Genomic DNA, 144,179 nt, shown 5'->3' with positions numbered 1-144,179 from the left:
GGAAGACACCTCTTAAAAGCAATCATTCCACAAGGGTTTCAAACAGAAACAAAGATACCTACATTAAACAATTTTGAAATATCAACCCAGGAATAAAACCAAGGACAGTACCAAAAACAAACATGAGAAGACACTTAAGCAAGGCAAAAATGCAGGTTTCCATGCCACAAAAAAGAAATTCTGGGGGAAATGAGGTGGAAAAGTCTGATAAGGAACCACTTGGACACCCTGAACTGATAGCACAGGAAGTAATGAAGCAGATGCATGAGGCTATAGAAAAATTCAAAACAGAAATAATCTCCCAAATAACTAAAGAGATAGTGATCAGAGTGAAAGGCATGATTAGAGGCTCTAGAACAGAAACAGATAAGAAAATAGATGAGCTCAGAAACATGCTGGAAGCCATGAACGCTCAGCATAAGAAAGAAATGGAAACCATGATCACCCAACATAAGAAAGAAATGGAATCCATGAAACAGATTCAAACAGATATTCAGGAGATTAAAAACTCCATTGAAAGCATGCAGAGCAGACTAAGAGAATCTGAACACAGAACATCAGATATAGAAAACAGGATTGTGGTGAAGGACCATGAAAACAGAGATTTCTTAAAGTAAGGGACCAGAAGAAATCAATCCAACAGCTGCTAGATGATTCAAAGAAGAATAACATAAGACTCATAGGAGTCCATGAAAAAACAGGAGACAGTACAATTGACGTAAAAAAAACTGTTCACAGAAGTAATAGTAGAAAACTTCCAAGACAGAAATAGAGAATTTGACATACAGGTAAGTGAGGCATATAGAACTCCAACTAGCCATGACCAAAAAAAATCTACACCTAGACATATAATAAGTCAAGATCCCAGAAACCCAACAGAAGAAAAAATTTTACAGGCAGTTAGAGAAAAGAAACAAATCACCTACAAAGGAAAGCCCATCAGAAACATGGCAGATTTCTCAACACAAACCCTCCAATCAAGAAGAGCCTGGAGTGAAGTATTTCAAGCCCTAAAAGAAAATAACTTCCAACCTAGACTGTTGTATCCTGAAAAATTATCTTTCAAAATCGATGGGGAAATTAGATACTTTTACTAAAAAGAACACCTGAGAAATTTCATGAACACCAAACCAGCACTCCAAAGATTTTTAAGCAATATCATAGAAAAAGACAATGAAGGTCACAAGTCACAACTCCATGAGCCCCAACAGAGATAAGGCACCATGCAAGATAAGACACTAAAGTGAAAGGGGGGAAAATAAGAAATAAAAGAGCCAACAACAGTAAAACAAAATGACAAGGATGAGTCAATATCTATCAATTATGACTATCAATGTTAATGGCCTCAATTCACCAATCAAAAGAAATAGACTGACAGAATGGATTAAGAAGCAAAATCCAGCAATATGCTGTATACAAGAAACACACCTAACTCAAAAGGAAATTCACAGACTGAAAGTAAATGGATGGAAAACATTTCTCCACATGAGAGGAACCCAGAAAATAGCAGGGGTAGCAATCTTATTTGCAGACAAAGTAGATTTCAAACCAAAACTAATTAAGACAAAGATGGTCACTATATCCTTGTGAAGGGAACAATCCAAGAGGAAGATGTGACAATCCTAAATATATATGCACCAAATATGAATGCCCCCAACTATACAAAACAAATGTTAATGGACATGAAAAAACAAATAAGCACTAACACAATTATAGTGGGGGACCTCAACACCCCTCTATCACAAATAGACAGATCAACTAGAAAAAAATTAACAATGAAATTCAGAAAGGAACCAAGCTATTGAACAAATGGACTTAATAGATGCTTACAGAGTGTTCCACCCCACGAAATCAGAATACACACTCTTTTCAACTGCATATGGGTCATTCTCCAAAATAGATCACATGCTAGCTCATAGGACATATCTAAGTAAATGTAAAAGAATTGAAGTTATCCCCTGTATATTATAAGACCATAGTACAATAAAATTGGAGATCAATAACATAAGAAACTGCAAAACCCCCACAAACATATGAAAGCTGAATAACACCCTCCTGAACAACCAATGGTTCACATAGGAAATTAAAGAAAAAAATCAGACAATTTCTACAAGCAAATGATAATGCCAATACAACATACAGGAATCTATGGGACACAATGAAAGCAGTTCTGCATGAGAAATTCATAGCAATGAATGCCCATATTAGGACAACAGAGAGAACTCAGTTAAATAACCTAATGCAGAACTTCAGGCTCCTAGAAAAAGAAGAGCATAATAAATCCAAAGCTCATACAAGAAAGGAAATTATAATGATCTGAGCAGAAATCAATGCAATGGAGACTAAGAGAATGATACAAAAAAAATCAATGAATCAAAGAGTTGGTTTTTTGAAAGAATCAATAAAATTGATAAACCTTTAGCCAACCTCATCAAAAAAAGGAAAGGCTCAAATCCATGCAATTAAGAACAAAAAAGGTGAACCCACAACAGATCCAACAGAAATCCAGAGGATCATCAATACCTACTTTGAGAACCTGTACTCTAATAAAATGGAAAACACAGAAGAAATGAACAGATTCCTAGATATGTATGAATTGCCAAAATTAAATGAAGAAGATATAGAAATTCCAAACACCCCAATAATAATGGGTGAAAATGAAAATGTAATAAAAAATTTACCAACAAAGAAAAGCCCAGGTCCTGATGGCTTCACTGCTGAATTCTACAAGACATTTAAAGAATGACTATTACCATTACTCTTTAAACTCATCAAGGAAATTGAAAGGGAAGCAAGGCTTCCAAATTCATTCCTGAAAGCAAGTGTTACTTTGATCCCAAAACCAGGGAAAGACCAAACCCAAAAAGAGAACTACAGACCAATCTCCCTAATGAACACAGAATACAGAGGGTCATCAAGAAGATCACACACCCTGACCAAGTCAGATCTATCCCAGGGATGCAAGGATGGTTCAACATTCATAAATCAATAAATGTAATACCCTGTAGTAACAGAGTCAAGGACAAAAACCACATGATCATCTCGATAGATACAGAAAAACATTTGACAAAATCCAACACCCATCCATGATAAAAAAAACACTACAGAAAATTGGCATAGAAGGTCTTTATCTCAACCTGATTAAAGCTATCTATGAAAAACCAACAGCCAATATCATACTAAATGGTCAAAAACTGAAAACTTTCATGCTAAAATCAGGAACAAGACAAGGATGCCCACTATCACCACTCCTGTTCAATATTGTTCTGGAAACATTAGCCACAGCAATTAGAAAAGAGAAAGAAATAAAAGGAAGAAACTCATTATTTACTGATGATATAATACTTTACACAGAAGATCCAAAAAACTCAGTCAAAAGTCTTCTAGACCTAATTGACAGATTCACTAGAGTAGCTGGATATGAAGTCAACACTCAAAAAACAATAGCCTTCTTATACACAAGTAGCAGATCCATTGAGAGAGAAATTTGGGAAATAATTCCTTTTACAATAGCATCTAAAAAATGAAATATCTAGGAATCAACCTAACAAAAAAAAAGCAAAAGACCTCTACACTGAAAACTACAGCATTCTGAAGGAGATCAAAGAGAATATAAGAAAATGGCAAAATCCTATCCTAGTTATGTCATTTTATTGCCAGACTATTTTGGTTTAGACCTATGTTTCAAAGTCTAATGGACAGGTGAAGAGTAGGCATATATGCCCTTGTTCCCCACTTTAGGGAGAAAGCATTGTATCGTCTCCATTCATAGAAGGAGTTTTTGTTGGAAGTATGGAATACATGTCTTTGATCTGTTGAGAAGTTTCTGTTCTACTTCTAGTCTCCTGATAGCTTTTACCATGAACAGCTGTAGAATTTAGTCCAATACTCTTTCTCCAACTACTGACAGGATCATATGGCTTTCTCCTTTCCTCTGTTAAAATGATTACTTTTGGGGGTGGATCTTCCAATGCTGAACCAACACTGCCATCCCTATAATAAAACCACTTTCTACATACTGCCAGATCTGACTTCTAATAGTTTGTTTTGTTAAACAAATTTCTATCTATGTTCATACTTTTTTCTTCTATTATCTTTATTCAGTTTTAGGATTAGCACAATGTTGAGTTCCTAAAATGAGGGGAGAAGTGTTCCTTCTTTTTTCTGCTTTAATTGTTTGATATAATTTATCAGTTAAAATGTTTATGAGCCTGTTGTTGTCATATAGGTAGGTTTTCAAGCTAGGAATATACTTTCTTTAATAGGTGCTATTCAAATTTTATATTTCCTCCAGAGTTAATTTCATTAATTTGTCTTCCAAGGTACTTCTTAGAAGTTGTAAAATTTATTTCAAAAAAAGATTGTTGTAATATGCTTTCTATATCCTTTTAAATTCTGTAAAATCCGTGGTAATGTCTCCTAGATCTTAATATTGTAATTTTAAAAATGTATAACTGATATTGTGTAACAGGAAGAAAAGGTCTAAAAGAGCAGGGGAATTGGGAGGGGTAGGGGAAGGGAAAAAAGGGAAAGGAAAAAATATGAGAAGAGGAAAAAAATGAAAAACAAAGTCTGTGCAAATAGGGAAGGGTGGAGGGGGTGAAGGGAAGGCAAGGGAAGGGGGAAAAAAAATAAGAACCAAGAGACTCATGTAATGGTACAAGATCCCAATGATGAATGTAACTGTATTGTATACCTAAAATGTACCAATAAAGTTAATGGGGGGAAAAAAAAAGAAAAGAAAATGGCAAGATATCCCTTGTTCCTGGGTAGGAAGGACCAATATAGTGAAAATGGCCATACTTCCAAAACTACTATATAGATTTAATGCAATGCCAATTGAAATTCCAACAATATACTTCAAAGAATGAGATAAAACAATCCAAAAATTCATTTGGAAGCAGAAGACACCCAGAATACCAAAAGCAATTCTAAGCAACAGAGACATGGCTGGGGGTATCACAATTCCCAACTTGAAACTATACTGCAAAGCTACTGTGATAAAAACAGCATGGTACTGGCAAAGATACCAGAAGATCTAGACCTGAAGATCAGTGGAATAGATTATAAGATACAGAAACAACTCCAGACATACTCAGCCACCTCATCTTTGACAAAGGAGCTAACTTCCCTCATTGGAGGAAAGATAGCCTATTTAATAAATGGTGTTGGAAAAAGTGGATTTCAACCTGCCAAAGATTAAAACTAGACCCATACCTATCACCACACACTAAACTAAGATCAAAGTGGATTCAAGATCTAAATATTAAGACAGAAACACTAAACTTGCTGGAAGATAAGTTAGGTAGAACTCTTGAAGACATCGGCATATGAAAAGACTTTGTGAATAAATCTTCAGTAGCACAGGAGCTAGCACAAAGAATCAACAACTAGGATCTCATCATATTAAAAAGCTTCTGCACTGCAAGCAAAACTACCAACAGAGCTAAGAGACAACCTACAATGTGGGAAGAAATTTTTAGCAGCTGTACCTCAGACAAAGGTCTACTATCGAGAATACATAAAGAACTGAAAAAAATCAGACACCCCAAATTCAAAGACCCAATTCAAAAATGGGCATCCAAAATGAACAGACATTTCTCAGACAAAGAAATAAAAGCAGCAAATAAATATATTAAAAAATGTTCAACATCATTGGTCATTCAAGAGGTGCAGATGAAAACAACACTGAAATTCCACCTCACCCCACAAAGAATGGCTGCTATCAAGAAATCAACCAATAACAAATGCTGGCAGGGGTGTGGGGAGAAAGGAACCCTTCTCCATTGTTGGTGGGAGCACAGACTGGTGCAAATACTGTGGAAATCAGTATGGAGATACCTCAAAGAACTAGGACTGGAAGTCCCATTTGACCCAGCTATTCCCCTACTGGATATCTTCCCCAAAGAATTAAAAGAATCATACCACAGCGATATATGCATGCCTATGTTTATAGCGGCATGGTTTGTAATAACTAAAGCTTGGAAACAGCCCAAATGCCCAGCGACTGGAAACTGGGTAAAGAAGATGTGGATTTTTTATAAAATGGAGTCCTACTCAGCCATTAAGAATGAGAAACTAGAGACATTTATAGCTAAATGGATGCATATTGAGGCCATACTCTTATATAGGACACACATGTGTAAATACCAAATAGTTTCTCTAGTGTGAAAAACTGAAAGTGTAAATAAGGATGAAAATGATTAAAATGAATAATTAATAATTTGAAATAGGAAAAAGTCCAAGGGTTTGGGGGTGGCGGGAGGGGAAGGGGAAAGGGAAGAAGGAAAAGGAAAAATTATGAGAAAGAAAAAAAAATGGAATAAAAGTCTGTGCAAATAGGGAAGGGTGGAGGGGATGAAGGATGCACAGGTAATGGGAGAAAAAAATAAGATCTAAGATACATCATGTTCGGGTACAAACACCCAATGATAAATGTAAATGTACTTTATACCTAAAATGTATCAATAAATATACAAATAATAAAAAAAAAGAAATCCAAACAATCATAACAAGAAAAGAACTTCCACATGTCATATGACATGCCAAGAGACCAGAACAAGAAATGAATATTGAAAGCTGTGAGAGAGAAATGCCAAGTCACTTATAAAGGCAAACCCATCACAATAACTGCAGACTTCTCTACAGAACCTCTCACAGCCAGGAGGTGTGAGAGTGATGTATTTTAAACCTGAAAGAAAATAACTACTTTATTCAGCAAAACTGTCCTTTAAAATTTAAGGAAAAATAAAGACCTTTCAAATTAAATATAAGCTAATAGAATTTATGGTCACTAAGCCAGCACTGCAGAAGACACTTAAATGAATCCTACACAGAGAAGAGGAAAAGTAGATAAACAAGAATTAGAAAAGAATCAAAAATGAGAAAAACAATAAAATGGCAGAAATTAGTATAAAACTTTTTTTTTGATACTGGGGATCGAACTCAGATCCTTGCACTTGCACAGCAGGCAGTGAAACCACTGAGCTAAATCCCTGGCCCCTAGTATATAACCTTCTATATGAACTTTTAATTTTCCAATTAAAAGACACAAGCTGGCAGATAGGATTAAAAATCAAGACCCAAATCTTTGCTACCTGCAAGAAACACATCTCATCAGCAAAGATATACATAGGCTTAAGGTTCAGTGAATAATATTCTATGCAAATAATATATGAAAAATAACATGAATAGCTAAACTTATATTCAACAAAGCAGACTTTAAGACAAAAATTTGTCAGAAGAAAGGAAGGAGGCTACTACATATCGTCAATGAGAACAGTCCACCAAACCAATAAAATGTTTAAAAGTTCATATACCATGACCAAGTAGGTTTCATTTAGGGATGCTAGGATAGTTGAACGTATATAAAACAAAAATCATAATATAACACATAAATACAATCAAGGATAAAAGCCACGTGATCATTTCAGTTGATGGAAAAAAAAAACTTCTGACAAAATTTAACATCCCTGTTGGGTGTGGTAGTACATGCCTATAATCCCAACACTTCTGAAGGCTAAGAAGGAGAATCACAAGTTCAATCACAGCCTAGGTGATTTAGTGAGACCCGGTCTCAAAACCAAACAAACAAACAAAAAGCCCCTCATGATAGAATCCCTAAAAAATTAGATATTGCAGGACCATGCCTCAACAGAGTAAAGGCTATGTCTACTAAACCCATAGCAAACACAGTACTGAATAGGGAAAAAGTGAAAGCATTTCTGGTAAAATTAAGAATGAAAGAAGGATGTCCATTCTCACCACTCACATTCAATATAGTATTTGAAATATTAGCCAAATAAATTAGGCAGAAAAAATAAAAGGGATACAAATAAGAAACAAAGAAGTCAAACTAATCCTATTTGCAGGTGATATAATGCCATACTTAGAAGACTCTAAAGACATCACCAAAAGACTTTTAGATCTGATAAAAAAAATTCAGCAAAGTAGCAGGAATCAAAATCCACATTAAGAAATCAATAGCTTTTCTATACACCAATGCTGAACCTGCCAAGAAAGAAATCAGGAAAACAATTCCGTTCTATTCTTAGAACCTCAATGTCTTAAGTTACTTTTCTTGTGGCTGAGACACAATACTCAGAACCCACAAGGTAAAGAAGGAAAGGTTTACTTCAGGTCATAGTTTGTAGAGGTTTCAGTTGATAGTCAGCTGGCTCCAAGGCAGGGTGAAGGACATTGCGGGAGAGAAACAGTTCATGGCAGGGCAGGCAGAAGGTAGAAATCTGCAAGCAGTAAGCCTCCCTTTCCTTTTTATCCCATCCAGGCTACAAGCCTTTTGAGTGGTGTCATACACTTCCAGGGTGGAGCTTTCTTTATCTATACCCATAACTATGCTAAAGCAATTTAGTTATCACATGCCCCTAATCCCAGTATCACAATCCCTAATCCAGCATCATACACCCATGATCCAGCCATTTCCCAAAAGCCTTGTATGAGTCCATGGGGCTTTGAGGTGACATCTAAAGACAAGCTATAACACTCAAAAAAACAAAACAAAACAAAACTTCCTAGAAATCAAACCAAGGAAGTCACATACTTCTACAATAAAATTTTCAAAACACTGAGGAAATAAATTGAAAAGACACTAAGACATAGAAGACTTCCCATGGTTAAGAACTGGTAGAATTTATATATTTGGGAAGGGGGTACCAGGGATAGAACTCGGGACCTTATGCTTGCGAGGCAGGTGGCAGCACCACTGAGCTAAATCCAGAATTAATATTGTTAAATGGCTGTATTCCCAAATGTAAGCCACAGATTCAATGAATCCCCACCAAAATTCCAATGACATTGTTTACCAAACTAGAAAAAACATCCTAAATTTAACATCAAAACAAAGGCCCAGAATAGCCAAAGCAATCCTGAGCAAACAGAGTTATGCTGTAGGCATCTGTCTGAGTTATTTTCCTGTTGTTGAGTCAAAACATCTGACACCCACAAGGTAAATGAGGAAAGGTTTATTTTATCTCACAGTTTGAGGAGGTTTCAGTCTATAGTTGGCTGATTCCAAGGCAAAGGAGCATGGCAGAGGAGAAACAGTTCATGGTGTGGCAGGAAGGAGGTAGGGAGCCTTCCTTCTTTCCTTTTTTATTCCATCCTGGCTTCAAGCCTATTGGTTGGTGCCACTCACACTCACAACTGTGCTAAACCAATCAGTGGACTAATCTAGTATCACATACCCATGATCCAGTGACTCTCAAAAGTCTCATCTATAAGTACATGAGGCTTTGGTGAGATATCTACACATAAGCCATAACAACATCATAATATGTGATTTCAAAATATACTGAAAAGCCATATTAAAACAGGTACTAGCACAAGCTGGGTGTTGTGGTGCATACTTGTAATCTCAGTACTGGAGAGGTGAGGCAGGAGGATCAGCACAAGTTCAAGACTAGCCTAGTCTACATAGTGAGTTCAAGACCAGCCTGAACTATATAATGAGATCTTGTCTCAAAAAACCAAAAATAAATAAATGATAAATAAATAAATAAAAAGGTACTAGCACAAAAATATGAATATAGACAGATGGAATAGAATAGAGGACACAGAAACAAAGCCACATACCTACAACCACCTGGTTCTTGACAAAGGAGCCAAAAACATGTTAGAGAAAAGACATTTTCTTCAACAAATGGTGCTGAGAAAATTTGATATTCATAAATAGAAGATGGAAACTAGATCCTTTGCCCTTACCCTGAATAACAATCAATTCAAAAAGACCTAAGTAGACCCACTTGCTTCGAGAACCTGAGTGCATCATGTTATAGAGAGCATGGGGGCTGCAGTGGCTCGAAGGATTAGGAATTTCAACTTACAGGCCGGCAGGCAGCAGAACCACTGAGCTAAATCCCCAAACAGAAGGGGAAATCAGCAAGAGGTGAGCGACCATCCAGAAGTTAAGAGAGAATTTGCTAGGAAAAATGATAAGCTGTTGTCATTACTGAAAGATGTATATGTTGATTCCAAAGATCCCGTATCACCTCTACGGGTAAAAGATTCTGAAACATGGCAAGAGACAAAGGAATCCAGATTGCCAAAGGGCCATCACTTTGATATGGATATTAAGATCATTCCCAAGGGCAAGATTTCCATTGTAGAGGCCTTGACACTTCTCAATAATCATAAACTTTATCCAGAAACATGGACTGCTGAGAAAATAGTACAAGAATACCATTTAAAACTGGAAGATGTAAATTCGCTTCTCAAGTAGTTTATTACTTTTGAAGTCAAGATCTTTCCTCCTGAAAACAAGAAAGCAATAGAATCAAAATGAAGAAAATCACAAAATTACTTTTCTTATATGTACTTCTCATCCCCTTGCTTGCTTATTTCCTCAATTTTAGCATATTAAATTATAGAAATTACCGAGTGTATGATGCTCCTTACTTTGAGAGCATACTATTTATTGAGCTGTGTTGACCTTTCAGGATTGCTAATAGAAAATATTTTGTTTTTTCAAATATTTAGGTTTAGGTATAGTCCTATGTATATGTCAGCATGACTAACCATATCTACAAATTTATTATAAGTGAGAGAAATACTGTATTTTGGGCACATGATAACACTTTAAATTAGTCACATGGATTGAACCCCACATTTAACATTCAAAATTTCACCCTCCAATTTATTTTTTTAATTTTTTTAATTAAATTCTTTTATTGGTACATTTTAGATACACAACACAAATACATTTCTCATTGGGAATTGTACCTTTACAAAATGCATCTTGGTTCTTATTTTTTCCCCATTCCTAGACCTCCCTTCACCCCCTCAACCCTTCCCTATTTACAAAGACTTTATTTCCATTTTTTCCATTTCTCATCATTTTTCCTTTCCCTCTTTCCTTTCCCCTGCCCTCCCACTCACCTTCCAATTTAGATTATTAGTTCATTCTCTGTAACAGCTTTCCTGACTCCTAGGATGGAAATGTTTTCTTGTTAGGAAAGAGAAACTGAACAGTCAGGTCAAATAACAGTATTTCCAACATACCTTTGAGACTGAATTTCTACTACAAGATGAATGGAATGCTTTCTCTCTTTTTTTGTATTAAATTCTTTTATTGGTACATTGTAGGTATACAACACAATTACATTTCTCAATGGGAATTGTACCTTTACATAATGCATCTTGGTTCTTATTTTTTTCCCCATTCCTAGCCCTCCCTTCTCACCCTCCACCCTTCCCTATTTACAAAGACTTTATTTCCATTTTGTCCATTTCTCAGCATTTTTCCTTTCCCTTCTTTCCTTTCCCCTGCCCCTCCCACTACCCCTACACCTTTGGACCTTTTCTTCCTATTTTACATTATCGATTATTCATTCTAATCATTGGTACATTTTCGGTATATAATATGACATTCATCATTGGAAATTTGTAACTGTACATAGTTTCTCTTGGTTCTTATTTTTCACCCTTGCCCAGCCCTCCCTTCAACCCCTCCAGTCCTCCCTATTTACAAAGATTTTGTTCCTATTTTTCCATTTTCTCATATTAATCCCATTCCCTTCTATCCTTTCCCCTAGCCCTCCCACTTCCTTCCCCTTTGCCCCTTTTCTTCCTATTTCACATTACCTATTATACATTTAGTCCTTCTTTACACTTTCAGTTTCTCACAAAAGAGAAACTAGTTGGTATTTACACATGTGTGTCCTATTTATTTTGCTTAAGAGTATTCCCTCAATGTGCATCCACTTAGCTATAAATGTCTCTAATCTCTCATTTTTTATGGCTGAGTAGTACTCCATTTTATAAAAAACCACATTTTCTTGATCCAGTCTCCAGCTGATGGGCATTTGGGCTGTTTCCAAGTTTTAGCTATCACAAACTGTGCTGCTATGAATATGGGTACACATATATCACTGTGGTATGATTCTTTTAATTCTTTGGGGAAGATCCCCAGCAGTGGAATAGCGGAGTCAAATGGGACTTCCAGTCCTAGTTCTTTGAGGTATCACCGTATTGATTTCCACAGTGGTTGCACCAGTCTACACTCCCACCAGCAGTGGAGCAAGGTTCCCCTTTCCCCACAGCCCTGCCAGCATTTGTTATTGGTTGATTTCATGATAGCAGCCATTCTTTCTGGAGTGAAGTGGAATCTCAGCATTGTTTTCATTTGCATCTCTCGAATGACCAGTGATGTTGAACATTTTTTCATGTATTTATTTCCTATTTCTACTTCTTTGTCTGAGAAATGTCTGTTCATTTCAGATGCCCATTTTTGGATTGGGTCTTTAAATTTGGGAGGTCTGATCTTTTTAAGTTCTTTATAGATTCAAGATAGTAGTCCTTTGTCTGAGGAAGAGCAGGTGAAGATTTTTTCCAACATTGTGGGTTGTCTGTTCACACTGCTGGTGGTTTCTCTTGCTGTGCAGAAGCTTTTTAATAAGAAGAGATCCCATTTGTTGATTATTTGTGCGAGTTCATGAGCAACTGAGGTTTTGTTCATAAAATCTTTTCCTACACCGATGTCTTCAAGGGTCCTACCTAACCACTGTTCCAACTGGTTCAGAGTTTCTATTTTAATATTTAAATCTTTAATCCATTTTGATTTTAGTTTAGTGCATGGTGAGAGATATAGGTCTAGTTTTAATCTTCGGCAAGTTGAAGCCCAATTTTTCCAGCAGCATTTATTAAAGAGGCTATCTTTCCTCCAGTGAGGGTGCTTGTCTCCTTTATCAAAGATGAGATGGCTGAGGGTGTCTGGCGTTGTTTCTGCATCTTCTAATCTGTTCCACTGGCCCTCAAGTCTGTTTCTTTGCCAGTACCATGCTGTTTTTATCACAGTAGCTTTGTAGTAGAGTTGCAGGTTGGGGATTGTGATACCCCCTGCCATGTCTCTGTTACCTAGAATTGCTTTTACTATTCTGGGTCTCTTCTTGCTCCAAATGAATTTTTGGATTGTTTTCTCGAGGTCTACGAAGCATGCTGCTGGGATCTCAATTGGAATTGCATTAAATCTATATAGCAGTTTTGGAAGTATGGCCATTTTCACTATATTAATCCTTCCTACCCAGGAGCAGGGCATGTCTGTCCATTTGCTGATATCATCTTCAATCTCTCTTTTTAGAGTGCCATAGTTTTCAGAGAAGAGGTCTTTGATTTCTTTCCTTAGGATAATTCCTAGGTATTTCAGTTTTTTGGATGCTATTGTGAAAGGAATTATTTGCCCTATTTCCCTCTCAGTGAGTCTGTCATTGGTGTAGAGGAAAGCTATTGATTTTTGTGTGTTGACCTTGTAACCAGCTACTTGACTGAATTTGGTTATTAAGTCTAGAAGACTTTTGGTGGAGTTCTTGGTGTCTTCTATATACAGTATCATGTCATCTGCAAATAATGACAATTTCACTTCTTCATTACCTATCTTTATTCCTTTTATGTCTTTCTCTTGTCTAATTGCCATGGCTAATGTTTCCAGAACTATATTGAACAAGAGTGGTGATAGTGGACATCCTTGTCTTGTTCCTGATTTTAGGGTGAAGGATTTCAGTTTTTGACTATTTAGTATGATATTGATTGTTGGTTTTTCATAGATGGCTCCTATCAGTTTGAGGTAGAGACCATGTATTCCAAGTTTTTGTAGGGTTTTTATCATAAATGCATGTTGGACTTTGTCAAATGCTTTTTCTGTGTCAATGGAGATAATCATATGGTTTTTGTCCTTGGCACTATTGATATAGTGTATTACATTGATTGATTTTCATATATTGAACCAACCCTGCATCCCTGGGATGAATCCCACTTGATCAGGGTGTGTGATCTTCTTGATGATCTTCTGCATTCTGTTTGCCAGTATCTTATTAAGGATTTTTGCATCTATGTTCATTAGTGAGATTGGCCTTTAGTTCTCCTTTTCAGTTGGGTGTTTCTCTGCTTTGGGGATCAAGGTGAGGCTTGCTTCCAGGAATGAATTTGGAAGTATTGCTTCCCTTTCAATTTCATTGAAGAGTTTAAACACTAGTGGCACCAGTTCCTCTCTAAATGTCTTGTAGAATTCAGCAGTGAAGTCATCAGAGCCCTGGCTTTTCTTAGTTGATAAGTTTTTAATTACATTTTCAATTTCATTGGTTGATATTGGGTTGTTCAGAATTTTTAGGTCTTTTTCATTCAACTTTAGTAGTTCATATATATCTGGGAATCTGTCCATTTCTTCTGTGTTGTCCATCTTATTGGCATATAGGTTCTGGAAGTAGGTATTGATGATCCTCTTGATTTCTGCTGGGTCTGTTGTAATTTCACCCTTTTCATTCATAATTGCATGGATTTGGGCCTTTTCTTTCCTTTTTCTGACAAGGTTGGCTAAAGGTTTGTCAATTTTGTTGATTCTTTCAAAGAACCAACTCTTGGCTTCATTGACTTTTTGTATCATTCTCTTAGTCTCCATTGCATTGATTTCTCCTCTGATCTTTATAATTTCCTCCCTTGTATGAGTTTTGGGGTTGTCCTGCTCTTCTTTTTCTAGAAGCTTGAGGTTCAGCATCAGGTTGTTTAATTGGGCTCATTCTGTTTTCTTAATATGTGTATTCAATGCTATGAATTTCCCTCATAAGACAGCTTTCATTGTGTCCCATAAATTCCGATATGTTGCATTGTCATTGTCATTTAATTGAAGGAACTGTCTAATTTCTTTAATTTTCTCTGTGACTCATTGGTTATTCAGAAGTGTGTTGTTCAATTTCCACATGTTTATGAAATTTTTTGAGTTTCTTTTGCTATGGATCTCCAATTTCATCGCACTATGGTCTGATAATATACAGGGGATAACTTCAATTCCTTTGCACTTACTTGAACATGTTCTATGTGTGAGTATGTGGTCTATTTTGGAGAATGACCCATGTGCAGCTGAGAAGAATGTGTATTCTGATTTTGTGGGGTGGAAGACTCTGTAAACATCTCTTAAGTTCATTTGTTCAAGAGTTTGATTGAGTTCTAGTATTTCATTACTTAGTTTTAGTCTAGTTGATCTATCTATTTGTGAAGTGGGGTGTTGAGGTCCCCCACTACAATTGTATTAGTGCATGTATGACTTTTCATGTCCGTTATTTTTTGTTTTATATAGTTGGGTGCACTAGTGTTTGGTGCATAGATATTTATGATTGTCATCTCTTCCTCTTGGATTCTTCCCTTTACAAGGATGTAATGTCCTTCTTTGTCTCTCGTAATCAGTGTTGGTTTGAAATCTACTTGATCTGCCAAGAGGATAGCTACTCCTGCTTTTTTTCGGGTTCCTGTCACATGCAGTATTGTTTTCCACCCTTTAACTTTCAGTCTATGAGTTTCCTTTTGAATGAAGTGTGTTTCTTGTATGCAGCATATTGTTGGATTTTGCTTCTTGACCCATTCTGCCAGTCTATTTCTTTTGATTGGTGAATTGAGACCATTAACATTGATGGTTATAACTGAAACGTATTGACTTGTCATTGCCATGACTTTTTCTTTTTGTTGGGTTCTCCCCCTTTACATTTAATTTCTTGTCATGCCAGATGGGTTCATTCTGCTTTGCTTCCTGGGGTTGTGATCCTCAATGTCTGTTCCTAGGATATTGTGTAAAATTCTTTGGAGTGCCGGTTTGGTATTCACGAAGTTCCTAAGGTGCTCTTTGTCATGAAAGTATCTTAATTCTCCTTCCATTTTGAAAGATAGTTTTGCAGGGTACATCAATCTGGGTTGGAGGCTGTTTTCTTTTAGGGCTTGGAATATGTCACTCCAAGCTCTTCTTGCCTTGATGGTTTGTGTTGAGAAGTCTGCTGTGATTCTGATGGGCTTTCCTTTGTATGTGATTTGTTTCTTTTCTTTGACTGCTTGTAGGACTTTGTTCTTCTGTTGTGTTTCTGGAATCTTAACAATTATATGCCTATGTGTAGATTTTTTTTTTGATCAAGGCTATTTGGAGTCCTATATGCCTCACTTATCTGTATGTCAAGCTCTTTTCCCCTGCTTGGGAAGTTTTCTGCCATTCTTTCTGTGAAGAGATTTTTTATGTCATCTGCACTCTCTCCTGTTTCTTCATTGACTCCAATCAGTCTTATGTTATTCTTCTTTGCATCATCTAGCAGCTGCTAGATTGATTTCTCATGTTCCCTTATAATTTTGAAGCAATTTTTCTTTTCCTGGTCACTAATTGCAATCTTATCTTCTATATCTGAAATTCTGTCCTCACATTGGCTCATTCTGCTGTGTAGACTATCAGTGGAGTTTTTCATCGCCTGGAAATCTATTTGCATGTGTTTTATGGATTCCATTTGTTTCTTATGTTGGGATTCCATCATGTTCCTGAGCTCCTCTCTAGATTTCTTAATCATGTCTTGCACTAGGGGCACAATTTCTCCTGTTATCTGAGAAATTATTTCTGATTTCATTTTTTCCAGATCCCCTTTTGTTGCCAGTTCATTGGGTCCAGGTGGTTGAGTATCAGAGTGTTCCATCTCATTTCCCTTTGGGGTTGCTGTAGGTGACCTGGAAGTCTGGTTTTGAGACTTATTTATGTGTTTTCTCATTTCAACTGGGTTGGGGGGCTGTTGGTGCCTGCACGGATTACCTCCTCTGAGCTGGGTGAGGTGGGACAGGGGCCAGGAGCAGCGGTATGGATGGTGACCCAAAAGCCCTTTCCTGTGGGCTGGGAGCAACCAGAGCGATGGTGGCTGGGAAACCCCTTCCTCTGGACCTGGAATGCTTTCTTAAATGTAAGGGTTACTGTGAAGATAAATACAAAAGACCAAGCAAATGTAAATTATTTTTTGCAGTTGAGAACAGATGCTTAAGGAAGATACATGACCTAAATGTATATAGTTTGTGACACAGCCAGAATTTAGGTTTTCAAAGTCCTACTGGTATATTCTTTGTGTAATGGCAAAAAGAAATCTATTTCAAGAGGGTAGAGATAGTAATTGTGATTGTCAGTGTGCTTCCAGGGGAAGATAGGTATTGCTACCTTGCAGAGATTCCTTTGGAAATACTGTGGAAGCTGCTGAGGAATTCAGCATGATGACACAATGACACATTTTTAATAATGCTTAAAACAAGATGAACTGAGATGGGAAACTTGGAGGCTTGTTTTCAAATGCATATGAATAAACTATATCTACTTTAGTTCTGGTTCAGTAGAATAGTTTTTTTATTAAAACATGAAAGAACTCAAATCAATATGAACTTATGTTTTAAAACTGTAAATCACTCAAAACCATTTTGCTTTATGTAAAGATCAATAAGCAAATCACCAGTACTGCTGTTTCTGAGCCATCTATATTGTGTGGTTAGTTTCCTGTAGATACGGCCTCTAATATAATGTCACACAATAAAATAAAGCAAAAAAAAAAAAAAAGACCTAAGTATAAGAACAGAAACTTTGTAGGGCCGTGGATTTAGCTCAGTGGTTCTGCCGCCTGCGTCTCAAGCGCAAGGTCCCAAGTTCGATCCCTGGTACCAAAAAAAAGAACTGAAACTTTAAAACTGCTAGAAGAAAATACTATATAGGTGAAACACTTGAAGCCATAGGTAGAGGCAGACTTCCTGACTACAACTCTAATAGCATAGGAAATAATAATAAGTATTAACAGACATGACCAAATCAAATTGAAATGCATTAGCACAACAAAGGGACTACAAAATGAGAGATAATCTTGACCTATTACTCTTCTGGTAGAGGATTAATATTCAGAATATATAAGAAACTCAAAAAACAATACCAAAAATATAATAGCCCAATCAATAAATGAGCAGGTGAATTGAACAGATGCTTCTCAAAAGAAGAAGTACTAGTGTATATGAAAAAGTGTTCAACATCTTTAGCCATTAGGGAAATGTAAATCAAAACTGCACCGAGATTCTATCTCATGACAGAGAGAATGGCTATCACTAAATAATACAAGAAATAACTGTCAGCGAGGATGTAGGGGAAAAGGTGACTCTTCTAGAGTATTGGTGGAAATACAAACTAGTGCAGCCATTATGTAAATCAGGATAGAGTTTCTTCAAAAAACTAAAAACAGAACTACCAGCTATGATCTAGCTATAGAACTACTTGGCATGTGCCCTAATGAATTAAAGTCAGCTACACCTGTGTACCCATGTTTATTGCAACACAATTCACAATAGCCAAGGTGTCTATCAATTGATGAATAAATAAAGAAAATGTGGTATATATACATAATGGAGTATTATTCAGCCAGAAAGAAAGTGAAATCATGTCATCTGCAGAAAAATGGATGGAACTAGATACCTTTATGTTAAACAAAATAGGCCAGACTCAGAAGGACAAATATCATGTATTTTTCCTAATATGCAGAATCTGAAAAAAAATGATGACAGGAAAGTAGAAGGGAGACTATTATCAGATAAGAGGAAGGGATTAAATGGAAGGGCAATGAAGAGATGTATACGATTGAAATATGTTATATGTATGTATGAAAATTCCACATTGAAATGCCATATTTTGCAAAATTAGTATGCACTAATAAAATATACTCTAAAAGCACCAACTATGAAAATTATCTGAAAGACTTTTTCCCTCCAAAATCCACCCCACCATCTTAGTTACCTTATTCTGACTAGAAAACTTGAGAAGTTTTGGTGAAGACACCTAGGTGCTCTACAAAGCAACGTGTCTACATTTCCTACTATTGTACAAACTGTGCAGCCCCTAATCAGGTCCTTTGTCTACATGACAGTGCCCTCCATGCTCACACTGGCATCCTTTCCTACCTTTCCCACTGTGCCTATTGTGGCTGTTCATTCAGTCTGCTTTTATTTTCTTAATAGGAGAGGTCACGGTGGAATTGAGTCTCTTGTGTCAATAGATGTTTGTTATTCCCCGTGGAAACCTGGAGTGAAGTTCCAAGTTGTGCAGCCAAACTTCCTTATCTTCATGGGAAAGGCTGTATAAATGGAGCATAGTTTCTCCAGAGAAGATTTCCTCCAGGCATACTATTCAATGTTTTACAATGTTATAAAGTCAATGCAGTGAGTTGTCTAATCATGTTTACGATAGTGTCGTTTTTAAACTAAAGAGGTAAAACATCTGGTTAAATGGGATGAAAATCAAGCACAGTCAATAGCTATGAAGCTAAAGATTCTTTTAGAGTACCTTTTAGTGGTTTTGTCATTTCCAGGTCTCATGATAATTGGACGTACTTACCAAATGATAACTCAGTGCTCAGGTAAGAAAAGCAATTGCTCTACCTTTCATATTCACATAAAAATTTGAATAATAGTTATAAAGTAGCTTGCATAAACCATTAATTTATAGAGGTATGTAACCGAGGGGGTGAAGTGAGGGAATCAGAAGCAAGGTCGATAATGTGGAATGATGAGGGAGTTATTTGCCCAATGTCATAAAGAAAGTTGATGCTAGAGCCAGAAGAACATGCCGCTGAATTAGCTAAATTAGCATTAGGTCATTTCATGTTAGAGGGAAAAGATGAAACATTCAGTTTCAGTTTTTTAAAAAGTCAGATTAGTTCCAAAACTTTGCCCCATATCAGCCCCCTAAATATTTATTTTTTAAATAAGGATGCTCTAAATTTTCTTATTTTACAAACTTACTTGATTTCATACATTCAAAACTGAACACATCCTCTGTCTGTTGGAAATAGTACTTCAGTGTTTTTCTCTGCAGCGTCTACCTTACTTATTTTAGGAGACCAAAATATATTAGTATAGTTAATAAAGCAGACATCTCATTTAATAAATCATCGTGATCATACTCAGTAAATCAACTTGCCGCTTCCTCTTTGCTAATGTCCTAATGATCTGAACTGAAGACATTTCATATCTTCAGCTAGTTGTGTCCTTCTGTCCTCCAGCTTCCTTGTATCCCATACTTCCTTGTATCCCAATTCTGCTGGCTTTCAAAGCCTCATGCAAAGGTCAGTAGACCTCCACTCTAGTACTAACTGTCATAAAATACCTTCTACTTGAGGCACCAGCCTTCCTCTTTATGATTTTCTTGTCTACTTAATGGCCCTTCCATCCGTGATATTCTGTGATAATGGTTATTTATTCTCACTCTCCATTTAGAAATAATCTTTCCCTAATTTTTTTTTTCAGTACTAGGGATCAAACTCAGGACCTTGTGTCTGCAAGGCAGGTGCAGTGCCACTGGTAAATCCCCAGCCTTCTTTCCCTAATTTTGACCACAGTTGTTACCACTCTGGTTTCCCTTCCATTTCAAAGTGACAAGTGGGAATTTTATTCTACGGATCAGAGGAGATCTGAAGTTCTTTAGTAGGGAGAGGGGATAAGATTATTTTGATGGAGGAACAAGGTACAGATTGGGGAAGAAGAAAAAAATCATGGAGAACTGATTAGGGTTTCATTTAATGAGGACATGGGTTGGGGAGAAAATGAAGAGAGGCAGTGAATTGAGGCAGTGTCAGTGGGGATGGGCTAGCTGAGTCCAGAGGGATTTCAGATTCTAAATATGTGTGGGTTCTGACAGGAGAATAGTGGGGACAGAGAGAGTTAGTTTGGTGATAGCAGAAAGAATGGAGTGGTTTGTCCAGAGAGGGGCCCTGGAAGGTCGGTGGGACTGGGAGGTAAACTGTCATCTCTGGGTGAGCCTGGTTGGCCAAAAGAATCTCAGGCAGCAAGTGCGCCCCTAAGGGTCCACCCACCACTGTTCTACCCCTCCTTTGACCATGCAGTGGAGGGCCTGCAGCCTGCATTTTTTCTGTCGAGCCAGAGAAATATTCCCATCAGAACCCGAAGATATGGTCCAGGATTAGTTTTCTGCTTCCAAGCAGGCAGACAGGGAATCTAAGGGTAGGGAGTGGCAGGAAAATCATCTCAGAGGAGGTGGCAGTGACGACTGACTGCCTGCCAAACCAGTGGCATTTTTAATCCCACCAAGGCCTGAAACTTCTACAGAAGCCTGGCAGTAAATGTAAACCTTCTCTGTTCTTTTGTGTCTGGTTTATCTTTCCTTTAGACACCATATCCCTAAGTGTGGGTAGAATTCGGGTTTTCCTAATCTTACTATTTCTTCATCCATTTATTAAATATTAGCTTAGCACCTATTGCATTATCTACTACATGTCCTAAGCACTGAGAATGTAACAAAGAAGATAACAAAATTCTTATCCTCCTGGAGTTTACATTCTAGCAGGAGGAGTTAGTAGGCATAAACACCCAAATAAATATGTATTATTTAAGTTAGTGATCAGTGCTGTGGCAAAAAGGAAACCAGCGAGATGGGAGTTGAGTGCTGGGTAGCAGGTAGAGTCTGCTATCACATGTAGCGTAGTGGTTGGGGGAAGACTTTCTTGTTGTGTTGATGGCTCAAGTTTATCTGTAAGTGTACAGAGGCTCCTCTGTGGTAGGTGCTCAATTAATGTTTTCTTTGAGTGGACAATTAGTGATTAATCTCTCTCTCTCTCTCTCTCTCTCTCTCTCTCTCTCTCTCTCTCTCTGTCTGTCTCTCTCTGTCTCTCTCTCTGTCTCACCCTCATGGGTGCTATAATTTAGATTAGTTCCATAACTTTCCCCCATATCAGTTCCCTAAATATTTGGGTTTTTTTAAATAAAGATGCTCTAAATTTTCTTATTTCACAAACTTATTTGGTTTCATACATTCAAAACTGAACATATTATTTTGTCTGTTGGAAATAGAACTTAAATAATTTTCCTATCTATCATCTGAAAAGACGATTAAGCCACAGGATTGGAGTGACTAAATAGTATTTTCTATGGTGTCAAAAGCCACTTTATGATCACAAGGATGGGTGATAATGAATTGACTTTCCTAAAGTTTCCCATTGAGGCATAATTAGTCAGATCTAGCCTGAGAAGAAATCGGTATACTTAAAGCCATTCTACTTTTGCTCATCTAAGGTAAGTGCATCTATAATCAACCCTTTTGAATGTTTCTGCATCTGTTTTGGAATGTATTTTTATTTTTCATAATAAACAAAGTAATATAAATCCATTTTCAACTTCAGTAATGTTTAAATTTTGAAATATATTTTCATTTTTCTGAACTTTTCTTATTTGTTTAATTTGAAGCTCATTATTTCAAAATTCATATAATTAAAAAGAACACAATGATGGATATATATCAATGTAATGGGTAATGGATTCTAAATAACACAATGTTTGTGTCTGTTATAAGAATTGGTTTAATCTTTTGCTACATAGCAAAAAACTTGACAGAGAATATTATTTTGCACTTTTAAAATTAGATTTCTGAGCTAAAATTCTTCACTTTTTTTGTTTGTATTTGTATAGATTCACTATAAAGAGTTATTGATCATTCTTCAAAATTGCTAACCTGAACTTCAGTTAAAATGAGCATGTTATTATGTCTTCTACCAAGTAGTCCAGACTTGAATTCTCACATATTGGACTTTGATGTCATTCATATTCTATGTCAGTAAGAAAGTCTACGGCTATACTACTGAAATGAGCAGGCAAAATCAAAGCTGCGTGGCCGAATTCATCCTCTTGGGCTTTTCCAAAAACTTTCCTGAGCTCCAAGAGCAGATCTTTGGGGTTTTCTTGGTTATTTACCTGGTGACACTGATGGGAAATGCCATTATCATAGTGGTCATCTTCCTGGACCAGAGCCTCCACTCCCCCATGTACCTCTTCCTGCAGAACTTATCTGTGGTAGAAGTGAGTTTCAGTGCAGCCACCATCCCTGAAATGCTAGTGGTCCTGTCCTCTAAGAAAACAACAATTCCTTTTGTTGGCTGTTTTGCACAGATGTATTTCATTCTTCTTTTTGGTGCAACTGAGTGTTTTCTCCTGGGGGCAATGGCTTATGACCGATTTGCTGCAATCTGCCATCCTCTGACCTACCCAACCATTATGAACAAAAGTGTTCTTGTGAAGTTAATACTTTTCTCATGGGTCTCAGGGGTTATGGTGGCCACTGTGCAGACAACATGGGTATTTAGTTTTCCTTTCTGTGGCCCCAGTGAGATTAATCATCTCTTTTGTGAGACTCCCCCAGGGCTGGAGCTTGTTTGTGCAGACACCTTCCTGTTTGAAATCTATGCCTTCACAGGCACCATTTTGATTGTCATGGTTCCTTTCTTGCTGATACTCCTGTCTTACATTCGAATTCTCTTTGCCATCCTGAAGATGCCATCAACCACTGGGAGGCAAAAGGCCTTTTCCACCTGTGCCTCTCATCTCACATCAGTCACTCTCTTCTATGGCACAGCCTGTGTGACTTATTTACAACCCAAAGCCAGCTACTCACCGGAGACCAAGAAACTGATGTCACTGGCTTACACACTGCTTACCCCTCTGCTGAATCCACTTATCTACAGTTTGCGCAACAATGAGATGAAAAGGGCTTTAATGAAATTATGGCGAACAAAACTGGTTTTACACACAAACTGACTTGTTGAAAGGCTGTCACCCAACTTAATTGTACTTCAATTTAATAAACAGATTGTCCTGGGCCTTTAACTCAGTGGTTTTGCCGTTTGCTGCGCAAGTGCAAGGGCCCGAGTTCGATCCCCAGCACCAAAAAAAAAAAATTAATAAACAGATTACTTTTCTTGGTGAGAATGTTTTTTTGTTGAGTTCTCCAAGTTTGAAAATATATCAGAGGATCCCTTTATTTTAATACTCTACTGCTATCAATATTTTTAAAAGATACATAAGCTCCAATAGCATATGACCCAACAGTGTATGTACACATTTCTCTAATATGGGCATACAGATATTGTCATTCAGATGTTGCTCCAGTATGTATGGTTCAATACGTTCATGTATATTGATACTTTTGTTCCTGTGTGATAGATTCCTCAAGAGGGACTGATGGGATGAATCATTTTGTGCTTATATATTTTAAGAGGTATTAGAGAATTAATTTTCAAAGTAATTGTAACTATTTCATATTCATCTGAAGGCCCACTGAGCCTTACTAGCATCGGAGCTTCAAAAGATCCACAGAATGATGAGATTTTTATTCCTGGATGAAAAATATGTTCCTTGAAAGAGATTTTTAAAATGCATTTATTGGGGGCCTCAAACTAGTTCTACTTCATAGACTTTCACACATTATAATCCCAAACTAAATTTTTATTAATATTTTTAAAATATTTATGCAGTGTTATTGATCAGAGAATTACACTCCATGGAAAGATTCATTAATTCACTCTTGGCACTGTGAGTATCATTTTCACCTATAGACTGCTGCTTTAAATATTTTTGTTAAAGTTTTGCTTGTAGGCCAAAATGCCTCTAAGATGTTTCATTCATAAATAATGAATGATTCATATTTTTATTGTTTATTGTGTGAAACAAGTATAATTAATTAATTGCACCTATTATCTAAGGCTCTTGAGTTATATTACTAACTGTATGGCTTTTTTTCAGAATGAGAAATTTTACACTTTGTAAAGTTTAGAACATTTTATGCTTGCATCCCATTTTAATATTGTTGTCAGAGAATGGTACAGGACCCATTTAGTGAATCTGCATTACATGAGTTCTATTGCTTGGAATTTCTGCTTCTGGGATGGTGGTAAACAGCAAAACACTTCTCATATGAAGCTGTGATTCAGCTGAAGGAAAGGCCATTTTTTATGTACAACTACTTTGGCCAGAGATGAAAAGTGGAATTGTGTGAGTGTGAGAGAGAGAGAGAGAAAGGAAAGAGAAAAGAAAGGGGAAAAAAGAAAAGAAAAAAAAATTTGAAAAGAGTAGGAAAAAAATTTAAAATAAGAGCAAAAAAATCACCAATAATAATTTTGGAAATAAAAAAATGAAAATGAAGGGCCTCCTTCAGGGTATGTCTCTGCTGTCACAATAGACAACGTGGGCAGCGGTGTGCATAAGTCAGTGAGTCTCAGCAAGCCAGTCGCAAACCCATGGGATTCGGGCAGATTTCTGGTGGCAAGTCCCAAGTTGAGCTCCCTGTCCTCCTGCAGGGTTGAACTCTGCAAGGTTGTACTGCAGGTTCCAGCTGCCCTTCCCCTGAGGATAGCCCAGGTTGTGATGGGAGGTGATGATCCCTCCAACTTACCCAGTACGGTGGTCTGGTGTCCCTTGTGGCTTTGTAGTGTGGAACCAGGTAGTGGTACAGACAGGAGGCCAGAGGCCGGGGGGGGGGGGGGGGTCCTTCAGGCGCCCACGTGGCTAAGCGATGGCTGCCATGGGTGTGGCCAGTGGCGAGGGCTCCTCACCTTCTGGCTGGTCCCCACTGGTGTGCTTGGAGGGGGCTGGATGGAGCGGTGCTCCTGGCAACCCAGGACCTCTCTCTCCGGTGGGCTAAGTCTGTTTGCTGATATCTTATTGAGGATTTTTGTGTATGTTCATTAGGGAGATTGGCCTATAGTTCTCTTTTTCGTTTGGGTCTTTCTCTGCTTTTGAGATCAAGATGTTGCTTGCTTCCAGGAATGAATTTGGGAGTATTGCTTCCCTTTCAATTTCATTGAAAAGTTTAAAGAGTAGTGGCCATAGTTCTTCTCTACATGTCTTGTAGAATTCAGCAGTAAAGCCATCAGAACCTGGACTTTTCTTGGTTGGTAAGTTTTTAACTACGTTTTCAATTTCATTGATTGATATTGGGTTTTTTAGAATTGTTAGGTCTTTATTCAACTTAGTAATTCATATATATTTAGAAATCTGCCCATTTTTTCTGTCTTTTCCATCTTATTGGCATATAGGTTCTCAAAGTAGGTATTGATGATCCTCTGGATTTCTGCTGGGTCTGTTGTAATTTCACCCTTTTCATTCCTAGTTGCATGGATTTGGGCCTTTTCTTTATTTGTTTGTTTGTTTGTTTTGATAAGGATGGCTAAGGGTTTGTCAATTTTTTTCTTCTTTTGAAGAACCAACTCTTTGCTTCTTTTATTTTTTGTATCATTCTCTTAGTCTCCATTGCATTGGTTTCTTCTCTGATCTTTATAATTTTCTCTCTTGTATGATCTTTGGGTATGTCTTGCTCTTCTTTTTTTGGAAGCTTGAGATTTAGCATTAGGTTGTTTATTTGAGCTCACTCTGTTTTCCTAATGTGTATTTAGTGTTATGAATTTCCCTCTCAAGACTGCTTTCATTGTGTCCCAAATTCTGGTATGTTGTATTGGCATTGTCATTTAGTTGTACAAACTATCTAATTTCATCTTTAATTTCTTCTGTGACCCATTGGGTATTCAGGAGTATGTTGTTCAATTTCCATGTGCTTCTGAAGTTCTTGTGATTTCCTTTGTTACTGATCTCCAATTTCATCACGCTATGATCTGATAATATACAGGGGATAACTTTAGTTCTTTTGCATTCTGTTAAACATGTTCTGTGAGAAAGTATGTGGTCTATTTTGGAGAATGAACTCTGTGCAGCCATAAAGAATGTGTATTCTGATTTTGTGGGGTGAAACACTCTGTAAACATCTGTCAAGTCCATTTGTTCAAGAACTTGGTGAGTTCTAGTATTACAGGGTTTATTTGTCTAGTTGATCTATCTATTTGTGACAGTAGGGTGTTGAAGTCCCCTACTACAATTGTATTAGTGCTTATTTCATTTTTCATGTCCATTAAAATTTGTTTTAGATAGCTGGGTGCATTAGTATTTGGTGCATACATATTTATGATTGTCAACTCTTCCTCTTGGATTTTTCCCTTTATAAGGATGTAGTGTCCTACTTCATCTCTCTTACTTAGTCTTGGTTTGAAATCCAATTTATCTGCAAATAGGATAGCTACTCTTACTTTTTTTCTGGTTCCTGTTACATGGAGTATTGTTTTCCACCCTTTAACTTTCAGTCTATGAATTTCTTTTTGAATTAAGTGTGTTTCTTATATGTAGTATATTGTTGGATCTTGCTTCTTGACTCATTCTGCAAGTCTATTTCGTTTTATTGGTGAATTGAGACCATTAACATTGATGGTTATAACTGATATGTATTGACTTATTCTTGTCATGACCTTTTCCTGTTACTAGAGTCTCCCATTTTGTATTTAATTTCTTGTCTTGCCTGATGGATTCATTCTGCTGAACTTCATGGGGTTTTGACCCTCCTAGGATATTGTTTAAATTTTTTTTGGAGTGCTGATTTGGTATTCATGAAGTTCCTCAGGAGTTGTTTGTCACGAACATATCTTATTTCTCCATCGATTTTGAAAGATAGTTTTTCAGGGTACATCGATCTGGGTTGGAGGTTGTATTCTTTTAGGGCTTGAAATACTTCACTCCAGGCTCTTCTTGACTTGAGGATTTCTATTGAAAAGTCTCCTGTGATTCTGATGGGCTTTCCTTTGTATGTGATTTATTTCTTTTCTCTAACTGCTTATAGTATTTTGTTCTTCCATTGGGTTTCTGGAATCTTGACTGTTGTATGCCTAGGTGTAGATTTTTTTGATCATAGATAGTTGGAGTCCTACATACCTCACTTATCTGTATGTCGAATTCTTTTCCCCTGCTTGGGAAGTTTTCTGCCATTTCTTCTGTGAGCAGTTTTTTTAATGTCATTTGCACTCTCTCCTGTTTCTTCATTGATCCTGGTCAGTCTTATGTTGTTTTACTTTGCATCATGTAGCAGCTGCTGGATTGATTTCTCTTGGTTCCTTGCTATTTTTAAGAAATCTTTCTTTTCCTGGTCACTAATTGCAATCCTGTCTTCTATATTTGATATTATGTCCTCTAATTGGCTCATTCTGCTGTGTAAACTTTCAAGGAGTTTTTAATCTCCTGGATATTTCTTTGTATCTGTTTTATGAATTCCATTTGTTTCCTATGCTGGGATTCCATCATGCTCCTCAGCTCCTCTAGTTCTTCTATCTGTGTCTGCTCTAGAGTTATTATCTGTTTCACTATGGACACCATCTCTGTTGTTATCTGAGAAATTATTTCTAATTTTATTTTTTCCAGATCCTGTTTCATTGCCAGTTCAGGGAGTGTAGGTGGTTGCGTTTCAGATTGTTCTATCTCATTTCCCCTTGGGGTTACCTTTGGTGAACTGGAGGTCTGGTTTTGAGTCTTATCTAGGTGTCTTCTCATTTCAACTTCTGCAGTCTGCTGGGCCTTTATTGAGGTGACTTTTTGCTCTCCCAGTGGGCTTCAATTCTCAACAAGTCCCAGAGAGGCCTTCTCTCTACTGCTCACCACTGCATCAATTCTGATGTTATCTGGGCAGGCCTCTGGCTGGGGCCTGAACACTTGAGCAGCTGTTGTCTGGGAAGGACTTGTTTGGTTTTTGAGAAAAATTTAGAAAATAATATGACAGCCAGGTCTTCCTTGCTTTGAAAATAAGGATATCTCCCCTCAAAAAACTAGGACTGGAAGTCCCATTTGACCCAGCTATTCCCCTGCTTGATATCTTCCATAAAGAATTAGAAGAATCATACCACAGAGATAAATGTGCACCCATGTTCATAGCAGCACAGTTTGTAATAGCTAAAACTTGGAAACAGCCCAGTTGCCAATCAACTGGAGACTGGATAAAGAAAATGTGGTCTTTTAAGTAGCTTGTTTCTTTTTTTTTTTTTTTTTTTGGTACTGGGGATCAAATTCGGGTCCTTTTGCTTGCAAGGCAGGCTGTGGAACCACTGAGCTAAATCCCCAGCCCTGAAAATATGGTCTTTTAATAAAACAGAGTACCACTGAGCCATAAGGAATTAGAAATTAGGGACATTTACTACTAAATGGATGCACATTGAGGCCATACTCTTAAGTGAAATAAATAGGACTGGGGCTGAGGATTTAGCTCAGTGGTTCTGCCACCTGTCTCACAAGCACAAGGTCCCAAGTTTGATCCCTGGTATAAAAAAAAAGAAAAGAAATAAAGAAAGAAATAGGACACACATGTATAAATACTTAATAGTTTCTCTGGTGTGAAAAACTGAAAGTGTAAATAAGGACTAAAATATATAATAGATAATGTGAAACAGGAAAAAAGGGGTGAAGGGGAAGGGGAAATGGGAGGAGTAGGGGGAAGGAAAGAAGGGAATGGAATTAATATGAGAAAATGAAAAAATGGAAACAAAATCTTTGTAAATAGGGAGGGGTGGAGGGGTTGAAGGGAGGGCAGAAAATAAGAAAAAGATAAGAACCGACATAGATTATATAAAGGTACAAATTTCCAATGATCAACGTCATTATATTGTATATCTAAAATGTACCAATAAAATTAATTTTAAAAAATAAAATAAAATAAAAATAAGGATATCTCCAATCCTGCTATGTTATTAAAAAGATTCTTGCATGGGAACAGATTTCAGATCAAAGATCAAATCCACATTGTGACTGCAAGACTGAAGGAAGGGAGGGAAGGGGAAAGAGGAAGGAAAGAAGAATCAAAATATATAATGTACAGGTACTAATTTCCTATGATGATTGTGATCATTATGTATATCTAAAGTGTACCAATAAATTAATTTTTTTAAAAGACCTAAAGCTTCATTGATCTTTTTTCAACTGAAATCAATTCTTCTAAGAATTATAATGATGTGTTTCAAAGATCCTTTTTTAAAGTAAAGTTTATTAAATTGTATGGGAATTTTCTCATAGAAGACTCACAAATCCTCAGAAAAGCAATTAGAAAAAGATGTTTGAGTGTAGATTTTATCTAATCTAGTAGATTATAATTTGGTACAAGGGAAGCCCAGAAAGTTGTTTTTGACAGCACTAATGAAATACAATTCACAAGCTAGTCATGGTGGTGCACACTTCTAATCACAGTACTTGAGAGTCTGAGGTGGGAGAATTGCCATGAGTTCAAGACAAGTCTGGGATACATAGTGAGTACAAAGTCGTCTTGAACTATATAGTGATTGAACTGTCTCAACAAACAAAACAAAATTTTAAAATATAATTCACATATACATTCTACATAAAGCATAGAATTCAAAGGTTTTTAAAATATTCACAGAGGTTTACAAGCTTCACATAGTCAATTTTAGATTTCAGTAAAAACAAAAAGAAATAATGCTTCCCTTAGTACTACCACATGTGTTCCCATTCTCCCAGCTATAAACAACAATTAATACACTGTCTGTCTGTATATGGACATCCTATATGAATGAACTCATACAATATGCAGTGTTTTATTTTTGTTGGAATTTTTTTGGATTTTATTTATTTATTTATTTATTTTCTCCATTAAGTTTATTGGTACATTTTCGGTATAAAATACAGTTACATTCATCATTGGGATCTTGTACCTTTACATGAGTATCTTGGTTCTTATTTTTTTTCCCCTTCCCTTGCCTTCCCTTCACCCCCTCCACCCTTCCCTATTTGCAAAGACCTTGTTTCCATTTTTTTTCCTCTTCTCATATTTTTTCCTTTCCCTTTTTTCCCTTCCCCTACTCCTCCCAATTCCCCTGCTCTTTTAGACCTTTTCTTCCTGTTACACAATATCAGTTATACATTTTTTAAATTACAATATTAAGATCTAGGAGGCATTAACACAGATTTTACAGAATTTAAAAGGATATAGAAAGCATATTACAAAAATCTTTTTTGAAATAAATTTGACAACTTCTAAGAAGTACCTTGGAAGACAAATTAATGAAACTAACTCTGGAGGAAATATAAAATTTGAATAGCAACTATTAAAGAAAGTATATTCCTAGCTTAAAACCCTACCTATATGACAACAGCAGGCTCATAAACATTTTAACTGATAAATTATATCAAACAATTAAAGTAGAAAAAAGAAGGAACACTTCTCCCCTCGTTTTAGGAACTCAACATTGTGCTAATCCTAAAACTAGATAAACAGAAGAAAAAAATATGAACATAGATGGAAATTTGTTTAACAAAACAAACTATTGGAAGTCAGATCTGGCAGGATGTAGAAAGTGGTTTTGTTATAGGGATGGCAGTGTTGGTTCAACATTGGAAGATCGACCCCCAAAAGTCATCATTTTAACAGAGGAAAGGAAAAAGCCATATGATCCTATCACTAGTTGGAGAAAGACTGTTGGACTAAATTCTACAGCTGTTCATGGTAAAAGCTATCAGGAGCCTAGAAGTAGAACAGAACCTTCTCAACAGATTAAAGACATGTGCTCCATACTTCCAGCAAGAATGCCTTATATAAATGGAGAAGATACAATGCTTTCTCCTTAAGGTGGGGAACAAGGGCAGACATGCTTACTCTTTATCTGTCCATTAAACTTTGAAACCTAGGCCCCACCAAAATAGTCTGGCAATAAAATGACACAACTAGGATAGGATTGGCAAGGTAGAAGTAAAATCTTTATATGTAGGTGAAATGATCATCTACAGAGAAAATACTAAGAAATCTGTAGGAGCCCTGAGAACTTGTATTTGAATTTAGCAAGATTAGAAAACACAAGGTATATATAAAACTTCAGGTCTGTGTATACTTGCTATAAATGAAGAATTGGATATTGAAATTTAAAAGTTTTGTATGAGTACAGAGGACCTAGAAAAGTTAAAAACAAAAACAGTGTTGGAAGACGTTTAGTACCTAATTTTAAGACTTCCTCTAAAGCTACAGTAATCAAGGCAGTGTTGGTGTAAGGAAAGACATATAGATCATTGGAATAAAACAGAGAATCTAGAAATAGAATCACACATATACGGTCCACTGAGTTTTGAAAGATTATTCAACATTAGCATTTTATAGAATAGAAACTGAATTCAAGAGCCGAGGAAGAGGTAGTGTTTACAGCAATTGGCACTAGAACACCTGGTATCCATATATAAAAAATTAACCTCAACCCTTTATTTCCATACATGAAAATAACTTGAAGGGATCTATGAACCTAAATAAGAAAGCCTAAAAGTATAAAACTTTAAGAAGAAATTATAATGGAAAATATTTATGAATTCAGGGTAGGCAAGAACTACCTAGGATACAAAAAACATGAGGTATAAAAGAAAAAAGTTGATAAATGAGATTCCATCAAAATTTAGAACTTTAAATGACATCTTTAAAATGAAAAGTAGTCCTTAAACAGACCATACTTACAATGCATATAACCTATGAGCAGAATATATAAAGAATTCTTAGAGCTCATTAATAGACAACCCAATTAAAATGTAGACATAAGAAGATGATAAATAGCCAGTATAGCACAAGGAATGCTGTGCAATGCTAGAATCAGAAAAATACTAATCAGTACAATAATAAGATTGAATTATACACTCATTAGGGAGATGAAGTCAAAAGTTTTAAAAGATTTGTCATGACTTTTTCTTTTTGTTGGATTCCCCCTCTTTGTGTTTAATTTGTCATGCCCAATGGATTCATTCTGCTGGGTTTCCTGGGGTTGTTTTTTCTTTTCCTAGGGTATTGTCTAAAATTTTTTGAAGTGCTGGTTTGGTATTCATGAAGTTCCTGAGGTGCTCTTTGTCATGAAAATATCTTATTTCTCCATCCATTTTGAAAGATAGTTTTGCAGGGTACATCAATCTGGGTTGGAGGCTGTTTTCTTTTAGGGCTTGAAATACATCACTCCAAGCTCTTCTTGCCTTGAGGGTTTGCATTGAGAAGTCTGCTGTGATTCTGACGGGTTTTCCTTTGTATGTGATTTGTTTCTTTTCTCTCACTGCTTGTAGAATTTTGTTCTTCTGTTGGATTTCTGGAATCCTAACTATTATATGCCTATGTGTAGATTTTTTTTTTATTAAAGCTAGCTGGACTCCTATATGCCTCACTTATCTGTATGTCAAGTTCTTTTCCCCTCCTTGGGAAGTTTTCTGCCATCACTTCTGTGAACAGGTTTTTTTTATGTCATCTGCACTCTCTCCTCTTCCCTTACAATTTTAAGGAATTTTTCTTTTCCTCCTCACTAATTGCAATCTTATCTTCTATATGTGAAATTCTATCCTCACATTGGTTCATTCTGCTGTGCAGACTTTCGATGGAGTTTTTAATCTCTTGGAAATCTGTTTGTATCTGTTTTATGGATTCCATTTGTTTCCTATGTTGGGATTCCGTCATGTTCCTCAGATCCTCTATTTTTTTATCTGTATCCTCTCTAGATTTATTAATCATGCCTTGCACCATGAGCAAAATCTTTGCTGTTTTCTGAGTAATTATTTCTGATTTCATTTTTCTCAGATCCTCTTTTGTTGCCAGTTCAGACAGTCCAGGTGATTATCAGATTGTTCCATCTCATTTCCCTTTGGGGTTGCTGTAGGTCATCTGGAACTCTGTTGTTGAGGCTTGTTTATATGTTTTCTCATTTCCATGGTGGGGGGGTGCTTCTGGCACCCACGCTGCTCACCTTCTCTGCCCTAGGATCTTGGGATGGCAGCAGGGTAGCTTCCTTCCAGGTTCGGGGACCTGCTCAGCTTCTCTGCCCTAGGAGCTTGGGATGGCAGTGGGGGAGCTTCCTTCCGGGTGCTGGGACCTGCTCACCTTCTCTGCCCTAGGAGCCTGGGATGGAGCAGGGAGCTTCCTTCTGGGTGCTGGGACTGGCTGAGCTTCTCAATATGTGGGGTTTTTATGACCAGTTTCTTTCATATAGCATAAAGTTTTCAAGTTCTAGTTGTGTCTATGCTTCATTATTTTATATTGCACAATAATATTCCAACATACGGCTGTGCTACATTTTGTTTATCCATTTGTAAGTTGATAGGCATTTACATTGTTCCTATCTTTCAGTTATTAAGAATAATGCTTCTGTAAATATGTGCAAATTTTGGTGTGGACATATATTTTCACTTCTCTTCTGCATTTATCTAGGAATGAAATTTCTGGGTCATAGATAAGATCTACAAGACTGTTCTCCAAAATAGTTGTACCATTTTAATTTCTACCAGTGTAAAAATGTTCCTGTCTCTTTTCATCCAAATATTTATTATCTGACTCTACTTCTTACCAGCCTAGTGAGTTTAAAGTAGTATCTTACTGAAATTTTATTTGCATTTCTCTGATGACTGCCATGATGCTTGTGAAGAAACTATATCACTTTGAACTGAAAGAGGCAGAGATGGGGCAAAGTGAAAACAGGTCTTTGGACTCTCCACCTATAAGAATCAGGAAATAAGCCTAGCAAACTACTTGGCTGTGATATGGGCTATTGTTCTGATAAAGGAAAGGTAATTCACAGAATAGAACTAGAAAGTCCAGAAAGCAAAAATTAAGAGACACAGAGACATACCAACAGACAGCAGGACAATGCTCTGATTCACAAAGTGGCAATGTGTGTCTAGTTAGATTTTGGAATTGGTTTGGACTGATTGCTACATGACTCCTGTATTCCCATTTTATGAATGGGAGTGTTAACTGCAGTTTTCCTACCTCTGTATCAACAGTATCTGCAGGATATATAAGGAGCAGACAACTTATCTCTAGTTCCTTCACATGTCTTCAGAGCAAGACAGACAATATTAAAGGAGTTGTGCTCAAGGAACATCACCCATGCCTGAACCTGATTTAGATTTCATGATGATGAACTTAGTTTGATGTTATGATGTTGTGGTATTTGGAGATTTGTGTAAGGGTGCAAATATATTTTGGCATATATGAAATGTGTAAATAATTGTGGCCAGAGGGAATTTTGTAAGTTAGAGATGAATGTAGCATCTTTGTTACTTCTTTTGTTGAGGAGACCAATCCTATTTCCTTCTGCCTTAATCTAGGCTGAAATTAACCATTTATTCACCAGTAAAGGAAGGTGGAAATGATGAACATGGTCCTGAGGCTGGGTCATAAGAAACACTGTGTCTTCTTTCTTAATTTTTTAGAATACTTGCTATTTGAGCACAGAGTCACCCTGTGAAAAATCCAACTACACTAAAGGAACAACTATCTAGACAGATTCTAAGACTACATACAGAGAAAGACACTTTCAAATTATCCCTGCTAAGATGCTAGGAAATTTAATGAAACCATCATGGGCTCTCTAGATAAAACCAGATACCATCTGAGAATCATTAAATGACCCATTTATCACCCCCTTCGCTTGTTTCTTCCACACCACTTATCATGTTAGGTATTTATAATGTCTACTTAATCTCTAGCATTTCCACCAATGAAACCTCAATTGTGTGAGAATTCCATTTTATTCATAAAGATAAGTTAAATGTTTACTCAGTTCCTAAAATGTAATAAATGGTAAGGAAATAGTTTTGAAATGAATGGATAAATGGTTATCTCATATCTACCTGTAAATTTGTCTTTACTTGAATTTCCCCATAGAACTTGAGATCACAAAAGCAATAAATTCCCACTTTCTCCCTGAATTATTCACAAACATGCCAAGAGGGAAGGAAGTAAATCTCAACAGATTTGGAAATTAGTGTTTCTCACTGGTTGTTGGCTTGAATTAATTCTCAGTTACTAAAGCTCAGATGATACGTGAGGAAAAATACAAGAGACTTTTGAACATGCTGACCTCACCATGTGTTGGTCAGCTTCCTCATTGCTTAAACACAATACCCAACACTCTAAGTTAAAAGAGGAAAGTTTTAATTTAGCTCATGGTTTTAGGAGATTCTGTACATGGTTGGAGGAGCCAAGGCAGAAATCATGATGGAAATTCATAGCAGAGCAAAGCTTCTTAGTTCATGGCAGATGGGAAGCAAAGCAGAGAAGCAGTCCCAGAGAGAAACAGGTGAGGAACCATATTAGTACCCAAGGTCGCACATCCAAGATCCACCAGACACACCCAGGAGTGTACTTTACTAATCTGCTAGAGATTTACTAATCCAATGAAATTGACATCTCAAGATTAACAGTCACAACTAGATATGGTATCCAAGGGGAGGCTAATTATTATGTCCAAGAATACAAGGTTCATATTACTAAATCTTAAAGATTTTATGGGGTCAAGATACATCTTAAATTTTTGCCAAAGAGTTGAAGATATTTATCAAAAGAAAAAGAGCAGGCATAGAACCTCAGAAGAGCGAGATAAAAAGCTCCCCACTTGTGAGCTGTTATGGTGAAGAAGTGAAGCAGACAATAATACAGGATCAGAGAGTACAGTTTTGAAATAAGAAGAGATTGGTGAAAACTAGTCTGTGAATTTAAGGAACTTTTCTACTTTAGCTGGACTTGAACCTCACTGTGTCTGCTTCTATGAAACTCACAGGTATGTAATCTAGTCTCTTTCTTTCCTACTCTACCTTGGTACTTAAATAGGAGACTTGTGTTGGTAATAAAACCCACCCACCTACCAAAGCTGGATCATGGGAGTCATCTTGGACTATTTGTTTTCTGTAATCTCTTCCCTGCCCAGCAATGAGAAATTTCTGCCAATTCTCTTTCCTAATGTTTTTCAAATGTATTCTCCTTTTATTTTCTATTCTAATATCAAACTATTCTATTCTAATTCTGTTCTATTCTAAAACTATTCTATTCTAATATTCTAAATCATTGTCCTCTCTCTGCTGAAATATTAAATTGCCTTAAAACCAGTCACTATGCTTTATTTTGTTGTAAGGTGATCAAAACACATCTAATCATTTTACTTCCTTACATAAAGTCTAGTTGCTCTCTGAATAATACATTCCTTCACATGAAATTCTTGCCTTTTTATGAGCTGTTTCCAGCTTAAATAAATCTGTCACTACTTCTCCCTACCTTGTTCTTAATGATTCATAAATGTAATTCTCCAAATATGCTACTCTTTCATTCTCATGCACAATTTCTAATGCTACTTTTTATACCTGAAACATCTTTCCATAGTGCTTACCTTACTTTACCTAGTCAAATTATAAGTGCTTTATCCTCCAGAAAGTTTTATTTTACAATTCTGGTTGGAGAAAGTCTCCCTCCTTTGGGCCTAATGCTCCTCATTGTACTTACCATATTTTTAAGTGTCAAATTACTTCCAGAGAAATAAACACATGGGTATTACACAATATAGTAAGTGTTTGAGGCCAAACAATGGTTTATTTTTGTATCAGTACAATATCTGACAATAAATGTTCAGTAATTCATCATGTTGAACTGAACTGTCTCCAACAAGACTGAGAAAATAGTCTGTTGGGTTCTGCAGTCTTTGAAGTTGTAAGATGCTTAACTGGAATAGAGGAAAATCTTGCTAAGATCACAAGGATTTCTGTGGCTATATCTCTGTTGTCCATAAATGGAAAGTAAAATATATCTTCTCAATACTCAAAGGGAAGTTTAGACATCTATATTCTGTCTGTCAGGACAGTTATATTGTTTTGAATGCCAGTATGTGTCAAGTACTTTCTATATACAGAGTCCACCAGAAAAATGTATGCACACTTCAGGAAAAGAAAAATGTATATAAATATTTTAACACTAAATTTATTGAGATTAATACAAGTTACATTTGGCCTGTACAAATACAAGAGTTGTCAAAGTGGTGGCCATTAGCTTCCAGACATTTATTAGCATGGAGAACTGCTGCTTGGGTAACATTGATCATTGAAATTGCTATACATGCGTTTTCAATTTCTTCTCTAAGGGCTGGCAGTGTAGTGGGTTTTCTGTGACTCTATAGTCCCCCATACTAATGTAACACCATCTGTTGAAAAAAAATCATACTAGTTTTCTTTTTCTGAAGTGTGTACAGTATTCCCCTGCAAAGTCGCAGTTCAGAATTCACAGCCTCAGTTGTTCACGGATTTTTCCTTAGAACCTAACTAATAATTGTTCAGGAGACCCTAACAGTTTCACGGAAACCAAATATCCTCCTCAATTGTGTTTTTATTTTTATTTTTTGGCACTGGGGATTGAACTTGGGACCTTGCGCTTGTGAGGCAGGCGCCAGAACCACAGAGCTAAATCCCCAGCCCTCTCAATTGTGTTTTTGTTGGGAGATTGGTTTGCAAGCAGCCAATCCAAGAGTATTATTCAGTTTTCCTTGCTGCTGATTGGCAGCTACCCTGCAACCCATCTCTAGCAGATGCACCAGCACTCTTGCATCATAACAGGTTGCTGTAAGGTGTAGCTATTTCAAGTGTACTCAGTTTTGTTCTTCCTAAAGCCCTAAGGTCCATAAAATGCCTCCAAAAATGCCCTTCACCTTCTAAGGCTTTATTAATACAATAGTCTATTAAATTAAACTGCATAACTACAGGAAGCATAACATATTTAGGGTTTAAACTATAAATGCAGGCATTTTTCTGACCATATCTGAAATTCTCAGTTTTTCACCATTCTTGGGTGCTCTAGGAACATAACCCCCACAAATTTTGAGAGTCCACTGTATATCTTTTTTGGAGGACTCTGTATTATTTAATTTTCTTTATTTTTAATGTTTCTTTATTATAAAGTATTAAAATAGGAGAATTTCAAACCAGCAAATGCATACTTCATCATTTCATGTGTTTACTTTATCCTTATTACCTTTTAGTCTTTGTTCTGTATTTACCACCAAAAAATACTATACTCTACAATTTCACTTAATGGTGTATTACAGTTTCCATTTTGTTAGAATATCTCAATATCTCCAAACCCTTGTGTCTCTCATCTCTAATATTACATTGAGGAAGGAGCAATTGGATTCTACATTTTGCTTTCAGAGTCTATAAATAGTTGTCTCTGTATTTGCTTTGGAGTCCTCATATTCCAGCAGATCGCCTCTCACTCTTTCCAGTCTCCTGATGATGATGTAAATCGAAGTAGGTAATTTTCACAAGAAAAATATGTACTGCAATCTGACAAAATTTTGAGTTATTTTACAATTTTTAATTTCTTTATAAATAACTGACTTAGGGAACTATGGTTGGTAAAATTATTTATTGCAATAGTTAGATTTAAAATGTCACTATAAATCTCTACAAATGATGGTTACATTATGCTATACTGTTAATTTAAGTACACTTAGAATTTCCACCAAATCATGGAACCTGACTTCCTAAAAGATACAAATCAACCCAGTTGTCCTGGGCCTTAATCTGCACCACCTAGACTATCTTTGCATAAAGTTTGTCCAAAAGATTAATGCAGGGTACTAAGTTAGGCTTAATAACCCTAAACAAATCCTCTACATCATTAAGAATGCTGTCATCATTAAACTTACTGGGGTGGAATAGTATAGGTTAAGTGCATGGAACAGCGAAACTGAGGACTTGAGCTCGTACCTATCGGCACAAACTATTTGATCTAAGACTCATTTTCTCATCTGTAAATTGGAAGAAGTTTGTAATTCCAGCATCATAAATTTATTCTGAAAATTGAATGTAGAACCATAGAGATTTTGGACTCAAATTCTAGATTCAAATTTTTTTTTTTTGGTAGCAGGGATCAAACTCGGGTCCTTGTGCTTGCAAGGCAAGCGACAGAACCACTGAGCTAAATCCCCAGCCCCTAGATTCAAATGTTGATCTCACATATATTTATCTAATGAAAATAGTCAATCTACTTATTGTTTTCATATCATTAATTTCTAAAACAAAAATAATGGCAGTACTTAATCAGGTTGTTGTGAGGGATAAATGAGCTTATGTACTACGTAATGCATATAGAATGGGCCCTGACACATAGCAAGTGCAAATTACTGTTTGCTAAATAAAGAAAGAAAAAATTGTTGGTAACTATAGGAGTTTAATAATAATGATCATTAGTAATATCATTTTGCTGATTTCAAGGTGTCTTCTAAATGATACACAAGCGTAAAAAGGTGAGAATTGAACAAATAAAATAATTTTAGCTTAAGAAATCAGGTTAACAGTGTGTGGTTAGTTCTAAGGCTAACATGGGTAAATGAAAACTTTCTAGGTTTCTAGGTTCTTGAATTCAAATAATAGACCCTAAGAATACACTTTGATGACTGTTTTCCACAGGGCCTCCTTTACGTCTCTGTTCCTCAGACTGTAGATGAGGGGGTTCAGCATGGGGATCACCACTGTGTAGAACAGAGACACCACTCTATTCTGGTTAGTTGAATAGCTGGACTTGGGCAGCACATAAATGAAGGTAATAGTTCCATAATAGAGAGTCACTGCAGTGAGGTGGGAGGTGCAGGTAGAGAAGGCTTTGTGACGCCCTTCAGTGGAGTGCATCTTCAGAATGGTAATGAGGATGTACATGTAAGAGAGAACAATGACAAACACCGTGACCATAATGATGGAGCCAGAAGAGATGGAAGGAATAATTTCAATAACAGAGATATCTGAGCAGGAAAGTTTCAACAAAGGAGAGAAGTCACAGAAAAAGTGGTCTATCTTATTTGGTCCACAGAAAGACAGACTCAATAAACAACTAGTAAATGTCCAAGCATTCACACAACCACCCAGATAGGAAGCCCCCACTAAGAGGGTGCAGACTCCAGGGGACATGTGGGTGGAGTAGAGCAGGGGTGAGCAGATGGCCACATAGCGATCATAGGCCATGGCAGCCAGCAGGAAACATTCAGCAGTCCCAAATGTCACCACAGAACACAGTTGGGCTTCACAGCCAGCCACAGGGAGGGCTGTTCCATAGCCAAGGAATCCCATGAGCATTACAGGTGTGACTGATGTGGAATACCCAATGTCCACAAAAGCCAGATGGCTGAGGAACAGATACATGGGGGTATGGAGTTGAGAACAGCTTCTTATTAAGGTGATTATGCTGATATTGCCTACTAAGGTAACAATATATATTCCTAGAAATATTACAAAGAAAATAACACAAAGTGTAGGATCCTGTGTTAACCCCAAAATGATGAACTCTGTCACGGTGGTATAGTTTCCAACCTCCATCTCTTCTTTGAATTGTTCCTGTTGAAGCAAATGAGAATATTCATTTATTTAATGACTCCATTCTATACATCCCTGAGTTTCTTTGGGCTACTCCTTAAATTCATTCATAGTAACTTTTTCCTCTGCTTAGCCTATAAATACCAGTGTTCTACAGGATTGAGTTGTTGTTCCTTTCTCTTTGCATAAAAGAAGAATGCATGAGTCTCACTCTCTGCAATCTCAGTCACATTTTTCTCTTCATGTGATTTTTATATACAAATATGAATATTTATTTATGCCTCTCAGACCTTAACTCCTAAACAAATCTCTTTCCCAAAGTCTAAATTTATAGTTTCCATGATCTGCTGAAATTCTCACCATTTTCAATGATCTATTGGGAATCCCACAAATGCCTCAAACCCAGTCTTCCCCATACCAAACTAGTCTGTTTCTTCAAACACTTCTATATTTTATATCTGGGGAATGACACCACCTCTCATGTCTGTGACTTGATAATCTTTCTAGCCCTCTTCCTCTCATTGAACCACATCTTATAAAATCCCATTGATTTTTGTCTACAACTTATTTCCCACTTTTATCACTTCATCTCCTCTTTTTCATTCCCAGTGTCACCACTTGAGTTAAGGCTCTGGTCATTTTTCCTCTTTATTTTATTTACTTCTTAACATTCTTTCTTTTATTATTTTTCTCTTATAATTCTCAGTAATATGCCATGGTGATGTCTTGCTAATAAAGAGTAGATATCAAAATAATTCCTTCAAGGGGCCAGGGATTTAGCTCAGTGGTTCCGCCGCCTGCCTCGCAAGCACAAGGTCCTCAATTCAATCCCCAGTACCAAAAAAAATAATAATAATAATAATAATACTTTGAATACTTTGTTGGGTTTTTATGATGGACCATAATCTTATTAGCATAGCATCCAGTATCCTTTCTGATATATCCCATCCTATGACTGCTTGTGGCAAGATGTTTCCATTCACTGATCACACTGACTCAACTGTCCTGAACTATTTAGTCTCCTTCAAGATCTCTATTTCTCTCCCTTGCTCCATTTTTTTTTTTTCTTTTTGGTACCAGGGATCGAACTCAGGTCCTTGCGCCTGCGCAGCAGGCGGCGAAACCACTGAGCTAAATCCCCGGCCTCCTTTGCTCCATTTTTTTCTTGCTTGGAAGGCCTCTACCCCCACCATCATTATCTAGAGTGACTTCTCACACTTTAAAATTGATTTCTCTTCAAAGCCTTCTCTGAATCCTAAGAGTGAATAAGATAACCTGTCTTTGTTTTGTAGACATTGTCATTTGAGGATATTTAAATTGTCATGGCTTATATTAGGTTATGGTTGTTTGTTTGTCTACTTTTCATTCTCCTCAATGAATACATGTTATCATCAATAAGTGTTTTATCTTTGTCGTAAAAGATGTGCTGGGAAAAGAAACTTGATGAATATAAGGTTGATTAGTTTAGCACGTCACCTCTGGGGGGTGAGAAATGAACATAATTTATGTTCCCTGTCCAAAAAAACCAAGCTTCATAGAGAAGAAAAGTGAAGATATTTTTAGTTTATGGAAAGTGCCATAATAGTACTATAGTGATGGCTTGTTTTGTGTCTAAATAAAAATTATTTAACTCTTTTGGGGAAAAACAGTTGAAAATCAAAAGAAATATTCCTCTAAAATATAGCTATTATCACATATATCAACCATTAGAAATTTAGTACATATTTTCCAAGAATATTTCCCCTATGCATGTTTTAATATATTTACCACAGTGTAGATATATTTTAATATTGCTTTTCTTATTTTACATTTCAATATAAGAATTACAACTCCTCACAATCATAATTTTTTGAGATCTGCATGAAATGCATTGAGTAGACCTTAATTTGATTGATCACCATTCCTTTTTAGACAATCAGCTGTTTTCAAGGCTTTACTATCAGAACTATCCCACAAATTAAATCAAGTGTCAGAAGTGTAATATGATGGGCTGGGGATATAGCTCAGAGGCGCAGCACCTGCCTGTCAAGTCCAAGGTCCTGAGTTTGATTCCCAATACCAAAAAAAAAAAAAACCCAAGAAGTGTAACATGATAAAATATGACAAATTTAAATAGTAATCCTATTTCTAGTTATTTTTCATAAGGTAATAATGCAAAAGAAGTATTTCTGCACTCCAAGCTAAGTTAATTCATGTTATTTGCAAAAAAGAAAATATTAACCTAAATTGTTCCCTATTATTATTTGTTCAGTTCTTGGCTGCTTATTGATTTTAGACTTTAGTGTCTTCTCTTGCTTTAGCACTTTGTGGGAGCAAAGGCAAGCTTCTGTGTTTTGAAGCATTCCTAAGAAAGCATAATTATGATCAATAATAGCAATCATTAATTAGGAAAAACACAAAAAATTACAGAACCCATAGTATAAATTCTAGGAAAATTAGAAAAGAAAGTTATATTTATCAATGTGAAAAAGTGAAAGGATACAATGTTAAAACAGTTCTGTCAAATATTATAAAATGGAATTATTTTAATTAGAAATTATTTTAGTGCTTGAAAATTTCACTTATGCACATCTCTTTCTATTATTAACTTCAGCTAAAAAACAACCTTGCATATTATTTAACAACAAAAGTCTATACTATAAGTCCTTTAACAGTGTCTTATAATCCAGTTTGATTAATTTTATTTGTACATAATTTGATGTATAACTGTATTTATATATTCATAATTGTATTCTGTCCCATATTACAATTTATATTTTATTTACTATTATAAATAAAATATTTCCATATTCCTGAGTAATATTTATAATTGAATGACTGTATGGAGCATATGTTAAATACTCATAGAGCCTCATAATCCATCTTCAGTTACTTTTCTAAGTGTATCTTCCTATCAAGTATGCTTCTTTGCACCTTTGTACTTTTCAAGAGTTGTATAAAACAATACTATGATTTTATACTGAAAGATTAGTAGAAAAAATTATTAACTATAGTAGTCACAGAAGCACAATTATAGTCCAACACTATTTCAGTTCTTCAGGTTTGAAACATTTACCAGAAATAGAAAATATTAGTATTAAATATCTTCAAAATGTCTTGATTGTTTCAACATTTTTTTTAAATATCCTTTTTTTAAATAACCCTTTAGTTTCTTTCATGTTTGTACTCACTTCTTGAGTGAACTGTGTAGTATAATGAAGCAATAGTTGAAAACCTACAGCTCATTAAAGAATGTATTCTGTTTCTTCTTTGGTTGATCTTCATTAAATGTGTTTAAATTATCCTAGTGACAGCTTACTGCTGTTGATGTTAGCTGTACTGTTAACAATCTACTGTAATCTAATCACTTGGCTTACCATGGACTTAATGGAACAAATCATCTACTTTCTACATGAAAATGTTGAAATATTTGAATACAGCTGTCAGATCTCCACTGTCTTCCCTTTTCTAAAATTAAGCATCTGTAGTTCACTTGGCCATTTCACCTGTAGCATGTGTTTTGGACTCTGAATATACTGTGGACAAAGAAAGAGCCCAAGACTGAACAGAGTTCATGTTCTTTGCTTAATGAGTCAATTTGTGCTTACTATAGAATCAGGGCCCCGAGTCATACATCTCAGATCCTGGACCTCACACTACTCAGCTCCATTAATCACATGACACTTAACCTCTTGGACTCTCAGTATTTGCACTTGTAAAACAAAAATAATTATCCTGAAGAACAGCTTTGTTATGTAATTAAAAGAATTTATTTGGCCATGCTTCAGGGTTAAATAACTTTTTAAGTTAAACTAAATTAAAAGGAAGTATTGTTATATTTTCAATTATTCAGCTTTTTGATGAAGAGTATATTTTTCTTTGAACACATCACAAGATTTTTACCACAAGTCCAAAATAAGACAGAAAGTACAGTATCTGATGCCTTCTTTGCTCTGGATTATGCCATTCATGCACATAACATGCTGACTGATATTTGCTTTTCTCTTTCTATCCAATGAACAGCTAGGGACTAGAGGTCTCCATTAGCACTCCACACAGGTAGGAGATTCTGGCCACTCAAAACTCCTTTCCCTGAATGCATTGGTCAATTTTATGATGAATAGAGTATGTAGGACTATAAGCCTTACCAAACCTAAAAGTCAGGTTGTTTATTCTGATTGAATATTCTTAAATGCTCAGACTTAGCAATAATTTTCGCTGCCACAAACCATCTCATACTGCTGAGGTCTCCTGGGCTGACGTATAAATGTGCCCAGAATGACAACTGCAAAGTACCTCTTTTGCTGAGGACACAGATTACAAAAGGAGAAAGATCTAAAAGTGGTGCAGGTAGTTCTTTTATTTTCAGTTTCTTGTTGAACAAATGAAAATTTCATTTTAAAAATCCAGGAATCTTGCACTTACTTTGTAGAAGCAGAATTATTGATGTGATGCTGAACTCCAAAGAGGGCTTTATAAAGTAGATATTTTCCATTTACTTTTATAGGTGTTTAAGGACAATATGAACCCTTGAATGTACCCACTGATCAAGGAACATGCAGTGAGGATGAGAGTGGGTCTTCATACGCAACACTGCAGAGAAAAAAGTTCCTAATAAACCTGACAAATCCTCTAGAGCTATAACTGTTGCTCTTCCCTTTGAGAGAAAAGTCCTTTGGTTTGCTATATAGAGTTGACTTATAGAACCATAAGTCTCATTATGGTGAATCATTAAAGTCTGGCTGGCTTTCCCCAAAGGGACATCTACATGCCATGATGTATGATGTCCTTCGGAATTCTTTTTCTCTAGTTTAATGAAAGTGAAGGAGAGAGTAATTGGTTTTTTAGAAGCATACTTGACATTCAGACCTAATAACTTATCTCCTTAATTATCAGTGTACTTTGTGATTAAGACAACCTTTGAATAAAATTTAAAAGTAACATTAAAATTTAAGGACAATGGTAAAGAAGGAAATAATACTTTGACTTAGTGACCATTGTACTGCAGAAAAATTAAGATAATTCTGGAATTCTGCATACATATGATTATTCCTTATTTAAATGTCTTAGAATTATTTCTTCCCATTCTTCAATAGAGCAATTTAAGAAACTCTTATGAGGCATCTAAATGTCTATATTCTGTTTAGGTAGCAGAAAATAAGACAAGTACATAAAATACTTTACTAATTCACCTATATATCCCACCTTCCTTTACATGTTAGGATTAACATTAGAATCTATCATTTCTATAGGTTTTTTCACTAGTTTCCAGTGAATGTGGCATCTCAAAGTGATTATTTTTCTATATAAACCATAACTGACTACCCTCAAATTTGTTTAGGGTTACAATTCAAAAATGGGCATCTGAAATGAATAGACATTTCTCACACAAACAAGTAAAAGCCGCAAATAAACATATGAAAAAATGTCCAACATCACTGGTCATTTGAGAAATGCAGATGAAAACAACACTGAGATTATTCCACCTCACCCCAGAAAGAATGGCTGCTATCAAGAAATTCACCAATAACAAATGTTGGTGGGCTGTGGGGAGAAAGGAACACTTCTCCATTGTTGGTGGGAGTGCACACTGTTGAAACCACTGTGGAAATCAGTATGTAGATACCTTCGAAAACTAGGATTAGAGGTCCCATTTAACCCAGCTAACCCTCTGCTGGGTATCTTTCCAAAAGAATTAAAAGAATCATACCACAGCGATATATGCACACCCATGTTTATAGCAGCACAGTTTGTAATAGCTAAAGCTTGGAAACAGCCCAACTGCCTGTCAACAGGAGACTGGACAAAGAAGACGTGTTTTTTCTATAAAATAGAGTACTACTCAGCCATAAAGAACAAGAAACTAGACACATTTTAGCTAAATGGATGCACATTGAGGCCATATTCTTAAGTGAAATAAATAGGATACACGTGTAAATACCAAATAGTTTCTCTGGTGTGAAAACTAAAAGTGTAAATAAGGTTCAAATGGTATAATTGATAATGTGAAATGGGAAGAAAAGGTCTAAAGAAGTAGGGGAAGTGAGAAGGGTAGGGAAAAGGAAAGAAGGGAAAAGGAAAAATTAGAAACAAAGTCTCTATAAATAGGGAAGGGTGGAGGGGGTGAAGGGAGAGCAGGGAAACAGGGAAAAAACAACAACCAAGATACATCATGTAAAGGTCCAAGATCCCAACGATGAATAAAGGCTATATATGTCAAACTCATAGTCAACATCACACTGAAAGGGAAAAAATTAAAAGCTTTTCCTCTAAAATCAAGAACAAGACAAGGGTGCCCACTCTCACCACTCCTATAGTACTTGAAACTTTAGTAAGATAAATTAGGCAAGAGAAAAAAAAATAAAAGGAATACAAACAGGAAAGGAAGAAGTCAAACTATACTTATTTTCAAATGATATGATCGTATATTTAGAAGATCCTGAATAATCCTCCACAAGACTTTTAGATTTGATAAATGAATTTAGTCAAGTAGCACAATGCAAAGTCAACATAAAATATAAATTGTTTTTCTACCTACCAATAATGGACCCATTGGGAAAGAAATCAGAAAAAATATACGCCATATACAACAGTTTAAAAAAATATCTACAGAGAAATCTAACAAAGAAGGTAAAAGACCTCTACAGTGAAAATTACAGAACACTGAAGAAAGAAATTGAAAAAGATGCTAGAAGCTGGAAAGGCTACCCAGGTACATGAATCAGCAAAATTAATATTTTTTAAATGGCCGTATTGTCAAAAGCAATCTACAAATTCAGTACAATCTCCATCAAAATACCAATGATACTTTACACATAAATAGAAAATCAATCCTAAAATTAATATGGAAATACAAAAAAAACAAAAATGTCAAAACAATCCTGCACAAAAGAGAACAAACCTGGTTGTATCACAATGCCTAATTTCAAACTATACTACAGAGCCAGAGTAACAAAAGCATCATGGTACCCGCATGAAAACAGAAACATCAAATATCAACCAATGGAATAGAAGAAAGAAATTAAGATGTGTTGTGTTCATGTATCAACTCTTTGCAAGAAATGTAAACATTATGTACTGCAAACAAGTACTTATTAAATAAATAAATACGAATATTTTTAAAAACACCAAAAAATAGAACTACTATAAGATCCAGTTACATTACTTTCTAATGTATACCCAAAGGGATATACTATAGAAATACCTGCATTCTCACATTTATAGCAGCACAATTTCCAATAGGTACGACATGGAATCAACCAGGGTACCCATCGATGAATGAATGGATAAAGAAAATGTGGTATATAAAAACAATTATTCAGCATAAAGAGGAAAAGATCATGTTATTTGTGAGAAAATCATGGAACTAGAGATCATTATAAGTGAAATAAGCCAGACCCAGAAAGATAAGTGTCACATATTTTCTCTTATTTCTAGACTGCAAAGAGAAAGGGAAAAAAATGAGGATATGAAAGTAGAAGGGAGACTACTAAACAAGAGGAAGGGAATCAGTAGGAAGTGGGAGAGGAGGGTTAAAGAGACCATGGATGTTGGGCACAGAGGCACATACCCTTAATTCCAGTACTCTGGGAGGCTGAGTCAAGAGGATTGCAAATTGGAGTCCAGCCTGGGTAATTTAGAGATTTACTGAGGCCTTGTCTCAAAATAAAAATGAAAAAGAAAAATGCCTGAGGATATGTCTCAGTGCAAAGGTCCTGGGTTCAATAACCAGTATCTCAAATGGGAGGGGTGTTAGATATGATCAAAATATATCCAAGTACAAAACTGGCAAAATAAAACCCATTATTCTGTATAATTAATATGAAATTTAAAAGGAAAAAATTAAATAGAATTCCTTATAATTAATCTTATGTTCTTATCAATATCTACAAAATCTAGAGATATATTCCCTTTTACTTTACTTATGTATATTTCTGTTTATTTTTGCATGATAAGACCATAAAAATCACAATAAAAAAGAAATAATTGACTATATTGCTCCAATTGTGTATCGATGCTTTATTTGATTAATTTCTGTCCTTAATTTTATAATTATTTTCTTTTTATATGCTGTGTTTTATATCACTATCCTTCTTTACCTTATTAAAATGAATAGAAATGTTATTATATTTAGCATTAGTTTAGTATGTGAATTTGCTTATAAATTTCCCTGTAAAACTGCATCTCTATCACAATTTTTTGTTTGTTTTGTATATCCTTTTATTGGTACATTTTAGGTGTACAATATAATGACATTCATCATTGGAGATATGCACCTTTACACACTCTCTAGGTTCTTATTTTTCCCCCTTCCCCTGCCCTCCCTTCAACCCCTCCATCCCTCCCTATTTACAAAGACTTTGTTTCCTTTTTTTCATTTTCTCATGTTAATTCAATTCCCTTCTTTCCTTTCCCCTACCCCTCCCACTTCCCCTTCTCTTTTGCCCCTTTCTTCCTATTTCACATTATCTATTATACCTTTTAGTCCTTATTTACACTTTCAGTTGCTCATACTAGAGAAACTATTTAGTATTTACACATGTATGTCCTATTTATTTCACTTGAGTATCGCCTCAATGTGCATCCATTTAGCAATAAATGTCTCTAATTTCTCATTTTTGATGGTTGAGCAGTACTCCATTTTACTAAAAAAACCACATTTTCTTGATCCAGTCTCCAGTTGATGGACATTTGGGCTGTTTCACAAGGGTTTTTTTGGTACTGGGGATAGAATTTGGGTCCTTGCACTTGCACAGCAGGTGGCCAAACCACTGAGCTAAATCCCTGACACACAAGTTTTTATACATAGAATTTTTCTTATCAGCTGTTTCCTAAAATCTATTCTGATTTTCTTCTTTGATCTATGGAATATTTAATAGAGTATTAATTCATTTATCAATAATTGCAATTTTGATTGATTTAATATTGTCTGCTGAGGTTCATATTTTTCACCTTATGCTACTTAAAAATTGATGTAAAAATTTATATTGAAATATTAAATCATTACCTTTTTCATATGATTTAACTAAGAAGCAAACTTTAGTTTTTTCTCAGCTATTATTTTTCAGAACCAAAGGGTGAACATGTGCCAAAAACATTAATGTAGTTATGGGCAAAATTGTATATACTCCATCAATAGCCAAAAAACTTGTAGATATAATTTTGTTAAACTAATATTTTCAGTATAGTCACAAACTGAACTAATATTTTCCTCATTAATAAATATATGGCTTTGGAAAAGGATTCAATAACTGCACAAAAGAAAAACTAGGCAAGTGTAAAGACTTTAAAGATATTTCTTTTATAAAACTTGAAGATGTTCTATAATTTCTTGGAGAATCCTATACTTGGCACAAAGAGCAGCTACTCATTTCTCAAAGAACACTATGCAGAGTTCTTATGATCTACTATTGTCCAGTATGAAATCCCTAACAGTGCATTTGTTCAGAATTCTGTATTGAAACTGTATCACATGTTCGTTTCTGAAGTTTGCAGCTTTTATTTGAAAATTGATACCCAAGACATTGAAGGTAAAATGACATGATTTACATTGTAATTTTGGCTAAACATCATGTCACATAAAGAGTTTTAATATCTCTCATGACAAGTACTGTCCCCTTTAGGGTAAAGGGTTAACAAAATATTCTTACTTCTCTAGACCAAATTTCATCTTGGATAAACCTGATAAGGTTATTGTACCTGGTTCTTTCTGCAAAAGATGGTATTTGTTCCAAAAACATGAAGAGAAGAAAGGAAGGAGAAATAAATGTGATAGCTGTCAGCATTGTGAAGGTTGATGATATCTGGCTGGGAAGTAGTCACACGTAGGTCCACTGAAACAGGAGACCTGACCATAAGTCACTCTAGAAGTTTGCTCTTCACGGGATCACAGTCATACTACTAGCTGAAATCTCACCCATGAAATTACTATTTGTGTTTAACTCAGTCCTTGATAGATCAGGAACTCTGCTCATTTCAGCAAAGGAGCTCACCAGTTTTGACCTGACAGGAATTCCCAGGTTAACAAGAAGCAGCTCATCCTGTGCCTTTCTACAGACCCTATGGTTAGACTGGAGCCACAAGCCAGATACAAAGACCAGAATTTTCTACATCCCTAATGCTCATCCCTCACAGACAACCTTTCTGCAAGATGATCATTTCTACTCAATTGTACTCTCTGGTTGCCCTTTCTCATATCTCTTAAAGTATTCTGAGTCATAGCTACAAGAATCTGGATCAGCTGATTTTAAAATGGAAACATCCTAAAGGAGTGACACATTACTTAGTTTTCCATATGCTATCAAGTACCTGAGATAATCAAATTATAAAGAGAAAATGTTTATTTTGGAGGTTTCAGTCCATGGTTCGATGGCCCCATTGCTGTGAATCGTCATGGGACATCAGGGCAGGAAGGAAACCACTCTCTTTATGGCTAGGAAGAAAGGGCAGGAAAGAAAGTGGGTAGAGTTCCATTATCCCCTTCTGAGGCATACACTCAATGACCTAAATTCCTCCAGCCAGGCCTCAATTCCCAAAGGTTCCATCACCTTCCAATAGTACCATGTTATGGGCCAAACCTTTAACACATAAGACTCTTCAGGGACCCTTAAGATCAGAACTACTGCAAGGAATAATAATTTTATGGCACAGAACAAACTTTGAAAAAATATGAAAACAATTTTAAAAGGATTTCTAGCAAGTATTGTTTCATTCAATTTGTGCTTTAAATTTAAATTTAGTTTTATTAAAAGTAACTCACTATAAGCCTCTCATTTAATGACATCATCTGAAAAAGGGACCCTTATATTAACCAAAAAGCTCACATTGGTTAATGATATACACAGAGATATGTAACAACCAGAGACCTTGTTTCCTTTTATTGGTATATCTATGTGAATTTGTTATCATATCAAGTTTTATGAAATAACAGATGACACTAAGAAAATGTTTTCCCACAAAACTCTCTCTTCAGAGCCCCCTTAATCTCCTTGTTCCTGAGACTGTAGATGAGAGGGTTCAGCATGGGGATCACCACCGTGTAGAACACAGATATCACTTTGTTCTGGTCAGTGGAATAGATGGACTTGGGCATCACATAAATGAAGAAAATGGTTCCAAAGTAGAGAGTCACTGCGGTGAGGTGGGAGGTGCAGGTGGAGAAGGCTTTGTGACGCCCCTCAGTGGAGCGCATCTTCAGGATGGTGATGAGGATGTAGATGTAGGAAATGACTATGACAAACACTGTGAACACCATGATGGAACCAGCTGAAAATGAGGGAACAATTGCAGGGATGCTGACATCAGAACAAGAGAGCTTAACTAAAGGAGTAAAATCACAGAAAAAATGATTGACTTGATTGGGTCCACAAAAGAGTAAAGAAAAGAAGGAAAGAGTAAAGGAGGAAGCATTAATAAAACCACCTATGTAAGTCACCACAAGTAACTGGACACAGACTTGTGTGGACATTTTGGTTGAGTAAAGCAATGGGTCACAGATTGCCACAAAGCGATCATATGCCATGGCAGCCAGAAGGAAGCAATCAGCTGTCCCGAAGAACACAGCTGAGCCAAGCTGGATGCCACATCCAAGGTAAGAGATGGTATTTTTTTCCACCAGGAAGTTTATAAGCATATTGGGTGTGACAGAAAACGAAAAGCCTATGTCAGCAAAGGCCAGATTGCTAAGAAAAAGGTACATGGGATGGTGGAGCTGAAAGGAGAGTCTGATAAGAATGATTATGCTGAGATTACCAGATACGGTCACCAGGTAGATGCACAGGATGATCAGGAAAAGGATGACTTGAAGGATTGGATCATCTGTCAAGCCCAATAAAATGAACTCTGTCACCTCAGTGTGGTTTCCAACAATTAGCATATCCATGCGACAATGTAACTGCTGACAAAACAAACCTGTGATTCAAACAATACATTAAAGAGCTTATAAATGTGATGGCATTCATTAACACATATGGAATGTCATTATAAATATACATAATTACCAGTATATATTTATATGCAGAGATGTGTCTATCTGCAGTATTAAATTTTATATTTCAATGACTATTAATAAAGATGAATTTATTATATTTCAGAAAAAAGAATACAGTGGTACCTCAGTTCGTGAACTAAATTCTCTCTGCAATTCAGGCCACAAACCAAACTGGATGAGAATCAAACCAAATTTCCCCATAAGGTCAACATTGACCCTAACCATTGAAATTGATTTGGTTCTCATCCGACTTGGTTTGTGACCAGAATCATAGAGAAAATAAAGTTTGTGTCCCAAGGTACCACTCTATCTATCTATCTATCTATCTATCTATCTATCTAGTTCATTATACTTTTCATAAAGTAATATTTATTTATAGATAAATGAAATCTAAAAGACATTATGAAACGTAAAACATTTCATGTCAGGTGATAAAGTCAAAATATAAATCTCAGGAAGTCTGACTGTCCATTTCTTTAGTAACTATAATAATGAAGTTAAATAATAGCATGATATCTGATACACTGGGCAATGAGTAGACAACAGGTTCATGCAAGTCATTTTGTAGCTATTGTGTAGAAGAGATATGTTAAGTGAAATAAATCAGATACACGAGTTTAAATACTGCATGATTTCTCTTAGATGAGAAACGCAAATTATAAGTAAAGAGCAAAATAAAAGACATATAACAGGAAGTAGGCAGATAGATTTTTCTCAAATGGGAAGGGCATCAAGAGATGAAGGGAGCAGGAGGGAGAGGAGGAAAAGGGCATAAAAAAGGAATTAAGATGTGTTAAATCTATGTACCAACTCCACATAAAGGATGTAAACATTATGGACCACAAACATGTACTAATTTAAAAAGAAGAGATATGTAGCTTTTTATGTATTTCACAAATATCTATCAGTTAAATATGACTATTTTTAGAAGAAATTAAATTATTTCTGATACTGTAAGTTTATAGGTATTTAAACTAGTGTTACAAATGAAGTAATCTACTATAGATTTACTGGATTTTTAAATATATTTGAACTGGAAAATATTATTTTACTAAGTAGTTTGAAAAAATCAAAAACCAATTTAAAAAAATAGAATTATCTGCATAACTCAAATCACTTCCTACTATAACAATGATTTAATTGGGATTTGTAGCGTTCAATAACATTCCTTTCAACAAAATATTCAGCTAAATACAGTGTAGGCTAAAGATTAGGAAGGACCAATGAGCTAGTGGCCAGGTCAACCCTCATCTCAGAATTTTCTAGGTATTAAAAACCAAGCATTTTCTAATGCTTACCTTGAATCTAAGCATCCAGATACATGAACCAAATAAGGCTTTCTGGAGTGTTTTACATCTTAACATTTTTAATCTTCAATTTAAATATTTACATATCAATATATGCCTCAAATAACACAAAGCTAGTGTTTTGTTTTTGTTTTTGTTTTCGTTTTGGTACCAGGGATTGAACTAGGGATTTTGCTCTTGCCAGGCAGGTGGCAGAACCACTGAGCTAAATCTCCGGCCCCAAAACTAGTGTTTTAATAGACAGCCAAGTTTGCATAGTGCTGGAAGACCCTAGCAGGGTAACTTGATTGTGACTGTTTTTCACCTGAAACTGGTGGTAGAAACAGAGCGACTCGGCCAAAATTGCTCACTTGCTCGTTGCTTGACTATACCTGTTCTATTACCGTACAATTGCTTGTGAGTACAGATAACTTTAGAGAGTAAGGTTTTCTCAAATATTAAATGAAAACCAAAACAAATTCATTGACAAAAAAAAACTTACCTCCTAAAATAAGTTATTCGTTTTTTTTGTAACAAGTCAAAGTCATGGTGATTATATAGCTTTCTTTTATTTTTATTCTCCTTTGGGGATAAATCTCTGAAGATGCTAGAGATTCAAATGTGAATTCAAAAGCATCATGAAGCATCCTTATTTTCTGTAATGGATAATGAAAGGTCAATTAACCCAAAAAATCTTTCAAGATTCTGTCAATCACAAGAAGTGAATTTAATCTTTTGTTTCTATCTTGTTTCATGCACTGCTCTGTAACATTTTAATTATTTCCAGAGTATAACATAACAAATGCCATATAAATAAATATTAGCTCCCAGTATAGTTTAATATTTCTAATTTTAAAATTATATAAGGTTTGGGTCTAAATTGCTATCATTAGCTTTAATCATTCAATATATATTAATATTTGTAATCCATGCCATTAAAGACCTTGGGAGAATTAGAGGTGGAACTCTATGTAGGAATTTTAATAACAAAAAAATTTAAGACATATACATAAATTCCCAGAGCAGTGAGAAGATATGTGCCTTGAAAGTTGTATACAGAAATACAAATAAAATGAGATTTGGAGGAATGCCAGATGTCAAAGTTTGCCTCTCTACTACTTACTTATGGTTTATCTGGATCATGGTGAGACTCAGGAATCCTCAATTCCAAAGACTCAATTTTACTCTAATTTTTTTTTCTTGTTAATCCTAATTTTAGAATTTCCTGTCTAATTCACAGTACCTCAGTGAAGGACTGAGTTTACCATAACTAAGTTAATTAGAACAAATATTTTCGCTCACTTTATGTCAATAACTATGCTAAAAAGTTTACATATATGTAGTCCTCACAACAGTTTTTGGAGATAAGTGCTTTTAGTGTCCTCATTTTCAGATGAGAGAACTAAGACTGAGGAGTTTGAACAACTTCTATTGAGTGATTCCAGCTCACACTGTCAGATTTCTGATTCAACTACTGTCTATAACAGTCTTCTCTTTTATGCTCTGAATCCCAAGACTTTCAGGGAAGCATTAGGAATCAGTTCAGTCTACGTGTAAGCATTTTCTAGATGCCGAAGGAATTAAAATCTCTGAGCACACACCCAAATGATGGAGGCTGGAATTCCCTTAACACTCAGAGGGAAAATTCAGGAGATCTTCTCTGAGTTTCTCATTTGTGCCAATAGAATTGAGATCACCTGTTCCACCAGTGATCTTGATTATAGTATCAGAAAAATAGATATTAGGTGGAAAATTTGAATATCTTACTGGCAGGAGTAGTTAAGGATCTAAATTAGTAAGTACTTGCTTTAATATACACATGTATTATATTCTTTTTAATTCCTTTAAAATACATAACACTCACCACAATTTTAAAAATTACTTTCTGGATTCTTTATATAAACAGAAGTTAAATATACAACAATTACAATATAAAGGTAGCATAGGGAAAATACATATAATCTCTTGGGATTTTTATACTTTGTGTAAATTATTACATTATCAAGTCTTGATAAATGTGAAGATTTAGGAACCTAAATTATAATCCTGAGAGCAATCATTTAAAAAGTAATGCAAAGATGTCTGCCTCATCAACAGCAATGAAAAAATTAAAATAGATATTTTTAAAATTCAAATAATCCAAAAAGAATAAAAATAGGAAGAGAGAAAATAAAAACTTGATAAAGAAAACGAACATTTTTCTTAATGGTAAAATACTGAATAACTAGGTCTGGAGATTTAGCTAAGTGGAGCCACCACCTGCCTTGCAAGCGCAAGGTCCTGAGTTCAATCCCCAGTACCAAAAAAAGAAAAAATACTGAATAACTTCCATAGGTATTCTAAAAAAAATAAGAAACTTAGCCCTTGCTACTTCCTTTCCTTTGACTGCTTTTTGGTGTGTGTGTGTGTGTGTGTGTGTGTGTGTGTGTGTGTTTCAGTGCTAGAAATCATATGTCATATACAGGGCCTGATGCATGCTAAGCAAGTGAACAACTACTTAGCTACAATTCCCTACCCCACAGCCTCACCATTTTTATTCAGCATTGTAGTGGAATTTCCAAATACTTAAATCATGTAATATAAAATAATGTCTTTTAAAAAGCACAGATTCACAGGTCCAGGAATCCAGGAGTGAGATTAGAAATAGTACCATTCACCATTAACCCTAGTGACCTACTAACAAAATTTTTGCTTCCCATTCCCATAACATTATGCTTCACTGTCCTAGAAGTCTTAGTTCTGGAGGGGGAAGGCTTGTACCAGGAGAAATAACAATGATTCCATTGAACTGGAAGCTACCACTACCCCCTGGTCATTTTGGACTCCTCATGCCTCTGAGTAAACAAACTAAAAAGAAAGTTGCCATGTTGGCAGGGGTAATTGATCCAGACTATCAAGAGGAAATTGAACTATCATGTTTACAGCATCATAGTTTGTAATAGCTAAAGCTTGGAAATGGCCCAAGTGCCCATCAACTGGAAGCTGGATGAAGAAGATGCAGTTGGGCCGGGGATTTAGCTCAGTGGTTTCACCACCTGCTGTGCAAACGCAAGGACTCAAGTTTGATTCCCGGTACCAAAAAAAAAAGAAGATGTGGTTTTTTTATAAAATGGAGTACTACTCAGCCATAAAGAACAAGACACTAGAGACATTTATAACTAAATGGATGCATACTGAGGCCATATTCTTAAGTGAAATAAATAGGACACACATGTGTAAATACCAAATAGTTTCTCTAGTGTGAGAAACTGAAAGTGTAAATAAGGATTAAAATGATGAAAATGAATTAGTAATTTGAAATAGGAAAAGGTCCAAAGGTATAGGGGTGGTGGGAGGGGAAGGGAAAAGGAAAGAAGGGAAAGAAAAAACTTATGAGAAAAGAAAAAAAATGGAAAAGAAATCTATGTAAATAGGGAAGGGTGCAGGGGGTGAAGGGTGCACAGGTAATGGGGAAAAAAATAAGAACCAAGATACATCATGTACAGGTCCAAGCACCCAATGATAAATGTAAATGTATTCTATACCTAAAATGTACCAATAAAAGAAATTTTTTTAAAAAAAGAGTATACTGTCCTACTGCTCCCCGCCCAGAGGTAGGGGCTTCTGAGTCGCCATCCCACCACTCCCAGCTCAGAGGAAGGGGCTTCTGAGATGCCATCCCACCACTCCCAACCCAGAGGAAGGGGTTTCCAGGTCACTGTCCATCCCATCGCTCATGGCCCAGAGGTAGAATTTTCCGGGCCACCATCTGTCCCACCACTACTGGCACAAAGGAAGGGGCTACTGAGCCACTGTCTCACAGCTCACAGCTCAGAGAAGGTGAGCCACGTGGGCACCAACAACACCCCCCTTGGGTCAAAATGAGAAGACACATAAATAAGTCTCAAAACCAGACTTCCAGACCACCTACAACAACCCCAAAGGGAAATGAGATGGAACACTCTGATACTCAACCACCTGGACCCACTGAACTGGCAAAAAAAGAGGATCTGGAAAAGATGAAATCAGAAATAATTTCTTACATAACAGTACAGATTGTGCTCATAGTGAGAGACATGATTAATAAATCTAGAGAGGAGCTGAGGAACATGATGGAATCCCAACATAGGAAACAAATGGAATCCATAAAACAGATGCAAACAGATTTCCAGGAGATCAAAAACTCCACTGAAAGTCTACACAGCAGAATGAGCCAATGTGAGGACAGAATTTCAGATATAGAAGATAAGATTGCAATTAGTGACCAGGAAAAGAAAAATTGCTTTAAAATTGTAAGAGACCATGAGAAATCAATCCAGCAGCTGGTTGATGATGCAAAGAAGAATAACATAAGACTGATTGGAGTCAATGAGGAAACAGGACAGAGTGCAGATGACATAAAAAAACAGTTCACAGAAGTGATGACAGAAAACTTCCCAAGCATGGGAAAAGAGCTTGACATACAGATAAGTGAGGCATATAAGACTCCAAATAGCCTTGATCAAAAAACATCTAAATATAGGCACATAATTGTTAGGATTCCAGAAACCCCACAGAAGAACAAAGTTCTACAAGGAGTTAGAGAAAAGAAACAAATCACACATAAAGGAAAGCCCATCAGAATCACAGCAGACTTCTCAACATAAACTCTCAAGGCAAGAAGAGCTTGGAGTGATGTATTCCAAGTCCAAAAGGAAAACAGCTTCCAATCCAGATCGATGTACCCTGCAAAATTATCTTCCAAAATGGATGGAGAAATAAGATACTTTCATGACAAAGAACACCTTAGGAACTTCAAGAATACCAAACCAGCACTCCAAAAAATTTTAGACAATATCCTAGGAGCAGACATTGAGGATTACAACCCCAGGAAGCACAGCAGAATGAACCCATTTGGTGTGATAAGAAATTAAATTTAAAGGGGGAGAATCCAACAAAAAGAAAAAGTCATGACAATGATAAGTGTATCAATACATATCAGTTATAACTATCAATGTTAATGGTCTCAATTCAGCAATCAAAAGAAATAGACTGGCAGAATGGATCAAGAAGCAAAGTCCAACAATATGCTGCATACGAGAAACACACTTAATTCAAAATGAAACTCACAGACTGAAAGTTAAAGGGTGGAAAACAATACTCCATGTGATGGGAACCCCAAAAAAGCAGGAGTAGCTATCCTCTTTGTAGATCAAGTAGATTTCAAACCAACACTGATGAAGAGAGACAAAGAAGGACACCACATCCTTGTAAAGGGAACAATCCAACAGGAAGAGATGACAATCATAAATATCTATGCACCAAACACTAGTGAACCCAACTATATAAAACAAATACTAATGGACATGAAGAGTCATATATGCACTGATACAATTGTAGTGGGGGACCTCAATACCCCACTGTCACAAATAGACAGATCAACTAGACAAAAATTAAGTTATGGAATACTAGAACTCAATCAAACTTGAACAAATGAACTTAACATGTGTTTACAGAGTCTTCCACCCCACAAAATCAGAATATACATTCTTCTCAGCTGCACATGGGTCATTCTCAAAAGTAGATCACATACTCATGCATAGAACATGTTTAAGTAAGTGCAAAGGAATTGAAGTTATCCCTTGTATATTATCAGATCATAGTGTGATGAAATTGGAGATCCATAGCAAAAGAAACTCAAAACATTTCATAAACACGTGGAAACTGAACAACATACTTCTGAATAACAAATCGGTCATAGAGGAAATTAAAGAAGAAATCAGACAGTTCCTTCAATTAAATGACAATGACGATACAACATATCAGAATCTATGGGACACAATGAAAGCAGTCTTACCAGGGAAATTCATAGCAGTGAATACACAAATTAGGAAAACAGAATGAGCCCAATGAAACAACCTGATGCTGAAACTCAAGCTTCTAGAAAAAGAAGAGTAGGACAAACCCAAAGCACATACAAGGGAGGAAATTATAAAGATCAGAGGAGAAATCAATGCAATGGAGACTAAGAGAATGATACAAAAAAATCAATGAAGCCAAGAGTTGGTTCTTTGAAAGAATCAACAAAATTGACAAACCCTTAGGCAACCTTATCAGAAAAAGGAAAGAAAAGGCCCAAATCCATGCAATTAGGAATGAAAAGGGTGAAATTACAACAGACACAGCAGAAATCCAGAGGATCATCAATACTTACTTTGAGAACATATATGCCAATAAGATGGAAAACACAAAAGAAATGGACAGATTCCTAGATACATATGAATTACCAAAGTTGAATGAAGAAGACCTAAAAATTCTGAACAACCCAATATCAACCAATGAAATTGAAAACATAATAAAAAACTTATCAACTAAGCAAAGCCCCAAGTCCCGATGGCTTCACTGCTGAATTCTACAAGACATTTAGAGAGGAACTACTGCCACTAATGTTTAAACTCTTCAATGAAATTGAAAGGGAAGTAATACTCCCAAATTCATTCCTGGAAGCAAGCATCACCTTGATCCCCAAAGCAGAGAAAGACCCAACCGAAAAGGAGAACTATAGGCCAATCTCACTAATGAACATAGAGGCAAAAATCCTTAATAAGATCCTGGCAAATAGAATGCAGAAGATCATCAAGAAGATCATACACCCTGATCAAGTGGGATTCATCCCAGGGATTCAGGGATGGTTCAACATACGCAAATCAATTAATGTAATACACTATATCAATAGAGCCAAGGACAAAAACCATATGATTATCTCCATAGATGCAGAAAAAGCATTTGACAAAATCCAACATGCATTTATGATAAAAACCCTAGAAAAAATTGGAATAGATGGTCTCTACCTCAAACTGATAGAAGCCATCTATGAAAAACCAACAGCCAATATCATACTAAATGGTCAAAAACTGAAATCCTTCACACTAAAATCAGGAACAAGACAAGGATGTCCACTACCACTGATAGAGCAAATTTAAACTATAGGTTAGTTATTAAGGTAGCTGAAGTAGAATAAGTAATGCATTCCTTTAAGATTTACCTTTCCCATAACTCTTATTGTTTAAAGTGATGGCTAACTGAACCTTTGCCCTGTAACCTAACTGTAGATAACACTTAAACTGGAGAAAAGCAAAGTAGAAATGTTTGGGTAGTTTACAATGTGTGTGTTTTAGGCGCCATCTGTTTGTTTTATGTCTGTGACTATAACCGTTAACAGGAACTAGTTGTAAAAGAGAAACAGAAATTTTACTAAGACCACCAGAAATGAGGTAATGGCTAAAAGAAGATGTAAAAGGAAATGTTAAAGCAAAGGACGGGGCAGACATTGATCGGATGAGTTTCTGGCAGTCCCCCTCGCTAGCGATTAAAGGCTTTGTTTTTTACCCAAATTCTGTGCCTCCATACATTTCTTTCTGCGATTCTGGAACATTTGGTTCCCTGACCGGGAATCGGGAAAGAAGTGGCCCTTTTGGGCATAGGCCCGAACTCCACTGGAGGGAGCGGCTCTCTGTCTCCTAGAAAGGAAAGGCATGCCCCTGGGACTAATTTTCTAGGCTCTCCAGCAGGACACAGAGACCTGCTCGCCAGTGGCAGATCACCCGAACCTGAGAATGGAAGACGACAGAAGGAGGGCTGCTGCTGTTGGTGTCTCATCTATCTCTTTCCTTGGCTCGGTGAGAAGTCCCAGGAAAACACCCCTTGTCATTAACTTTTGGTTTCATTTTTATTTTATTTGCTGTTCTGTAACTTTGGGCAAATACAGCACAGGGGCCTCATCACCCCTTGTGCTTTGCCATTTAAAAAGATAGTTCCTCCCATTTGTGTTGGTTCACATTGTGAACTTTGGGCAAAAATAGTGCAGGGGCCCGATTACCCCTTGTGCTTTGCCATTTGGGGAGGTAGCTTCTTCCACTCATTTTGGTTATGGTTAGGGGAGCCCCTGGGAGGGAATGTGATAACTTCTGAATAAATGTGAGTGAAAGGGTCCTGGATTGGAGAGTGAGTGGAATGAGCTGCTGAACAAGACAAAAGGAGAAGACACTTGCACTGCTTAAGGAGTTCTCCCTGAGTCCCAGAATTTGTATGCAGTCTGTCACAGAACTTCTGTGGTCATGTTTAACAAAGACAAAATGGTGAGCTTAAGGGACAGCCCACCTAAGCCTGAAGGGGCCTTACAATGGCCAAGAGGCCCACAATCAGGCAGAGGAGAGAGTGATCCCCCACATTTGTTTGTCTTGAGTCTCTGTACAAGGGTACCCATACACACACCAACACTCTGATCGGCTGATCGTGGGAACAGAAATACCTCATTCTACTGTTTTGAAATGCATGTTTAAGAATTTTTTTTTAAAGATTTTACTGGAAAGTATTGTATTAAGATGAAACCCCAAAAACTTAGAACCTTTTATGAGTTAGAATGGCCCATGCTTTGCCCAGCTTGGCCAGCTGAGAGATCCCTAGTTGAGGGTCTTGTCTGGTCTGTCCAGCTAACAGTCACCACCCCTGGATGGGAACATCCAGATCAATTTTCTCTGTATTGATTTATGGCTCAAATTGTGCCACAGAATGCCTTCTTGGCTTCATATGTGAGCCCTCGAGGAAAAAAAATATCCTCATCCTCCATCAGAAAGAGGACGATGCTGGAAAGAAACTGGTCCTTTCAGATCCAGAAGGAGAGAATTTTGACCTTCCCTCTCCTTTGGAGTTGCTAAGTTCACAGGTACAGAGGAGGTGGGAACAAAAGCATGAGAACTGCTTGACTTTAGTGCACCAGAGGGTGTATGCTGTAGTCAGACTCAGAGAGGATCGAATAGGGCTTGAACTCAAGTTGGAAAAAAGAATTGAAAAGAGAAAATAAGTAATGGATTAAAAACAGCTAAGAAAGCTCTGAAGGGCATAAAACAAAGCCAGAGAAAGTAAGAAATTTTATAAGAGAAATCAAGTTACAAATTTTAGCTAATTGATAAATGTATCGGTTTCAGTTTGAATTGATGTTTAATTGGTGTACTTAAAATATTTCTTGTACATTGAAAATTCTTCAATTATAATTATAGGGTTAACTTGCTCTTTTCTAAACTTTGTTGATAAAAAAAAAACCTCAAGGTCACTATGGTTCTATTGTCAGCCAACCAAATTTAAAGTGTAACAATATGAGAACAGAAAAGGGACACTTTAAAATTTTAACAGCTAAAGACAAGTTTGTGACAAAAGGTCTATAGTGAGATAAAAAATATTAAAAAGCTATAAGTAAAAGAGATGCAATTTTGATATAAGAAATTTTGTATGTTTGCCTGTTAGAAAAAATATACAAAACCAGAAGGTTTAGCTATGTCAAAAGGTGTGCAAATAATATTTATCAAGAAAATAAGTATGTTTGTTGGTTTCAAGATTGTTGTGAAAAGTTTAAATATGTTTACATTGGTTGTCAGCAAAGGGTTAAATTCTAAGTATGTCACTAATATATGTACATTGGTCATCTTCAAAGGGTTTAAGAGCCAACAGGTTACAATATGACCTCCTCCTTTATAGTGAGTTAGAAAAAAACTGTTGGGAAAAGGCACAAATATGTCAGACCAAGATGCGGTATTTGAGATTTGACTTTAAAAAGGACAAAAGGAGGCCAGGTCCAGAGAAAAAAGTCATTTATTCTCTGCCAAGACCCCTCCAAAATGCTTCAATTATTTGATTCCATCTTTGTTACCCATTGTCCTAGTTGGGAGGACTGTAAAGAACTTTGTAGAACTTTGTTAACCCCTAAAGAAATGCAAGACTTTTAGGGGAAACTAAAAATATTAATGCCACTAGAATGCCAGGTGATATGCAGAATCTAGATGCTTGGCATGAAGAGCAATTCCCAGTAAATGTGCAGCCTGATTGGGATCCCAATACCCAAGCAGGAGAGGAAAACTTGAGAAATTATCAGACAGTCCTTTTAGCAGGAATGCGGGCTGCAAGTAAAAGGCCTACAAATATGATTAAAGTGTCAGAGACCCAGCAGGAGCTGAATGAGAGCCCTGAGAAATTTTATGAGCAGCTTTGTGAGATCTATAGAATATACACACCATTTGACCTGGCAGTTCCAGAAAACCATCAGCTAATTAATACAACTTTTGTAACCCAGTCAGCACCAGACATTAGAAGGAAAATCAAAAGGCAGGAGACTTGGGAAGGCATGAATATAATGCAATTGTTGCAATTAGCTAGGAAAGTGTATGTGAATAGATAGACAGTGAAAGAAAAAGAGAGATCCAGGAAGGAAGATGAGTGGGATCAGAGGAGAGCTCCTTATATAGCAGTAGCTATGGGAGCCAAGGAAGAGAAGGAAAAAGAAAGACAAGGAACAAAAGTAGAAAGAAGACATAAGAAAGGTTTTTGGTGTGAGGACTTAGAGTCTGACCACTGTGCATATTGCAGAGAAAGGACATTATAAGAATAAGTGCCCAAGGCTCAAGGAAAAGAAAAAACAAGACTTGAAGGAAAGGAAGGATACTGGCACATTATTGCCTGTGATAGAAGACAGTGACTCACACAGACTGGGCTCAATGCAGCTAGGCCCCCACAAGCCCATAGTTGATATATAGATAGGGGGCCAAAATATGTCCTTTATGGTGGATAGTGGTGCAGAACATTCAGCAGTAACAGCTCCAGTTGCCCCTCTGAGTGGAGAGCACATCCAAGTGATTGGTGCCACTGGAATTTCAGAAAAGTGCCAGTTTTGCTATGAAAGGACACGTGAAATTGGAGGACATAAAGTGAAACATGAATTCTTGTATATGCCAGAATGGCCTATCCCCTTACTAGGAAGAGATTTGTTATCTAAATTGGGAGTTACAATAATTTTCACCCAATGAGGAAATGCATCTCTGCATTTAGACCCAGGAAGAGATCTCATCATGATGGTAACAACTAAAAGAAAGGATGAATGACAGTGTTACAATGTGAATGATGTTTGCCAGGCTCTGCAAGAGTTAAAAATTATATTCCCTGGAGTATGGGCAGAGGAATCGCCCCCAGGCTTAGCTAAGAATCATCCATCCATAGTTATAAAACTCAAAGACAATTTGGCCCCCATTGCTATAAAACAATACCCAATGTCCAGGCAAGCCTGAATTGGAATTAAACCTCATATCATGAGATTAAAGGAATTTGGACTTATTAGAGAATGTACGTCACCTTGGAACACCCCTTTGCTGCCTGTTCGGAAACCCAATGGGGACTATAGGCCAGTGCAAGATCTACGGGCTGTAAATGACAGAACAGTAACACTGCACCCAGTGGTCCCTAACCCATATGCTTTGTTGAGTCTGATACCCCCAGAAGCAGCATGGTTTACTTGTTTGGATTTAAAAGATGCCTTCTTTTGCCTTCGCATCACTCCCCTCAGTCAACCTATCTTTGTATTTGAGTGGAAGGACCCAAGTGATAGAAAAAGACTCAGTTGATTTGAACTAGATTGCCACAGGGATTTAAAAACTCACCTATGCTTTTTGGGGAAGCCCTAGCCAAGGACTTGGTTGCCTTCCCCGCAGAACAATATAGCTGCATCCTATTGCAATATGTAGATGACTTGCTATTATGTAGCCGAACCCAAGAGCAATGCTGGAAAGGCACCAAAAAAAGTTGGTGCACTTACAAGAAAACTGGACATAAGGTATCATGGAAGAAAGCCCAGATTTGTGTACAGCATGTTAAATATTTAGAATTTCAAATAACACAGGACATGCGTTGCCTAGGAAATGAAAGGTTATTAGTGCCATCCCTGAACCCCAAATAAAGAAGCAGCTGAGAGAGTTTCTTGGGGTGGCAGGCTTATGTAGAATTTGGATTCTGGGTTTTGCAGAAATCTTTAAACTCCTTTATGAAGTCCTAAAGGGACAGGAGGAGAATCATCTGCATTGGACTGTAGAACAAAGAGAAGCTTTTCAAAAATTAAAATTGACTTTGGCAGATGCCCCAGCCCTAGGCATACCAGATGTAAAGTGGTCTTTTACTCTATATGTGACAGAAAAATCATGTGGCCCTTGGAGTGTTTACCCAAGAAGTAGCCCCATGGAATCAACTGGTGGCATATTTGTCTAAGAATTTAAATCCAGTAGCAAAAGGATGGCCTCCTTGTCTTTGGGCCTTAGCAGCTTCAGTTCTGTTGATCCAAGAAGCAGACAGGCTGACTTTAGGTCAGGAACTGACTGAGCAGGTTCCACACATGGTCCTAGAACTGCTGAACACAAGGGAGCATCGTTGGCTCTCAAATAATTGGGTTACTCAGTATCAAGCCCTTCTGTGTGAGAATCCCTGCTTACGGTTTATTCCTGTAAAAACTTTAAATCCTGCTACCTTCTTGCACACAGAGACAGGCCCTCCCAATCATGATTACTTGAGTGTCACCCATGAGCTCTTTACCAGCCACCTTGACTTGCAAATGGCACCCTTGTCCGATGCTGACCTCATTCTGTTCATGGACGGGAGCAGCTTGATGGAAGATGGGGTTCATCATGCTGGATATGCAGAAACCACAAAGGATGGGGTGATCCTAGCCAGGGCCCCTTTCTTTTGGCTGGTTGGCACAGTGGGTTAGGTTCTGGGCACTCATACAGGCACTCCAATGGGCAAAGGGTAGAAAGGTAAATAATATATTTAGACTCTTACTATGCATTTGCTCCATTGCATGATTCATTGAGAGCAAGGTCTTCTCACAGCAGAAGGGAAGCAAATCAAGAAAAGACAGAAAATTGTACAATTACTAGAGATGGTGTGGGAACCTAGCAAAGTTACAGTAATACATTGTTCAAGACATCAGAAAGGCAAAGACTTCATTGCACAAGGTAACAATGAAGCTGACGCTGAAAGCCAAGAGACAGTACACTCAAAGCCCTGTTCTCACCACTCTGGAGCATGGTGAGTCAACACATGGCTGAAGAATGGGAGCACCAGGAAAGGCAGCATGGACTCTTTTGCTATGCCAGATCAGTACTGCTCTGAGTTTCTTTGTTTTTGAACTGCAGGTGTTTAAGCCTAGTGATGAACATTTTGTAACTTTCAAAATGGTAAAATGGGAACCAGAGGGCTATCCATTCACTGTATTCTTTGATGCTTGCCCAAGAGAACATTATGCAGGGCCTGGGGTAGCATCTGATTGTGGGAGATACTAGGTTGAAAAGCCATACTGTAAAGGAAGAACAAGGGTTTGGCTCAACAACTCGATTGTTGGAAGTGTCACCAGCAATTGTGATAAATGTAAATAAGGTCAATGTAATCCTATATCCATGAATGTGCCAGATCCATGGAATCCCATGTGGTCACAAGGAAAAATATTTCAGGTTTGTATAGGGTATCAGCCCACTGCCAAACATGGACCTCAAAAGACAAAGCCATAGACATTAAAAATCAAAAAGGTATGGCTCCCCCTGAGAGAGGAAAGACCCCTGCCATTTAAGAAATCCAAGCTATGCTGAAAGGACACTCTCAGAACTATACTGGAATAGATATGATAAATCTAATTGCTGATGCAAGCAAACAAGGAGCTGGCATCAGATTGCTGATTATGTGCTCCCTTAAATTTGATGAATTATGAAGCAATAGGAATATATACCAACCTAACCCTTGACATCACCAGAGCAGCCATGCACTCTTTTAAGATACCCAACTAGGACAGTCAGAAATGGGACTTGTTTCTTAGGACAGAATAGGAGTAATGAGGAAAATAATGAAACCTGCACCAACTTAGTCTTCTTGAATGAGGAAAACAACTGTGAAGCACCTAATGGGAGCTTTTCATCTGTGGAGATGGAATGTACAAGGTGATCTCTGGGAAAATCACCACAAAGTGTACTTTGGGAATTCTAATCCCAAATTTGTCTGTTTACACTACAGCAGCCATAAAAGGGTGCCTTTACAAATCATTTCCCTGGTGTGAACAATTCTAACAAAGAGAGATCAGATGGTGCTACCTATCCTAACCAGACTTGCAATCCCTGGCAGTCTCGTTTTAGGTGGGACAGCCATTGGCCTAGGGCAAAAGCAGTATATTTCATTAGGACAAGAGATTAGAAAAGACCTCGAGGAAATTCGAGATGCACTCCAAGCCCTAGAAACTCAGCTACTCTATTGCATGTGGTGCTGCAGAACAGATGAGCTCTTGATTTGCTCACAGCTCAAAAAGGGGGAACCTATTTATTCCTTGGTGAAGAATGTTGTTATTATGCTAACAAGTCTGGTATAGTGCAAGAATCACTGGATAAATTAAGAGATTGAATTAAGACTCTTGATAATGAATTTGGTACAGGGAAGTCATCTTATGGAACTGATTTCACTTGGAAAGGATGGAAATCATGGGTAGGACCCCTTTCGGGGACCTCTCCTCCTTATTATATTAGTGCTGATGTTTGGCCCCTGCATTGTCCAATTTATTTCAAAATTTATCCGTAAGCGTATTGGTGCTGCTCAACATTATCAAATGATGCTAATGAGAAATGTATATAGATTATATAGGACATATCATGGATAGAAGAATCATCCCAAAGCAGACAAAGGGAGGAATGATAGAGAAAATTTAAACTATAGGTTAATTATTAAGGTAGCTGAAGTAGAATAAGTAATATGTCCCTTTAAGATCTACCTTTCCCATAACTCTTATTGTTTAAAGTGATGGCTAACTGAACCTTTGACCTGTAACCCAACTGTAGATAACATTTAAACTGGAGAAAAGCAAAGTAGAAATGTTTGGGTAGTTTACAATGTATGTGTTTTAGGTGCCATCTGTTTGTTATATGTCTGTGACTATAACCATCAACAGAAACTACTTGTAAAAGAGAAACAGAAATTTTACTGACTAAGACCACCAGAAATGAGGTAATGGCTAAAAGAAGATATAAAAGGAAATGTTAAAGCAAAGGATGGGGCAGACATTGATCAGATGAGTTTCTGGCAGTCCCCCTCACTAGCAATTAAAGGCTTTGTTTTTTTACCCAAATTCTGTGTCTCCATACATTTCTTTCTGTGATTCTGGATAATCACCACTCTTGTTCAACATAGTTTTGGAAACATTAGCCATTGTGATTGGACAAGAGAAAGAAATAAAAGGAATAAAGATAGGAAATGAAAAAGTCGAATTGTCATTATTTGCAGATGACATGATACTCTATATAGAAGACCCCAAGAACACCACCAAGAGTCTTCTAGATTTAATAACCAAATTCAGTCAAGTAGCTGGATACAAGGTCAACACACAAAAACCAATAGCTTTCCTCTACATGAATAACAGACTCACTGAAAGAGAAATAGGGCAAATAATTCCTTTCACAGTAGCATCCAAAAATCTCAAATACCTAGGAATCAACCTAATGAAAGAAATCAAAGACCTCTTCTCTGAAAACTGTAGCACTTTGACAAAATATATTGAAGGGGATATCAGAAAATGGAAAGACATCCCTAGCTCCTGGGCAGGAAAGAGCAACATAGTGAAAATGGCTATACTTTCAAAATTGCTATATAGATTCAATGCAATCCCAATTGAAATCCCAGCAGCATACTTCATAGACCTTGAGAAAACAGTCCAAAAATTCATTTGGAACAAGGAGAGACCCAGAATAGCAAAAGCAATTCTAGGTAACAGAGACATGGCAGGGGGTATCACAATCCCCAACCTGCAACTCTACTACAAAGCTACTGTGGTAAAAACAGCATGGTACTGGCAAAGAAACAGACCTAAAGACCAGTGGAACAGATTAGAAGATGCAGAAACAACTCCAGACACACTCAGCCACCTTGTCTTTGACAAGGGAGCCAAACACCCTTGCTAGAGGAAAGATAGCCTCTTTGATAAATGATGCTGTTGAAATTGGGTTTCAACTTGCCAAAGACTAAAACTAGACCTGTGTCTCTCACCATGCACTATACTAAAATCAAAATGGATTAAAGATCTAAATATAAAAACAGAAATGCTGAACCAGCTGGAGCAAAGGTTAGGTAGAACTCTTGAAGACACTGGTGCAGGAAAAGACTTTATGAACAAAACCTCAGTTGCCTGTGAACTAGCACAAACAATCAACAAGTGGGATCTCTTTTTACTAAAAAGCTTCTGCACAGCAAGAGAAACCACTAGCAGTGTGAATAGACAACCCACAATGTGGGAAAAACTTTTCACCAGCGGTCCCTCATACAAAGGTCTACTATCTCAAATCTATAAAGAACTTTTAAAAATCAGACCTCCCAAATTTAAAGACCCAATCGAAAAATGGGCATCTGAAATGAACAGACATTTCTCAGACAAAGAAGTAGAAATAGGAAATAAATACATGAAAAAATGTTCAACATCACTGGTCATTCGAGAGATGCAAATGATAACAACTCTGAGATTCCACTTCACTCCAGAAAGAATGGCTGCTATCATGAAATCAACCAATAACAAATGCTAGCAGGGTTGTGGGGAAAGAGGAACCCTGCTCCACTGCTGGTTTGAGTGTAGACTGGTGCAAGCACTGTGGAAATCAGTATGGAGATACCTCAAATAACTAGGACTGGAAGTCCCATTTGACCCATCTATTCCCCTGCTGCATATCTTCCCCAAAGAATTAAAAGAATCATACCACAGTGATATATGTACACCCATGTTCATAGCAGCAGTTTGTGATAGCTAAAACTTGGAAACAGCCCAAATGCCCATCTACTGGAGACTGGATTAAGAAAATGTGGTTTTTTTAACAAAATGGAGTACTACTCAGCCATAAAAAATGAGAAATTAGAGACATTTATAGCTAAATGGATGCACATTGAGGCAATACTCTTAAGTGAAATAAATAAGACACACATGTGTAAATACTGAATAGTTTCTCTAGTGTGAGAAACTGAAAGTATAAATAAGGACTAAAAGGTATAATGAATAATGTGAAATAGGAAGAAAAGGGGCAGAGGGGAGGGGGAATTGGGAGGGGTAGGGCAAAGGAAAGAAGGGAATGGAATTAATTTGAGAAAATGGAAAAATGGAAACAAAGTCTTCATAAATGGGGGGGATGGAGGGATTGAAGGGAGGGCAGGGGAAGGGGAGAAAAATAAGAACCAAGAGAGTATGTAAAAGTGCATATCTCCAATGATGAATGTCATTATATTGTACACCTAAAATGTACCAATGAAAGGATATACAAAAAAAAACCCTAAGAAACAAAAATATCCATATAGTACTAAAGAAAGCATTAGAGAATAGCCGTAGTTTTATTTCTTAGATAGTAAATAAGAGATCTCTTAACATTTGAAATATAATTGACAGTGTGGATAATTTAAAGTGGGTAAAGTAGAATATGTCTAGTAAAAATCATAACTTTTATACAAAGCAATTAAAGTATTCCCTAATAACTGATGTACCCTTGCTTTGTCATTTTAGTATTATAAACAGGATATGGTTTTAAATTTTTCAATGCCATATAATAAATGCATCAAACATGCTTTGTAACACATTATTTTCATAATAGCAGTTGCCTATGGGGAAGGAAAAACTTCAACATTCTCTAACAGCAGTAGACATAATTTCAGTCACAATAGATTTATTCTTCAGCAAGTCCTTTTAAAGAAGAGTTGTTTCATAGGAAATCATACACAACAATATTCTATGTGTTCATTTTCTTTTCTGCCCTTCTCACTGATTCCCTGGGCAATGACCTAGTGTAACAGAGTCCCTTTCTTCCCCTATGGGAATTCAAAAATTTTCAGAACCATAAAATTCACCATCCACATTCCAAATGTATCTGAACAAACTAAGTTTCAATTACTTTGTTTTTCGTATAGATAAGAACAAATTCTACTCTATTGTGATAGATTTTCACAATGCTATGATAATAAAAACAATGTTTTTAAATATTAAAATGAGTTCTAGAATTAGGGGCCAGATGGCTGATAAGGAAATACTAGACTTTGTCCTCTACAAAACACAAGGAGTCAATTATTATCCACAAATAAGAGTAGCCCTGGGAGGGCTCAAGAATCAAGTTTAAAAAAAAAACTTTAGCAACATAGTGCAGAAGTAAAAAGAAAGAAGAGAGAGAAAAGAAAAGTGAAATAAGAAGAATAAAAAGGAAAATCCAGAGAGTGCCTTCGTGTATTTGTCTGGAGATGACTTAAAAAATTGAAAAGGTTGGGAAATATTTTACAACACAATGGATTTTATCATGGTCCCCAGTGGCTTGGAGATGGATCTTGCCAAACTTTGCTGCTGAAAACCTTAAAAATACCCAGCACAAGTGTCAATTCCCCAAAGCTTTTACAGAAAGAATTCTACAGTGTTCATAGCTGGGGTTTTTTTAAGAAAGAAATGAAATCAGTATCCCTACAGCATGTGCATTCCAGATATGTAGCCATTGCATGCATTCTTATGACAGATCAGAGAATCTTCTGTTTCATGGTATGGAGAAATTAACTGGTGATAGAGTATAACCATTTTTAAGAAGCATGGAAATAGCTAATATCTGTAGCCCAAAGATGTGCGTAGGAAAGAACAAATCTAAAATGAGACATAATTTCAATAATAATACAGAATGTTGAAGTAACAGAGGTCATACATGTGGTAAAAGTACCACAAAACTATCTGACTCACAAGAATCTTTAGAGATGCTGTCCTTAGGACTATGTATGGCAAACCCAGTAGGGCTCTACTTAAAATGTGTAACTCAATATATTTTAGGGTCAAAGAGCAGTGGCCTGATTGGAAACATCATACGTATAATGTACTGAGATCTCTACATACAATACTCAAGCCAGTACTGTATTCTGAGATCCATAGTCTCTTGGATTAAGGACACCACAGAAATACACAAAAACTACTTTGAAAACTTATATTCCAATAAATTGGAGAATCTGGAGGAAATAGATAAATTCACAGACATATATGATTACCAAATTTAAACCAAAAAGGTATAAAATTCCCCAACAGACCAGTAGCAGGCAACAAAATTGATGGGGTGATAAAAAGTCTAGCAGTTAAGAAACTCCTAGTACCCAATAGATCACCACTGAATTTTACTGGAACTTCAAAAAAGAAATAAGGCAAATATTCCTTAAGCTCTTCCATGAAAAAACTACAGGCCAATATCCTTAATTAACATAGATGCAAATTCCTCAATAAGACACTTGGAAGTAGAATTCAACAAATCAGTAAAAAGATTATTTATCATATCAAGTTGCCTTTTTCCCAAGGATGCAAGGAAGGTACAACATACATATATCAATAAATCAAATTACTGCATAAATACAATCAAGTATAAAATCACATAATTATCTCAATAGATGCAAAACAGTCTTTGCCAAAATTGAACATTGCTTTGTGAGAAAACGAAAACACTGATGAAAATAGAAATAGAAGAACATTACTACAAACTAATAAAAGCCATATATAACAAACCCACAACCAACTATCTTAGTCACAGTAGCATTTTATTTTTTGTTTTAATGGTGCTCAAGATGGGATCGCCTAAAATAAGCAATCCTGCTTGGTTGGGGAAAAAAAGCCTCAAAGTTAAAAATGAGTGGAATATTAGACTCACAAAATTGTACACAGGCAGCACCATATTCAACATGAGGTATCTTCACCCCCAAGATCTTCACTGGGTATCATGTTCCCAATGATTCCTGCCAGGCACATCAACCTCTAGCATTTGGCTCTCCTTTTGTTTTGTTTTATTTTTTCTCTCTGCAGTACTTATCCCTTTCTCATCATCTATATAACTTTCTTTTAAATTGTATTGTCCAGTTCTTATATTAGAAGATAAATTGCATCTTTCCTGTTTTCCCCAACAGCGTAGGAAAGTGCCTTGACTATAAGACTCAATATAATTTCTCAAGGTATGAAAGGGAAAGTAAATAAAAGATAAGATTACTGCACTTGGTTCTTTTAGCAAAAGAAGGTGTTTGTTTCAGAAACATGAAGGAGGAGAGAAAAGGGAAATAAATATGATAACTGTCAGCATATGAAGGCAGATTATGTCTTTCCAGGGCATAGCCACTTTCAAGAAAGAAACATCTGGGTCTTCAGAGCATCTTAAGTAGCAGGTGGGTCTGACCATAAGTCACTCGAAGTTTTCTCCTTCCATCCTAACCATCATGCTACTAGATGAATTCTCATCGTTGAAATTATTGTTTGTTTTTGCTTAACTCAATCCTTAGGAGCTCAGGAACCCTGCTTCATTCCAGCAAAAACATTTTCCTATATTTGACCTGATAGGAAGTCGCAGGCTAATCAGAAATGGCTCATCCTGTTCTTCTCTGGAGACCCCATAACCGGTTGGAGCTGTGGGTCAGGAACACAGACCAGAATTATATGTGTCCCCAAAGCTCAGCCCTCACAGACAAACTTTTTGTAAGATGTTGATTTCCAACAATTTCAGTGTCTGGTTACATTTTGTCATTTCTCTTAGAATGTTCTCAGTCATAACTACAGTAATCTGGATAAACTGATTTTTAAAAGGGAACATCTTAAAGGAATGAAATATGTGCTCCTTGGCTTTCTATATGATACTAAGTAGCTGAGATAATCTAACTATGAAGAGAAAAGGTTTATTTTGGAGGTTTCAGGCCACAATCAGATGGTTCCATTGCTGTGGCCAATGATGGAGCATCAGGCCAGGAACATGTTGCAGAAAAAAACACTCATCATAGGACTGGGAAGTAAAAAAGAGGGGGGAAAACTGTAAAATCCCATTATGCCCTTTTGAGGCATACTCAGTGACCAAAATACTTCCACTAAGCCCTAATTCTTAAAAGTTTTCGTCACCTCCCAATAGTATCTGTTATGAACCAACCCTTTAATACAAGGACTCTTTGGAGACCCTGAACTATTGCAATGATAATAACCTCAATTTATGGTGGAGAGCAACCTGAAAAAAAGTATAAATACAACTTTAAAAGCACTTTCAGTGAGTTCTATTTCATTCAATTTGTGCCCTTAATCCCAAATTTAACTTAGTTTTATTAAAAATGACTCACTATAAGCCACTGGTTAGCTAAATCATCTGAAAATGGACCCCTCATATTTATCAAAATGTTCTACATAGTTAATGATATTTGCACAGATATATTTCAATCACATATACTGTTTCCTTTTATTGTTATGTCTATGGGATCTTATTACCATGTCAAGTTTTACAAAATAATAGATAACACTAAGAAAATATCTTCCTACTAAGCTCTCTCTTCAGAGCTCCCTTAATCTCCTTGTTCCTGAGACTGTAGATGAGGGGGTTCAGCATGGGGATCACCACCGTGTAGAACACAGATATCACCTTGTTCTGGTCAGTGGAGTAGCTGGACTTGGGCATCACATAAATGAAGAAAATGCTTCCAAAGTATAGTGTCACTGCGGTGAGGTGGGAGGTGCAGGTGGAGAAGGCTTTGTGACACCCCTCAGTGGAGCGCATCTTCAGGATGGTGATGAGGATGTAGATGTAGGAAATGACTATGACAAACACTGTGACCACGATGATGGAGCCAGAAGAAAATGAGGGAACAATTGCAGGGAAGCTGACATCAGAGCAAGAGAGCTCAACTAAAGGAGTAAAATCACAGAAAAAATGATTGACTTGATTGGGTCCACAAAAGAGTAAAGAAAAGAAGGAAAGAGTAAAGGAGGAAGCATTAATAAAACCACCTATGTAAGTCACCACAAGTAACTGGACACAGACTTGTGTGGACATTTTGGTTGAGTAAAGCAGTGGGTCACAGATTGCCACAAAGCGATCATATGCCATGGCAGCCAGAAGGAAGCACTCAGCTGTCCCGAAGAACACAGTTGAGCCAAGCTGGATGCCACATCCAAGGTAGGAGATGGTATTTTTTTCCACCAGGAAGTTTATAAGCATATTGGGTGTGACACAAAATGAAAAGCCTATGTCAGAAAAAGCCAGGTTGCTCAGAAAAAAGTACATAGGATTGTGAAGCTGAGAAGAGAGTCTGATGAGAATAATTGTGCTGAGATTACCAGATACGGTCACTAGGTAGATGCACAGGATGATGGTGAAGAGGATGACCCGCAGGATTGGATCATCTGTTAAACCCAATAAAATGAACCCTGTTACTGCAGTGTTATTCCCATCTACCTCTGAATTCATGAGACCAGGTAGCTGCTGCCAAAACAAATCTGTGGTACAAACATTACAGCAGTCTGTAAATATGATGGTAACATTTTCATTAATATATATGAAATGTCATTACAAGTAAAGATATTCAATTACCAGTACTTATTTATATGCAAATATGAGACTATCATTAATATTAAAATTTATTTCTGCAGAAAAACAAAAAATGCCTTCACATAATGTCTATTTTCTTTATCAATTATATTGTTTCTATAAATTCATCTAAAGTGGCTTTGTATCCAAAGTTTTAAAATACAAAACAAATGAGAATAACAAAACTGACTGTTGAGAAACATGACTGAGTATATTTCAGAAAAAAGAACATATATATTATATATATTTGAAATAAAGACTTCAATAATAGCTATCATTCATTACATGCTTCCTAAATGATAACCATACAGCTGAAGGATATATTCACATATGTGCATATATAGTTTTTTATATTTTTCATAAAACAGTGTTACTTCAATCATTATTGCATAGATGAATTAATGAAGTCTAAAAGACACTCTGTGACCAACACATAAAGTTACTCAGCCAGTGTTAAATGCAGAATATAAATCTGAGGAATTTTGACTATCCATTCCTTTAGTAACTGTAAAATGAAGTTAAATAATAGTTACATCCTGTCTAATACACCTGGCAATGAATGAGTTACAGGTTCACATCAGCCTTCTTATAGATTCTTTGTGTAGAAGAGTTGTATCATTTTTATATACTTAATAATTATCTGTTTAATATGTCTATTTTTAAAAGTAAAATTATTTTGATAGTATAACCAGATAGAAATTTTTAATTAAGGTAATTACAAATTAAGTAATCTACCCTACGTTTATAGAATTTTTATATATTTGAAGGTGAAAATATTATCTAAGAAGTTTTAAAAATCAATAATCACCATAAAATCATTAAAATAGATTAATCTGCATAATTCAAATCACTTCCTACTACAACAACGATTTCTAATTGGGACTTGAAACATGAAGTACTATTAACAAAATATGTAGCTAAACAAAGTGTAGGCTAAAGGCTAAGAAGGATCAGTGAGCTAATGACCAGTGTAAACTTCATCTCCAAAAATTCTGAGGATATAAACCAAGCATTTTCTAAAGCTCACCTTGAATCTTAGCATCCAGAAGTATGAACCAAGTAACTCCTGCAAATATTTTTCATCTTTACAGTTTTGTCTTTAATTTAAATCTTTAAATATTAATAAATACCCAAAACATTCCAAAGCTGGCATTTTGGCAGACTGCCAAGTTTAGATAGTGAAAAGACCATATGAGTTTCTTTCTCATGGGTGAATAAATGAGGAATCCTGGAAACCTGGACTGTGACTGTTTATTCAACTGAAAGTGATGGTGGAAACAGAGCAACTCAGCCAAAATTCCTTGCTGGCTAGTTCCTTAACTGTACCTGCTTTATTTCTATTAGAAAGTAGAGACTAAAGTTTTCTCAAATGGTAAATGAAAATCCATATGTCAGATCCATTAACAAAAGCCAAAGTCTTACCTCCTGAAATAAATCATTAATCTTTTTGTAACAAGTCTTAGTGGTTATATAACTACCCCTTTTAAAATTCTCCTTGGGGGATGAATCTCTGAAGATACTACAGATTGAAATGTGAATTCAAAAGCATTATAGAGAATCATTATTTTCTGTAGTGAATATGGAGCAGTTCAGTTCACTCAAAAAGCAATCTTTCAAGATTCTATCCATCATAAGGAGTGAATCTGTTATTTTGTTTCTAGTTTAATATTCATGCATAGCTCTTAACCTTTTAATAATTATTAGAGTATAATGCAACATGTCATAAACAAATATTAGTTCTCAGTTTACTGTGATCTTTCTGAATAAGAACTTATAGTAAACTTCAGGTGTGAAATGCTATTCTTATCTTTAATCATTCAATATACATTTTTTTCAAAAGTATTTTGTATTGTCCTTTGTAAGATAGGCCTTAAGTATCTTGGGAGAACCTGAGGTGAAACTCTATGTAATTTGAAGAGTAAAGAAAAAACTTAAAGACATGTACATTACTTACCAAAGCATAAAGAAAATAAGTGTCTTCTACAATGTATAAAGAAATATGAATAAAAAGAGGTTTAGATGGATTCCTGGTGAGAAATAGTGTCAAAGCTTTGCCTTTCAACTAGCTCCTTATGGGGTACATGGATCATGGTAGAGCACAGCAATCTGCAATCCATAGTCTCACTATTACTCTAGTTTTCTTTTTTTTTTGTATTGAACTCTTTTATTGGTACATTGTAGGTATACAACACAATTACATTTCTCATTGGGAATTGTATCTTTACACGATGCATCTTGGTTCTTATTTTTTCCCCATTCTTAGCCCTCCCTTCACGCCCTCCACACTTCCCTATTTACAAAGACTTTATTTCCATTTTGTCCATTTCTCAGCATTTTTCCTTTCCCTTCTTTCCTTTCCCCTGCCCCTCCCACTACCCCAACTCCTTTCGACCTTTTCTTCCTATTTTACATTATTGATTATTCATTCTAAACATTGGTATACTTTAGGTATACAATATAATGACACTCATCATTGGAAATTTGCACCTTTACATAGTCTCTCTTGGTTCTTATTTTTCACCCTTGCCCAGCCCTCCCTTCAACCCCTCCAGTCCTCCCTATTTACAAAGATTTTGTTCCTATTTTTCCATTTTCTCATATTAATCCCATTCCCTTCTATCCTTTCCCCTAGCCCTCCCACTTCCTTCCCCTTTGCCCCTTTTCTTCCTATTTCACATTACCTATTATACAATTAGTCCTTATTTACACTTTCAATTTCTCACACCAGAGAAACCATTCGGTATTTACACATGTGTGTCCTATTTATTTCACTCAGAGTATCACCTCAATGTGCATCCACTTAGCTATAAACGTCTCTAATTTCTCATTTTTTATGGCTGAGTACTACTCCATTTTGTAAAAAAACCACATTTTCTTTCTCCAATCTCCAGTTGATGGGCATTTGGGCTGTTTCCAAGTTTTAGCTATTACAAACTGCGCTGCTATGAACATGGGTGAGCATATATCACTGTGGTATGATTCTTTTAATTCTTTGGGGAAGATCCCCAGCAGTGGAATAGCGGAGTCAAATGGGACTTCCAGTCCTAGTTCTTTGAGGTATCTCCATACTGATTTCTACAGTGGTTGCATCAGTCTACACTACCACCAGCAGTGGAGCAGGGTTCTCTTTCCCCACAGCCCCGCCAGCATTTGTTATTGGTTGATTTCATGATAGCAGCCATTCTTTCTGGAGTGAAGTGGAATCTCAGAGTTGTTTTCATTTGCATCTCTCGAATGACCAGTGATGTTGAACATTTTTTCATGTATTTATTTCCTATTTCTACTTCTTTGTCTGAGAAATGTCTGTTCATTTCAGCTGCCCATTTTTGGATTGGGTCTTTAAATTTGGGAGGTCTGATCTTTTTAAGTTGTTTATAGATTCGAGATAGTAGACCTTTGTCTGAGGAAGAGCAGGTGAAGATTTTTTTCCCACATTGTGGGTTGTCTCTTCACACTGCTGGTGGTTTCTCTTGCTGTGCAGAAGCCTTTTAATAAGAAGAGATCCCATTTGTTGATTGTTTGTGCTAGTTCATGGGCAACTGAGGTTTTGTTCATAAAATCTTTTCCTACACTGATGTCTTCAAGGGTTCTACCTAACCTCTGTTCCAACTGGTTCAGGGTTTCTATTTTAATATTTAGATATTTAATCCATTTTGATTTTAGTATAGTGCATGGTGAGAGACACAGGTCTAGTTTTAATCTTTGGCAAGTTGAAGCCCAACTTTTCCAGCACCATTTATTAAAGAGGCTATCTTTCCTCCAGTGAGGGTGTTTGGCTCCTTTGTCAAAGATGAGATGGCTGAGTGTGGCTGGTGTTGGTTCTGCATCTTCTAATCTGTTCCACTGGTCCTCAAGTCTGTTTCTTTGCCAGTACCATGCTGTTTTTATCACAGTAGCTTTGTAGTAGAGTTGCAGGTTGGGGATTGTGATACCCCCTGCCATGTCTCTGTTACCTAGAATTGCTTTTGCTATTCTGGGTCTCTTCTTGTTCCAAATGAATTTTTGGATTGTTTTCTCAAGGTCTATGAAGTATGCTGCTGGGATCTCAATTGGAATTGCATTAAATCTATATAGCAGTTTTGGAAGTATGGCCATTTTCACTCTATTAATCCTTCCTACCCAGGAGCAGGGGATGTCTGTCCATTTTCTAATATCATCTTCAATCTCTCTTTTCAGAGTGCCATAGTTTTCAGAGAAGAGGTCTTTGATTTCTTTCGTTAGGATGATTCCTAGGTATTTCAGTTTTTTGGATGCTATTGTGAAAGGAATTATTTGCCCTATTTCTCTCTCAGTGAGTCTGTCATTGGTGTAGAGGAAAGCTATTGATTTTTGTGTGTTGACCTTGTAACCAGCTACTTGACTGAATTTGGTTATTAAGTCTAGAAGACTTTTGGTGGAGTTCTTGGGGGCTTCTATATAAAACATCATGTCATCTGCAAATAATGACAATTTGACTTCTTCATTATTTATCTTTATTCCTTTTATTTCTTTCTCTTGTCTAATTGCTGTGGCTAATGTTTCCAGAACTATATTGAACAAGAGTGGTGATAGTGGACATCCTTTTCTTGTTCCTGATTTTAGTGTGAAGGATTTCAGTTTTTGACCATTTAGTATGATATTGGCTGTTGGCTTTTCATAGATGGCTTCTATCAGTTTGAGGTAGAGACCATCTATTCCAATTTTTTGTACGGATTTTATCATAAATGCATGTTGGATTTTGTCAAATGCTTTTTCTGCGTCTATGGAGATAATCATATGGTTTTTGTCCTTGGCTCTATTGATATAGTGAATCACATTAATTGATTTTCGTATATTGAACCATCCCTGCATCACTGGGATGAATCCCACTTGATCAGGGTGTATGGTCTTCTTGATGATCTTCTGAATTCTGTTTGCCAGTATCTTATTTAGGATTTTTGCATCTATGTTCATTAGTGAGATTGGCCTATAGTTCTCCTTTTCGGTCGGGTCTTTCTCTGCTTTGGAGACCAAGGTGATGCTTGCTTCCAGGAATGAATTTGGGAGTATTGCTTCCCTTTCAATTTCATTGAAGAGTTTAAACACTAGTGGCAGCAGTTCCCTCTAAATGTCTTGTAGAATTCAGCAGTGAAGCCATCAGGGCCCGGGCTTTTCTTAGTTGAGAAGTTTTTAATTACATTTTCAATTTCATTGGTTCATATTGGGTTGTTCAGAATTTCTAGGTCTTCTTCATTCAACTTTGGTAATTCATATGTATCTAGGAATCTGTCCATTTCTTCTGTGTTGTCCATCTTATTGGCATATAGGTTCTGGAAGTAGGTATTGATGATCCTCTGGATTTCTGCTGGGTCTGTTGTAATTTCACCCTTTTCATTCCTAATTGCATGGATTTGGGCCTTTCCTTTCCTTTTTCTGACAAGGTTGGTTGAGGGTTTGTCAATTTGTTGATTCTTTTGAAGAACCAACTCTTGGCTTCATTGATTTTTTGTATCATTCTCTTAGTCTCCATTGCATTGATTTCTCCTCTGATCATTATAATTTCCTCCCTTGTATGAGCTTTGGGGCTGTCCTGCTCTTCTTTTTCTAGAAGCTTGAGGTTCAGCATCAGGTTGTTTAATTGGGCTCTTTCTGTTTTCCTAATATGCAGATTCACTGCTCTGAATTTCCCTCATAAGACTGCTTTCATTTTGTCCCATAGATTCTGATATGTTGTATTGTCATTGTCATTTAATTGAAGGAACTGTCTAATTTCTTTAATTTCCTCTGTGACCCATTGGTTATTAAGAAGTGTGTTGTTCAATTTCCATGTGTTTATGAAATTTTTTGAGTTTCTTTTGCTATGGATCTCCAATTTCATCGCACTATGGTCTGATAACATACAGGGGATAACTTCAATTCCTTTGCACTTACTTAAACATGTTCTATGTGTGAGTATGTGATCTATTTTTGAGAATGACCCATGTGCAGCTGAGCAGAATGTGTATTCTGATTTTGTGGGGTGGAAGACTCTGTAAACATCTGTTAAGTTCATTTGTTCAAGAGTTCGATTGAGTTCTAGTATTTCACTACTTATTTTTAGTCTAGTTGATCTATCTATTTGTGACAGTGAGGTGTTGAGGTCCCCCACTCCAATTGTATTAGTGCATATATGACTTTTCTTGTCCATTAGGAATTGTTTTATATAGTTGGGTGCACTAATGTTTGGTGCATAGATATTTATGATTGTCATCTCTTCCTCTTGGATTCTTCCCTTTACAAGGATGTAGTGTCCTTCTTCATCTCTCTTAATAAGTGTTGGTTTGAAATCTACTTGATCTGCAAAGAGCATAGCTACTCCTGCTTTTTTTCAGGTTCCTGTTGCATGGAGTATTGTTTTCCACCCTTTAACTTTCAGTCTATGAGTTTCCTTTTGAATTAAGTGTGTTTCTTGTATGCAGCATATTGTTGGATTTTGCTTCTTGACCCATTCTGCCAGTCTATTTCTTTTGATTGGTGAATTGAGACCATTAACATTGATGGTTATAACTGAAATGTATTGACTTGTCATTGCCATGACTTTTTCTTTTTGTTGGGTTCTCTCCCTTTACATTTAATTTCTTGTCATGCCAGATGGGTTCATTCTGCTTTGCTTCCTGGGGTTGTGATCCTCAATGTCTGTTCCTAGGATATTGTGTAAAATTCTTTGGAGTGCTGGTTTGGTATTCACGAAGTTCCTAAGGTGCTCTTTGTCATGAAAGTATCTTATTCTCCAACCATTTTGAAAGATAGTTTTGCAGGGTACATCAATCTGGGTTGGAGGCTGTTTTGTTTTAGGGCTTGGAATATGTCACTCCAAGCTCTTCTTGCCTTGATGGTTTGTGTTGAGAAGTCTGCTGTGATTCTGATGGGCTTTCCTTTGTATGTGATTTGTTTCTTTTCTCTGACTGCTTGTAGAACTTTGTTCTTCTGTTGTGTTTCTGGAATCTTAACAATTATATGTCTATGTGTAGATGTTTTGATGAAAGCTATTTGGAGTCCTATATGCCTCACTTATCTGTATGTCAAGCTCTTTTCCCCTGCTTGGGAAGTTTTCTGCCATTATTTCTGTGAAGAGATTTTTTTATGTCATCTCCACTCTCTCCTGTTTCTTCATTGAGCCCAATCAGTCTTATGTTATTCTTCTTTGCATCATCTAGCAGCTGCTGGATTGATTTCTCATGTTCCCTTATAATTTTGAAGCAATTTTTCTTTTCCTGGTCACTAATTGCAATCTTATCATCTATATCTGAAATTCTGTCCTCACATTGGCTCATTCTGCTGTGTAGACTTTCAATGGAGTTTTTCATCTCCTGGAAATCTATTTGCATCTGTTTTATGGATTCCATTTGTTTCTTATGTTGGGATTCCATCATGTTCCTGAGCTCTTCTCTAGATTTATTAATCTTGTCTTGCACTAGGGGCACAATTTCTCCTGTTATCTGAGAAATTATTTCTGATTTCATTTTTTCCAGATCCCCTTTTGTTGCCAGTTCAGTGAGTCCAGGTGGTTGAGTATCAGAGTGTTCCATCTCATTTCCCTTTGGGGTTGCTGTAGGTGACCTGGAAGTCTGGTTTTGAGACTGATTTATGTGTTTTCTCATTTCGACTGGGGTGGGGTGGGTGTTAGTGCCTGCAGGGATTACCTCCTCTGAGCTGGGAGAGGTGGGACAGGGGCCTTGAGCAGTGGTAGGGATGGTGACCCAAAAGCCCTTTCCTGTGGGCTGGGAGCAGCAGGAGGGATGGTGTCTGGGAAGCCCTTTCCTCCGGACCAGGAGCAGTGGGATGGTGGCTCAGAAGCCCCTCCCTCTGGGCCAGGAGTGGTGGGAGGGATGGTGTCCTGGAAGCCCCTTCCTCTGGGCCAGGAGCAGTGGGACAAAGGCTCAGAAGCCCCTACCTCTGGGCCGGGAACAGTGGGACTCAGTACCTTGGTCTGGTGTTCTGGTGTCCTCTGAGTCTTTGTAGTGTGGAACCAGGTGGCTGCCTGTCTGCAGTGGGCTGATTTGGGGTCTTCTGCGCAACTCAGGACTTCGGTAGGGTGTGCACAGACCTGCCTGTCTGCAGCGGGCTGATTCAGCGTGTTCTGTGCAACTCAGGACCTCAGTAGGGCATGAGCAGTACTCTAGTTTTCTTTCTAATCCAAATTTTACAATCTCCCAGAAAATCAACTTTTGAGGCAGTGAGTGTATCATCACTAAGATAATTAGAACCAAGATTCATTCAAGCTCAGCTTATACCAATAAGTATGCTAAACCCTGTACACATATGTAATCCTCAAAACAATTTTAGAAGTAGGTACTTTTAGAGTCCTCATTTTTCAGATGAGAGAACCAATACAGAAATTTAAATAACTTGTGCTGGGTGATTCCAACTCACACTATCAGATTTATACTTCTACTACTATCCAGTGCAGTCTCCACTTTTATGTGCTACTTTATTTCTGAAGTCTAAAACTTTCTTTTCTCAGCAGCTTGCTCAGTTTATGTGCAAGCACTTTCCAGAAATGGAAGCAGTTAAGGTCCCTGAGGGCAACACCAATAACAGAGACTACTTTCAGATGGGCAGTACTAGAAGCTCATCCCTAGACTCATTTGTTTCAGTAGAACTGAATTACTTTGTTCCTGCAGTGACCTTGATTATACTATCAGGAAGATAGATAGTAGGGAGAAAACAGGAATATTTTACTTTCAGGATTAGTTAAAAGGTTCTAAATTGATAAGTTCCTGCTTTAATATAAACATGCATTATATTGCTTTTAATTCCTTTAAAATATATGAAACTCACCAGTTAAAAAATAAAATATTGCCTTCTGATATATTTATATAAACAAATGTAGACATACAACAACTAAATATAAAGGTAGAATGGAGAAAATAAACCCTTAATATCTTAAGATCTTTGTACTTTGTGTAAATTATTAAATCGTCAACTCTAGGTAAAGTGTGAAAATTAAAGAAGGTAAGTTATAATCTCAAGAGCAATTATTCTAAAGTAAGGCAAAGATATATACTTAATGTCAATAGGAGATTAAAATAGAATTTTTTAAATTCATACAATCCAAAAAGGACAAAAATGGGAAGAGATTCAGTAAAAACCTGATAAGGAACACCAACATTGTTCTGAATGGCAAAATATTGAATGTCTTCCATTTATATTTTAGGAAAAGATCAAGAAGCCCATATTGCTACTTTTTCATGTATTTGGTTTTTTGGTTTGAAGTGCTCTTTTTGTGGTGCTTAGATAAAACCAAAGGCCTGGCACATGATAGGCAATTTCTCTACAACTTAGTTACTTCCTCATTCCCACACCCTCATCATTTTGATTTAAAATTATAGTGAAGTTTCCACACACTGAAATAAGGTAATATAAGTAATGTTTTTTAAAAAGAAAATAAAACAGTATAAAGTAAAACTCTCCATTTGCACATAGCTGCTTATGAAGGAAATTCTAAGAAATCTATAAAATGTATACTATTGTTAGCTTGGTGAAGTACCAGGATAAAAGGATGATATATACCATAGCGATTTTATTTTTATATACTAGTAATTATTATAATAGAAAAACTTTTCAAAATATGTGAAAAATATAATATTTAGGAATAAATTTGTGTAACTCCATGCAAAACCTCTTTACTAAAAATTTTAAAGAGAAATTAAAGACCTAATTAGATGAAAAGAGATATATCATATCCATGGATTATAAAAATCAATCTAGATTGAAGTTCCAATTCTCAAAAAAGAATGTTATATAGATTCAAAAAATTGAATCAAAATGATACAAGATTTCTTTGTATAAGTTAGTTGGTTCTGTATAGATATGCAAACTAAAAATTTGTGCAAACAACTTAATTTTAATTTTTATTAGTACATGTTTGTGGTACATTATGAATACATTCATTGCAGCTAGCTGGTACATGTACATGACACATTTCATTTCTTTTCATTACCCATCCCTTCCTTTTCTCTCTCTTCATTCCCTCCACCTCAGTCTCCTTCCTATCTGCCACAGAACTCATTTCCTTTTCTCTATCTTTTATTTTGTGAGGGCAATTTTAGAAAACAAAGGAAATGGCTAGAAGCTTTGCAGTACAAAAAAAAGGAAAGAGATCAAGATATGGATAAAGGGGCAAGGGAAGAAAGAGAAAGGGGATGATAAAAGAAATTATGATGTATTTTGTTCATGTACCAACTCTGTAGCTCTGTAAATGCTAGTGTAAATGATCTCAGCTCCCCAGTCAAAAGACAGACACCAACCATATGTTGCATACATCTCATGTAGAGAGAGAGAGACAGAGACAGAGACAGAGAAAGAGAGATACAGAGCAAGACACTAAAAGTGAAACGATAAAAAATGATCCTCCATTTAGCCAGAGCCCAAAAGCAGGAATACCTATTGCAATCTCTGACAAAATTAACTTCAAAATGAAACTGGTCAGAAGAGAGGAGGAAGCTTACTACATATTAGTAAAAGGGACAGTTCAACAAGAAGACATGATAATTGTAAATATATATGCATCAAATGTTGGTGCACCTCAATTTTTTGTTTTGTTTTTGGGTTTTTTTTGAGACAGGGTCTCAGTATGTAGTTCAGGCTGGCATTGAATTTACAGTTCATTGCCTTCTGCCTCAGCCTCCTGAATGTCGGGACTACATATGTGCACCGCCACACCTGGCTCTTGATATACCTAAATTTATAAAACAAAAGCTACTTGACATAAAAGGACAGGTAGACACCAATCGTGGGAGGTGATTTGAATATCCTAGCTATCCAAATATGTAAACCAGACCAAAAACATCATCAAGTAAATGTCAGAGTTAAACCACACCTTAGAACAGATGGATTTTATAGATATCTAGAGAGTGTTTCATCCAAAAATAGCAAAATATACATTCCTTTCAGCTGCCCACAAAACTTTTTCAAAATAAGCCATATTTTAGGACACAATATTTTAGGACACAATAAAAGCAGTTCTCAGAGAAGAGTTCAAAGCAGTGAGCACCTACATTACAAAACAGTGAGATTCCAACTAAATAACCTAATGATGAATTTTAAAGTCCCGGAAAACTAAGGAGAATCCAAAGTAAAAACTAGTAGAACAAAGGTATTATAAAGATCATAGAGAAAATTAATGAAACTTAAACTTTAAAAAAACAATAAAGTATCAATGAATCAAAGGCTTTGTTCTTTGAAAGTGTGGAGTTCCTTGTGGCACTTAACAGGTTAATAAGTTGACTAAGGACACAGAGGACTACTAAACCCAAGGAGTTGGGACATCTTATTTTTTAATTCTTTTATTGGTATATTTTAGGTATACAATACATTTACATTTCTCATTGGGAACTTGTACCTTTACATGATGTATCTTGGTTCTTATTTTTTCCCCATTCCCTGCACTCCCTTCACCCCTCCACCTTTCCCTCCTCCTGGGCAATGGGATTGGCTCACCTCCTCTGCCCTAGTGGAATGGTGGTGGGGAGCCTCCTCCTATATAGAGTATCATGTCATCTACAAATAATGACAATTTGACTTCTTCATTTCCTATCTTTATTTCTTTTATTTCTTTCTCTTGTCTAATTGCCTTGGCTAATGTTTCCAAAACTATATTGAACAAGAGTGGTGATAGTGGACATCCTTGTCTTGTTCCTGATTTTAGTATGAAGGATTTCAGTTTTTGACCATTTAGTATGATACTGGCTGTTGGTTTTTCATAGATGGCTTTTATCAGTTTGAGGCAGAGATCATCTATTCCAATTTTTATAGTTTTTATCATAGACATGTGTTGGATTTTCTCAAATGCTTTTTCTGCAGCTATTGAGATGATCATATGGTTTTTTCCTTGGCTCTATTGATATAGTGTACTACACTGATTGATTTGTGTATGTTGAACCATTCCTGCATCCCTGGGATAAATCCCACTTGATTAGGGTGTGTGATCTTCTTGGTGATCCTCTGCATTCTATTGGCCAGTATCTTATGAAAGATTTTTGCATCTATGTTCATTAGTGAGATTGGTCTATAGTTCTCCTTTTAGGTTGGGTCTTTCTCTGCTTTGGGGATCAAGGTGATGCTTACTTCCAGGAATGAATTTGGGAATATTGCTTCCCTTTCAATTTCATTGAAGAGTTTAAACAGTACTGGCAGCAGTTCCTCTCTAAATGTCTTGTAGAATTCAGCAATTAAGCCATCAGGACTCAGGCTTTTCTTGGTTGATAAATTTTTGATTACTTTTTCAATTTAATTGGTTGATATTGGTTTTTTTAGAATATTTAGGTCCTCTTCATTCAACTTTGGTAATTCATATGTATCTAGGAATCTGTCCATTTCTTCTGTGTTGTCCATCTTATTGGTGTATAGCTTCTGGAAGTAGGTATTGATGATCCTCTGGATTTCTGCTGGGTCTATTGTAATTTCACCCTTTTCATTCTTAATTGCATGGATTTGGGCCTTTCCTTTCCTTTTTCGGATAAGGTTGGCTAAGGGTTTGTCAATTTTGTTGATTCTTTCAAAGAACCAACTCTTGGCTTCATTGATTTTTTGTATCATTCTCTTAGTCTCCATTGCATTGATTTCTCCTCTGATCTTTATAATTTCCTCCCTTGTATGTGCTCTGGGTTTGTCCTACTCTTCTTTTTCTAGAAGCTTGAGGTTCAGCATCAGGTTATTTAATTGGGCTCATTCTGTTTTCCTAATATGTGTATTCACTGCTATGAATTTCCCTCATAAGACTGCTTTCATTGTGTCCCATAGATTCCCATATGTTGTATTGTCATCCTTCAATTGAAGGAACTGTCTGATTTCTTCTTTAATTGCCTCTGTGACCCACTGATTATTCAGAAGTGTGTTGTTTGGTTTCCATGTGTTTATGAAATTTTTCCAATTTCTTTTGCTATAGATCTCCAATTTCATCACACTATGGTCTGATAATATACAGGGGATAACTTCAATTCCTTTGCACTTACTTAAACATGTTCTATGCATGAGTATGTGGTCTATTTTTGAAAACAGTCCATGTGCAGCTGAGAAGAATGTGTATTCTGATTTTGTGGGGTGGAAGACTCTGTAAATATCTGTTAAGTTCGTTTGTTCAAGAGTTCAATTGAGTTCCAATATTTCATAACTTATTTTTTGTCTAGTTGATCTATCTATTTGTGACAGTGTGGTATTGAGGTCCCCCACTACTATTGTATTAGTGCATATATGACTCTTCATGTCCATTAGTATTTGTTTTATATAGTTGGGTTCACTAGTGTTTGGTGCATACATATTTATGATTGTCATCTCTTCCTGTTGGATTGTTCCCTTTACAAGGATGTGGTGTCCTTCTTTGTCTCTCTTCATCAGTGTTGGTTTGAAATCTACTTGATCTACAAAAAGGATAGCTACTCCTGCTTTTTTGGGGGTTCCCATCACATGGAGTATTGTTTTCCACCCTTTAACTTTCAGTCTGTGAGTTTCATTTTGAATTGTGTTTCTTGTATGCAGCATATTGTTGGATTTTGCTACTTGACACATTCTTCCAGTCTATTTCTTTTGATTGCTGAATTGAGACTATTAACATTGATAGTTATAACTGATATGTATTGATACACTTATCATTGTTATGACTTTTTCTTTTTGTTGGATTCTCCCCCTTTAAATTTAATTTCTTATCACACCAAATGGGTTCATTCTGCTGTGCTTCCTGGGGTTGTGATCCTCAATGTCTGCTCCTAGGATATTGTCTAAAATTTTTTGGAGTGCTGGTTTGGTATTCTTGAAGTTCCTAAGGTGTTCTTTGTCATGAAAGTATCTTATTTCTCCATCCATTTTGAAAGATAGTTTTGCAAGGTACATCGATCTGGATTGGAAGCTGTTTTCCTTTTGGACTTGGAATACATCACTCCAAGCTCTTCTTGCCTTGAGGGTTTATGTTGAGAAGTCTGCTGTGATTCTGATGGGCTTTCCTTTTTGTGTGATTTGTTTCTTTTCTCTAACTCCTTGTAGAACTTTGTTCTTCTGTTGGGTTTCTGGAATCTTAACAATTATATGCCTATGTTTAGATGTTTTTTGATCAAGGCTATTTGGAGTCCTATATGCCTCACTTATCTGTATGTCAAGCTCTTTTCCCATGCTTGGGAAGTTTTCTGTCATCACTTCTGTGAACTGCTTTTTTATGTCATCTGCACTCTGTCCTGTTTCTTCATTGACTCCAATCAGTCTTATGTTATTCTTCTTTGCATTGTCAACCAGCTGCTGGATTGATTTCTCGTGGTCTCTTACAATTTTAAAGCAATTTTTCTTTTCCTGGTCACTAATTGCAATCTTATCTTCTATATCTGAAATTCTGTCCTCACATTGGCTCATTCTGCTATGTAGACTTTCAGTGGAGTTTTTGATCTCCTGGAAATCTGTTTGCATCTGTTTTATGGATTCCATTTGTTTCCTATGTTGGGATTCCATCATGTTCCTCAGCTTCTCTCTAGATTTATTAATCATGTCTTGCACTGCAAGCACAATCTCTTCTGTTATCTGAGAAATTATTTCTCATTTCATTCTTTCCAGATCCTCTTTTGTTGCCAGTTCCAGGAGTCCAGGTGGTTGAGTATCAGAGTATTCCATCTCATTTCCCTTTGGGTTTGCTATAGGTGATCTGGAAGTTTGCTTTTGAGATTTGTTTATGTGTCTTCTCATTTCAATGGAGGGGGGATGCTATTGGTGCCTGCATGGCTCACCTCCTCTGGGCTGGAAGTGGTGGAACAGTGGCCCAGAAGTGCCTTCCTCTGGGCTCAAGACTTTATAATTCTTTATCAATATACATAGTCAGCCTAACTTGGAGAACAGTTCATTCATTTCCTTCCCATTTCTCTGGCATAAAATCCTCTTATTTCTCCCTAATGTTTCCTCATGTATATTCACAGCTGAGTGCTGTCTCTAACTGAGTTGGGACATCTTGAAGACAGGATGTTCCACCAGCTCAAGAAAGAACTAAAGCAAATAATCTCTAAGTTCTTTCATGAAGAGTTCAATATCTTTGATGAACATAGATGTAAATTCCTTAATAAGACACTTGAAAATAAAATTCAATGAATCATTAAAAAGATCATTTACCATAATGAAGTAGGCCTTATCCTGAGGATGCAAGCAAATTACAAAATATATAAATCTAATATACTACATAAATACAATTAAATATAAAATCATATAATCATCTCAATAGATTTTTTTAAAGTTTTAGCCAAATTCAGCATCCCTTTATGAGAAAAATAACCCTGATGAGAGTAGGAATAGAAAGACTTTGCCACAAACTAAAAACGTTCTACACAACAAGCCCACAGTCAACTGTCTTAGTCATTTTCTCATCACTGGGACACCATACCCAACACCCACAGTTAAAGAAGAAGAGGTTCATTTTGGTTCACGTTTTTAGTCCTTAGCTGGCTGGCTCCAGTGCATGAGAGCATGGTAGAAAGGGATAATGGAGGAAAAGCTGCCCATATTGTGGCAGCCAGGAAGCAGACAAAGAAGGAAGAAACCAGGGAGGGAGATAGGCTTTTCATGCCCAATGACCCACCTCTTCTGACCAAGCCCCATCTTCCAACAAAGCAAATCAGCTTTAGTGTCCCCATAATCCACTTACTTTCCACAAGCCCCTGTTTGAGGGCACAAGGCTTTGGAGAGATACCCCAGATCCAAGCCACAACACCAACAGTGTACTGATAGAGGAATTACTGAACACATTCTCTCTAAACTCAGGAATGAGACAAGGGTGACTCTGGTTCAATATAGTACCCAAAACTTTAGTCAGAGTAATCAGGCAAGAGAAAGGAAAAAAGAGATATGAATAAAAAAGAAGTCACATTATTTTTATTTGTAGATAATATGATATTTTACATAGAAGACCAAAAAATCACATCAGAAAACTCTTAGAGCTAATAAACAAACTCCACAAATTGGTAGGATAAAGGAATCAACAAAAAAATCAGTAGCATTCCTATAAATCAATAATGAGATCAACAAGAAAACAAGGCCATGCATGTTGGTACATGCCTGTAATCCCAGCACTCAGGAGCCTGAGGCAGGAGGACTACTGTGAGCTTGAAGCCAGCCTGGGTTACATAGTGAGACCTGTCTTAAGAAAAACTCATTCACAATTGATGAAGGACCTCTGTGATTAAAACTACAGTACTTTGAGTAATTAAATGGAAGAAGATACAAAATGGAAAGGTTTCCTGTATTTCTGGATAGGCAGAATCAATATCATTGAAATGGCCATATTACCAAAAATAGTGTAGATTTAATGTAATTGCCATTAAAATACCAAGAACAAGGAGGTAAAGGGAGAGCATGGGAATGGGGAGAAAATAAGAACCAAGGTACATCATGTACAGGTACAAGATCCCAATGATGAATGCAACTGTATTGTATACCTAAAATGTACCAATAAAGTTAATGAAAAAAAAATACCAACAACTTCAGAGAACTAGAAAAGAATCCTAAAATGTGCGTGAAACTAAAAGAGACCCAGAGTAGCCAAAACAATCCTGAGGGAAAGAAAGAGTGAAGTAGGAGGCATCACAGCACCAGATTTCAAATAATACTGTAAAGCTACAATAAAAAAAACAGCATTTTGGTGGTACACAAATAGACATATACTCCAATGGAATAGAATAGACAACAACAACAACAAAAAACTCCATGCACCTTCAGCCATCTGATCTTTGACAAAATTATATACTGGCGAAAATATAATCTCTTTCAAAAATGGTTTTTGGAAACTGGTTATCCACAGACAAGAGAAAATAAACCCATATTTCTAACCTTCAACTAAAATCAAATCAAAATGGATCAAATACCTAAATATAAAAATAGAAATATTGAAACTGCTGGAAGTTAATATAGATGAAGCATTTGAATCCCAAGAAACAGTACTAAGAATCAACAAATGGAATTACATCAAAAAGCTTCTTCACAGCAAAGGAAAAAATCAACAGAGTGAAAAGATAATCTATAGAATGGGAAAAATTCTTACCAGTTACTCTTTTGATAGAGAACTAATATCCAAAATATATAAAGAACTCAAAAATGTAAACCTACCAAAAACAAGCAATCCAATCAAAAAATAAGCAAATGGACTAAATAGGTACTTCTCCCAAAAAAAAGTACAAATAGCCATTAAATGCATGAAAAATACATCTTTAGCCTTTAGATACATGCAAATAAAAACAATTCTGAGATTCCATCTTACTTCATTCATAATGACTATCATCAAGTGTACAGGAAACAACAAATGCTGGTAAGGATGTGGAGAAAAAAGGACACTTCTGCATTGTTGGTGGAAATGTAAATTAGTACAACGACTGTAAAAATCAGTATGAAACTTCCTCAAAAAAGTAAAATATTTAAATTCCATTTGGGCACTTATAGCTTTCCTTGGTATATTACTGAAAGAATTAAAGATATCATACAATTGTGATACATGCATACCTGTGTTTATAACAGCACAACTCACAATATCTAAGCTCTGGACACATGTTAGAATCTCATTAACAGATGAAATGATAATGTAAATTAGCTGTATATACACAGTGGAATTTTATTGAGCCATAAAAAAGAATGAATTCATATCATTTTCAGGAAAATGGATAGATCTGGAGACATAATGTTAAATAAAACAAATCAGACATAGAAAGTTAAATATCACATAATTTCCCTGACATGAGAAACCCAGAATATTAATGAATTGAAGAATAAAACAAAGAAGAGATGGTAAGAAACAGAGAGGCAGATATTTTGGAAATGGGCAAGGGGATCAGGGGAAGGATAAGGAGGAAGGTTATGGAGGTGTGGGGATGGGGATAAAAAATAATCAAGATATGACATATATGTATCAATTGCCAAAATCAAATATAACTATTCAAACATAAAACAATAAAAAAGAAAGTAATAGAAAAATAGGAAATGAACAAAAATGTTTTTAAAATAAAATACAATACTAAAAATCAGGAAAAGGATCTAGGCACTATATTTTAAATCAAAAACTTTAAAATAATAAAAGGCAACTAATAAAAATAAAAAATATTGTCACTTGATAAAAATTCATGAAATAATTTAAGTAGAAGATTAGACACAATTTAAAGGAGAAACTGTAATGTGTAAATAAATGTGAAGGTGTTGAGAGAAACAGATATCAAAAATAATTAAATAAATAAATAATCTAAGATAGAAAATCAAAGCATAGGGCCCATTTTCCCATTCAGTATGAGCTCCAAAAGAAAAAAATTAGAAAGAAGATGAAAGCAATTTTTTAAATTAGATGATTAAGAACTCATGAAAATGATTAAAAAATATAAATCCTAATTTATAGCAAGCATAAGTAGTAAAAAGTAATTTAAAAGAAACCTTATAGTAAAACTGAAAAGTAACAAACACAAAAAACTCTTTTGAGTTAGCCATTAATGATAATTACATCACAATTACATTAGCAGTAGACTCACTATCAAGAGCAATGTAAACCAGAAAACACTGAAGTAACACAAAGACTTGAGAGAAAATAATGACCTAGCGAAAAATCAACAAGATAAACTGAAACAGAATCTGTGCTATCCAGGGACATTTTCCAAACTCTAATTCAATATCTAGAAGGAGTTTGAAGACAATAAATACAATGTAAAAGTTGCAATAATTACCAAATTAATTGAGAATTCATTGATCTCTACTATTTACTTCTATTTATTTGCATACTTGCTATAAACATATTCCTTCTATTTCATTTTTCTTCTGCTGCTTACTGTTTAGAAATTCTTTCAGTGGTGTTCTGTATTGATAGTAATATAAAACATACAAATAACTTTTAAAACTAAACAATAAGAAATGAACAATTTCATTAAAAAAACAGGCACCTCACTGAAAGACACCTCACTGAAGATAATATACAGAAGGTAAATAAGCATATGAATACATTCAACATCATATGTCAACAAGAAATTTCAAATTAAAACAATAATGAAATACACCTATTAGAACTAAGGCAGAAGATTAGGGCATGACCAGCTGGCTGGGCAAATGGTCATGACCTGTCAATCAGAAATCCAGGACACATAAACCCAAACCCTTCCACTGCTTTCTCCAATACTTCTGGCACAAAATCGAGCAGGTTTTTAGTAGGGCAACCCAGATCTGATGTCAGGATAGAGAATAAAATAGTCACCATTAAATTCGTGGTCACTGTGCTCTCTTTGACAGCACTCCACTCTTACTCTGCTGAGCATACGTCTTTTCCTACCTTTAATTGTCCCACACTCTTAGCAAAGCATACTTCTTTTCCTACCTTCATTAAATTAAAACTTGGCTACCTTTTGTTCCTGTCCTGTCTTTGTTCAGGATAAGAAACTGAAAAGGATCTCTAGAAGAAGCCCACAGAATCCATGAACCCCAGTAACAATTTTTGGCAAGCCAACCAGAAGGTAAGGCCCTTTGGGCAAAAATATCTCTCTCTCTCTCTCTCTCTCTCTCTCTCTCTCTCTCTCTCTCTCTCTCTCTCTCTCTCTCTCTCTCTCGTCTGAGGGTTCAGGCCAAGAAGGAATTCACTGCTTCACTTTTTTGTTTTCCTTCTTCAAATATTTTACATTTTTTCTGATGTTGATTGTTGAGGAAAGGCACAGAGTTGGGGGTTGGGAAAAATTAATTGAAGCTGGGGAGGTCTGGAAGTTTTCTTGCTTCTCTGGAACAGTTTCTGAGCATATCCCACCATATGGGAAGGAGGAAGGAAAGTACATGTCCTCTGTATTTTCCCAACCAGCTTCACTCACTAGGAGTGAGTGAAAGTCAGTTGGGGGCTGCCAAGCTGTCTTTCCCTGACCTGCTTGGAGAACAGAAGACCATTTTAGGCTCTGATTGGCCCAAGAGGGCTTTTGCAAACTGTTCAGGTTCCATATGTGTGTCCTAGAGTTTAATACGCCTTTTTTCCCCCACTTTTTTGTTTTCCCCCATACTTTGTTCAGCTTTCTTACTCTTTTGGGAGATACAGCTATTGATAACTTGGTCTCCTGCTTGAGTAGCTGCCTATTCCAGCCAGCCCCTTTTTGTCTTCAGAGCCTCATCTGTGCCTTTCCCCTAGATGGCCTTTAATCTTTGGATATCTTTAGTGAGTCACTTTCTCAGGGTCCAATTACATAGGACCTCAGAGAGCCAATTCAGCTTACCTTTCAGCCATGTTTGGCAGCCATTTTGGTTCATCACCTGGGCCAGCCACATGGTTCTGCCATATTTGTCATCCGTTTTGGTTCATCATGTGGACCAGCCACATGATTTTGCCATGTTTGGTAGCCATTTTCGTTTGTCATGTCAGTCAGTCATGTGGTTCAGCCATGTTTGTCTGCCATTTTCTTTTGCAACTGTCCTCATAGACACTAGGGAATCTCACCCTTATAGATAAAAGGTAAAGCCTCCCTTTCAGGGAACATATGGGCCTCCTCTCTTGTCTTTTAAATTTAGACTCCCTGCCTATTTATTCTAACAAAAATTCAGGTAATTTAAAAATCATATGCCTGGGGGCTGGGGGTTTAGCTCAGTGGTTTCGGTGCCTGCGTCACAAGCGCAAGGTCCCAAGTTCAATCCCCGGTACCAAAAAAACAATAAAATCATATGCCTGAGGGCCTGAGCAGAACAAAGGGAAGAACCAATGAACATCCGACTCAACTGGCTGTGAGTAGCCAAATATAGAGTTGGAGTCAATAGATAGTAAACTCTATCCTTGTACTTAGCATTTTCTAAGAATTTTTTCCTCTTAAATGCTGAAAATGGTTTCTGTCTCTACTACCTTAAATAAAGTAATTACCAAAGTTTTTATTATCTAAAGAAATGTGAGGGATATTATCTCTTTGAGTTGTTAGTTAGAGCCCTGGTAGCTCATCCTGGTCTTTAAGAAGTTATACTGGGTCACAGGTTATGGAGAGGTCTAAGAAAAGGTACCTGTGCTGCTTTGCCAGATAAGTCTGTTACTACAATTGTGTCTCACAGAGGATGCTTCAGGGACACAAGAGGTCTGCATTCTTCTGCTGAAGAGATCCTCTGAAGGACCCCAGATCTAGTGTTCTCTCTCTCTCTCTCTCTCTCTCTCTCTCTCTCTCTCTGTCTCTCTCCTGGCCTTCTGCCTCATGCAGGTAGCTATTTAGAGTTCTGGGGACTCCACTGTGGGAACTTTTGCCAGAGGTATCTATGAGATCAATATGCAGAAGTAAGGAACTTTTGGAGCTGCACACCCAAAACCTCCTAGAATGTATGGTTAGAAATTAAAAGATAGCCTACAGGGCCACAAGTCCAAGTATGATCAAATATGTTGCCTTAAGGAATGAATGCTCTGGCATTTGTCCTCCCCATATCATTTAGATTGGCCCCAAGGTCAGATTATTCAACAGACCATCCTGACCTTCCCTGTTCTTCCCCTGTCCCCTACATGAGTTCCTGCCCAGATGCCTTTCACTTTTCTGTTATCCTTATTTCCTGAAGCCACAGAGGCTTCAGTTTAGGCCTGTCCTTATCAGACTCTCTCACACTGAGGGTCTCAGTTAATGGCAGCTCCTCTGGGCCCTGTTGGAGTATGAATTGGACATTGACTCTGAGTAATCTTTCATCCTTTGTGCCATGCCATGGTTGTGAACTGTGACACCCTACCCTTGTCATTAAAAACTTATCTTCTATTGCAATACTGTTTGATCCTAGTATGAACTAGGAGATGGTGAGAGATGGGTACAGAATGGCAATCTACAGTACTATTCTTCAGTTTGATCTTTTTTAAAAAAGGAAAAGAAAGTAGTGTGAAATCTCTTATGTTCAGGCTTTTACGTTTTTTATCTCTGGAAAGGCCCAAGAACCATAGAACTTAAAGAGGTCTCCAAGGAAGAAGAAATTGATGTTGTTGATGATCCTGTCCTGAGATGTCCACCTGTCTCTCAGAGAGATGTGGGTCTCTCCCACCTGTTTAATGAAAACAACTGCACTAGGTGGTCTTCTTGACCTCCTCCTTATAATCCTCAGACCAGTAAATCAGTCTCGTCCTCTTGAAGTGATACAGGAACTCCATCAGAGACTAGCTCACCAGAGAGACCCAGTATTTCCGAGCACCCTGCTCATGCTGCTCAGACAGCGTTAAGCCCCTCAGAACATCACACTCAGAATGGAGTTTCTTACTTTTCTGACTCACGGCTCATATTGCACCTAAGAGAAGTGCCAAGAGTAGAGGGGATTACTTGAGTCCTTTTCCAGTGAGAGATACCCAGCAATGCAAAGAACAGTTAGGCCAGTTTTCAGAAGATCCTGGTAGAATTGCAGATGGGCCTCTAGACCCCTATGGCCCAAATTCTGGCATGGCCTTTTTTGTGTTCAACAGTCAACATCTAGATAAGGATGAAAGAAGAATGGCCCAGAAAAGAAAACAGACAAAATTGTGGCTGTCTCAAGTGGCAATGCTTTACACCCAAATCATACATGGGAAATCTCAGGGTTAATCAAGGAAACAGTTCCAGCCTTAAATTCAAGGAAACTGAACACTGGGCATGTGACTGTACAAACTCATCACCTGGGCCCTACACTGTGTCAGGTGGCTGATGTGCCTGAGGATTGATTTTCCCCACTTTCAGAGAGAGGCTAGGCCAGCCAAAACCCTTATTTCCCACTCTGATAAAGAGAACTGATGAGACCTGGGCAATCTGCAATGCCTCTGTCCATGGACATCTACATCTCTTGTGAGGGAACCTGGATGACCCTGGATGTCATGGGTAAGAAAATTCAATTACTGTGTTTTAGCTTCCATCTCTGGAAAGCCCTCCTGTAGATCAATAGTCATAATTGGGTTGAGGGGACCCCTAGTTGGAACTTCTTTACACTTTCCCTGACATGTCAATTTGAAGATCAGATGGTCAACCATGAATTTTTAATTGTTCCATGGGACCCTACTCCCTAACCAAAAAGAGATTTACTAACAAAATTTGGGACAATTCTCCAATTCTGGTAAAGACCAAAACATATTTTACCTACTGGGGATACTCCAGGCCTTTCTGACCTAATTAGCCAAGTGGTGAATATTGCAGCATAGTATAAAGAATATCTGAGAGGGAAATAGTAGCTACAGCTATGCTAACAAAAGAAACTAACTTTGGGGGAAAAACTAGAAGTCCTGACTCCTCATCGGTTCAAAGATATTCTTGACACAAGAGGTTTCTTGTGGTTGACATGGAAATGACTTACTAAGTACCAGGCCATGCTTGTAGACACCTCTGATCTTACCATAAAGATTTGCACCACTCAATCCTGCCTGACCAATGCCTACAGGCTTAGAGATTAGGCACTCTTGTGAACAAGTGATTGCTGAGACCTATGTAAGCAGGAAGGACATCAGTGACCTGATCCTCCAAGACTCTGAGTAGGTATGGTTCACCAGTGGAAGTAGTTTTGTTCAAAAAGGACATCAAAGGGCAGTGTGCAAGGAGAGCAAGCTGATGCACCCAGGGAATGGCCTCACTGACTATTGTGCTCTGGAACATCCTGATCACTGGTACACTAGGAGCTGGAAAACCCACGCTAGGCCAAGAACTCGCATTTAGACCAGGACTGAAGTACATTGATGTGGGTGATGTAGCTCTAGAAGTCTGATCAGCTGATACCATGGAGTCTGGCAAAATGGCTGCTCCCAAGAGCATGACAAAAGATGCACAGATGATGATGGCCCAAATCCTGTAGGATATGAGGATTACAGAATATGAGCCAAGAGGTATAAATCAGATGCTGGAGTTTGTCTTCCAATATGTAACCACAATTCTAGGTGATGCTAAGATTTTTTCAGGTCATGCCAAGAAAGCCACTGTCAATGCAGATGATGTGCAACTGCTATTCCAGTGTCAAGATGACCAGTCTTTTACCTCTCCTCCCCCAAGATATTTTTTATTACATATTCAAGACAAAGAAACCAAACCTCTTTGCCACTGATCAAGCCATATACAGGTCCTAGATTGCCACCTGATTGATACTGCATAACAGCTCCAAACTATAGGCTCACATCTTTATGAAAAAAAGGCATCTACTTCTAAGGGACGTATAATGGTTCCAGGGTTGAGTGTTGGTTCAGTTACTAGCAGACCAAGTACCCCCACACTAGGCACACCAACCCCACAGGCCATGTCTGTTTCAGCCAAAGTAGGACCTCCAATGTCTCTCACTGGGCAGAGGCTCATGGTGCAGAGGCCTTCCTCCAGGCCCCTTCTGTAAAAGCCTCCATTCCTGCAACTTCAGCAGTCCAGAGTGCTCTAATTAATCCATCATTAACTGGGTCCAAGAATATTCTTATTACCACTAATATGGTATCATCACAAAATACTTCCAGTAAGTCATCAAATGTATTGAAAAGAAAGCATGAAGATGATGATGATGATAATGATGATGATGACTAGGATAATTTATAATCTGCCTCGATGCATGTACCATGTATGCTTGGTCTTGAATCCTTTGTACTGAGATTAAGCATGCTGGATGTTTTCAAGTTCTGCTTTAGAAAACATAAATAGTATTTAATGAGTAAATTTAGACACTATTCTCTTTAATTGAAATGTTGGGTTTTCTTTAATAGGAAACTAATGGTTTTTCATCAGCCTTTATGTGTAAAAAATAAAGTTCTCATTCACCAGTTTTTAAAAAAAAAGGACATCAAAGATAGGTTATGCAGTTGTCAGATCACAACAGATCATTGAGGTCAAACTCCTTCTGCCAGGGAGCAGAGGTCATAGCCCTCACTCAGGCATTAATATTAGGAAAAGGCCAAAACTAAATATTTACACAGACTTCAAATACGCCTTCTTGGTGCAACATGTTCTTGTAACAATCTCAAAAGAAAGAGGCTAGCTAACTAATAAGGAATTATCTACAGAGCACAAGCAAGAAATTTTATAACTACTAGAGTCAGTCTTTTTCCTGAGTAAGCTGCTGTCATTCACTTCAAGGGACACCAAAAAGACATGTCTAAAGTCTCCTTGGACCTGAGAAATTTCATGAACACCAAACTAGCACTACAATAAATTCTAAATAATATACTAGAAAAAGACAATGAAGGTCACAATTCCATGAGGCCCAACAGAGGGAAACCACCAGGCAAGGTAAGACACTAAAGGGAAAGGGGGAAAAAAATAAATAAAAGAGCCAACAGAAGTAAAACATCATGACAAGGATGACTCAATATCAATTATAACCATCAATGTTAAGGGCCTCAATTCACCAATCAAAAGAAATAGACTGGCAGAATGGATTAAGAAGCAAAATCCAACAATATGTTGTATACAAGAAACACACCTAACTCAAAAAGAAACTCATAGACTGAAAGTAAAAGGATGGAAAACAGTTCTCCACTTCACAGGAACCCAGAAAAACATCAGGGGTAGCAATCTTATTTGCAGACAAAGTAGATTTCAAACCAAAACTAATTAAGAGAGACAAAGATGATCACTACATCTTTGTGAAGAGAACAATCCAAGAGGAAGACATGACAATCCTAAATATATATGCACCAAATACGAATGCCCCCAACTATACAAAACAAATATTAATGGACATGAAAAACCAAATAAACACTAAGACAATTGTAGTGGGGGACCTCAATACCCCACTATCACAAATAGACAGATCATCTAGACAAAAAACAATGAAATTCTAGAACTGAACCAAGCTATTGAACAAATGGATTTAGATAGTTACAGAGTGTTCTGCCCCACAAAATAGGAATACACATTCTTTTCAGCAGCACATGGGTCATTCTCCAGAACAGACCACATTCTAGCTCATAGGACATGTCTAAGTAAATGTAAAAGAATTGAAGTTACCCCCTGTATTTTATCAGACCATAGTGCAATAAAATTGGAGATCAATAACATAAGAAACCACAAAACCCCCACAAACACATGGAAACTGAATAACACCCTCTTGAACAACCAATGGGTCACAGAAGAAATTAAACGATTTCTACAAGTAAATGAAAATGCCACTACAACATACAGGAATCTATGGGACACAATGAAAGCAGTTCTACATGGGAAATTCATAGCAGTGAATGCCCATATAAGGAAAACAGAGAAAACTCAGATAAATAACCTAATGCAGAACCTCAAGTGCTAGAAAAAGAAGAGTATAACAAATCCAAAGCTCATACTAGAAAGGAAATTATAAAGATCAGAGCAGAAATCAATGCAATGGAGACTAAGAGAGCAATACAAAAAATCAATAAATCAAAGAGATTTTTTTGAAAGAAAAAATAAAATCGATAAACCCTTAGCCAATCTTATCAAAAAAAGGGAATAAAAGGAGCAAATACATGCAATTAAGAATGAAAAAGGTGAAGTCACACAGATCCAATGAAAATCCAGAGGATCATCAATACCTACTTCGAGAACCTGTATTCCAATAAAATGGAAAACACAGAAGTGTAGGGAACAGGGAAAGGGGATGTTACTAGAACCTCTGCAGTAAATCCTAGTCTCCTGCGAGCCATGGCAGCACAAGGCGAATTACAGGAAAGATAGAAAAATGAAACTGAGAAGAAGCTGAGCTTTGGGTCTGATCAGTGCTGCTCTGGGCAGCAAAGACGAAAACCCCCAGCTTACCGCACCTTTTATTCAGTACTCAGAGTACATTGGGAGAAACAAACGTAACAAATGACTTGCAGAGAGTTCAGTACATCCGCGTAAACAAGATGTAACAATCCAAGAACAATGAGGAACTGAGTAGATGTTTGTTCCTCCCAGGATGTTTTCAGCTCACAGGATGTTTCTTGTCCTGGAGAATCACAGCATCACTGGATCATTGAGGTCTCAGTTGTGACCAGAGACCAAACTGGAGTTATGTCTTGGAATTCCATAGCTGGGCTGTAGGCAGGAGAACTAAGTTAACCAAATGATTTTTCCCTAAAATTATGTAGCATTGCTCCCGACATATCTCCCTTTCTTTTTGTTTTATGTGAAGGTGTTTTTAGGAAAAGCAAGCACAACCAACAATGGCTTGTCCCTATATATTTTGAGGACCTATAGTGTGTTTGACTGGCTTAGCTGTCTATAATAAATATAATTTCTCTAATTGAGGCTGTAAAAGGATTAAAAAATCTAACAATTTTTTTAAACATTGGGCTAAAAAACAAAACTTTTGTTGAACAAACTATAGTCTTTAGTTATACTTTTCTACTGGGTGTTTAAGACCAAGTTATGGTGAGACCTATATTAAATAAAATCAACCTCTTGCTACCTAACAAGGTCAATTAAGTCTCCACAGGCACTGTCTTGGAACCATGCATAGAGCCTCTTAGCTCCTCTGTCAGTGTCAGCCATCAGGATATGTCAGGGCCTTGCTTGACCATGTTGCCTTCTGCAAAATCATGGGAGATTTTTTCCTCCAGGTGACATTCCTTTGGCACACTTGTTATTGTATCTTTACTGTTATGGTGTTCAGCAACCTCCTTGCTCAGCAGGTTGGGTGACTCACCAAAAATGCAGGGTCTTGGAGATGGTTCCCTCATGACCTGGATCTTTTTGCTATTGTTGTTGACCTTGGGAGGGCCAGGGCCAAAATATTGGCTGCCTTCTTAGTCTAGATACCTCTTCAGTTTTGGTCTCTAAATTTTGGTTGTTGAACACCCAGAAGAGAAGATCAATAACATTAGCATTGTAAGAGGAGTAGTGAACTGAACTATTATAATTTTACCTGGATATTAAGCATTTTGGAATAAAAATACAGTTAAACTGTTATTACTGCTAATTATGATTGTTCTTGTGGTTGGATCCCTAAGTAGCTATCTTCTTATAGGATGTCATCTAAGGAAAATAAATCAGCCTACAAGTGTGCTTATTCACATAGGTGCTGGAGCATAAGAGAAAGGCAAATATCTTAATCAAAAGGTTCTTACCATAAACAATGTTAGAAGACCCATACAATTAAAGGGCATAAATACATTTTGTACACCAGAAAAGGAACAGTAATAAATATCACAATTACATAAAACCTTATGTTCTTCAATGTAGTTTGGTACCAAAAGCATCTTTCTAATAACACTCTCTTGTTTATGCCACAGAAATTAAGCTTTTGAAGATGACCAATGTAGACGTTTCACAATAACATTGTCAGAACTTAACCAATATAAACATTTTATGATAACATATTTAGAACTTAAACTTCAATGATAACCAGTGTAATCAATTTATAATAACATAGATAATATTTATTGCGGTGTGTCTCCTAAGATTATGAAAATTACTAGGGGGTCCCTTTAGTGAATTAAGACCAGAATAATTATTTTCTAGGCGGCCACTTCTTTATTCACCAAAGGGAGTACCCACGGTCTCTATGTACTTTGACAAACAAATCTCGATGGCACTTTGATCAGTTAGCAACCTGGGGGAAGAAGGGCATGCTTTTAATTTAATAACATTTATCTGTAAGCCAATCCAATAATAGGTAAATATCTTTTAAGGAAAAAAAAATTTTTTCAAAAGGTGAAAAGGAAAAGAGAGAAAAAAAATTGAGCTCAACTGTACAAACAGACAAAAAGACAACAGACAAACATATAAGACAATTTATAAAATTAGAGTGCATGCAAATATATTTGGCCAAATTGAATTATAATATCCCTTTTATGATTTCTAGGTTTATAATTGTATATAAGACTGGTCAAAAAAAAAGCCCAGGTCCTGATGGCTTCACTGCTGAATTCTACAAGACATTTGGGGGGGGGGGTACCGGGGATTGAACTCCAGTCCTTGTGCTTGCACAGCAGGTGGCGAAACCACTGAGCTAAATCCCTGGCCCGAGACATTTAAAGAATAACTAATGCCATTCCTCTTTAAACTCAAGGAAATTGAAAGGGAAGCAAGGCTTCCAAACTCATTCCTGGAAGCAAGTGTGTCTTTGATTCCAAAACCAGGGAAAGACTCAACCCAAAAAGAAAACTACAGGCCAATCTGCCTAATGAACATAGATGCAAAAATCCTCAACAAGATACTGGCAAACAGAATACAGAGGGTCATCAAGAAGATCATAAACCCTGACCAAGTCGGATTTATCCCAGGGATGCAAGGATGGTTCAGCATTCATAAATCAATAAATGTAATACACTGTATTAACAGAGTCAAGTACAAAAACCACATGATCATCTCAATAGAAGCAGAAAAGGCATTCAACAAAATAGAACACCCATTCATGATAAAAAAAAAAAAACCCTACAAAAAATTGGCATAGAAGGTCTTTAAATCAACCTGATTAAGGCTATCTATGAAAAACCAACAGCCAACATCATACTAAATGGTCAAAAACTGAAAACTTTCACACTAAAGTCAGGAACAAGATAAGGATGCCCACTATCACTGCTCCTGTTCAATATAGTTCTGGAAACATTAGCCACAGCAATTAGAAAAGAGAAAGAAATAAAAGGAATAAAGGTAGGAAAGGAAGAAGTTAAACTCTCATTATTTGCTGATGATATGATACTTTACATAGAAGACCCAAAAAACTCTACCAAAAGACTTCTGGACTTAATTGACAGATTGAGTAGAGTAGCTGGATACAAGGTCAACACTCAAAAAACAATAGCCTTATACACAAATAGCAGACTCATTGAGAGAGAAATTAGGGAAACAATTCCTTTTACAATAGCATCCAAAAAAATGAAATATCTAGGAATCAATCTAACAAAGGAAGCAAAAGACCTCTATGCTGAAAACTACAGCACCCTGGAAAAGGAGATTGAGGAGGATATAAGAAAATGGAAAGACATTCCTTGTTCCTGGGTAGGAAGAATCAATATAGTGAAAATGACCATACTTCCAAAACTGCTATATAGATTTAATGCAATGCCAAATGAAATTCCAACAATATACTTCACAAAGCTAGATAAAACAATCCAAAAATTCATTTGGAACCAGAAGAGACCTAGAATAGCAAAAGCAATTCTAGGCAACAGAGACATGGCTGGGGGGGTATCACAATCCCCAACTTGAAGCTATGCTACAAAGCTACTGTGATTAAAACAGCATGGTACTGGCAAAGAAACAGACCCGAAAATCAGTGGAATAGATTAGAAGATGCAGAAACAACTTCAGACATACTCAGCCACCTCATCTTTGACAAAGGAGCCAACCACCCTCATTGGAGGAAAGAAAGCCTATTTAATAAATGGTGTTGGAAAAACTGTATTTCAACCTGTCAGAGATTAAAACTAAACTCATATCTATCACCATGCACTAAACTAAGATCTAAGTGGATTAAAGATCTAAATATTAAGCCAAAAACACTAAACTTGCTGGAAGACAAGTTAGGTAGAACTCTTGAAGATACTGGCATAGGAAAAGACTTTATGAACAAAACCTCAGTAGCATGGGAACTAGCATAAAGAATGAACAACTGGGATCTCATCTTATTAAAAAGCTTCTGCACTGCAAGAGAAACCACCAACAGAGCTAATGACAACTTACAATGTGGGAAAAATATTTTAGCAGCTGTAACTCAGACAAAGGGCTACTATCTAGAATATATAAAGAACTGAAAAAAATCAGATCCCCCCCAAATTCAAAGACCCAATTCAAAAATGGGCATCTGAAATGAACAGACATTTCTCAGACAAAGAAGTAAAAGCAACAAATAAACATTTTAAAAAATGCTCGACATCACTTGTCATTCAAGAGATGCAGATGAAAACAACACTGAGATTCTACCTCACTCTAGAAAGAGTGGCTGCTATCAAGAAAGAAACCAATAACAAATGCTGGCGGGGGTGTGGAGAGAAAGGAACCCTTCTCGATTGTTGGCGGGAGTGCAGACTGGTGCAACCACTGTGGAAATCAGTGTGGAGATACCTCAAAGAACTAGGGCTGGAAGTCCCATTTGACCCAGCTATTTCCCTGCTGGGTATTTTCCCAAAAGAATTAAAAGAATCATACCACAGAGATATATGTGTACCCATGTTTATTGTGGCACAGTTTGTAACAGCTAAAGCTTGGAAACAGCCCAAGTGCCCATCAACTGGAAACTGGATAAAGAAGATGTGTTGTTTTTTATAAAATGGAATACTACTCAGCCATAAAGAACTAGAAATTAGAGTCATTTATAGCTAAATGGATCCATATTGAGGCCATACTCTTAAGTGAAATAAATAAGACACACGTGTAAATACTGAATAGTTTCTCTAGTGTGAGAAACTGAGAGTGTAATAAGGACTAAAAGGATTAATAACTAATCATTGATACTTTGAAATAGGAAAAGGTCCAGAGGGGTAGGTGTGGTGGGAGGAGATGGGGAAAGGAAAGAATGGAAAGGAAAAATTATGAAAAAAGAAAAAAAACAGAAATGAAGTATGTAAATAGGGAAGGGTGGAGGGTAAAGGGAGCACAGGGAATGGGGAAAAAGTAAGAACCAAGATACATCATGTACAGGTACAAGCACCCAATGATAAATGTAAAAGTATTGTATACCTAAAATGTACCAATAAAAGAATTTTTTTAAAAAAAGAAATCAGCAGAAGAAAAATAATGCAATGGCACAAATAAGTACCCAAAAAACCTAGAAAACTGCAAAGACTAGTAGCCCCTATTTTTTGGAATCTGAAGATGTTTCATAATTTCTGAAAACCCCATACTTAACACACAGAGTAGCTAACCATTTCTCAAACAACATCATTCAGGGTCCTTGCATTCTGCCTATGATCCAGTATGAAAACCTAAACAGTGCATTCGTTCAGAATTATACATTGAAAGTATGTAGTTGAGTAAGTATATACTAAAAACTACGAAAGATCAATGAAAGGAGTTAGTATAGTTAGTATAAAAGGATATACAAAAAAAAAAGAAAGGAGTTAGCAGTCAAGTCGACCTGCAACTCAAACTTTCCTGAGGCTGTAAACCAAGCTCTTTCTCAAGCTTGTATTGAATCTGAACAAACTAAATCTTTGAACAAAGATTTTACATTTTTACACTTGTAATCTCCAACTTGAATATCAATAAATTCTCAAAACACCCCAAAGCTAGCATTTTATCTGAGTGCCAAGTTTGGGTAGTGCTGAAAGACTGTATGAATTTCTGTCTTGTGTGTAAAGAAATGAAGACTCCTGGTAATTCGGATTATGGCTGTATATTCACCTGAAACTGATGGTGGAAGGACATCAAATCAGACAAAATTGTTCCTAGCTAACTGCTTGATTCCACCTGCCCTGTTTCCTCACTATGGTTTGAGAATACAGATCACCTTCAAAGAATAATTTTTTCTCAAATGGTAAATGAAAATGAGTCAGATTCATTACCAAAGGCCAAAATTTTACTTCCAGAAATAGTTCATTCATCTTTCAGTGACAAATCGGAGACATAGTAGTTACACAATTATTTTTTATTTTTATTCTCCTTTCTGGATAAATCTCTGAAGACAGTGAAGATTCAAATGTGAATTCAAAAACATCACGGAGCATAATTATTTTCAGTAGTGGATATTGAGCAGTTCAACTCACACAAAACATACCAACTAAAAACATACCAACTAAACTTTCAAGACTCTGTCAATTCTCATGTGGTCCTTTTATTCTTTTGTTTATGTCTAGATGTTCATGTATAACCTTTGTTTAGTAAATACTAGAGAGCATGACATAACAAAATTTCTTAGAGATAAACATTTCCTCTAAGTTTCACATGTCTGATTAATAAATAGTAACATAAATATAAAATGCTAACCTTAACTTTAATCATTCAATACATGTGTTATGGCTTGGGTCTAGATGTCCTCCTAAGGCCTCATGCAGTCATAGATTGGGATTTTTCAGAGGTGGCTGGATCTAGAGTGTGTGATGCTAGGATTAAGGATGTGTGATTACTAAATTAGCCCACTGATCAGTTTGGCATAGCTCTGAGTGTGGCTAATGGGAAGGCCCACACTGTGTATGAGTCCTACCCCAACTAAGGCTGTATAACCTGGATATAAGGGACAGAAAGAGAGCTGGTGTTGCTTGTTTTCTCAATACTTCACTACTTTGTTGCCTCCCTGCCTTCTACCTGCCATGAACTGTTTCTCCTCTGTGATGCCCCTCTGCCACGACAGTCTGCCTTGGAGCCAGCCAACTATGAGACCTTTACAAGCTATGAGCTAAATAAACCTTTCATCCTTTAACTTTGGCTGTTGGGCATTTTGTCTCAGCAACAAGAAAAGTAACTAACACAATGTGTTTGTTGGTAAGTATCTTGTCTGCAACTGTGCCGTTAAGAACCTTGGGGAATATGAAGTGTAGCTTCCATTAAAGTTGGATTTTAGATACCAAAATCTGTAATATGTACATTAATTATCAGAGCAAAAGTAAGAAAATAAATGCCTTAAAAATTGCATGAATACAAATTAAAGAGAAGTTTGAATTAATTCCAGATGAGAAGCAGTGTCAGAGAACTGGCCCTCCACTAGTGCCTTATAGTGTAGCAGATTGTGGTGGAACATAGGAATCCTCAATCCAAATATTAAATGTTACCCTAATTCTCTTGCTGATCCTAATCTATTTAAACCCCTATAGCCTCATTTTTGAGGGAGAGGGTTTATTATCTCTAAAATAATTAGAATCTATACTCATCCTAACCTCATTTTATACCAATAACTATGCTAAACATTTTACATATGTGTAATCCTCACAATTTTTTGAGGTAGGTGCTTTTATAGCCCTCATTTTTCACATGAGAGAACTGAGACTGAGGAGTGTAAACAACTTGTGCTGGGTGATTCTAACTCACACTGTCACCTTTCTGCTTCCACTACTATCCACTAAAGTCTTTACTTCTATATTACATGCCTTCTCTGAAGCCTAAGATCATCTGGAAAACTATTAGCAACTCAGTCCACAGTCAAGAACTTTCCAGATATAGAAGCACCTGAAGTCCCTGAGTCAATCGCAAATAATGGAGGCTGGAATTCAGTGCATACACACTATTCCCTTAACTTTCAGGTGGAAGGCTATTTCAGGTCTTCTCACTTATTCCAGAATTGGGTTATTGTTGTTGCAGAGGTGACTTCTATTGTGCAACCAGAAAGATAGACAATGGGAGAAGAATAGAAATCTCCTACTTGCAGAAATGGATAAATCTATAATGCTAAGTGCCTGCTTTAATATAAGCATAGATAATATTCCTTTTAATCGTTTAAAGTACATACAAATTACCAAAAATTATTATATTCCCTCTGGTATCTTTATTTCAACCTACAAACACATCAAACAACTATGACTTAAAGATAAAATAAGGAAAATAAACATATAGAGACCCAGTATCTTCATGCTTTGTGTAAATTACTACACTATTAACTATAGGGAAAATGTGAAAATTTAGTTATATGTATTGTAATCCTAAGATCAGTCATTTAAAAAGTAATGGAAAATTGATGCCAAAATACCAATGGAAAGGGCTGGGGATTTAGCTCAGTGGTTCTGCTGCCTGCCTTGCAAGCCCAAGGTCCCAAGTTCAATCCCAGGTACACACACACACACACACACACACACACAAAGGAAAAATTAGAATATAATTCAAAGAATGGGAATAATCCAAAAGAGGACAGGAAATGAAGAAAGATTATTTTTTTAAATCTGATAAAAGGCACCAACCTCATTTTTAATGATAAAATATTGAATGGGGCTGAGGATTTAGCTCAGTGGTGCAGCTGCCTGCCTCACAAGCACAAGGTCCTGAATTCAATCCCCGATACCAAAAAATAAAAAATAAAACAAAATATTGAATGACTTTCTTCTAAGGGGAAAAGATAAACAGATTCACTCTCACCACTTTATTCAACATTGGATTTACCAGGTATTTAAAGATGTAATTAAAAATAATATTTAAAAAATAAAGATGAAACAAGTTGAAGTAGAACTCTCCATTTACAGTAGCTGTTCATGAAGGAAATTCTAAAAAGTCAACAATAAATACTGTATCTAATTTAGTCAAATAAGATAAATGCATATCATATAAAAAGTAATATAAGTTTATATTCTAGCAATTATTAAGTCAGAAAAAATTGTGTTTAAAATATGCCATATACCATAAATATTTTACAGAAATTTTATGAACATCTACATAAAACCTCTTTGCTAAAAATTTGAAAGACAAATTAAAGACCTAATTAAATGGAGAAAGAGATACCATATTCATGGATTGGAAAACAAAATATCATTAAGGTGCAATTTCTCCAAAAGTTGACCTATAGAGTCAATGCAATGTGGATTAATATTATCCAATCACTTTTTATATAAATTAACAGGCTTATATAGTATAGATGTACATACTAACCAGAATTAGTGAGAGAAATTTCCGAAAATAAAGAATAAGGATAGGAGATTTCCAATGCGTGACTTCAAGATTTATCATAAATCTGAAATAATCAAGACAATATGATATTGGTGAAGTGATAGATTTACAGATCAAAGAAGCACAAAAAGCAGTCCAAAAATAGATTCACGTATATATTGGGTATATCCACATGTGCAGTGACACATTTAATTTTGGACAATTCAATGGGGATTTTTCAGCGTATATTACTTTAACAACTTCATATCCATATGGATAAAATGATGCACAATTCTTAATTCATAGCAAGCATAAACATTAACCAAAAAAGTCTCATAGACATAAATATGAAAGATAAAACTATAAAACTTTTACACATAAAAATATGGAAAACCTTTATAACCTTAGAGCATAAAAATGTTTTAGGATAAAGGAAATAAATATGACATATTAGATGTCATCAAAATTTTAAATGTTTTCTCTTCAAACAAAAAACAGAAAACAGAAAGAAAGACTGGTGCAACCACTCTGGAAATCAGTATGGAGTTACCTCAAAGAACTAGGACTACAGCTCCCATTTGACCCAGCTATTCCCCTGCTGGGTATCTTCCCCAAAGAATTAAAAAAAATCATACCACAGCCATGTATGTGCACCCATGTTTATAGTGGCACAGTTTGTAATAGCTAAAGCTTGGAAACACCCCAAGTGCCCATCAACTGTAATCTGGATAAAGAAGATGTGGTTTTTTTACAAAACTGAGTACAACTCAGCCATAAAAAATGACAAACTAGAGACATTTACAGCTAAATGGATGCATATTGAGACCACACTCTTAAGTGAAATAAATAGGATACACATGTGTAAATACCAAATAGTTTCTCTAGTGTGAGAAACTGAAAGTGTAAATAAGGATTAAAATGATTAAAATGAATAATTGATAATTTGAAATAGGAAAAGTTCCAAAGGTGGAGGGATGGCGGGGGGGGGGGGGGGAAGAAAGGAAAGGAAAAATTATGAGAAAAGAAAAAAAATGGAAACGAAATCTGTGTAAATAGGGAAGGGTGGAGGGGGTGAAGGACGCACAGGTAATGGAGAAAAAATAAGAACCAAGGTACATCATGTACAGGTACAACCACCCAATGATAAATGTAAACTTACTGTATACCTAAAATGTACCAATAAAGGATTTAAGGGAAAAAAAGAAAAGAAAAGAAAAAGGAAAACTTTGCAGTATATATACATGATGATATGTTTGTATACACAATTGTTATGGTTTGTGTCTAGATGTTTGCCCAAGCCTTATGCATTCATAGGGCTTTTTCAAAGGTGGCTGAATCTAGAGTGTATGACACTGGGATTCAGGGTGTGTGAGTACTAAATCAGTCCACTGATTGATTTGGCACCTCCCTAACCCCAGTAGTCTGGATAAAATAAAAGGGACAGAAAGACACTGTTAAGGTCCCTTGTTGCTTTTACTGCCTTCTGCTGCTATGAACTGTTGCCCTCTGCCATGTGCCACCCTGCCTTGAAGCTAGACAATTATGGACTGAAACCTCTGCAAACCGTAAGCTAAATAAAACTTTCCTCCTTTAATTTTGGGTGTCAGGCATTTTATCTCAGCAACAAGAAAAATAACTAAGACAACAATACGTAAATAACTCTTTGAACTGACTAATAAGAGGACAAAGCACCTATTTTTTTACTAAAGGAAATATTTGAATAGGTATTACATAAGGAGATATACAAATGACCAGTAACAATGTCAGAAGAAACTTATACCACCAGTCAACAGATAAATGCAAATTAAAATGATGAAGAGATGTTACACAACTGTTAGAATGGCTAAAATTAAAGAAAAATGCCAAATGTTATTGAGATTTCAGCAACTAGAATTCTTTTTTTTTATTCGTTAAGTTTATTGGTACATTTTAGGTATACAATACAATGACATTCATCATTGGGAAATTGTACCTTTACATGATATATCTTGATTCTAATTTTCCCCCTACCCCTGCCCTCCCTTCACCCCCTTCATCCCTCCCTATTTACAAAAACTTTGTTTTCAGTTTTTCCTTTTTTCATACTTTTTCCTTTCCCCTCTTTCCTTTCCCCTACCCCTCTCAGTTCCCCTTCCCCTTTACACCTTTTCTTTCTATATCACATTATCCATTATACATCTTGATCCTTATTTACACTTTCAGTTTTTCACACCAGAGAAACTATTCAATATTTACACATGTGTGTCCTATTTATTTTATTTAAGAGTATGCCCTCAATGTACATCCTTTTAGCTATAAATGTCTCTAGTTTCTCACTATTCATGGCTGAGCAGTACTCCATTTTACTTTAAAAATTCTTCTTTAGTCTCCAGTTGATGGGCAATTGGGCTGTTTCCAAGTTGTAACTATTACAAACTGTGCCACTATAAAAGCAACTGGAATTCTTAACAGCACCATGAGACTATAAAACTAGACAGTCATTTTTGGAAAATTGGCTATTTCTTAAAAATATAAACAACACCTTAAGACCCAAGATGCCTGCTTTTTTATATTTCCTAAAACAATGAAAGACATATATCAGACATAGACTATTTGAAAGTTTGTAGATGTTGTATTTGTTAACAAAAGCCTCATACTGGAAACAACCTCAAAGCCCACAAACAGATGAATGTTTAAAATGTGATATACTCATTTAATGGAACATTCTTTAGCAATAAAAATAATTAAATTACTAAAACACATGATGTGGATGAATCTCAAAATAATTGTGCAGTAGAAAGAAGTCCAACAGCCAGGGATTTAGCTCAGTGGCACTGCGCCTGCCTCACAAGCACAAGGTCCTGAGTTCGATCCCCGCTACCAAAAAAAAAAAGAAGAAATCCAATATAATGAAATATTTCATCTGTGATTTTAAGTTACAAAACTCTAGAAAAGCCAAATTAATCTATATTATCAAGAAACAAATCCACAGTTCCCTGATTCCAGGGACAGAAGGAAGTAGGGACCTCAAACAGACATTACAAATCTCTGAAGGCTGAAGGAGATGTTATTTCAAATTACAGAAATGAAACACAAGGGTTACTAACATAAAAGGTCATATTAGCTTTCCAGAACAATAAATGTTTGGTTACATAGTGCCCCATAAATATGTAGAATTTCTGTGTTTTTATGTAATAGGTAAAAATAAATTTAACTGAGCATAGTGGCATATCCCTCAATCCCAGCACTCCAGAAGCTGAGGGAGAAGGACGTGCCTTCAAGCCCAGCCAGGGCAATTTAGTGATTTAGTGAGACCTTGTGTCAAAACATACAAAAAGGGGGGATGAGGACGTATGTAGCTCAGTCCAAAGGCCCTGAGTGCTACAAAAAGTTTCCAGTACCACAAAAAAGAAAATAAAGTAATTAATTTAAATTTTTTAAAAGATAGCTTTGAGAACAAATATAAGAGATAACACTTCAAAGTACAGTAGGTAGAAAATAGAGACAGTGAAGAACTTGAGGGAAAAAATGATGAGAAAGGCAATGAGCAACTATTTGTAGATATCATAAATATCTCTGCAATAACTGAGGATTTGGATAAAAGTGGATATTCTCTTTAAACTGCAATATTGTCTTCTAGAGCAAGGTTGCCCATGAGAAAGCAATAACAATGATCATACTATGTTTTCATCTTCTTTCTATCCACCTTCTCTTGTCTCTCTGGGTGATAGTCTCATGACATCCCATTCTTTTGCTGTGTGAATAGGGTAGAAGGAACCTGAAAGACTTGGCAAATTTTCAGAATTATAAAATCAATCAGTTGTATTGTTCAGGAAGTAAATATGCCTGAGGGAATCATTTACATCTAGGGTATGTATTAATAAATTGATTTTCAGTCATTCCCACTGCTACTCAGAAGAATAAAACCAAACAAGATAGAGCTCTATCAGTGTTAGGGTTTAGAGAGCACTTTGTGAACATGATATTGGATGTTAGATCCACAGACACAAAACTTCCAGTACTGAAAACAGTCTCAAGATAGTTGCCTCCAGTGGCCCCAGGACTCTCATTAAAATCTTCATGGTTCTGAGATGCACCCATAAGCAATGGAGAAAACACTGCCCTCATATTATAAGAGACTCTAATTTCAGAGGGAGATTATCACAGACATTCAAAGGGAGAAAATAGCATTAAAAGTGTATCCTGAATTATGAGATATACAAAGTCACAGGAACAGTTTCGGGAAACAGCACCACAGGTGTGAAAGTAGTCCTCCAATGCTTCATTACCTCATGATTTTTCAAAAGCTAGAAGATGATTCTCCTACTTTAGTAGGTAAGGATACGTGAGACTTATTTCATTCCTTGCAATGAACATTATTCTATATCTTCTAGTAATCAAATGTGTATTGGTATTTATAGTTTGGTAAAAGGTTTCAAAAAAACTGTGGGCACAGAAAAGTGGAAAATTAAGAAAGCTAAATGCTTATTATTCTTAGAATGAAACCAAGAAAATCACATGGGAAGCTTTAAAGAACTGGAGAATAGGGCAACAGAAGTCAATGTAGAAAGAGGGTAAATTTTGAGCAAAAAAAATAGAAAGTCTGGCACAATGTTATAGGCATCTTGCTATCCACTGTTGCCAGAGCCATTATGATGAATGACAATAATATCGTACTGACCTATCTTCTATCACTGGTGTCCTTAAATAGTATGTGGAAGGTAGAACTTACTGCAACAAATATGAAAAGTACCATAAATATCAAAGGTTTTTAACCAAAAATCATTAATTAAGATTATTCAAGCCACACATACCCTGATACTCCTGAGTTTTCTCTCCTTGGAAAGAATTACAAAAAACTTGTGGTGAGAGTAGAAGAGGATCGTTTTGACAAAGCTCACCTACCAATTCTGATATGCCTATTAATAGAAGACCACTTGGATAGATCAAACATGTTTTGATTCTGTAACAAATAGGGATAGCATCTAGAAAGCAAAAGTAGTTCTATTCTTCTGGGCTCTAAATAGTCACTGCTAGAGTTTTCAGAAGTTTCTGTTGCCTTGTTTATTTGTTCACCATTCATAAATTGAACACGACAAGAATGAGGAAAGGACCTATACATGCATTCACATTACTAAATACCATTATTCTTAAAATCCATTTGGAGAACAGCTAAATATTTTCAGTACCTATCAAAATAAAATAAATGCTAAGTCTATCAAAGAATGTACTGGCAAGAAAATAAATGCATTAACACAATAATCATAGAAGGATTTGTAGGGAATATGAGATTCCATTATATTCCTACATCACTGCTCTAATCTTGATCAAAAGCCTAAATGCACTAGGCTTAATCTGTAAGATGGAGGACACAACACTTTAAAACAGCTCTCTGCCTAATCTCATGTAGAGGTCAAGCTTGTGAAAATAACTTTTTTTTTTTTGGTACCTGGGATTGAACTTGGGACATTGCACCTATGAGGCAGGCAGCAGAATCACTGAGCTAAATCCCCGGCCTGAAAAAAAAACATTTTTTAATCTCATTACAACAAAAGGGATGGGACTCTAGAGGTAGGAATGATTAACACCGCCAGGGAGATTCAGAGAGTCTTCCCAGGACAAGTGACATTTGAATGGTTTTCTCAAGTCAGATGTTTAGCGTGGAGAAAAGGGCAAAACAGGCATTGCAAGTAGGAAAAATATGTGGAAAGTAGAAGGACCAGGAAAGGGCATGATCTACTTGGGAAACAGTGGGACGTTTCTCATATAAGGGAGATTAGCAGCATGAAATGAGATTGGATACATGAGACCCTGAACTTACGCTAGAGCACTTGCAGCTGGAGAAGGGAGTTACAGTCATCTAGCGAGCAAGTCATTCTTCAGACTCTCGATGGCTCGCTGTAAATATACTATTCAGGCACACTCACCACCTGTATTATTTTGGCAAATCAATTACCTCTCTGAGCTATAGTTTTCTCATTATAAACAAGATAATTTCAATACCACTTATCTCTCAGGGTAGCATAGCTATGAGGATATATGAGACTGTAATTGAAAAATCCAATAATGATTAGAACTTATTGGAATTACCTAGCATATAAGCAAAGGCAATCCAAAAGACATCTATAATGAAGGAATATGACATGATAGATTTTATATAGAAAGGCTTATATTAGGTGAATTATGGAAGTGAGAGGCTAGAGGGTTTTGCAAAAATCTAAATGAATGATAGAGTAAAATGAAGGAAACATGTTCACTTAGGATTCTAGTATCTAGAAAATATAGATTATACAACCAAGAATGAGTCATCAAATGAATTGAAGCAAGGACTTGAAAAATGTACAAGAGTCTGATAGGAAGTAAAGTTGAAGAAGGAAAACTTAGGCAGAGAGAGTACCATATACAAAGCCCTAACAGTGTAAGGGATCAGGATGTGTTTGGAAAGTAAAGGGTACTATTATACGTCTTGAGAGCAGATAGAGACGTGATAGAAGCTGAGCCAGAAGTATCTTGCTATCAGTTTGTGAAGAGCATCGAACTTCATACTGGGATATAGCTGTTCACTATTTTTTTTACCTTATTAATGACTTCATATATCCTGAATTAGGAATCTAGCATCTGACCATAGTGTGGTGAAAGAACTGAACATGTAAGAGGCTTGTGACTAAGAGACAGTAGGAGGTGACATATTCACCCTACGGGAAAGACCCAAGCCAATAACAAAGGGAATTTAAAATCAAGCATAAAGAATACAGACACATGGAAACCTGGAAGAGACTTATTTGAGTGTAACAATGAGAAGAGCCAAAAATCTAGAGTCATGATACTTCACTGACATCTATAAATAACTTAAATAAGAAATACAAGATAGGGGATATAGCCAGTTTTGCTCTGAAAATCTTGTATTCAAAACTTAGAGGAATTCTGCCATTGGAATGTACTAGAGGAATGGCCTAGTATCTCTTTTCTTTTTTTTTTGTTTTGGTACCAGAGATAGAACTCGGGTCCTTGTGCTTGCGCAGCAGGCAGCGAAACCACTGAGCTAAATCCCTGGCCCCTTAGCGTCTCTTTTCTTAAGATCTGAATATAGAGTCACAGAAGGTAATTGGTAGCTGAAGCAACAGAAAAGGAAGAGATTTTCCTTTAGAGGTAAATAGAATGGGAGACCCTCAGAGGAAAAAGTCTATGTGGCACTCAAAGATAAGCCACATGAGTCTTGATTGAAGACTGAATAGATTTGTTGCCACTCTTAGGGTCTTTGTATTACCTGTTCCCTTTACCTGCAATGTTCTCTCCCCTGATCTTTATGAGTTGCTTGCATCTTGTCATCCCATTCTGCATTTGAGTGTTTCACCTCCTCACAGAGGGTTTTCCTGACTGTATAAACAATTGTCATGCTCTCCCACACCACAGGAATCCTATATGTCTGGTTCCACATCGAGTTTCCCATGTAATGAATTGTCTGGCACATTATGAACATTTAGTCAGTGTATGCTGAATTAACTCATGATCATTGAGACTCACTTAACCACTTTGTCTCTTATTTTCATCTCTTGTAAAATGTGAGTGATAATTCCCACCACATAAGCTTGTAAGGATTATATAAAAGAGCAATGTCTAACCCCAGAAACTTTTCTAGCTCATTCTCAATTTAAATAATTACTGCTTCCCTGGAATGATTGTTTTTACAGTCTTTTCTTTGTTTTTCAGTTTTTTGTTTCTATTAGTACATGTCTGTAGTACATAATGCTTACATTTCTATGTAGAGTTGGTATGTGTATATAAAACATCTTAATTCTCTTTTCCATATCCTTTCTCTTCCTCCATCCCTAATCCCTCCACTTCTTGATCCCCTTGATCTATCATCCTGCTTCCTACTATTTATTTTTTATTTTACTCTTTATCATAATTTAGGTTTCTCACATAAGAGAAATCATGTGAGATTTAAGCTTGTGTGTCTGATTTACTCCACTTAACATTATGGTCTCCAGGGGTGTCTATTTTCTTACAAATGACTCAAATTTATCTTTCTTTATGGCAGAGGAGTGTACCATTATGTGTAAAACCACATTTTCTTTATCCACTCATCTGTTGGTGGACATATAGGCTGCTTCCAAGATACAGCAATTATGGATTATGCTGGTCTTACATGGATAAGCATGTATCACTGTAATATGATGTCTTTAACTCTTTCAGGATGGTACCTAGAAGAGGAATAGCTGGGTCAGTGGAAATTCTCATTTTAGTTTTTTGATTTTTTTATTTCCATATTGGTTGTACTAGTTTACATTCCCACCAACAATGCAGAAGCATTCTTTTTTTCCCAGCATCCTCATCAGCATTTGTTATTTTTTGATTTTTTGATGATGGCTATGTTTTCTAGAGTAAGTTGGAATCTCACTGCTGTTTTAATTCACATTTCTGTAATGGCCAGTGATTGTGAACATTTCTTCAAGTATTTATTGGCCATTTGTACTTCTTCTGAGAAATGTCTATTCATTTCAGTTACCCATTTTTTTATTGGATCTTTTATTTTGGAGGTCTAATTTTTTTGAGTTCTTTATATATGCTAGATATCTGCTCTCTGTCTGAAAATAGCTGGCAAAAATTTTTTTCCATTCTGCAAGTTGTCTTTTTACCTTGTTTGCTGTTTCTTTTTGGGCTTTTTGTTTGTTTGGTTGGTTGGTTGGTTTTGGTACCGGGGATCAAACTAGGCACCTTGCGCTTGCGAGGCAGGCAGCAGAACCACTGAGCCAAATCCCCAGCCCTGTTCGTTGTTCATTTTACTGTGAAGAAGCTTTTTAATTAGATAAAATCCTATTTGTTGATTCTTGGTACCATTTCCTATGCTACCTGGGTTCTGTTCAGAAAGTCCTTGCCTATGCCTATGACTTCAAGAGTTTTACCTATCTTATCTTCCAGCAGGTTAAGTGTTTTTTTGTTTTAAAGTTATTTGATCCATTTCTATTTTAGTTTACTCCATGGTGAGAGATATGGGTCTAGGTTCAATTTTCTGCACGTGAATAGTCAGTTTTTCCAGTACCATTCATTAAAGATACTATCTTTCCTCCATGTGTGTTTTAGGCCCCTTTGTCAAAGATCAAATAGTAAATGTGCCTGCTCTATTCTGTTCCATTGATCCTTATGCCTGTTTCAATGCCAGTATGCCTTTTATATTCTGTATCCCAAACTGCAATTGCAATGAGAAAACAGCAATTCTTCAAATAATGATAGTTTTGTCTTTCCTCTTTTTTTTCTTTAACTTTTGTGAATCATACAGAGAATGATTTCCATCCAGCTTCTTCTTTTCCCTCTCTCCCCCACTTCTTCTGTTTCCACCCTTGCTTTCTTCTTATTTTTTCTTTACCTTTAACAGTGACTGAAGGTAAAATCAAAATTCGACGGAGAGTCTTCATATCACTCTTTCCCCATATTTCTCATATGGATTGACTGTTTAACAAACAAATTAAGTAGAAATATGACTTGGTAAAATGATTTGAAGTATTTAATTTTATTATTTCCAGGTTGTACTGCAAAACAAACTACCTAATAAGTATACCAGCTAGAAAATATTCTGGAGATTCTGCTAAAAGAAACACAAGAGTTGATAAGTATATCATGACCAAAATATATCATTTTGTCATGAGACAGTACCTTCAAATTCATTTGACTGCAAGCTAATCCATATTTTAGTAGGCAGTTTGAAACAATTTCAATGAGAGGCTCTTGGGAACTTTAAAAGTATTAATATGAAACTAGATTATTACAAACTACTTATGTAGTATATCACAGCCACTAAATATTATCATGGATCTCTAGCCAGTAGAAAGTGCATGTTAAATCTATTTATCTGATTGAGTTATTTTCTCAATTATCTCCACGAAGTTACTGCATGGTAAGGAGCTCTGATGTAAATGGGATTGTATAGAGGAAAACATCAAAGTACTTTCAGAAACTTTCACTGATTCCTCCAAAATATTTAAATGTTATATTAATCTGAAATAACTTCAATGACTGAATTATTTTATTCATTTAATCTTGAGTGCCAGTGTACCATTAGATTACAAAACATATTTGAAAAATATGGCCTCACAAAATCCACTGGATGAGAACCAAATACTGTTGTTCATGTTTTCCCTTTTCTATGCAGATCCTGATTGGAGAAAAAGCAAGATGAAGAACAGTTTTTTAGGACAATCTGGGAAGATATTTGGGCCCACTCTCTGGTACAATGATCCTCATAATAGAATAATTCTCCACCTCACTCAGACTCTTATAGCCAGGTGCATTTGACTCTCTTTTTTCAGGACCCTTCATTAGGAGTTATCTTACACTTGTACAGGTGCCCTTGATTAAACTCCAGGTGACATCAGTGCTGAAGAAGTGAGCCTTGGTGTCAAGCACATATACACCTGGGAGTCAAATACTGCCACCAGAAGGATGGAAAACCACACCACAGAGCGTGCATTCCTTCTATGGGGATTTTCCAGTTTCCCAGAACTACAGAACCTACTCTTTGTGGTGATTTTCTCTTCCCATGTGACAATCCTACTTGCAAATGTGTCCATAATGGTAGCCATCAAGCTCAATCACAACCTGCACACCCCAATGTATTTTTTCCTCTTTGGCCTCTCCCTTTCTGAAACCTGTACCACTATGGTTATCATTCCCCGCATGTTAGTGGACTTGCTGTCAGATAGCAAGACTATTTCTCTTCCTGAGTGTGCCACGCAGATGTTTTTCTTCTTTGGTTTGGGAGGAAATAACTGCTTCATTTTAGCCGCCATGTCCTATGACCGATACATTGCCATCCACAACCCACTGCATTATCCCATGCTGATGACCAAAAAGATCTGCTTTCAGCTTATAATGGCTTCTTGTATAGTTGGGTTCCTGGTTTCACTATCCATTGTCATCATTATATTCACCTTCTCTTTTTGTGACTCTTACACTGTCCAGCATTTCTTCTGTGACATCTTGCCTGTGGCCAACCTTGCTTGTGATTATACATCCTTCCATGAAATGGCTATTTTTATGCTCTGTGCCTTTGTGTTAGTGGGCAGCTTTATTTTAATTGTAATTTCATATGTCTTCATTTTGTCTTTAGTTGTGAAGATGCCTTCTGCAAAGGGGAGGTATAAGGCCTTCTCCACCTGCTCCTCCCACCTCACTGTGGTGTGTATACACTATGGATTCGCTTGTTATATCTATTTGAGACCCAAGAGCAGTGACTCCTTCCGTGAAGACATGCTGATGGCTGTGACATACACAGTGCTGACCCCTCTGCTTAACCCCATTGTTTACAGCCTACGGAACAAAGAGATGCAAGTGGCCCTATGGAAAGTACTAGAGAATGGCCATAGGTTTATTTCTAGGTGGTAAATAAAATAGCCCTGGATATTTTTTAAAATTGAACAGCTTAATAAGAAAGTGAAATACATCTAATAAAAATAATAACTTTTACACAAATAAATTGAAGTACTATATTATCTAATCTGATATATCCTTGCTTTACTATGTTTCTACAAACAGGATATAATTTTTAAATATTTTCACATGTTATGAGATATACACACATGTGCGTGTAAGAAACACTACAAACATGTTTTGAACACAGTATTTTCATAATAGCAGTTGACTGTAGAGAAAGAAGAAAATCATAATATTGTCTAACATTTGAACAGCAGTACACTGATTGGGGATTTCGGTTAGAGTGGATTTCTTCTTAGCCAGACTGTTTACTGACCTCTGAGCTACAGTAATCTTTAGAGGACTAGTACACTGAAGTCCCCCAATCAGAGAGAAACCTTTATAGGAATCAGTTGTAAGCAGAATTTTGACTGAACTCCAACATTATGGGCCCCAAGGCCCCCAAATTTATAATTTAGATGAAATTGGTCAACAACTGTAAAAAGCATTCCATATTGGCTCCTGTATCCTTAGAATAGGGATATTTCATGGAAAAGTCCCAGTGGAGGATCCTGGAACTAGTCACCCCAGCCAACATAGGAAATCAGAGGAATATTTCTATCTTCAAGGAAATAAAAATTGAGTCCATCAAAGATGCAGCGCAAGATTCTAGCAGCATATGTGGAGCACTGAGATCAAGTTCCTGGGACAGCAAGGTTGATGTCATAACCCTTGCATCCAGCATATAGCAGGGATAGCACTCAGTCTACAGCCCCTGGTTTTCAGCAGCAGCTGCACCAGCGCCCTCACTTGGCCAGCCCTTCACAGGGACTTGAGCCTGATTTTCCAGTTTTCCTGATGACTGATGATCTAAAAATATCCAGACTCTGTTTCTGTGGCTTACTGACTGGCTTGCACACACTCTTAGTAATGTTTGTATAAGTTAGTATTGCATGCAAAATAGCAATATATTGTTCACTGGAGTAAATCATATGGATGAGAGTTTTTAGTTTTATTGTTCCTTCATCATTTATACAGTACCATTACAAAAGGAGTTAGATCTTTAAATATGATCTTATAAGTAAATGTGCTGTAGATAACATCATTTTAAAAGCACCTTAACATTGATAGGAGACAGAAAAGCATAAAGAAAATATGAGCTCTGGGCTCAGCATACCTGTTTCAGATCCCACTTCAGCCATTCATTTATTTACTTTGTGTCCTTGGTCAAGTTGCATAACATTAAATATTCAAATTCCTTGTCTATATAGTGAAGATAATAGAAATCTTGATGATGAAACTAAGTAATATATGTAAAGAGTTTAGAATAGTAACTAGCATAAGTGCTCACTACACATTAGATACTAAGAAGACAGTAACACATATAAATATTTTTAATATTCTAATTAATTTAATATTTTCAACAAATCTTTGAAAAGTATAGTTGTTGTCTCCATTTGACAGTGGAGGAAATAGAACCACAGAGAGGTAAAGTAACTTGCCTAAGATGATAAGTAGGTGAGCTTGGATTCCAATCCCTTTGATGTGATTTCAGAGTTACCACTTTAATCACAAAACTAGAACTAATTTACTACTACTACCTATTACTGTTACTCTTATTATCATTATTATCCAGTTCTAATAGCATGCAGGCTCTGATCTGAAACAGTGCATGACTTATTGCAAGCATAAGTCAACACATTTTCAAGGTCATTAGGACAATTGCTTCCCATCTATCTGAAAGTTGTTTACCTGAAACTAGACTTTGGGTTTAGATTGCTTGGCTTAGAGTAGATGCTTTAATGATTCCTCAGGGAACAGAGAAAAATTGGCTCATAGTCAGTTTTAGAGACAATATTGAGTTTGAAGATCAGATGAGGGATTCACATCTACAAATTTTAGAGATGAAGACCAGGTACAGAATAGAAGACCAAGCCCCCGAGGACTCATTGGTGAGACACTATTTCTGCCCATCCCTTCAGTCAAGCCAATACACCTGTAATTCATGTCATATCCCCAGATAATTGACCATCAGAGAGACAAGGATGTCATTAATCTTAACCTTATATATACAGTCACCCTTTGGTATCCATGGGGAATTGGTTCCATGATCTCCCATGGATACCAAAATCCATGGATACTCAAGTGCCTTATATAAAATTGTGTATTTTCATATAACCTACCCACACTTTAAATCATGATACTTTAAATCATCATAAGATTATTTATAATAGCTAATTGAAAGTAAATGTTATGCAAATAACTGTTTAGGAAATATTGTTTAGGGAATAATGATCTGGAAAAGTCTGTACATGTTCAATACAAATATAATTTTTTTCAAATAGTTTCAACTTGATTACTCCACAGGTGCAGAACCATAAACACAGAGGACCAACTATATTATAGAGAAGACATTAACTATGCATTAAAAATTGCCTTGTTGAAGGAACTCCTAACCAAAAAGATATCAGAATCTATTGCTATCTTGTTTTATAGCAAAATACTTGAGCTTTAAACCAAATACAAGGAATATAGTAATGAGGGCACCCAGCAACTCAGTCTTGCCAAAGAATCAACAAATCCTTATGGATCCTCATTGTGGTAGAACAAAGTAGCCCTCATTGAGCTCTGGCACTTTTAATGGTCACCACCCTGAGGAATTAACATCACCAAGATTCTGTAATCTGGGAAATGCTCTTAATCAAAGAGTATCCCCAGTTGAATGTGTGAACCCTATGTGTATCCTCCTCGACTATACCTCCTTCTTAAAAACTAGAAGTAAATCTCATGACTCAAAGGATTCTTCAAAACAATTTCCTCTTCTTTAGAATCTCACTGGTAACTATCTGACACTCCTGAATTAAGAATTATTCTTTTCTAGTTTTGCTGAGCAAGAAGATGAAGTGTAGTATTGGCTCAGAAGTGCCTCACTGGGGCACACGTTGTCAGTTTCTCCCATCTTTTTCCCTGTTCTGGTACTCACCCACACAAGACTCAGTGTCATCTAGCAGATATTCAGTTCCTATAATTGTATCATTAGGGGATAAGAGTTCCATAGAAAAGTCAGTTCTTTCTGAAAAGTACATCGATTATCATCTGAACCTGGAACAGACAGTGAAATGATAGAGGTAAAATGTGACGTAGGTGGCAGTAGTTCAGCTGATTCTCTGCCTCTGTCTTTTACTCCCACTCCCTTAGTCACAACTCAAGATAAGTGTACAGTCATAGGGACTCCAGGAAAAAAGGTCCCCTTGCTTGTGAAAATAACCTGGTTGGATGCTGGGCGTGGTGGCACTTGCCTGTAATCCAAGCACTTGGGAGTCTGAGGCAGGAGGCTTTCTGTCAGTTCGAGGCCAGCTTGGGCTACATAGTGAGCAGCCTAAACTACATAGTGAGACCCTGCCTCAAAACAAATAATAATAAAATAACCTGTCTGGGATCAAATATACCATTTGAAAAATCATAGACTTCTTCAGTTAGCAAATCAAATTTACCTTTCACTCTCCAACATGCTTAGCCTAGAAATGTTCCACTCTTACCAGAATGGAAAATAACAGATCTACCCATTACAAGTTACACAAAATGGCAAAATTTACTAGAAAAGGTCACTACATCTACACTTTAGGTCTGACCCAAACATACTTCTCTTCCAGTTTCCCCCTCTTCAGAGTGAATTAACAAATTTGGGAAATTCTAAGAGATAATTTGAAAAAGCTCTGCCCTGCCCTGAATGCCAAGTTGAGGACTATATGTGTTGTATTTTAAGGGCCTAGAGAACTATGTTCTAATCCTTTTTTCCCTAGGCCACTAGGAAAGACCGGATGCATTGAGAAATTGACTCTAAGCACACTGACAAGCATTGACTGGCCCAATTTATTTATTTATTTATTTATTTTTTGTACCAGGGATCGAACTTGGGACCTTGCACTTGTGAGGCAGGCAGCAGAATCACTGAGCTAAATCACTGGCCCAATTGCAATCCAGAGAGAAATGGAGAAGGGAGAAAGACAGGGAAAGAGGAGCAGGCAACCATTAGAACATTTACTCTAGGCCCTGACTTTGAGTATGATTTTATTCCCCAATTTAATCCAGTAGGAAACACATAACTGTAAGAGAAATGAAAGCTACTTTTCTCTATCTGCTGTGATAAATAAGCATACCAAGACCATCTTTTTACTGCAAGCAAAAATGTTCAGTATGTGTATCTAAGTCTACAATCTTTGTATAATCTTATCCAGCCTCTGTAAAACATACATGGGACCCTCACCCCAACTGCTTCTTCAAAGTCACCTATGGCAGATGTTCCAGCAAGGGCAAGATAGCTGTATCTTAGCATAACACAAAAGTTCTGGACTTGACAGGCATTCTGGGAACAGGCACCAAAGCATCACAAGCTGACTCATCATTAGCCACCAGAATGATTCAGGGATTTTAATTCCCAAGAGTAATTTAATTCAAATGGAAAGTATCTCATGGGAACTCTATATAAAGTGGTCCCCTGGTACCTAGGAAACTCTGGAATAACAGAATATAGAGGACTCATTACATTTTAACTTTATAAATACTCAGGTTTGTCCATGTGGAACATAAGAACAAAGCCTTCCAATCAGACATGAAGAGAGACTTGTTTGTCAAACAGGAAATACATTCAGTGGATGCTTTCAAGGCATCAGGAATCCTGACTAACTGTTGGACAGGTGCTTGGTAAGTTGTATTCACTTCTAAGACTACAGTAGCAAAAATCACACACCAGCCAGTTCTGGGACTGTGAGACAATGGGGTGTCTCTCTTCTGACAGAGATTGAATGGGAAGGATGGTTAACTCTCACTGGGAAAAGATGAGATTATTTTTCTTTTTTCCTTGCCAGTGTGTTATTCTATGAGGCAGCCAGAGCAGTAATCTGGTAAACTCTTGAAGACTCTGAAATTGGATACAAAATTTTGGATGAGTGAAACTTTCCTAGAAATGGATACTAATCTTTCATCAAATTCTCACAATAGTTAATGGTCTGTCCATCTCCCAAGGTTAAAAATATTTCTTAGGTTACTCAACAAAATTGTTTGAATGTTTCACACATAATGACTAATGGTAAGGAACACAAAACAACATTTTGAATTATCAAACGTTGAATATATTGATGAAATGCAACATTAAATGTCAAAAGTGACTGGGCAAATGAAGAGGAACTATAATTGAACTCACCCCAGTGTGCCTAAAATTTTTCCATAGAAGTCTAACTTTTCAAGGAAAAAAATATGAAGTAAATAAATACTGACAACTGATAAATGGGGAGATGGTATCATTTAGGTTGAGAGCTCTGCAATTAGACAACTTGCTTTCAAATTCAGGCTTTACTGACTTGTGAATTGGGCAAATTACTGAACATTTTTATGTCTCATTTTTCTGAGACAATTAACAATTATATATTAAGTAAGATGATAGAATTATCTTGGCCCATTAAAAGTATTCAGATAACCACCAGCAATTGACATTAGTTTAGGAGTTCATTAAATCTCAGTAGTCACAGTTTCCTTTTGAAGGGGACCACAAATTTCCTCTCAGAAGAAAATCAAAGGTCAAATATTTATTATTAGAGATTTATTTCCTTGTTTTTACTAGAATTTGTCATCGGGTCTAGTAATGTTCTAAGAACAATTAGATTAACCATTGATATTATTGGTAATCCTCAAACTTGGAAATTAATTCAAGTAGAAGTATTTTGGAATACAAAAAAACTTTTCTACATGATAAATGATGAGTAAACACTTAGCTAATGGAACAGGAATATTTTAAGACCTTCAAATTAGAAACCATCAACCAATTCTTAGAAATTTTACAGGCAAATGTGAAATCACATCAATAATAGCTAACAGTAAAAATTTACTGTGATACAAGGGCGGTTAAATAAAGTTAGTGTCTACACACTAACTTTGTGCCTCTTCTAGCGATACTAAACCTTTCCATGTCTATTTGAAGTGGGAACTATTATAATCTGAATGGTGGTAAGAAGGCTTGACCAATTCTAGAAATGAATCCAAAAGAATATTTTGCCACCTTTATATAGCATAGAACCGTAAATGACATTTTATAAGTAACATTATACTGAGTAAGATCGTTTAAGTGACATGCCTGAGGATCTCAAGACTTGGTTTTAAGTTATTATTGAGAGAGATAAGACCACCATGAAACAGGAGACATCCACCATAAGCCAGGGGTTTCTGGAATGCCTGTATTTAAAAGGCTTACTCTTCACTGATATGACCTAGCCTGAACATTTATGGCATCTTTTCTCCCCTGCTGACTTCTCTTATGAGCCCTTAAAAACACATTTTTCCTAAAGATCTTAAACCTAGCTTTCACTTATTTCTCATGTCTCATCCTGTCATTTATGTATCAGTGACTCCCAAATCAAAATCCCTAGTTCTAACTGCAGTGGCATATGCCATTCAGCTAATTCAATTCTACCTTTATTTCTGTGTCTACTAACATCATGACCTCACTGCACCATTAGTAAGCAAATATACTGCCAAGTTTTGCTTCCTTTTTTCCTCTCCATTTCATTTACTTTTGAACACTATGATATTAATTTTAGTATGTATGTGCACATATGAGTGTGTGTGTAAAATGTGTCAGATCTCCTTTTGAAAGATATATAAAATTAAACTGTCAATTCTCACATCATCGTTATCCTAGTCTCCCAGGTTTGAAGATTCAGCATTTCAGTCATTTGCCAAGCCATACAGACTCTATAACATTTCTTCCTTCCTACCTTCCTTCCCTGGTGCAAATCCTTATCCCTCTCACATGGAAAATATCCAGCTGGTATCCCTACTGATGGCCCACTCTCTTCAATCTATCCCACACACGCTTCCAGATTAAGTCTGAACCCTAAAAGCCCTCTAACCCTGAAAGCTGAGAATTGGTCGTCATTCTACTGCTCAAATGTTTAATGGGTCCATGTTCACTACTAAACTAATTATTAAATCTCCCTGGGCTTCAAGGTTCTTCACAATATGCCACATCCTATCCCATCCAGTTTGCCTCCCATTAATCTCTTCCATATGTACTAGCTTTTACTCAAAATATCTCACAGTCCCCTGCACATTCTCTGAGCTCTTCTGACTCAATTCCTTGCTCAGTTGTTACTGTACCTAAAACGCTCCCCTTAGATCCATCGTTCATTTTCTGGGGTTCTTCCATCTTCCAATAATCATCAAAGTTAATTTCAAAGGCTGACTACTTCCTTCAGGTTACAAACTAAAGTCTTTAAAATGGAATATCAGACTGTCAGTTATCTAGCCCAGACATGCATTTCTAGCCACATCTTTTTATCACTCACAGGCAGTCTTATATTTGATCCAAACATAAATGAACCCTGCCTTTTCACCATTTTTAGAGCTACTTTGAGACATTTCCTACTGCATTGTATCCCATGGGGCAAAGAATCTATGAAGCCAAAGGAATGTGTATACCCATAGTCCATGCTATCTACTTCTTCTAAATCATTTTCCAGGCAATAGAACCCAGAAATTCCTTGCCCAAAAGACCCCCAGCTTGATTTTTTTTTAATATTATAATACTAAAGGTCATCTGAAAAATATGCATGTAAGAATAGCAAAAAAAATTCCTACCAGGCATTAAAAAGAATTACACAACTATTTTGCTTAAATGTTTGGTCTGCTCTAGAAGAGACAGCAAAAAAAAAAAATCAGAAACTGATCAAAGCACCTAAAGATATTTTAGTATACAATGAGGCAGGACTTTTAAATCAACAGAATTATCAGAGGTATTTCACCAAAAGTTGTATTAAGACATCTGGCTAGCCATTTAAAGAAATAAATAAAAAGAATTGATTACCTCATTATTTATATTATAATTAAATTACAGATAGATTAACAATGTAAAAATGAAATTCAATAAATATCTAATATGAAATGAGATAATTTAAATGATAATAAATTGAGAAGTGTTTATCTAACCATGTCACAAAGATCAGAATTCAGAATGGAAAAGATCTGGCATCAAAGCATTTAAAACTCATTGCATAGCACAAAGAAAAAAATGCCATGCCAGATGCAATGTACTACCAATACCAAGTACAATACATTAAAGGACAAGTGAAAAACTGAATCATAATTGCAATATGTATATCAAAGAGTTGATTTAACTTGTCAGTTGCTACTGAAAGAAAAAGTTGAATATACACACCTTGACCCAAACTCCACTCCTAGTGATTATCCTTTATACATATATATGCATATGAATGCCTATTCCAGTTTTATTTGTAATAGAAAAAAATCAAAAACAAAAATTGTAAATAAGTATCCATTGACTATTATTAGACAAGAGGGAAGGAATAAGGGCTAGAAGGAGGGAGGTATAAATATAATTTTTTAATTATAACAATAAGGCAATGGTGGAAGTGAAAAGACAATGAGTTATATGTATCACATATGCACTATTTATAATTGAGTGTATTATATTGGAAATAATTTTACTATCCTTATTCTGGATCATGTGTGTACCTTAAGTTTTTATTTAATACCTCATCTCTTTCTCAGTCAGTGAAAATTCACTTCACAGATAGGATTGGGGTCATTAGCTTGTCACTTAAGGTAAAAACTGTGGTAAAACAAAGAATAAAAATAATTATTTTAAACATTATATCTCAATTTAAAATATATAGGTACTTTAATGGATCTAGAAATTACAGAAAAATTTTGTAATAAATCACATACTATGATACATTTTTTAAAGTAAAACAATAGCTCAAGGGAATTTAAAAATAAAATAAGTGTCTCATCGATAAATTACAATACAGCTACAAAAATGAATGTCATGATTTTATACACACTCCTTTGGAAATACTTGCTAAGTGTAGAAAGGAATAAAGTTCAAAAACTGTATGATCTCACTTATGTAGAAAAATTGTGTATTTTCATATTTGTTTAAACTTAGGCATTGTTTAGGACATAAAAGGAATTCTTAAATTAGATACCAATAAGCAACTATATTGAAAGTGGAATGGAGAACACTCTATTTATTTATATCCCTCTGTCAATTGAAAATTTCACCAGAGGCTGTATTGTATTTGTAATTCCAAATATCCAGCCCAATACTGAGGACAATTCAGTGTTCCCTCTCTTTAAAGATTTTTGATCCTCTACTCACACTCACCGCCCTTCTTGCAGACAGGTTGAATTACAGGATTCATCTCTTTCATAGCATGGATCCATACAGAATTGCAACTAGTCCTTTACATTCATATTTCTCCTACCAGGCCGAGAGCTCATTGAAGGCAGACTTACGCGTATTCGTCTTTGTACCACCTTCACTAAGCATGGCATCAGGCACATTATAGATGGGCAATATGTGTCTGACAAATGGAAAAATATCAGTGAGTGAAGCTTTTTTTTGCTTCCACTGTCCACATAATCTCTCCCCACCATATCCTACAGCAGTCTTACATCTCTGGCCCTACTCAGGTCACTCCTTTTTGTGGAATAATACTTTATGAGCCCCTCTGCTAGACTCCATGAGAAAAAAGACAATGTCATACCCAATCTCCATCCCAAAATCCTATGCTATCTGGCTCCAAGTGGAGATACAAGCACATAATTATTGAACTGAACAGAGAATATTTCTGCTGTCAACATGAAAATAAAGCTTGACCTAGGAAAATCACACCCCTGCTTCCAAAAAGAAATAAGCTCAGATTTTCTGAGTCTGTTTTAGCAAAATAAAGTCCCCTGGCTAATGACAGATTTTAATTATTGGGAATGTGAGGTCAAATTTTTGTTATCTCATAGTGGAACAAAGAAATAGGGAAATTTTTTAAGTATCTAATCATTTTTAATTTATATTTTTTTCTTTTCACAACAGATGAGAATAAAATGGCAAGAGGCAACGGTACCACGGTGACAGAATTTGTCCTCATGGGATTCACAGACCATCCTGAGCTTCAGCTGCCCCTCTTTCTGGTGTTTCTGGTAATCTATCTCATCACCTTGGTGGGAAATGTTGGTATGATCCTGCTCATCAAGGCAGATTCACGGCTCCATACCCCCATGTACTATTTCCTCAGTCACCTGGCATTCATTGATCTTTGTTACTCATCTTCCATTGGGCCCAAGATGCTGCAAAATTTATTGGTGAAGAAAAAAACCATCTCCTTTTCAGGCTGTTTTGCTCAGCTGTACTTCTCCAGTGCTTTCGCCACTACTGAGTGCTTCCTCTTGGCCACAATGGCCTATGACCGATACATGGCCATCTGTAACCCCTTGATTTACACAGCCATCATGACCCAGCGTGTCTGCAAAGAGTTGGTGGTTGGAGTCTACACCTACGGCTTCCTGAACTCCGTGATACAGACAATACTGACTTTCCAGTTGTCTTTCTGTGACTCCAACGTAATCCACCACTTCTACTGTGCTGACCCTCCTCTCCTTGCCCTCTCCTGCTCTGACACCCACAACAAAGAGAAGCAGCTCTTGATCTTCTCTGTGGTGAATCTCACAGGGTCCCTCCTGACTGTCCTCGGCTCCTACATCTGCATCCTCTTTTCTATTATAAAAATTCAGTCTTCTGAAGGCAAGTGCAAAGCATTTTCCACCTGTGCCTCCCACCTCACTGTGGTCACCATCTTCTACGGAACACTGTTTTTCATGTACCTGCAGCAACCTAAAGCCGAGAATTCATGGACATACAACAAAGTGGTCTCTGTGTTTTATAGTCTTGTTATCCCAATGCTTAACCCTCTGATCTACAGCCTGAGAAACACAGAAGTAAAGGACACCCTGAAAAAAATGCTAGAGGGCAAAGAGTCACAGTGAGTGAGTTATCAAACTGTGGCTTGATGAAAATATGATCATTAACATATTTCACCAATCTGATTGAAATTTAGAAGGCCAATTGCTATCCAATCAAAAAGCAAAGAGTTAATCCAATTTGGGGTTTTAATGACCAAAATATTGGACCACTTGTTTGACATAGTAACATTTTAATCCAATCAGTTATCATAGACTAATCAGAGCTGAGTTACAAGCTAGACTGTCATTAACTATGAGTTTTATACGTTGAAAATGAAGTAGCTTACTACAAATTTGATAACAATATGACCTCTAAATTCAAAAAGTTTCTCAAAGGGCCAGGAATTTAGCTCAGTGGTGCCGCCGTCATCTGCCTCCCGAGTTTGATCCCCGGTACCAAAAAAATTTAAAAAAAGTTTCTCAAAAGTAGCACTTTGGGTCAAACTATACATTTGTGTAGATGAACATAAAACTCACACATGAAAATGTTTTATTACAAACATTTTCTAGTTTAAAACAGTCTATACTGGTAATTTGGTATTCTTAAGAAATATTTCTTCGTAACACAGTGCTACACATAGTAATTAAACTTCAATACCAGCTCACATAAAGCTTATTTAGTCCATATGTAATTGAAATACTGCGTGCTTTGAATGAACAATAGAAAACTAGTTTTACAGCAATTATAAAGGGAGTAAGGAAAAGAAAAACTGTGATTCAGTGAAAGGTGGGCTTTTTTGACAAAGAAAGTTTAATTAGAAGGCATAAAGTCTAGGATATTTCAGAGAAACTATAAGTAGTCATTTACTCAATAGTCAAGGTTTAATTTCTCTAGTGTCTGAAAAGTACAACTACAGTGATTTGTTTTCTTTAGTGGAAAAGAGAAGTAGGGGAAAAACAAAGGAAAGAGTGTATGTCCTAAGGTAACCGAGGAAGGGTATGCATGTTTCTGAGAAAGATAATTATCATCTTTTGATTTTGCAACGTTTTCCATGTTCTTTATTTGTTTCCACAGATTTGATATTCCAATTTCTTGAAGATTAATCTGCATAACTTCTTGTTGTTTATAGGGGCAAGTGAAAGAATAACTCTTTAATTTTGTTTTTATGTAAGCAAGAATAGCACTCTGTGGTTTTTGTGAGTCTGAATTCTAATACTTCTTTCAAAATAATTTTTAAGACACACACATCTGCCATAAACCATTAGATTTCCCCTAAACTTTTTTTGAAAGATGGCTATTGTCTGATTTTATAAATGGTTAAAAAAATATTTCACCAATTAACAGTAAGCTTAAAATCAATAAAGAAACTAAGGGTTCCCCAAGTTAATTTTTCAGATAATAAGATGAGATCTTTATTTGATTGTTGCTTGTGATTGCCTAATTTAAAAAAATTAAAAATAGCTAAGTACCGAAAATTGTTTTTACTTAGTTCAGAAAGCCTATATAAAGAACTGAGTTACAAGTTGTATTCCTAAGCACTTGGGGATAAAGTGTTGGCTCTGGTTAAAAAGAAAAATACTGCCAGGATAAAGAACCAGTGAGGAAAGGTAGGAAGCCAGCCAAGAAGAAAGGAGAGTTGCACAGGTAATGAGCTAGAAAGGAATAAACAAAGTGGATCAGGTAAGGCTGAAGGACAATATGAACCTGGATGTTAGACCATTGGCTATTTGCAACTAAGCGGATTATCTTCCTCAGTTCACACCCCAGTACCTACCACAGTTCCTAGCACAGACAGATACATGAGAACTGTCTGCTGAGTTGAACTGACTGAACTCCTCTGTATTTACTTCTGCTTCCAATGGATGGCCAGTAAAAGTCCTGTGGTGGGAGAGTGAGAGAAAAGGAATTATCGGAGTTGTTTAGGAGGACAGTTTTTCAATATTCCCCAAAGAAGGCTAATATCTGTAATGCAGGAAGACATAAAAAGACAACACAACCTGACCAGGGAAAGGAATGCTTTGGAGAAGTTAATTCTTTGGGAAGATGGTAAGAGCTGGATCGATCGATGGACCACAGGCCTATATAAAGAGAGGTGACTAATGGAAATAAAAATGAATACCAACACTTAGATTGAAAAGTGTGTTTTCAATCCAATGCCACACTTCTTAAATTTTTTTCTCAAACTGTTCTCAGATCAATTTAATTTAGAAGCAGAAATAATAGTAATAGATTTCATGTGTTTTAATACATGCCCCTTGACAAGTTAATTATATTCATGCTTGAAAGGAATATTTGATGTAAACATTTCTTTAGTTCTTTTCAGAAGAAACTAAAGATATGTCATGAAACCTCCCCAAAATAGCTTCCAGCTGTTGAATTTGTGCACTTTCTTCACGCTCTTTGATGCTCTTATAAAACAAAGTAGAAATGAAGAGTAATTTATTCATAAATTGTGAAACATATAAATCTACATTTTCCTAAATTTCCCAGAGAATTGAAAAAGGATCTGAATCAGCTAAATTTTGACTTTTTCTCTCCTTTCCCTCTTCACTGAGACTCCTAAGCCTTATAAATTTATCTCCCTGTCTTTGCCTTATAAAGAAACATCTCAGGTGAAAAATTCGCCAATTAATTATTTACATTTTTTCAAAATACATAGAACATCACATACATGCTCTTAAATATATTTAAATGATAATACTTAAGCCGTAAAACAAACCAACACAATCATGCATCTTTGTTCACTTATAAATGAAGCTGTTCAATCAATATATATAATATACTAATTCTTTGGACCTAAATAAATATCTTTGGAATAGATAAATATTTCAAAATAATAGAACTTTTCATTGATTTTGAGTGCGTTATTTCCTTGAAAGTGAAAATAAAACTCACATACATAATAAAATGCAAATTTATTTTTCTCATGATAATCCTAAAAATGAATTTTATTTGCCAGTCTTCACTGAATAGGCGGATTTCACTAAAAAATCTATATGTAACTGAAATATATGACATATGCATATATATACATAAATTTATACTCATTTGCACATAAGATGCAGAATTTTTCAGTCAATACAGATTTAAATGTTTTATTTATCCTTATTTAATACTTTGGTGGTTTTCCCACTTAGAAACATATCAAAAGGATTTTTTATCACATATCACAGGGCCAACAATTACCCTTTTCCATTTTCCCTCATATCTTTTCATGTACAAGTATTTGAGAAATTAAGCATTTTAAAATCTCAAATCCCACATTTTCACATCTGCCCTGGACACGTAGTTCTGACATTCTTTGATGAGCAAGATGAAACAGCAAAGTATTAATTCAGCACTTGAGAGTGGCTCTGCCTGCAATTAAGTGTTGCATCCTCCAGATAAGGAGCCTCTGAAGTCAGAACTTGTACAGGTTAGGTTTGTGGAAAGTAACAGACTTATCTTACTTTTCCACCCAGGTTGCTGGAAAAATATAAACTTTTATAAATAAATAGAACTTCCACCTCTGATTAGATAGTGCAGAGTGGAGAAGGGAAAAGATGGTCATTCTTTTTCAGAAATCAAATAAGTATGTCTTAGGCCTTTGAGGCAGTTTAACTGTTTTAACAGTTTCCAGAAGGCCTTGTTCTGTGGCCTGAAAAAAATATATTTTATTCCCACAGGTTTACTTTTCGCTTGGGTGTGTTGGTCACTCTGGCATCTGGAACCTACCAGCCTGCAGCTTCTGCTCCTTGCTGCAGCTGACACTGGCTGCTGACTACATTGGACGTGGTGTGAAGTGTGTGAGGAGAAGACTTAGAAATGAACCAGCCAGGCTAAAGCACTCTCCAGCCCACCTGCATGTCAACCTGGGCTAGGGATGCTGCATGACATCAGGGGTCTCAAATTGGAGCAGGAGTAAAGAGAGTTAAATGTTTATCTCTAGACTTTCCATAGAAGCTTTTTGTTCCATTTTTATCATCTTTTAGAAGGATTTACTCTTAACCTGCTTTGCCCCATCATTCTATTTCACCTGAAATCAATCTATTATTATAGTGTTTTACTTTATCATTTGCCCTAGCAAAACTAACAACTAGCTTTCCTTAGAAATCTTTCAGATGCAGAATTTAAATTAATCTGATTATAATAAAGCAGAAAATTGAGAAGAAATAAATTTGGTGTCATTGGTATTTAAGAACAGTCCTTTTGTGAAAAAAGTAACATTTTGGACTATCTTTCCACCTTATCACAAAACAAAATGGGTCCAAAAGTGGCCATAGGCACGAAATAGCAAGTCTATGAATTTTAATCTAGGAGTGTTCTCTTCTGTACTATAATTAATTGTCAAAACACTACCTGCTAAGCTTTTTATTCCTGGCCTGTTCATATTTCCCTGTACATTAAATTAAATTTAGCAAAAGAAGGTTATGTCTTTGTGGCCTAACCTATAAGAGTACATTAGCAGCGCTTGCATGGTGAGCAAGGAAATAAATCATTCTGGGCCTGAGAAGAATGCCTGATCAAGGGCCAAGGGTTCAGCTCAGTGGCACCACCCCTGCTTTGCCAGCACAAGGTCCTGAGTTCAATCCTGGTACCAAAAAAAGAGAAAAGAACGCGTGGCCTAGGGGGATGAATATTTCATTTAAAAAAACAAAAATTTACCCTCAGAAAATCAGGTCTGTGAAAAATAAAATTTAAGTTTTAAAAAAACAGGCCTGTGGAAGGGAGGCGATGTAATAGAGAGGGTATTCGACAGGAAAACTCAAGGTTGGATGCAACTGAGCCCCAAATCTGCTCTGAACTGCAGTATCAATCAAATGAGCCTTAGCTTTTTCATCTGGAAAATGAATAAAATAATATCTCACAAAGTTATCATAAGGACAAAATAGCACAGAGTATGCTGAACTATATTTTAAACATTATGAAAGTAGGAAACTTTTATTTTTAATAACCAGATTCTACCACTATGACCTGTGCTCAACTTTCAGAATCTTTGATTTGAAAGTACTATTTAGAAAATCCTTGTTTAAAAATGCTTTTACATTTCTCTGTATGATAGATAGATGGAATATGGAAGTTGCATATATCAATAGTGGAATTTCTTCATCTCATCTAGGTATCTGGAAAACATTATACAGCCGATTTTCTACTTAAGGAGCCCCGCCCCCAATATCTCTTTGCAAGTCACTGACTTGAAGCATAGACACTGTTCCCTGGATACCAAGTTGTCTTCTTGACTCATAATAAATCTATAATAAATCATTGACCTTCCTTTGAGTTTGAACAAGTACAGCTCACCTGTTCCCATACAGCAAAAGTCTGAAGTATCAGAGCAGCCACTGGGAGCTCCTCTCCAAGCATCAGCCGCTGTTGTGGCGGGTAGCATTCAACCTCCAGGTCTGCGACCACTCTGAGCATCTGTGGTCCTCACTCCAGCCTGTGAGACAGTGATGAGAGGTGAGCTGTGGGAGGGAGGCTAGAGTGCTTGATGGGCAGTAGCAGAGGGGGCATTTCAGTTTCTCCTGCTCCTTTTCCTTGTTCTCTGCTTAGATGAGCACTGAGACTGGAAGAAATTGAGAAAAAATAACATAAAGGGCAAAGTTCCACAAATACATCTTCCTCCACCTCTCTTCCCTCCAGTGCCCTCTACCTTCCCCTAGCAGGGCTATTAGAATGGGAATTCTACCCTGCTCTGACAGTAGGAGGGTGTGGAGCCTGAGACATAGAACTATAAAGCTGCCCCGGACAGGAGCAAGGTGAAGCCTGTGCAACTGACGCTCCGCGGGGTGCTGGGTATGGCTCTACTGCTCAAGGAAGCGGAAAATCTGTCCAGTCAGCAGAATGCGGCACTGACTTTTAAATACAGTAGATCTCCAACAAAAGTGAACTAAATCTTGGTTTCATCTGCTCACACTCTTACTCACTCTTTCTTCTCCTCCTTTCCCTCTCTTCCCCATGCATACTACTACATAAATATTCTGTTGCGTCCACAAACTCAAAATTTTAGCAATTAAATTAACCATCATATTCTATTCCATGGCTCATTTCTGCTTTCCCAATTCTTGTACACGGTGCTTTCCACCAGTCACCTGGATCAAAAAAATTACAATTACTTTGACCTCTCCCTGTGACCTTCATATTTCAGAGAGGACAAGATTTCTTCCTTTCATCTTACATGAATGCCCTCCTCTTCCTTTCCTATTATCACCCTTATCATTTCTTTGCACCTGGAGCACCCAGGTATCTCTGCTTCTAATCTCCTCATATCAAAGATCCTTAGTAGATTCACGTATGCATGAGTACAGTATATCATACTGTCAGCATTTCAGATCACTGGGAGGAAGAATGCATTTATTAATAAATTAGAGCATCAATTATGTATCTTATACTTTATATCAAAGTAAGTTCAAGACTGAACAGATCTTAATGTAATAAATAAGAACTTAAAAGTACTTAGAGAAAATATAGGTGAATATTTGCTAGTCTTAGAATAAGAAAAGATTCCCAAACAAAGAATCAGGGCCAGAAATTTTGACAAATACAAATATGACAGATTTGATGAAATAAACAATCTAAGTTTCTATTATAATAAACCGACAAGCATTAAGTGAGAAAATACTTACAGTGTATATGACAGAATTAATAAAGGCAAAAGGTAAATCAGTGAAAGTGTAGGTACGGAATATGAATAGATGATGTACAAAATAAGAAATACAAATGACTTTAACTGTGCAAAAGATATTCAGTTGCATTAGTGATCAAGAAAATACAGATTAAAACAGTAATGAGATCACTTTTCACCTTGCAGACTGACAAAGATTTTTAAAAATATTAATAACCAAGGTTATGGTACATGGACAGAAAAGGTACACATATAGGCTACTTTAGAGAGGGCAAATTGGAATAAAATTTCAAGAAGGTAATTTGGCAATAATCACCAAAAGCCTTAAAATTAAACATCTTTTTATTCAGTGATTTTCTTTGCAAGAATTTATTTGATGATAATACAACAAATTCACAAAATCTATGTATTTAGTAATTTGTTATAATAGTCTGTACAAGAGTAAAATATCAGTAGCAATATAAACATGTACTAATGAAGAACTGGTTAAATAAACTAAGAAATGTATTTATTATTCAATAGTCTACAATATGACAGTTTAAATGATGACACAGTAATATTTTATTTTCATAAAAATGCCCATGATGTATGTGTAAATGGTTAAAAATTATGCAACCTTTTATTTTTTAATTGTATATGTGAAATATTAGATATACAGATTGGTATAGTAGTTAGTATTGTTTATTTACGGATGATAGGATTCCAGATGCCTTTAACTTATATCTTTATTTAGAAGTAAACAAAAAACTAAGGAACCAATTCCACTCAAGTAGTTCTAAATCTTCACTCAGGATTCTACCCTACATTATTAACTCCAAATTACCTTTGCAGTACCAAGCCCAGAGGCAGGAGCTAAATTTAAAAGATGCAACCACAATTTAGATGGATAGACTGAATAATTAGCAGTGGAAAAAGAGGGAAACATAAGATGGTAGAGGATTCAAAATGGTGTTGGAGTTTCAGACCTGCCAACTGAGAGATAACTGATCAAAAAGAGATGGTTTAGCAGAAAGATCCTGGGTGCTTAAACACCCACACAAAGCCTTGGACACAGCAACCGTTTGACATTTTTTAATGGAAGGGTGTAGTTTCATATGATCCTTATTGTGGACAGTTGTATCCGTGCTCAGTCCAATATATTTTCTGGAGATTCTAAGAAAACAGGAAGAAATATAGTTTGATGCAATAAAAGAGATATTGAAACAGGAGTCAAGAGACCTTTCCTACACACCAAGTAGCTGTGTTTCCGGGAAAGTCACCTCACTTTTCCCTCTGCCCAGCAATTCTCTTGTTCTGCACAGGGATTTAAATGCCATTTTTTAGAACAGTCTGCCCTGACTTCCAGCACTCAAGTAGAAGAAAGACACTGGGTCCTCACTTCTCACTTCTCTGGTTGTCAGAATCTAGCTGCTGCCTAAGAAATCACAGATATCTGCCCTTCTTATCTCAGCTTGCCACTGACATATTTCATTCCTTTATCATGTTTTGGACTTAGCTGGCAGACAGAATAGCCCAAGGGATCGGCTCAGAAAATCCCAGGATGTCAGTGAAAAAGAGCTAGGACTCCATAAGGGGCTTTAACACCCCCCACCACTCACACACCCTACACACACACACACGCACGCGCACACACACACACACACAGCACTTACATACATTGGACTCGTGGACTGTCCCTCTCCTGCAGGCACTGGGCTAAGCACTTTGCATACTCGAGCAGATGTCTTTATCATCACAATAACGAATGCCATTGTGATTAACTATAACACAGATGAGCAAGGAGAAATTTAGAGAAGCTTAAGTGACATATCTTAGATCACACAGTGCAGTGGAGGCCAGATTCAAACCTGGGAAGACTGGCAGGAGATTGCTTAGCTCCCTTTATTTACAGAGGTACAGCTGCTATTGCAAAATCCAAGGTCGGCCTGAGAGCTTTTTCAACATTCTTCACTCGAGCTTTTCATTTCTTTTCACTCTACAGCATATACATCCATCACATCATATATCTTGACTATATAAAAAAAATCTTTATTTGTCAAGAAAATAGTTTTAACAGAAAAAATAGGAAATACAGTGGCCTGAGTGGCATGTTATTAGTGGGGGCTGGATATAGCACCAAAACCCTTGGGTTTGTGCTGTCTTCTAAATGACGGGACTGGTGTAGGCTCCGAATCCCTTCTTGGGAGCAGTGTAGTGGCCTGCGGCCTGTTACTCCTGTGCCCACAGGTACTGGCCTGCTTCTCTTCACCCAGGGAAAGCACAGAGTTGGGGCCAGCAGGAGTGTGGGGCACAGCTCTGGCCCAGGCGTCAGCCTGCTCCAGGAGGTTATCTCAGCACAACGGAGCTTTCCGTATTTAGGGTTCCATCTGCCCCAGAAACCTAGCTTGCTTTGGTGCACAATATTCTCAGGCACATCCTTCCAGCTTTATAAATTCTCTCCAAAACACACTAACAGAAGAATCATATGGCAAGTAGCTACTTAACTCCCGTGGGCTATTCTGGTGAATAACTGACAACAGAGTAGATGTATGGGCCTAACAATTCCTTTTATTTTCATATTCTCTGTACTCTTTAGCTGCAGGATCAAATTGCTGTCATGATTCAAAATGCACCGGAGTGGACCCGATTTTTTTGACAATTTAATTCCCATTTGAACCTCTCACTTTTGTTATGAAAGCCAATTTTTGAGATGTGATATATGAGGACTTAATAATAACTAAAATTCTGAAATAAGAACAAAATGAAAGAAAAGAATAGCCTCTAAAACGACATAAATCTTTGCTTGATTAGTAAAAATAAATAATTCAAAAGCCCCTGTGACAAACATCTTGACTACGAAGAAATATTTTTTCTTAAATAATGAGCCTGTAAGGCATTTTCTTACAAAAAGAAAAGAGTTCTAAGTTATAATAACACATTAAAAGTCTTTACAGAATTAATAAATATTATGATACAAATGTTGAGTTAAAGATCATGTTGAACTATACTGTCAGATGCATTACATACTCCTGATGAACTTAAATATGACTTTTTAAACTTCCTTAAACCAAATACAATACCTGTGAATTATAATTTTTAAATAATATTTTTAAAAATATCTGAGGCATTAGCACTAGAAGCTACTTACTTGCATGTCCTTTAGGTCACAGTGTGGTATAAATGGGGGCATTTGTTGAGTCTGAGTTTTAAACAACTTGAAAAAATGAGTTCTTGCAACTTTCCCCTGGGATTTAACACTAATCCTGTTATTGAGAAAATTATGAGGATATGATTAGGAAAGTTACAGCATTTGCACCCCCTTGAAAGGCATGAGCATCATGGTCACATGCAGTCCAGACTTCCAGCCTGTGTCAACCCTGTGAAACGCATGGTATTTCCGCTCTCAATAGATAGTTTTATTTGTGTAACTTTCTTGGTCATAAAAGCAGTGTCCACACAAAAGATAAGACCAGTAGAAATAACACAAAAGCAAGAAATTGGCCCAGGCTAAAAGGAAATCATTCTGACCCACTTCCATAGGCCTCCCACTGCCTATACTAAGAGTGATTCTTTACATTTCTTGTCACTTCACTGGACTACAAGCTCTTAGAGGACAGGAAATACATCTTAATCATCTCTGGATGCCTAGCTTCTCATTTTTGTTGTTCACTTCATCTTCCATTCAAACACTGTGGTCTTGATCCTTATAGAACAGTTCACAGATGGCTTCCTGCTTTAGAAACACGTGTCATTTAGGAGACTGTCAGCAAAGGAAGTAATCAGGTTAGCAGAGGTAACAGAGTAGTGTCATTGGAAATGATCCATGGAACTGGAAGGTATGAGTCCAATCCCAATATCTGTCCCCCCTTATCTGAGAAATTGACACACCCAAGCCAGCTGCCATTTAACACTAGAACATAGCAGAAGTCCACCACACTGATCCAGGCTCACCAGCTGAACAAATGGGAGTCACCAGGCTACTGATGACTATTAGATTTATAATTTTTCTTAAATTGACTAAATGGCATCTGGCCATATCCATTAGCACCTTATGAGCTTTGTTGGGCAACTCAGAATGCCTGACTCCAACCAGCTCTCTGGCCATGATAGAATCTTGCATGGAAGGCTGAAGACCAGATTTTTGAATGATAGTGAATTCATACATTGGCCCCTTTTGGGTGATACAACTATTTCCA

The 144,179-nt window shown here is 36.5% G+C and overlaps 6 protein-coding genes and 1 pseudogene across 7 annotated transcripts; 4 read left to right on the top strand and 3 right to left on the bottom strand.

Moving 5' to 3' along the window:
* Positions 1 to 22,416: 22,416 nt before the first annotated feature.
* LOC101701979 (olfactory receptor 10A3) lies at positions 22,417 to 23,364 on the top strand. Its single transcript, XM_004851773.2, has one exon. It carries the CDS (start codon positions 22,417 to 22,419, stop codon positions 23,362 to 23,364), a length of 948 nt encoding a protein of 315 aa, XP_004851830.2.
* A 15,815-nt stretch (positions 23,365 to 39,179) lies between these two features.
* LOC101719498 (olfactory receptor 5P1) lies at positions 39,180 to 143,222 on the bottom strand. Of its 2 annotated transcripts, XM_087211759.1 has the most exons (4): positions 143,132 to 143,222; positions 138,681 to 138,945; positions 135,175 to 135,278; positions 39,180 to 40,575 (listed from the first exon to the last, which is right to left on the bottom strand). In XM_087211759.1, exons 3-4 carry the CDS (start codon positions 135,199 to 135,201, stop codon positions 39,625 to 39,627), a joined length of 978 nt encoding a protein of 325 aa, XP_087067885.1. In that variant the 5' UTR covers positions 135,202 to 135,278; positions 138,681 to 138,945; positions 143,132 to 143,222; the 3' UTR covers positions 39,180 to 39,624. The 2 variants fall into 2 exon arrangements, with proteins under 2 accessions (XP_087067885.1, XP_087067886.1); XM_087211760.1 differs by lacking the exon at positions 143,132 to 143,222 and having other exon boundaries at positions 138,681 to 139,201.
* Positions 51,390 to 54,498, bottom strand: LOC101700925 (olfactory receptor 5P76-like). Its single transcript, XM_004851771.2, has 2 exons — positions 54,311 to 54,498; positions 51,390 to 52,443 (listed from the first exon to the last, which is right to left on the bottom strand). The coding sequence occupies exon 2, from the start codon at positions 52,412 to 52,414 to the stop codon at positions 51,470 to 51,472; it is 945 nt and encodes a 314-aa protein (XP_004851828.2). The 5' UTR covers positions 52,415 to 52,443; positions 54,311 to 54,498; the 3' UTR covers positions 51,390 to 51,469.
* LOC101718807 (olfactory receptor 5P76-like) lies at positions 74,908 to 75,980 on the bottom strand. The gene has a single exon (XM_087211410.1). The coding sequence runs from the start codon at positions 75,855 to 75,857 to the stop codon at positions 74,913 to 74,915; it is 945 nt and encodes a 314-aa protein (XP_087067536.1). The 5' UTR covers positions 75,858 to 75,980; the 3' UTR covers positions 74,908 to 74,912.
* On the top strand, positions 99,612 to 100,405 carry LOC101719146 (transcription initiation factor TFIID subunit 9-like; annotated as a pseudogene).
* On the top strand, positions 121,682 to 122,624 carry LOC101700184 (olfactory receptor 10T2-like). The gene has a single exon (XM_004851769.3). It carries the CDS (start codon positions 121,682 to 121,684, stop codon positions 122,621 to 122,623), a length of 942 nt encoding a protein of 313 aa, XP_004851826.1. The 3' UTR covers position 122,624.
* Positions 132,545 to 133,483, top strand: LOC101700561 (olfactory receptor 5M5). Its single transcript, XM_004851770.1, has one exon. It carries the CDS (start codon positions 132,545 to 132,547, stop codon positions 133,481 to 133,483), a length of 939 nt encoding a protein of 312 aa, XP_004851827.1.
* Positions 143,223 to 144,179: the final 957 nt, after the last annotated feature.

Source organism: Heterocephalus glaber, unplaced genomic scaffold, assembly GCF_053883595.1.
Source record: "Heterocephalus glaber isolate CG9 unplaced genomic scaffold, H.glaber_assembly_v1.0 deba00001428, whole genome shotgun sequence".
NCBI classification, from domain to species: Eukaryota; Metazoa; Chordata; class Mammalia; order Rodentia; family Bathyergidae; genus Heterocephalus; species Heterocephalus glaber.
The sequence above is the reverse complement of the archived record's forward strand: the minus strand, read 5'-3'. Positions and strand labels throughout refer to the sequence as shown.

Coding starts and splice junctions, on each gene's coding strand:
- LOC101700925 (XM_004851771.2), bottom strand. CDS start 52,414: ATGGATATGCTAATTGTTGGAAACCACACTGAGGTGACAGAGTTCATT.
- LOC101701979 (XM_004851773.2), top strand. CDS start 22,417: ATGAGCAGGCAAAATCAAAGCTGCGTGGCCGAATTCATCCTCTTGGGC.
- LOC101718807 (XM_087211410.1), bottom strand. CDS start 75,857: ATGAATTCAGAGGTAGATGGGAATAACACTGCAGTAACAGGGTTCATT.
- LOC101719498 (XM_087211759.1), bottom strand. CDS start 135,201: ATGTATCTGTCTGTGCTAGGAACTGTG. Junction 40,576..135,174: donor TGTCTGTGCTAGGAACTGTG/GTAGGTACTGGG, acceptor TTGCTTCAACAG/GAACAATTCAAAGAAGAGAT.
- LOC101700561 (XM_004851770.1), top strand. CDS start 132,545: ATGGCAAGAGGCAACGGTACCACGGTGACAGAATTTGTCCTCATGGGA.
- LOC101700184 (XM_004851769.3), top strand. CDS start 121,682: ATGGAAAACCACACCACAGAGCGTGCATTCCTTCTATGGGGATTTTCC.